Raw genomic sequence first — 121,896 nt, 5'->3', positions numbered from 1 at the left:
ACGGTTGTGTGCGTCTGCTATCGTGGATGCAGTTGTTGCTGCTGTTGTTTCTCTGGAGTCCACTAAATGTACCGTGTGTGTGTGTGTGTGTGTGTGTGTGACACACTCACCCTGGCCTTGCTGGAGTTAGGGCACATGCCTGTGGCCTGTGGTTGGTGTAATGATAACAGGCTCACACACACACACGCAGGCAGGCAGGCAGGCACGCACGCACACACACATGCACACACACGCACGCGCACACTCACACACGCATACAGATTCCAGGACCCCCACAAACATGACTTGGCCGAGCCTGCATGGTATATTGTACTGCTGACAATGCTCCCATTACTCTTAATTACTCTGAAGAATGGACACTAAATAGTTTAAACGGAGTGTGTCTCTGTATGTCTGCCTGCCTCTTTGTCAATACGTTGCTCTTCAACAGCGGTGGAGCAAGTATTAAGATCCTCTACTTCAGTAAGAGTTTCAATAACACAATGTAAAAAGTACTCTATTATAAGTAAAATTCCTGTATGTAGTTTTAAGTATATTCAGTAAAATGAGTAGCATACTCATTACGCGGGTAGAATGGCTCTTAGCAGTGTTATATTTTCATATATTATAATGGTGTTTTATTATTACACCTATATCGCAACAGAAAATGTCAACTATTACTTTTATTACTGTTGGGTAGTTTAACGTGCTGTTATACAATGTATTTTATAGGCTCATTATAACTTTTCTAAAAATCTTCATCTTCTAAGTCACTGGTGGTAGCAGCCGCCAGACAAATGGTTTGGTGAAAAAAGTACACAGTGTCCCCTCAGCAATGTAGTTAGAAGTATAAAGTAGCTTAAAACACAAGTTACGTACAACCTCAGAAAATTAATTTAAAGCACTTGAGTGAATGACTCAAGTTTACTTTTCAACACTGATCCTCAGAGCTCCATAGGTGAGCATGACAGTCAGTCAACCTGCCCATCTCTTCCTTTGCCAAACTTCAAACTAATGTCTGTGGAAGTAAACAGATGAAGAGGTTATCTGGCTCGGTCAGATATCATACTCCTTTTGATCTGACATGAGGATCAAGAAGAAAGTATAGTAATTTCCTCCCCATCTTCTAATCTAAACAGGTTTAATTACAGACCCCAAGGTGTATTTGGGTGGATTCATAGCCTACACACTAGAGCACAACAATTGCACAACAGCCAGGAAATGGGGTGTGCTGAGCAAATGGACCGAATAAGAAACAAGACCCTTTTTTTTTTTTTTTTGCATCACAAAAACTGCGGTACACCTCATTTCATGAATCCTTGTGTAGATTGAGTAAGATGAAGTAATTAGAGGCTTTAGTTTGGATAGCTATATCTATCTGCTCTGATGCACATGAAGGCAGGGAAGTACTAGTATAATTAGAAACTAGCCAACAACACCAAAGGGTTAGGTGGCAAACACTGGCCAGGACACACACACACACACACACTTTGTTATTACCCCTTTGCAGTTATCATTGGATATGGCAGCATCCTGTCCTGTTTTTTTTAATCTTCCTCTGATGACAGCCCTGATGGACCATCATCTGTTTCTATGGCAGGATGTGGCTAGTCGAGGCTCCAGTAATGACTCATCAAAGTTTGTTGTGAGCATGTTGTTTTTGCTAAGCGTGTGTGTCTGCACATATTCCAGCAACTGTATGTAATGAGTTTGAGAAGCATATCTAGGCCAAACATTTAGACCATCCACTCAGCCTCAACCACTGATGTGAGAATTCTGGGCTACGAGTTAAACACCACCAAGAGATTGTTCAAATAACTCCTCAAGGGGGTGGTTGTTATTTTGAAAGAAACATTTCCCACTTGTATCAACTGAATACTTTGACTAACCGCTGCAAAATAATTTATATTCAAGACATTTTGAACCTAAATGAAATAATTTCCCAAAAGAACACAGTAGGACAGAACACCATTGCCAATAAATGATGGGCACAAAGCAGGAGTACGGTTATCACATTATGTTTAATAAAACAAATATATTCACATTTTCTATTAATAACATTTTCTTATAAAAACAATATATATATAACACATTTACAAAGCATGCAGCACCATGTCTTTATAATACTGGTGTTGACAAAATGCAATAGCTCAATTAAGTGCCATTTTCAGGATAATATTTACAATACAGTAATTTACTGCAATAACTGAGGCTTGAAGTTCCATAAAAAGAGAAACAAAACAGCTCTGCCATTACCGACGACTTGTATCGATCTTCCCAAGACTTCTGAAATGTCACTTCCTAACTTCCGACTCCTCATTTGTTGATGGGGAATTGGATCAGTCCGTCTTGCACTGTTGCATCCCTCTGGGTGGATCACCTTTCCAGGAATCATATACCCTTCCGGGTGCTGTTTGTGTCAGCAACTATGGCAGGAAGGAATGTCTTAGGTGTTGGGTGTCTATGTGTGTGTGTGTCAGCATCTCTGGTGTGTGGAAGGCTGAACAGTGTGTGTCAGTGTCTGTGACTGATTTGTGGATTTGCTGGATGTGTGTGTTGGAGTGTGTATTTCTGTCTCTGTGTGCACGCGTTGGTGTCAGCGTCTTTGACAAGTGTGTAGGTTCCGGGCTGCTGTCCTGCTGACACTGTGGTCTCGCTCTCCTTTCTCTGGTCGGCAGGCCAGACCGTCGCCACAGTCACAGCGCTGGAACAGCTCCAAGCCGTGGGTGCCTTTCCTGCGGTGGCGCGTGCACACCTGGCCCTCCGTCAGCACAGGCTTACAGATGCGAGACCAGAAATGTCTAGCACAGCACAGACCCTCAGAGCAGTCAGCAGATCTCAGGCAAGTATCCCCCTCCTGGCCTGCAGATGAAAGAGAAATTAAAGTATGTTACACAAAACAGACTTAACTGAAAACTGCGTCTGTTCTTTCTTTTGGGAATGTAATAAAGATTGATTGATTCTTAACCGGATGCTCACCTTTTGCAGAATGAGGCTGATTACTGTGGGCAGTATGAGGCTTCTTGGCGTGATGCTCCATAGTGTTGTTGTGTTTGTGCCAGCCAGTGATGATGGATGCCTCCGTGCCATCGATGTCATTTGCCTGGCAAACACCTAAAATGATAAAAGGAAAGAAATGCAGTTAGGCTCTGTATTTACCACAGTCAGTCAACATACAGAGAGTGTAAACAAGAGTGCAAGGAAACTATCCCCCCGCTATCAGAATTACCATCAACAACTTGGTAGATCATAAATGTCAGTAATTATGTCAGATGGGATGCCTCTGCTCACCGTTGCTGCAGCGGTTTCCGGCGCAACACATGGAGTCCCGTGCGCAACGCTTCCTGCTCTTACGGCAGGGGAGACAGACGCCGCGGGCGTCGTTGCAGAATTCATCACCTTCACAGTCTTCATCATCCGTGCAAACACCTGACTGCTAAAGTTTAAATAGAAAAAAAAGCAGCGTGTTATTGAAGTTATTGAGGTAATACATGTAAGAGCGTAACTTTTTTTTGTCATGGCGCACAGAACCGACTTTTACGCACGAGGAAGTGAATTACCTGCAAGGTGTCCATGGGTGATTTGTGTCCCACGCTACCGGATGGTGAGGTGCGCGGACTCGGACTGACGGTTTCGGTGGCTTTGCCACCCGAAGCACCGGGCAGGTTTTTGATGGCATTGGAGTTCACCAGGACCGTCCCCGCGTAAACGTCCCCAAGGTATCCAAACAGCGTGAGACACACAGCCAAGAAGCGACGCGCTGTCGGTAACTGCATGGTTCTCCTGTTAAAATGCTTCTGCGTTGCCAAAAAACACGGGAAAAGATCTCGTCTGCTTTGCTGTAAAAGTTGTAAAAAGTCTGTGTGTCAAAGTCCAAAGGGCCCTTGAATCCTGAATCACGAGGTTTCCAGAGAGTTGTCGGCACTATGCTTTCGGAGCCTCCTGACTCACAGCCCTGAGATCATCTCTTTATATATGTGGACCTGTTTGTCTTCACGCCCCTCGCTGTGCACAACAAAGGCGGAGGGGTGGATTTTCAAAGAGAGCCAGTGTACGGTGGGCCATCCATTCTCCCCGCACAATGTTTGTGTAATGATAATGACCAACACAGTCTGAATGACCACCGCTAAGTTACGCGTACTGCGAGAAAAGAAGGGGGGGGGGGGGGGGGGGGGGGGGAGTGCAGACAAGAAAAAGAAGAAAAAACATTTAAAACAAGGTTCATGTTGTGTCAGGTCCACCAGTTCTTTCAACGCTGACCTAAGAACAGTGTTGGAAAAATGAATATGATAGTCTCACCACATTGACATGACTCCTTTAATATATTATGGTTGCTTTTATTTCCAAATATAACATCCACACTTTGTTTTGAGATCACTTATTCAAGCGAAAACTTTTCATTAGTTTTTTTTTCCCTCCAAAAAACATCGAAGCCGACTGTTCACCATTTATTAATTATAGTTTCTTTTTTTCGGACTAAAAAAATAAACGCACACGCTGCAAAAATATTGTTTCACAATAGATCTGATACGTGATTTCTCTTTATGTCTGTTGACAGAAACTCCAAACGAGGGACGGTTTCTTTCTTCGTGCGCTCTGTTACGCTTCTTTATGAAAGCTGTTTGGTTCCTTTAGTTTCTTTGACATTCAAGTAGCCTACTACCCTTTGGCTGTGTGAAGACAGTGATTGAAGTTACTCGCGTCGATTAACTGGGTCTACTTCATTTGATCCTTCTGATTGCAAAGGGGGCAATTATCCTCCAAAGTGTGCTTGATTACACCAGTGGCGGACATCAATGTGTGGGATATGCAGACCATTAAGGGGTGTGAAAAGTTTACCGAATTAATGGACTTCCGTGGAGAGGCCTTTCAGGGTTGACTGACACTTTGAGATTAAAGGCATCTCTGATCTGTCCCGCTTTCTGACCCTTTGGGTTCCTCCGCTGTAGGAAAAGTCCACTCCAAGGGGACACAACATATTCCAAAATAAGTCTTCACACAGTGTGTGTTTGACTTCAGTCCACCAACCACCCCTCTTTACCGGTAAACAGTCGACTAAATATGTTTTCTTGAATTAATTCCAAATGTAGCTAAATTATGCAGTGATGTCAAATCTCTTCATTTGCTCCTGGGAAGTGAAACTGCATCCTATGGGCTCGGTTTTTGTTAATGTTGTTGTTGTTGTTACATGCGGAGGAACACAGGTGCTGGAATGGAAGCGAGCCCTTTACTGTTTCTATGAAGACGTCTTGGCACTTGGACGTCATCTGCTGGTCACGTAGCTTTCGTTTGAGTGTGAGAATCTGTGTGCGTGTGCGTGAGAGAGATGCGCCAGAGACACCTGACAAGCACGGTGCGCGTTTGAATTGCTGTATATCTTTTGAAGTAGAGCTTTTATCTCCACTTTACTAAATGTCAGTGCTGGTAAGGTGAGCTTCTTTGATGCACTTTGATCCCCTTTGATCTCGGGGAGGTGTCACCCTGTTGTTATGACTGAAGCCATTTCCCTGTCCCCCAAACAGGTTTGTTGTGCGAATAACACTGAGACCAGAGAAGCTGAATCATCTGCACTTACCAGTAAATGGATGACATTAACTCGAGGACCGATTATTAGATCCCAGGCAACCTTAAGCAGTTCACATCAGGCCGAGTTGATTTGAGGGAGATGTGTCTTACCTGCAGCGCCCTCTTGTGGCAACGAGCAAACGGTACCATCTCCACTGTCACTCACCCGAGTTGTCGAAAATAAGTAAGAGACAAGCAGCACTCAAAAGTATTGTTTTTACTCTATAATTATTTTTGAAAAATGACTTTACAGCAGAATAAACAACATAACACAAGGCAATTATCAGGTCGCAGAAGGCGGTGTAAAGTGATGGCATACATAAGGCTTCGAGATAAACACAACCTGCCCGTAATACAGCAAAAATACTCATGGTAACGATTTCTTAGCTCCCCATTAGCATCATTCAATGATATATATATCATGTCAGTGTGTCGGTCTGTTTAGCGTCCTGTGATGAAATACGAGTTGAGTCGTTATGAAATGAGAATTTAGATGATGATACATTTTGATTAATGCAATCGTGTCGTCCAATGATTGCCAACCGTGGTAAAGAGGAATGTGGCTTTCCAACCTGTGAAATGTTCCAAACTGCGAATCATTCTTGTGATCTCGACATGCTCCGATGTCATGGCTGAAACAAGTGATGGATGGACGGTCCCTCCACGCCCTGATTTACAGTTCATTTGACATCAGGCCAGTCGTGTTGGACTTCATGAGACCATTTCACACCGTAGAGACGAGCATGTCAATGCAGCCGGATCAGGTATCTATTCCCCCCCCCCCCCCCCCCCCCCACCCCCCCCCCCCCCATAAATTAGTATAACAATATTCCTGTGAGAGAAATCAAAAGCAGAAATTGTATTTCAAAATGCACTTTTGTCAGCCATCAAATGAAATTATCTTTCCGTGGTGATTCATGTATTTATTATATATAACAAAGGATGAGAAGCAGCCATCTAAGAGGACACATATGTTTTTGAGGTGTATATGTGTTCATGCAGCAGACTTGTGATGTTAATTTTGTATGCCATTGATTTAAGGCACTTACATTTCTTTATTATTCTTTATGCTCTGATTTTTGGGCATGAGAGGTGCTGAGCTGGGTGAGAGATCATGAAGCTAGTGTTTAAAGTTGTGAGTTTAACACAATATAATCTGCCTATCATTCTTTTTTCTTTGTTTTTAGGAGACCTTTTTCTCAAATATCCTTAAAATTAAGTTAAGTCAAGATAGTTCTAATGTGAATCTGGTCTTTTAATTTATATGAATGGAATTAAAAAACCTTGATAATACCACTTTGCGCAATGTATCACGGTGCCAAGTGATTTCAAAACAAATCTTCACTCAAGTTTACAAATTGACTCTAATTTTCTAAAGAAGGAAGTCAAGTACGTCACAAAGGAAACAAGCACAAAAAAACACTTTACAAAACAAAAGCCAGTACTGTCATTTCACCATCGCTTATTATAATTTATCAATAACAGCACCAAAGACATTGAAACCATGTTCACAGTTATGTCAGAAATATACAGGGGCGAACTGAGGACGAGGCATTTGGGTGATTTCAAAACAAAATTAAGAAGTATGTATGTAGAGAAGCATTCATATGAGTGAATAAAAGCATATCAAATAACAAAGAAAGAGTGTAACTTCTTCCAATGAAGCTTAAAATTAGCTGTAACTGCTAATTTCTTTTCAGTTAATGGTCTTAAGTGCATAATGACACATTGCTTTATGGAAATACGAGCTGATATTGTATGTGTGTTGGTGATTCATTAAATATTAAGCAGGGCACTTTTCAGAGTCAAGTCTCTTTCCACTGAATGCACAGTGTTTGTGCTTTTCAAGGTTGATCTCAAGAAAGTATTTGATTTTGCTGTGGTCATGTAAATTAAAATACAATGCATGCTGTATGCCAGAAGGGTGTGAAATAAAAAGAAAATCAGAGACATTCAGGTTAGTCTTGAGCACTTGATATCAGTTTTACTTCTAAACTGTAGTGTGTTGATCTCTGGAAAGTATCGGAGATTGCAGCAAGCAGCTGCACGTCACAAACCAGCGAGCAACTGCAGTGACATCTTAAACCCTCCACACATTTCACCAAATATTGTGGAGAAACTATCACACACACACGCACTCTGTCTCTCTCACACACACACACGCGCACACACACACACACACACACACACACACACACACACACACACACGCACACACACACACACACAAATCAATCGTCGGCCTCCTCTCTTTTTGAGCAGTCCACTTAAAACTTTTCACTCTTATTTATCTGCGAACCAAAACTTAGACAAACTATCCAACATTCATTCACCCGCTCAACATCTTTCCCTGTTTCAAAGGGGAAACCTGGCTCCATTGTCAGCCTGTGTCGGGTTGTGTGTATATGTGTCTATCCCTGCACTTTCTCTGCTTTTAGAGCCAAGTGTAAGACGACACTGAAGAAGTGCTACAGCAGTCCCATTATAAATGCTTGTTCCAGAGCCACAGTGAAATAAAGGCATATCGGTGACCCAGAGGGTTTGCCATCCATCCGTTTATCTTCTTTTCCATATCCTCTCTTTCTTTTTAAAGCAGTTTCTTTTTTTCTTTTTTTTTTTTTTACAACATAGCCATGTCCTCAAGACGGCCTCGAAGCCAACAAAAGAAGAGTTTCTTTTGGTTTTAAGTCGAGAGGAGGACTTCAAAAATCTACGTCCCAGCCGGAGTTGTCATCGGGAGGCGGGTCCTCGTTGTCCTCTGGGAAGCTGTCAAAGTTACTTGTGTCGACCGCTGATGTGACCTGGTGGGAAGACAGAAGAATCGTTCACAGGACGACTAAGCAAGCAGACAAAACATTTATTATTAATATTAAATTGATTACAAAAGAGCAACTGGAAAGAAAAGAGTATCAGCAGTGTGCACTTACATTAGGGATGATAGGAGGTGTCAATGTCCCCTTCTTCAAGCCCTCCCAGTTAAAGCCCTCAAACCATCTGAAGGACAAACAACATTTCTTCTTAATTTAATGTTTTACTACACAGTTATACAGGGATAAATGAATACATAAGATGATTATAATAATTTAAAGACATGCTTACTTGTGCTTTTGAATGTCTTTGACACCATTTTTCAAGTTTCCCAGTCGTTCAGAAGGATTATCCCTGCAAAAGAAGAAAAGAAAGAAGAAAAAGAAACACATGATGACTCAGCATACACACCACATAAGGGAATAACTCCGAGCTTTAACTGCAGCTGGAAACGTCAACACTCACCTGCATAGCTTTTTTATTAAGTTGGCAGCATTTTTGGTAATTTTCTTTGGAAATTCGATCATGTCGATGCCTCTCAAGATGATGTTGTAGGTTTTCATAGGATCGGGGCCAGAGAAGGGAGGGCTACATAACAGAGGCACGGATTGTTGTCTTCTTAATAGCATTTCATTTGTTGTAGATTGTTATGTTGTTGTGTATGATATTGATACCATATATGCCATCACAGGAAACACATAAAGTAGCAGTGTGTTGGATTTGGTGGCATCTAGTGGTGAGGTTGCAGATTGTACCCAACTGAATACCCCTCCATTCCCCCATCCCTTTCCAAACGCGCCGGAGAACTACGATAGCTTTCAGGTAAGGTTAAAAATCCAACTCCCCTCTCGAGAGCCCGTGTTTGGTTTGTCCGCTCTGGGCTACTGTAGAAACATGGGGGCGCAACACGACGGAGTGAAGAGGAACTGCTACTTGTGTAGATGTAAACAGCTCGTTCTAAGCTAACAAAAACACATAATTTCTTAGTTTCAGGTGTTTACACTAATGAAATACACAAGGTATGAATACAATTGTATTTCTGCCAACAAATCCCCCTAAATCCTACACACTGTTTCTTTAAGATATTATGCCCAGGCTTGTGTGTACCTGCCAGTTAAGAGCTCAAACATGAGGATCCCTAGAGACCAGTAGTCGGCTGAGATGTCATGGCCCTTGTTCAGAATGATCTCTGGCGCTACATACTCCGGCGTTCCACAGAAGGTCCACGTTTTCTTTCCAAATCCGATCTTCTTGGCGAAGCCAAAGTCGACCTAAGAAGAAGAAACATTTTGTTTCGTCAGTCAGATAAAGTCATAACAATTTCATCCTGATTTGTATCAGATCGTGTCCATTCTTATGTATAATAATGGCAACGTTTGAAATGGTGTAATTATTTCAGTATGACAGTATTCACTTGATGCTTTGACATGATGGATAGAAAGAGTTGAGCAGCTGATTGCTGCTCAGCCAAAAGCAACAAACTGGTTGTGGCGGCACCCCAAAAGACACAGAACGACTAAACCTCAATTATACTTTTCTTTATACTGGAATTATGCTTTTATGTACTGCCAACATGAGGCAACTGAACACATTTGATCTTTCATGATAACATCATAAGAAGATGAGATTTATCTCACAAAAGTCCATTTGCGGCCTCTTACCAGTTTGGCATATCCCCTGTGGTCCAAAATAAGGTTCTCTGGTTTGAGGTCTCTGTAGATGATTCCTTTGGAATGCAGGTAGGCAAAGGCCTCCACCACACAAGCCGTGTAAAACCTGGTGGTTGAGTCCTCAAATGAACCCCTGGAAACACAGCAGGACAACAGATACTTGAGGTTTTAGGACTATTACTGTCACTGAAACTATATTAACTAACTTATTGTTAGCATCACTTGCATTGACAGAAATATGACACGGCTAAAACAATTCACTCATATCTGACCTGGTGAAAAAGAGCTTACCGGTCTCGAAGAATGGTCCACAACTCTCCTCCTAAACAGGCCTCCATCAACATGTAGAGGTACTTGCTGTCCTTGAATGTTCTATAGAGTCTAAAAACACGGGAGCGAATGTTACCTTAAAAAAGCTTTTAAATGAAAAAAAGAAGATTTGCTGAATAATTAGTCGGAGAAGCGCATTTAATTAATATTCCAAAGTTAATCTCTTACAAAATGATTACAAATATGTGCACAAATCTGAATGCATGCGTTGTATAGCAGTTTTATAACAAAATACCTATCTTTATATGTCCAGAAATAGAACCAATTTATTGATACTACCAGGCCTTTATATATCTTATATCGTAATAACAATAACTCTTATGTGACGTCTTATTTTCTATCAGGGTCACAAAAGATTGAAGCATCTTACACAGAGAAGACTGATAAAGCACTGATCCTTGTGACATAAATGGTAAAGAAGAGTGAATGGATGAAGCCGCTCAGAGGGTGTACCTCACAATGAAGTCAGAGTGGGCCTCCTGCATGATGAGTTTCTCTGAACGAATGTGCTCCTGCTGTCTTGTGTCGACAATGTGCCGCTTCTTCAGGATCTTCATGGCGTAGGTTTTGTTCTCATCGCTCTTGAGCTGAACCTGCGGTGAGGAAAGAAAGAAATTCAAGTAGAAAAGACAATTAACCCGCACGGCCTGTAGAGGCGATTGTGAAGATGTTACTGTCGATGCGCAGCGGCCCCCACCAGCTCAACGCGGCCAAATCCACCAACTCCCAGAGTGTCGATGATGTTGAAGTCAGCTAGGTTGAGGTTGAAGAAAAACGCATTCTCTGCTTCATATCTGTGGTGCCGGGACAAGACGGGGGGGAAAATACAGAATAGGAAAAGGATTAGAGATGAGCTGGAGGATGACAGAAGAGATAATCCACTTTCAACAACCTGAGACAAAATATCTGTGTGCTCATTTGTTTGCAAATCTTAGCGGATTTACCTCATAGTAATCTAACAAGGATGTTATTGAGGATGTGGATTGTATCAATGGGAACAGGATGTGTTTGAGTTTAGTCCTCTGGTAAACCACTTTGACCTCTCTTTGAACACACACTGTATGTCCCCAGTCATGATAGATACAACCAAAGCCGGAACGTCCGGCACAAAAGCTCACTACTCATCCGGCTCTGAAGACGTGCGTCGGCTCTGCCGCCAAACAGCCCAACATGGCATTGTAGACCTGCACAAGATGATTGCTTCCCCGTGTCCAACCCCCGGATGCCGCCTGTCATTCCTCTTTGTTTGGAATGGACAGAGTTTCATCAGCTCAGCCTCTGGATCCGTGGGCTGAAGACAGTTCTGAGCCTGGACAGCCTTTTTCTGGGTCAGTCAGAACAGACTATCGCCCTCAACGTTGGGCCTTTTCTCCACCAGAAACAGCACAGCTGTATTCCACTGGACATATACAAGAATGCCCCTACAAGGAATACTTGTTTAGGTCAGTAAGCAGTCTTCCATCCTGTTGCAGCAAGGACTAAGTTTATTTACAGAAAAGTTAAACAATGACTCATGACATGGTTCAAATGTGATCAATAAAATGGCTTTACTCTCAGCTTATGTGGCCATTTGAGATGTGGAAAGAGGATTTGACTCCACCAGACACATCAGTTACACTACAAGCCAGAACAACACAACCGTTTCCCTTAGCTGCATACCAGCGGGCACCGTGAGAGCATGTGTTGGCAGGTTACTGAGCCACGATGTTTCTCAAGCACAGTGGGTTTCTAGGACAGTCACTGTTTATTTGTGTTTCAATGGGTACTACTACTAGCGTGGAAGATTGGCAGGTGATCCTTTCATCTTTTTCTCCCCTCACATCACCTGGAAGCAGGCCCAGAAAACACTCCAAATCCCCAAATGCTCTCTGCCTAACAAAAGGATGGAGAGATGCAACCGAGAGAACATGCACTTCTGCGTGTGGGATAGGATTATTAATGAGGTCGTGATGCCCGACATGTGCGCACAAATGTGCTTACTAGTGCCCATAATGAGGCAGGTCTCGTAAAATTCTGTCTTGATATAACAGGGTCAGGAATGAGGGGATCCTTCTTCCTCCTCCTTCCTCCTCCTCCTCCTTCCTCTTCCCTCCTCAGGTTCCTCCCTCCTCCTCCTCCTCCTTCTTCTTCCCTCCTCAGGCTCCTCCTCCTCCTTCCTCTCTCCTCCTCCTCCTCCTCCTCCTCCTCCACACACATGTCACTTTAAGATACACTTTAACTTAAACACACGTCACATGTAAGATACACTTTAACTTAAACACACATGTCACTTGAAACACACACCTAAACGCTTTAACGTTATTTGTTGTCCGAGCACTTTATCTTATACTTAAGTTAATACACACATTGCACTGTTGCTGTCGCGTTGATTGTTGTTTGTCATGTTTAATGTTGCACCTTCCGCCAAAAAAAATTCCTCGTTTGTGTAAACATTCCTGGCAATAAACGGTTTCTGATTCTGATTCTGATTTTACATCATGCAGGACATTAGAAATGTTTTAAAGTAATAGTATGATTTGGCCAACAGATGGCAGCATTGCTCCATTCGGTGTATCAAGGTAAGGAGAACGTACTTGTTGATGTACAATAACTCCAAGCTTTTCCAAGCTGAACTGCAGAATGAAGCTATTGTATTAAGCAGACAATGGAATAATCCACCCATTTATTCTGGGCTGTGCTAAAGTTTAACTCTTCTTTAAGCGAATAAAATGAGACAACCTTAAAACCAGCTGGTGAACTTATCAGAGCACTGCAAAGAATTGTAATGAATCGTTTTATGACAGGAAAAAAACATTTCCCTTAGCTCAATGTCTCTGCCGAGGACACAAACACTTGAAGCAGATCATCACTCATTTATGTCAATGGCTGAAGAAGCACCGACACAGATATCAGCTGCATTGTACAATAATGTAATACAATATAGTACGTTTTTACTATTGTACATACTGTATATTATAAGAAACTAGCCTTTACATTTGTATGAATGTAGATTAATACACATTGTCCCTTTTCAAATAAAGAAACTAGAATTGAACCCTGGTGCCTTACAAGAAGTTGGAACTTATTACTGTACATCTGGTACTAGCACTGCAATACAAAGTGTTCCTATGCAGGTCAAATAGCACCCCAGTGGGTGATAATCTGTATCAGTTAACAGATGAGATCATGAAAAAATTACGCAATCCCCATGTGTCTAAGTGTGTGTGAGTGTATTTTTAGTGTGTGTGTGTGTGTGTGCAATTGTCCTAATTTACTTCGGTCTAGCATGACTCAAGTAAGAGAAGACGACAGCATATCTGACCTAAAAGCTGACTCTCATCAAATGTCACTATTATTTACCAGTAATTCTCGCTTATTGAACGGCTACACCTGCTCAACAGACACTGGGCGTGCTGAGTCATACTGGGTTCATATTTTCTCATCTGTCTTCATAATGCTGGATGGGCTACGATTAGCAGTTTGTGGAAAGTAAAGTATTTATACTAAATACTGGAAATCGGAAGAAATGTCTTTTTTTACATTTCATTGATAGTTTGAAAGGAAAACAAGATTCATCACAAAATAATGACAACAAAAGCAGCTGTGGACCCATCAGAGGAGAGTTTAAATTAACTGGTCAGGAAACAGAAGTAAAAAAAACTATTTTGATGGCATTGTATGTCTTTTTAAGACAGATGAGGGAAAGAGAGGCAAACCAGGGATGTTGTAGTTTAAGGTAGGAGGAGCTATAACCTACAGCCCAAAGTGTTTTCAAAATATATGGGAACATAATATTTTTTCTCTCACCTACCAACTCTCATCTTAAATCTCAAATTCATGCTTTATGCATGCATGCATACATATAACACTTTTCAACAGAGACTGATTGATGTATTGGCTCTACTGTGAAGCTCCTTCTGCAGAGAGAAGCAGCAACTTGATCAAAAACAACGTGCACATATAGCACAGAGTGAGGTAGTCTTTGAAGAAAAGACCTGTCAACCTCACAGAGCGCAGCTGTAGTAGTTTGCTGTGTAGTTAGAGTACTGCCGCAAGGTGCGTATCCGCTGTGACCAATTAGAGATAGTTTCCATCACCGTGAGATCCTGACTAAGACTTTCCTCACCAAGAAAGTAATGTGCTCTGTTGGGCGGGGAGCACCAGCAAGAGATGACGCTGACACACACAGCACGCGGCAGGGAAAGCTACCTTAATCAGGGTGGAAACGGCTTTAATATGACAGATTCTAGGGAACAGAGGGAGAGAGTGGCTTTTTAACAACATTGTTAGATAAACCTTTGTAGCTAATAGGGTTGATTTTAAGGTTACAAATGACCATGATGTGTTGCTCATTTGCATTAAAATCAGTCTTACATTAGCTCCCCTACAGACGAAGGGAGGGATGGGGTAGATGAATGCACAATGCAGGTCTCTGTCCATTACACATATTTGTTGGCAATCATCAGTGGTAGTGAGCCATAAAAGGGACCTGGCCATAGCTGAATGCCCCAGGCAAAAACCAATGTGACCACTCCCATTATACCCGCCCCCTATTGTCTTTTCTCTTCCCTAAGTGTCTCTGTCCAACACACTCGGGTGTTACGTTACGCTCTTTGCTTGCTAAATTCCACTGACTTGCAAAAGAGGACGGACACTCTCGGCAGTCGGCTAGAACTCCAAAAGCACCGGACAGAAGTCTGGTCGGCTTTGTCTCCCGTGTTGTTCTCTCCTCCCTTAGTCCTTACGTCTACGTCTCTCTTTTCCTTTCTGGGGCGATATACTGTTCCTTCTCTCTCGCTCTCTGTAATCTGTCATTACCGGGTTCTTGTTTCTGCTCACCTTGACTCAAAACATAGCACCGAATTAGCGAGGTATTAGATTATGCCAATATGTAGCTGCCGGTACCCCAAGATGCCCACCTCATTGCCACGGTGCCTTCTATAGTGCTATTCTCTTGTTTCCATAGCGATGATAAATAGAGTACATATCAATTCCTCCAGAAATAGAGGCGAAGGTCATAGCCTCTGTTTCTGGCCTACCACATGGGTATTGCCATGTTATATAAGACACAATACATTAACAGTTGGCCTTGAGCATGTTTCTTTATAAAATGTTGCCGCTGGTGAGTCACATTATGGTAAAATGTTTTAGGATTTATTGAATCGAGAAATTACTTTGCAAAAATGAATTGATTGAATCAAAAGACCAACAAAACCAAAAGCATGCCCAAAGCAAAAAGGTATACTTGCATAATGGATACTTTAATTAATGTGTGCATTAAATTAAAATGATCTTACCTGGCTTTGACATCGGCATCCTCGTGGCCTTTATTGGACACATCCTCCAAACCTCCAATCAGGTGCTTGAATGAACTGAAACACAGACAGCAAATGTTAAAACAGCAAACTTGGATGATTTAGATAGATTATATATATATATATATATATATATATATATATATATATATATATATATATATATATATATATGCTGCTGTAGCAAAACAATCTATCTATCTATATATCTATCTATCTATATATCTATCTATCTATATATATATCTATATATATATAGATAGATAGATTGTTTTGCTACAGCAGCATTTGTACATTCAAATGTTTTGTTTGAGAATGTACAGTATGTAATCAATGCAGTTTGCACAATACAGGCTACATGATCCATATAAGTAGCTAGTGAATTACATGGCCAGACTGTCATTAAAAACACTGCCAGTTACTATTAAATATTCATCAGACTGCATTTAGAGACAAGCCTCTAAAAATCACTGAGGAAGGGATGGGAAGACAGAGCAACCTCGAAGCGGTGTGAAATAGTGTGATAGCAGACGTGGGATGAGTGGGAGTTTCAGAGACAAAAGTAGAGGCTGTGAAGAAATGTTTTAATGAATGAATTATAGAATCGAAAAGATACTCTGCTGAGAAAATAATTCACCAATGACCAATAGACATACATTCCCATGACAATATTTTCTGTTCTTCATATTATTTTACTGAAATAAATAGCACAATTAACCTGTTCTTTTCAGGGAACAATATTACAATAATGAAACAATTTTAGAGGTTGACTGCAAAATAAAACAAGCTACACAATATGCTAATTTGCTGAAATAAAACCCTCCAAAGTTGCACTCCTGGGGAGATCATGTACATGGGAAAATAATAACTGTGCTTGGGCTCATTTCTATCTGAAGTATGGCTGCCTAGAAGAACATCTAACTGAGATAGTTTCCATGCAAGGCTCATCAAACTGTCAGCCAGAAGAAGTATTACATCTGGTGTTTTCTCCTGTTGAGACCATATTGCCAGTAAGCTGGGACTGCTGCATGCTGAGCTTTTCTTTAGTGTTTGGCTGCTTACAGTTTCAATTGCTCGTGACTTCCTGCCGTTTGTTTTCATTCCCCATCTCTTTCCAACTGTCTCAATCTCCTCCATTTTCTCCTGCGATTATCCTCATTTTACCTCTTAAGCTCCACTATTTCGTTTCGATGCGTCACACATGCATGGACATAAAAAGAGCAAATACATGCACACAAAAGGTTTAAATACTATAAATTGGAATCTGCACTAAAACTGTCTTGGCAGAAGGGGGGGGGGGCACAAACACACGCGCAATGAGCTACTTTTGGGGGTCAGCGAGAGCATTAGCTGCTCGTATGACAAGCAGAGTGAGAGGAAGTGATAATCACCTGCGCTAGATGACTCACTCACTCACTATCCTCTCTGCTCGCTCTGAGGATGCCGTGCTCCCTGAGGCGAGAGGGAGGCCCTGGGTAAACTGATACCATCTCCTCCCTATGCCCAATCCATCTGTCTCTCTATTCTCACCATAGGACTTAATCCTTGTGACCTGAGATAAACTTCTGTGGTTTGACATTTTTAAGTATACAACACGATACACATTGTGTTCAAATGTCAAACCATGCCACTGCAATGCAACGTTAAAAATGTGGGTTTTGCTATTTGATAGTCTCCTGACAAACACCAGTAGAACATTTGCCCTTGTGAGTGCACAAATTTGGCATACATTGAAATTCTTTGCCGAAGAATGATTTAGGATTCAAGACACATGCCTTCTTGACGTCACAGTAAATCTAACAATTGTAGTTTGCATGAGAACATTTGCATGAGAACTAGGTGAGTCCTGAACATAGAAGATGGAGATGACATGATTGCCTTTCAGGACTCACAAATGTGAGCAGACAATCAAACAAGATACCGGGGGTGAAAGGGAAAGGGAAGCATGATCCTGGAAATGAACCATTTATGTCTCACATCACATTCATTGAATTTGTCGAAATGTCACGTATTGGATCATGCAGGATAAATTGGACATTTCCACAAGAGCTTTATGTTTTTTTAATTTGAAATTATACCGACAACTAAATGTGTGCCATTTTCATCCATACGGTTCATGTTGATTTGTTGTCCTTGCCTGATCATTACGAGCAAAGCAGGATTCATGGGCTTGCATGGCTGCTCATGGCAGACCACTTTAATGCCAAAGGATTAATAATGTATAACAGTCATTATGTTTTGTGAGGGAAAACCTTACTGATACTCACTCTCTATCGATGACTAGACAGGTGACTGCCTCTGCTGCGATGACGTTGGCTGTCCTGATGTCCTCCCTGGACAAAAAGATCATACAAAACAATCAGGCACAGAAGCAACATTGACATATTTAATCCACACACTTGTGCGGCTGATATTGAATCACATTACTATCAGATTGAAATGCTTTATCACAGCGGTGATGATGTAAACAGTCAAAACCTAACACCTGCATATCACTTATGTCTTATTCAACTCCATTCACCCCATAAATGCCACTGGCCCACAATGGAAACTTTACTCTCAACAGGCAACACACGTCACTCCATGAATGGCATTACTCTTTATTATATTTGACATCAAGTTTGTCTTCCTCTGATGATGATGCATCTTCAGATGTGTCGCCCCAACCGCACGAGTCCTCAGAGTCTGTATCCCAGGAATCCATCCTTCACTGTGAAAGAGTCCCACAAGGGATGAGCGCTAACTGTGAACCAGCGCACTGCCCAGAGCAGCCCTCCAACTAAAGACACGGCTGTCGTACTTATACATTAAACTCCAATCCAATTGCAGTGTTATCCACTTAAACACTGACTATAAAACATTACAAAAAGACAGGGAAATTCTTCAGGAGATGTCCCCGTAAGCAGATTAGTCTGTGCCCCATTTCTTAGAAAAAGAAGAAGAAAAAAAAGTCAGACTCTGGATGAATTTTTTGGGAGCAAATAAAAAGTTAAAACAGACTCTAGAGTTGAAAAGTTGATTCAATTAAATTGAAGTGCTGACAGTAGCTGACAATCACTCTCTGCGTCTGATCTGAACTCAGACACATGGCAGCCTATTTCAATGAGCGTAGGTGCCATGTCAACTGCCTCTGCCTTCCCTCCTAACCCTCCAAACACACCCCTTCTCGAGCACAAACTCACACACACGCTCGCTCGCTCGCTCTCTTTCTGCTGACCCCTTTGAATAAAGGGCACAGCTGGTGGGGGAACAACACATTGTGAAAGGTGAGGACTACAGAGGAGACAAGTGCAGAGGAGTGTTTGTCAAGAGGCACAAGATACATCGGGGCCCTTGCTCTATCATAGTTTAATACAGTATTTCATTCACGTCTGATAAGCTCCTGTGGCCTGCATCCATGCTCGTAAAACATAATACTCTGGAAAACACTGAGCCACCTGTTCTTGTTTGCCCACAACATAAATCAAAACTATTTGAATAAGCACACTTACAGAATAACCAGGCTAATGGGTGAAGGCACTTAATGTCCCCGTTTGGATGAAGACACTATGTCACACAACGTGGTTGTCACTAGTGATTATGTGATGATTTGTTTGGGGAACAATAGTCGTGATGATTGACAGTCAGTGGGAATGATTTTTCAAGACTGAGGTGGGAAGAGAAGTTCTTGGATTTGTGTTATTCATAAAGGGAGGCTGTACAAAACCCTCATAATAGTTGGCCTAATTGGTTAGTTGAGTACTGTATCCCTACTATCTATTCTACTTTTTGGTAATTCAATAAATAGTCCATATGAAATAACCGTAAGCCTATGTTTGTATACCCTCGTGTGAATTCAATAATTGACAAATGAAAAGTGCTGAATATGTTCTCACTCAACAAAGAACTTTAGTGCAAAATGAACACGACAGTTTCAAGTGAATTATAGAGTAACAATAGATATATTTCCAATTCTACACTATGTTTACATGTTTGCACAAAAATACAGAGTGATCAGATTAAGATAGTACTTTGGTTTAAGTACACTAGGGTATTCCTAGAAGCAGAATCTGTGAACAATAAAGCTGAATTAATGAATGTAACAAATCCTGCTCACTGCTGTTAGTGGACCTTTACACATTATTCTCCACTATTTCCATTATGTCTTTAGCTGTATGCACTATTGTATTGTGGGCTAATGAAGCTTAGAGGTTGGAGAAGCTAATGACTGGAAGGTCCCAGTTGGAATCCAGTTTGTTAATTGCATTGAACTGAGTGGTAATGTATGAGGTAAGTGACCAAAACCAAAATCCTCAAATGTGATTCCCTCAAACTATTTCACCAGATGAAACAATATTAGCTTAATTGTATGATTATTAAAGTTAGATGAATAAGGAGTCACCTGCTCTGTTAAGGGCTGTTGAGGCACAAATGCTTGTAACGTCCCAGCTGTGAATCCGCCAGCTGTGGAGCCACTTTTCAAAAGCTTTCTCCCCTACTTCCCCAAATTAGCCTTTTAATTCATTTCAAATACTGCATGTATACAGGAACAAAACAAAACATATTATTCAATTCTGTGAATATATTAGTCTATAATAATAATAAGAAGAAGAAGAAGAAGAAGAAGAAGAAGAAGAAGAAGAAGAATGCCAAGGATTTTAATAATTTCAAATAGTTTTTGTCATAACTTTATGTGTGTGAAGCTTATGCAAAACATTTTCTAAATGGCAGATATGCAAACAAAAGGCAGCTCACCAGACGCATCAGTTTTCTCATGACAATGAGCTACAACTACAGCGGCACCCACACTATGTTACACGGGTTAATGTGTCTCATAAAAGAAAGCCTACAGTGTTGGTGTCATTCACTTACCATGGCGATAGAACAAAACAACACAACACTTGGGGCTATATTGAAATAGTGATTAAGCATGAGTTATCCTTTAGAGGCCGCAAGGGTTTCATGTTTGGGAGCAGCCTGTTACACCTGTCCCCCCCTGCTCGAGTGTGTCTGAGGAAAACCACTCATTGAGTTGATGCTAGCGATGTTCTATGAGAAACACAACCGCTAAACAATACGTTGTCAGAATGATTCATTTACATGCTGCTGAGCCGAAGTCATCCACTAAGCCAAAGAAGGCTTTGCACTTGTTAAGTGGAGCGCAACAAGAAACCCACTGGAAAAAAAGACACACACACACACCGATGTACAAGCAAAGACGCACTAAAAGCAGCTGCATGCCGTGTCTGGAATGTCCTTTGGACGTACACTGGAGGGAGCCTGTGGTGTTGATGTCCAGTAGATAGTTGAAATGAAATAGGTAATTGGACAGTGAGCTGGTGTCCTGGAAAGGGGGTTATGAAAATACCGTACAGGCTTGGCGGCTGAGAGTGGGGCAGTAGCTACGTGACTGCAGTGAGAAGAAGTAAAGCCTGGGCCGGGACTGGGGCAAGAACAAGAGGTGGCTGCGGGATACACAGACAATAATTTGTGCTTCAAGTCCGTGACTAAGAGGTCATCACGTGGGCCTGGATAGTTGTGTCAAAGATTTCTATTAAAGCACTTACGTAAATGATTGCACCTTTTTTCCATTAACTACAACATTGTGCATTTCACACATAACTGCAAAGTATGACCACTTTCCACTTTTCCATACCAGACTTTTTTTTACATGTATGAATATATTTATCCTACCTACTCTTCCAGGCGGCCTCTTTCACACCGGTTGGAAATTATTCATGAGGAACAACCATGCCGAGTGAAGCCAATGCAGAATGTGTCTTAAAACTTGCATTCCCTCATACTGACGAGTAGAGGCGGCTCCTCCAGTTACAAAAAGAAGTCCGATTTTATTTAAGGGCGACGGCGAAATCGCTGAACTCAAGGCTTAAAAACGCCAGCCACAATCCTATAGGTGACATCCCGATGACTACGTCAACTTCTTTTATACATATGGAAACAACCCCTTGATATGCACCATCTCATTTACTAATTATTCTCAACAACATTACCACATAAGCACAATTAGACAAAACATTTAACACAAAACTAGATAATTAGAAGATACAAATGTAACGAAAACAAACAAACAAAATAAACAGATATCAAGCAATAAGACAAAAGAAATGTGGAGGTCAAACTGAGAATGGACCATTCATTCATAGATTATAGGAAAATAATAAGTCAGTGAACGCATAAGTAATGAAGTTATAAAACATGATAATAGAGGTGTTATTATGATTTGAATCGGATTTTTACAGGTAGATTAATCCAATCAGAGGGAGCTTAAAACTTCCTGATTGGTGCATTTTTGTAGTATTTTTCTTCAATATCCAAAATTTATGTCTTAGCTCCTGAACATTATTTCAATAACACGTTATTTTTGTCCATTATCCAAACACACTAGGAAAATGATAACGTTTTACTCTTGAGTCTCACGATGTCGCAGCTTGACACAGACACATAAAAACATTAACAGGGAACCAGTGTTTCTCGTGTATGGAAATTATTTATATTTGACATAATAGGGCATACTTGTGAAATTGTTAGTTATCTTGTGAATTCAGGCCACTAGCTGAAGCTGACTCTTATTTCTGAATGCTGTTTTTAGTTCTCCCCTTTCTCAATCCCCATCTTCCCATGGGTTCCAACAACTAAAATACATGTTTGGCCTGCGGGAAAGTCCCTGATCAAAAACTGCATCTCAACACAACAATGGTGCATATTTCCCGAATAAAAAAGGGTAACAAGGGATTTACTGTGACAAAGTACTCAAGCTGTCTCAAAAAAGCTTAAAATCTCTGGTGGTTGATTTGCATGCTGTGACGGTATGAAATGTGAGCAGTAGCTGTCTAAAAAATCTCTGATATGCTTTAAAGCAAACTAAAATATACAGAGGGGTACGGACAGGAAAATACAGCAGCAATGAGAAATATACAGATTTGTAGTTAATAGCAGATGGCAGAAGTTAATGCTTTGACTCGTGGGGGATGAGCTATTAAAAGACTGAGGGTACGGCTTGGACTGAAGGGAGGCGGGTTATTCTATAAAACGGCATTGAAGCCGACGAGCACTTCATCAAAACATGCAGGATGGAGTCAAAGAGACCATTGTGATGTGCAATGCCCAAAACGATGTGCAAGGCACGGACCAGGTTACATGAGACTCTACAGTCATGGGATCACCTCTATTGGGTTGAGCTCAATGTTAACATAAGCATGCCCCAATGCTTAAAATGACAAGATTTACTAGTGGTGCAACGGATCATGAAACTCACGCTTCAGATCGGATCACGGATCAGAGTCACAGATCGGATCAGCACAAAAGAAAAAAGGGAGCAAATATAACTTTTAGAGATCCCTCATCCTGTTTTTCTTTTTATGCTGATACTAATCGATCATCTATGATCGATATTGGCAGATATGGATCCCTTTTGTTTGGTTAAAGCGACTGGTCTACAAGGCTAGATCATTTCCACTGCTCTGAATTCAGTGTAAACTATCAAATATACTAAATGTTATGCTTTTACTTTCTTATAGTAATTTAGTTTTTTAAAACCTTAAAAACACATAATTCCAAGTCTTCTCCAATACAGCATGAAGTTCATTTCGTAAATGTAGGTCCCATTTAGGGTAAAACAGACGATAAAGAAGGGTATGCTTTAGGGCGGGCTACCTTGTGATTGACAGACCACTACCATAGCTCTATACACCATTTGTACCACCTCCTCACTCCTCCCCAGTCCCAATATGGTCACTTCCATTCACTAGTTGCAAAAAACCCAAAGATGGCGAGGCTTCAAAAACGACTAGGTCCACTTCTTATCTACAGTCTATGGTACAAATAATGTTTGTCTCATCTTCTGACCAGTACCTATCGTACCATGCACACACTAACACAGCCTCTCACCGTGATTTATAAGAGGGCTGTATTGTTTGAAAGTGGTCTGACACTGACTCCGAGCACATTTCTGTCAGTGACACTTATTTTTTGATCTCTCACCCTCTACTGAAACGCCCCAATACACACGCACGCACACGCACACACACACGCACACACACACACACACACACATATACACACACACACACACACACTCACAGCAAGTACACTTGGGCGAAGAGGTCAGGGCACATATTGGCTGTGCTACAGATGGATTGACACCTCAATTGGGAGTTCACACTTCAGCATGGCAGGAAGAATGTGATATGAGATATATGCCGTTGGTCCATCTTTTCCTGGAAACATCCACCGACTGTACGGAAGTATTCATTAAGGGCTAACCCTGCAGAGGAAACATGTCACGGGATATTTCTTCCGCTGCTATAATGAACACACTGGCTCGAACAAAATCATTATGCCTGGCACTGGAGAGGACAACAGACTTTGATTTGTAAATATGTTGTTCTCACAGATCAAAGGCAAAGTCTTCAGATGGACACAGTAGCCTTTGAGTCGGGGCTATTGAGTTTCATGAGCAAGGACACGCAGTTAACTTCTGATGACAAAGATGGCCCTGCAGAAGAGCCCTGTGATCAAAAGCCTACTTCGAAGATGGCCAGCATCTCAATCATGCAAATTAACGAGACACGTTTGACTATCAAAGGTGTCTCGCTCAAGACACTCCGAGACAAAAGGCGGGCAGGCCAAAAGATGATAACAATACCAAGCAGATGCAGAGGTGAGGGGAGCACTTTGCTTTAGTGGGATGTGGAAACGCTCTGGTTTTCTTGATTAAACAAAGCAAGGGGTGCTCTTATAGGTGCTTTGAAGAGCTTTTCAAAATGCTAAATGCATTGGCACACTTAAGGATATGTGTGATATATCATGTATTTTTACAGCGACGTAAAAGTGTGTGTGTGTGTGCTTGTGCGTGCGTGTGTGTGCGTGTGTGTGTGTGCGTGGACATATAAAATCATCAGCGTGATGCGTCGAGACTTTCTTTTAAATAACAATTCCGTGAAATCACAGAATTCCTGGAAAATTCAAATAGTTAAACACAAAAGTAGCACAGCTGCTAAATCCATAATAGATTAGTACTTTGTGTCATGATCTCATTCATTAAACAGCACATCTCATCAGTGTACAGTATTGAATGTCTGTTTGGAACAATGTACTCCTCCCACTGCCAAGAGGTCCCTCACGTGTTATGCATGCATATTAATGCTCTGTCATCTTTTACATCCTATTGTTGTAAGCTTTAACTTTTGGGGAGAAGCCCCAAACATCTGTGCAATTCCAGCGGTCGCCTGAACCTCACATCTAACATCTGGAGTTATTTTTTCCCGAAATAAAAATAATGATTTACAGTAACACATAAGCTGGCATGTCTTTTTTTTTTTTCACAGGATACTGCTTTGGTACAATTTAAGTCTCTTTGTGTTTTCAAGGTGTGCTCTTGTGACGTGATTGCTATGGGCTTGATATTTAAGATTTCACATTCATCAGCCACAAGATGGCGACATCTACATTTTGTTTCAAGTTGACAAGGTCTGTGTGCATGCACACATTCAAATGTTCTCTCATGAGTGCATATGTTCTCTATTTCCACCTGACCCCCCACAGGTATAATACACTTTGCTCTCTCCTCCCTCTATTTTAATAAAACATTGTACACAGAGTCACACAGTCATGACAGGACCAACAGCAGGGTAAAAATATCCTGTCAGGGCACGGGGCGTTGATGCCAGAACCCGTATAAAATGTTTTTATTACACTGAAGTGTCCTTTCAGTGAAAGTATTTGAGAGCTTAGATGCCACAAAATGTTAGCAGTTCAGCAGCAGTGAGTCATCTAATCCCTACAATCTATACAGCCTGGTTACTTTGAACTTGCCTCAGTATATATCTTCAGAGCTCGAGATTTCTGGCCGAGGCGTATAAAGTACATGACGTTTTCATTACATGTTTTTTCTCCATTGAGTAAGGCTTCTGTGCTCACATACTTAACACATGTGTTCATACAAGATAGGGATTATTACAGTCTGGGACACCATTAAGATGTATATGGCTCAATCCCAATGTTCATCCAAAGCCCTAAAGCCTCAGGAATTTAACTGACTGTCACCTGGTAAATGGTGTGTGAGGGAGAGTAAGGGCATGAAATGGTTTGAATACGAATGTGACAGCACTGTGCAGCAACATATGCAGAATCATGACAACATCATAACATGGTGATGTTAATGTGTTTGTGTAAATGTGCCATCCTCTTTGTTTACCTGTTTTTTACCTTATGCTTTCCATGTTTTCCCAGGTAACCCTGTCTTTAACGTCACAATACTATGAATTGCTGCACAAATGCGCACTGAGAGCTCAAGATGTCTGCGGGAACGCGTCTCAAAGTCTGAGTCTGTGAGTGTGGAGATATGGATTGGGCGCTTGATGTGGCAACCAAGACATGGAATGAGAAAAAAAAGACAAAATAATGGAGACATATAGATATTATTGTTGAAACAAAAATAAGTCTCCAGCTAACAGCACACTATACGACAAAATAATTACTTCTTACTGTGTGACGAGCTGTTTGCAAAATATAGCACAGACGGGTTGTGAGGGATCTCCACTGTCTGCTGAACATTCACACTTTTGATTTGGGCAAAATAGAGAGCTTGAGAAAGAGGAGCATGCATCAATAATTGTATTTGCCCTCATGTTTACTTAATGCATAGGGCTTGGAGGTAAAATAGCTGCCTCTTCAGATATTTGTCCTGTTTATATAGTTCCAGCAAGGAATACAATCCTACAGCGCATCATTTATAAATGCCTGCTGCTTAGAGTGTATAGCAACATATTTGCAGTTGCAGAAAAAAAAAAGAAAAAGTATTGTATTTCAATGACTTCCTCAATCTGATCAGGTCAGACCAAACATGTTTTATGTGATTCAGAGATAGATGCAATGTGTGGAATAGCTACAGTAAATCAGGATTGTTGTGTAATGTGTGGCTCTGCTTTCATTTCCAAACACTTAGCAAGTGATCATGCCTCTCAGGACGAGTGAGAGGTGGAAGAAATAGGGACAGACAAGAGCTGGAGGCGGATGATATCAAATTAGAAAGGATAGATGTATGTTAAGTACAAGAGGGTATATATTATAGAAAAGTTGCAAGTGAAAACTAGAAGGTGACAGAGAAGCAGACAGAAACAGCAGGAGAACAGAAGATTTAAATAGGAAGAGGCATTGTTATTAAAAACAATCTTACCCTTGCAGTGCTTTCTCTCCAAACCAGTCTCCTTTTCCGAGGCTGCGCAGGTAGACAGGCTCTACATTGGGCAAGTCTTCCCTGGTCACATTAACCTGGCGAAAGGAGGAAAATGCAGGCGGAGGAGAGTTAAACAGAAGAGCAGTGTGACAAGAAGGAAGTTGTGAAAAAAAGGGCAGAAAGAAGGGTCGATGTATAGCTTGATGAAGATGTGAGGCAAGTAAAGGAGAGGACATTTTCATTTATTTATTACTCCAAATGAAAGTGATGGTATATGATATCTCAATGTGGCAGGTCAGGGGACAGATATCTCTGATCATGGGTGGTCTGTTACAAATAGGTGACTTCATTAGCCAGATGAGTGATGGCACCGTGCCGTGACAGTTGACTTTACAAATCAAAGTGATGGTACGTAGATTTTAGAGGAAGTGAATGGAGACGGTCGTTTTGCACTATGAAGGATATTGTCTTCATCTATTAGTCAGTTCTGCACACACCGGCGCACTGACATGCTGCCAACACCTGAGTGACAGCATTATTATTCATGATCTAATATGATCGTGTGGGGGCAGGAAAAAATTTAAAAGATGGTATAGTCTGAAAAAGCTAGGTTTTGTGTGTGTTGCGAGATGCCAAAATGTTCAGGAATTTCTTCTAGTGTCTGTGGTCTAGCTGGAGACAGTTATGTGGCGAGTGATGTGGAAATAGCTAAGCGAAAAGCATTGATAAGATCAGGAGCGTGTGCGCTTATGTCTGCGTCCATGTGTGTATTTTCTTCTGTGAAGTGGGATCTGTTTAGGGTCAAAGGAGAGGAAAAACAAGACAGGAAACAGAATGTATCTTCACCCTTTACAATAACAAGTACATCCTGGACATGTCAACTGCTGGAAAATACTACATAATAACTATAATAATATATATATATATATATATATATATATATATATATATATATATATATATATATATATATCTCCATCCATCCATTATCACCCGCTTATCCGGGGTCGGGTCGCGGTGGCAGCAGGTTCAGCAGGCCGACCCAGGCCCCCCTCTCACCCGCAACACTTTCCAGCTCATTCTGGGGGATCCCGAGGCGTTCCAAGGCCAGCCGGGAGATATAATCCCTCCAGCGTGTCCTCGGTCTTCCCCAGGGCCTCCTACCAGTTGGACGTGCCCGGAAAACTTCTAATGGGAGGCGTCCAGGAGGCATCCTGACTAGATGCCCGAACCACCTCAGCTGACTCCTTTCGACACGAAGGAGCAGCGACTCGACTCCAACCTCCCTGATGTCCGAGCTCCTTACCCTATCTCTAAGGCTGAGCCCGGCCACCCTACGGAGGAAGCTCATTTCGGCCGCTTGTATCCGAGATCTCGTTCTTTCGGTCACGACCCAGAGTTCGTGACAATAGGTGAGGGTTGGAACGTAGACCGACCAGTAAATGGAGAGCTTTGCCTTCCGGCTCAGCTCCCTCTTCACCAAGACGGACCGGTACAGCGCCTGTTTTACTGCTGCAGCCGCACCGATCCGCCTGTCGATCTCCCGTTCCACCTTACCCTCACTCGTGAACAAGACCCAGAGATACTTGAACTCCTTCGCTTGGGGTAGGCAGTTTGCCCCCACCTGGAGGGAGCAATCCGCCGGTTTCCGGCAGAGCACCATGGCCTCAGATTTGGAGGTGCTAACTCTCATCCCTGCCGCTTCGCACTCGGCTGCAAAACGCCCCAGTGAATGCTGGAGGTCACGGTCCGAGGAGGCAAACAGGACCACATCATCCGCAAACAGCAGAGAGGCGATCCCGAGACTCCCGAACCGGATCCTCTCCGCCCCCTGGCTGCGCCTAGATATCCTGTCCATGAAGGTCACGAACAGGACCGGTGATAAAGGGCAGCCCTGGCAGAGGCCAACACCCACCGGGAACGTGTCTGACTTACTACAGAGGAGACGAACACAGCTCCTACTGCAGGCGTACAGAGACCGGATGACCCGTGCCAACAGGTCCGGCACCCCATACTCCCGCAGCACCCCCCACAAAACCCCCGAGGGACCCGGTCGAAAGCCTTCTCCAGGTCTACAAAGCACATGTTAACTGGTTGGGCAAACTCCCAGGACCCCTCCAGTAATCTTGCGAGGGTAAAGAGCTGGTCCACTGTTCCACGACCGGGACGGAATCCGCACTGTTCGTCTTGAATCTGAGGTTCGACAGGCGGTATATATATAGTATAATATATATAGTAAGACATGTTCAAATCTTACCATTTGTGGATTTAAGAGACAGATGTGGGGTGACTGTGGGTCAGTGGTTAGCATGTCCGTCTTTCAATCAGGGGGTTGGCAGTTCAATCCCCGCCCTAGTCGATGTGTCCTTGAGCAAGACACTGTTAACCCCGCATTGCTCCCCGTAGCTGTGTCTACAGTGTATAATGTAACATGTAAAGTGTCTTTGAGTATCTTAATATATATTAAATGGATTATTATTATAATTATGTTGTTGCCGATAATGATGAGGAGGAGGAAGGTTAGTGGAGGACAAACATGAACAGTGGAAAGAGGATACACAAGATGAGGATGAAGAGAAAATAATGGGAGGAAGTGTAGCTCCATCAAAACATGTTAACAATACAAGCATATGAAAGCCCACCAACGGCCATGACATCTTTTCATCTGTGCTCAGTATGAAAGCCAGTGTTGATGACAGAAAGGTGAGATAAAAGTGACTCCATCCTCCTTTCTAGATGCTCCAAGAGCATCTGCAAGAGAGGATTACAGAGGCAGCCTCTCCCTTATCTTGGTGATGATTGATGACAGCTAACTTTCACCCAAAACTACTACCACTTTGCTCCAATAAGAGAGGTGTCTGTTGCCATGTATGCCACAAGTCCCTCTCTTGCGATGTCATGATGATTATTTTGGTGGCCGGCTAGAAGCACTGTTCTCACCTTTCCCTTACTGATGATGAAGAAGGTGTCTCCTCTGGCCCCCTGTCTGATGATGTACTCTCCATCTCCATAATGTGTCTGTCAGAAGAGAAGACCAGAGAAGAGACATGTTAATCAAGCACACTGTCATTCTTTTATCTCCTTTCTCACATTGGGAGTGAGACCTCTCTCACTACAGACCAAAAAATACCCTTCAGAGGAAGTAAGGCTGAGTTGGGTGCAGGGAGATAAATTACAATTAGATGATTTTCCTTGTCAATAGCAGGGAGGGTTCTCTGCTTGTCAACCACTGCTTGCTTGAATATGCACCGTGACCTTGAATGAGCAGGTACAGACAAGGAGTGAATACAATGAATAGTACAGCATCAAATCTGAAGGCAAATCACACCTTCTTTTCAAGATCAAAACGTATATATATTCATCCATCAATCCATTTTCTACACCAAGTCTTCCTGTTCAGGGTTGCTGGTGCCGGAGCGTATCCCAGCATGCATTGGTTGAGCAAAGAAAAACACTTTCATAGACATATTCGCATATTCACTGCGTTGAAAATAACCTTTTGTACCCGATAAGGATAGCATTTGCTTGCCAGATGCGTGAGATGTGACATAACTTCATATGATGTGAAAAACCTCTTGTGCCATGGAGAAAACTGGATACCAAGGTATAACATGATGATGAACCAAGGCACAAGAAGCTAAAGAAGTCACTGTAACCTTTATAGGGGGCCGAGTGTTAACAAGCATCAGTTTTTGATTTTCATAAAACAAGTTCTCGTGGGATTTTGACATTCCCAGCAAACTATATACACAATATGCTGCACTAAGTCTCGACTGAAGACAGAGCTCACTGTTTCCTGTTGGACCATAAGCAGACTCTACACTGTCGTTGACATTTGCCAGGTTTCTATTCTCACACCATTTCCCCTACCGTACCTCACATCTTACTTCAAACACTGAGCAGTGAGTGTAGGATTCATTTCTGCTATGCGTCTCTCAAGAGTAAAGCTTCTTGTTGATAGTAGGTAGCAGTTATGATGTTAAGTTGAGGTTGATCTATTCATACAATGCAGCCCCTTTTCTCGAGGAGAGGAAAGCTGAAGAAAAAAATAGAAGTCTAATCAAAAAAAAAAAGGGTGACCGTGCTTTTGCCATCAGAGCCCCTCGACTTTGGAGCGACCTACCTGAGGGAATAAGACTAGCAGGATCAGTAGCTTCTTTTAAATCACTTCTTAAAACCCATTTTTATAGAACTGCTTTTAAGTGATGTCGTCCTTTTATGCAGTTTCCCCTTGTTTACCCTATTTTAGTTTGTCTGTTCTGCTTTATTTTGTATTTGTAATTTTCTATTCCTCTATTGTGTTCATTGCCTCATGTATTTTCTGAAATGTTTACTTGTATTGATGTTTTTACCTTGCTTATATGTAGAGCACTTTGTAAACTTTTAAAGGTGCTATATAAATAAATGTATTATTATTATTATTATTATTATTATTATTAAAAATCAATCAAAGATCAAATTGACCTTTTATATTATATATCAAAGGACAAGACATAGAACAGCATGATTGATTTCACCATATGTGCACCACCAACCTATAGGACCTCTGCTTGTCGAGGGAAATCCTTGGATGTGCACGGGCCAAGTCAAACACCATGCACCGCTACTTGATTGTTTATGGGGTGACAGCAATCAACAGTCCATGATGCTGATGAATACAAATTCAAATTAACCTCGCAACACTTATGTTTCCTCAGTAAACAGTTCAAACATATTAATCAGAGTACATTTGATAGGCATTACAAGAATGCCATCGAAACCATCACGTTCTCATGGTTAACATGGTGGGTTCTCCCAGCTCACTCACACACATCGTCCCTGTCCCAAATAAAAAATGATTATCTCATTAAGTTTATTGCTGGCAAAATAGTTTGCACTCTGGCTATGGAGGATTTGATTACGGAAATATTAAGGTTTTTTGACTGGGGGTCACTCGCCATACATCGTCACACAGGCTTGTTCTAGTTAGACACCAAACAGAGATCTTTAAAATCACAAATCTGTGTAACTGCTTTATGTTTTGCTTGCATTACCCACATTTCATTACAGCTGTGTTTCTCCCACTTCACACTTTACAATTCAGCCACGCACACTGTTTTGATGTGGGCTGCATAGCTTGCAGCCTCCCCCCTACCAATGTACTTTCACACAACCTCCTTATTTTCCTACATCGTAGTTATATAGGTTGCTATGTGGAAGCTCATAGATTGCCTTTTCTTGCTTCTCCTGCCCATCAACACCCCTGCTGCTACATCCTGCTGAACTGAGCGGATTCTCTTGAGTCTCTTGCTGTGCTGATCCCTTTAACCGATAGGTCTTTGAATTATCGCCAATTTTACCTTTCAACACTTAGAGCAAAGCTCTTTAATGTGACGGCTTTTTTTGTTATACACCGTACATTCAATGATATAAATAACGCACTTATTATTCATCATGGCTTAAATAAAACCTAATGTATTGGCAAGGTCTAAGTCACAACCCTGTACTATGACATGGACAATTATATAGTGTCATGGTACAAAAGGTGTCCAATCACACAGCAGTGTAAGTCAAACCATTGCATGTTCATGCAGTAGATTTTGCAGTGGTGCATTATTGATGTGTGTAATTGACACAGTGATTATCTACTTATGTAATAAAACATGGTACATATATGTTACAACATTGTATGTATGTTTATTAAGTTGCTGTAAACAGTAAAACTATTTACACAATTACATGGGTGTATTGTTTGTATATAATCCCACATGATGGTAGCAAAATAATAGTGGTTCCAGTGATACTGAGTAATAAGTAGTTCTGTATCAATGTAGTTTAACGTGGAGTGGTTCTCAAATGGGCTAACTGCTAGCTTGTCAGAGAGGACGTTTCCCGTATGTTATTCGGAGGGCTTGGTGCCTGGTTCAACAACAGACTTTCAGGATCTCAAGCTTTTTTCTGAGCGGATTACCAAACTAGAAAGCAGCAGGACAACCCAGAGAAAGTCGGCTTGCTTTTCAGAGCAAACATAGCTAACATCTCCACAAACTGACAGCTCAACTGTGTGGGAAATAGTGCATTATGTCAAATTTTCTGTCTTTGCATCTGCTTAAAGTTGTTGTTGCCGCTGTTCCACTACCATGATTTGATACAAAGATGATATGATAACATGAGGAATTGAATGGGTCGCAGTTTTTTCTATAGTTTCAGGGTTTAGGAACTAATTGCAGGTTTAAAATGTGTCTGTGTGTCGGTTCTTAAGAGTAACGGTAGTCACCATTTTGCAGGGATGTTTGCGATTATTTATGTTCATAATGAAGAACTCAAGTATATCTCTAATTTAACATAGAAAAGTAGGCAACAGCCATATTTGAATGCAATACAACATATTGAAAGCCTCAATGTTAGCAGCACACTTCAAAAGTGTAATGAGAATGTTTTTGCATAACTAAATTATGCTGGCAAAAACATCAAACGAAGCGGTGTGCACATGGTTAGAAAATGTGATATTGGGAAACATCTCAAAACACACACTGAAATCAGCATGGGAAACATATTAATTATTTCGCATATCTTATACATACATATTACAGCTGCTGTCCATTTGCGAAACATGCTTGTGTTACAAGTGTTTTAAGGTTTTAGGTTTTCTCTGAGAATTGGTTTACATTACATTACAAAATACATTGTTGACTTTGTGACTATTACGTGGTTAGAGCAGGTTCCCATGGTGACATTTAATGAATGTCGCCTTACTTTATTAAATTGAATGGATTAAGATGTGCCCCAGCTTGGCCCTTGAAACCTTAAATGGCTTCTGGCAGCAGTATACTGACTTCCCGTACAGGTTCATGGAATTAACTGTCAGTTAGTTGGAGGACAATTTGGTTTAACATCATCACACTGAGCACATACTGAAAGAGCAACAATTACTTTGAAATCCCAACTATGCAAACTGTGTCCCTTTACATCACCCCTCTCCCAACAAATCTGCACCTGCCTTCACCCAGAGTTTACTATCTAGATTATGTCTTCATTTCCCTTCTGGCTCACCATTCTCTGCAATAAAGGTAAGGGCATGTATGGAAATCTATTAAGATGTGCGGAGTAGGCTTGTGACATCTGCTTTGTGCTGCAGGTGTCAGAGGCTTTAGAAGGCACTTACCTCCTCAAGGACATCGGCAAGCTTGCTAAGAATATCTTCCTGCAAGTCGTGGAATGTGGGAACACTGCAGGAGAGAGAAAATAAAGTGCTTTTATATTGAATATGTATTATATTACATACAGTATATGACTGATTAAGACTTTTGTTTTTGTTGTCAGAAAAAAATAGAAAGCAGCATGGATTGCAGCTTCATGTGGATATTGGCTTTGAAAGTGTTGACGAGAATTAAAGCGGGCCTTTGATCTGGAGAGAATAACATGAAAACAGGCTACAGGAACACGTAAAAAATCAATATTATGCTATGGCAGTCGGCCTGTATATTGTATTACAGATGGTGTATATAAATATTTCAGCGTAAGATGGGACAATGTGTCTAGTTACTCTGCAGGGAATCAGATCCGAGGTTGCATTCACCAGTATGAGGCCCTGATGTTTGTTCTGTTGGCTTCCCGGCAGTCAAAATGAATGCTATCTGCCTCTTATCAAGCCAACTAAATAAAACTGGCCCAATGTTTATAAAGGACGAAATAAACCCTGCTGGTGAACAAAGGGCATATCTCCCTCTATCATCTCTCACTCTGTGTATTCCTCCATCTCCCTCTTCCCCCTCATTTTCCATGATTTATTACAGTAATCTGAACCATCTTGTCTTGGCCCCGAACCCGGGCCCTAGTCGCTGTGTTCTTCCTCGGGTTGTTGCTTCCTCCACAGAGGCACAAGTTAATCAGCTGACTTTAAATGGAACATATGGACTTTTAATCCCTTGAACTGCTAAGCTGTTGACACAAACAAAAAGCCTCTGTAGTAGTAAACAACAACTCAATTGTGTTGCAGAAAATTAATTAATTACACAAAGCCAGTGGGGAAGTGCGGCGTCACTAATGTGGTGTTTTTGATCATTTGAAACATTCTAACATCATTACACTCATAGCACTGTGTCACTGTGAGTAAAGCATAAGACGACCTTAAATCATTTTATCTGGCAATCCTGGAAAACGCTTAGAGAAACCAGCACTTCCTTGGGGTCTGATTAATGCTTTCCAAAGCTTACTTCCTGCGCCCTTTCACATATTGTTTAGCAGATGGCTTTTATTCCATGCCTTATAGCTAGACCTTTACTGAAAGTGGAAGAGAGCAGAGAGTATATTAATAGCTCACAAACCTTTTGAAAATATATATTCACAGCAATATGCATTTTGTAAATCTAGGGGATGTTTGCCAGTTCATCACACATTACCGCCTCAGTTGCTCTTCTTGGTGCTTGAGTGATTTCTAACACATGCTAAAAAGAGGTCATACAAAAAGGTCCTCACAAGCACACTTCCCGTATGTAATACCATGTGGGATTTCCCTGTCAGTTTTTCATCTGTGTTCCTCCTTCACAACTTGTGAGAGCAAATATATAGTTTGTAGCAGAGTTAGGGACCGGTGCGTTTGTTCTTACGCTCAAATTAAGCGACAGCTCTTTTAATAAATAATTACATGTGCTGTAATGTAATTGTTTACATTACAATAAAAAATGGTGCTATAAATAACTGATTCCCCCCTGGATACCCCTTTATAAACCAAACACACGTAGAGTGAGCCCAAACCAAATAATATCTATTAAATATTTACTTATCTGCTGGACTGTTATATAAGAGCTGCTGAGAGGCAATAGCTGTCATACAGTACATGCTCATACACGCAGTGAAGAGATAGCAAGTGTCTTTTTTTAGTCAAAGCCATCACTAAAATTGCTTCAGTCTTAGGACATGAAAGTAAGATTAGTAGAGTGTTTTTTTTATGTGGTTGGAAATATATGTGTGGTATTAAATGTCTTCCTTCGTGGTGAAAGGGTCCTGAAGATCGAGCAAAGTGACTTTATTATAACTGACCTGCAAACGTCACAGATTGTTACAGTATCCAGGGAGACTGTCCTCGTTAGAAAAACTAAAGCGTTTGTCATTATGGTCAAACACTTGAAGCAACCTGTATTTATGTTTCCCAAACCGGCAATATCCTACATTACCGTGAATAATACAGTCCACTCTCAAAAGCAAAGGGCGAGTTGGTGGGACATTTGTATACTGCTGCAAAAGTAAAAGAGTTAAAATTGAGTTTACCCTTGCCCTTACATCTAAGGGAAGAGGTGAAAGGGAATGACAAGGGTTTGACTTTTTACTACGAACAGTCTACCTTAAAGGCTGCACATCACAAAACCAGAATAGGAGTAATTTCTGTCAAACGAGTTGTCTTGGAAGGTACTGTCATACAACCGGTTTTGTAGTTTAGGTTTGAGGATGTGTTGGAAATAGCTATAGTGAAAAGTTGGTTTCCTGTCTGCCTTGAAACAACTCTATCAAATAGTGTGAGAGTCTGATCATGATCACAGCTTTTTACGAGGCCTTGTTCAATGGAAATAATCCTCGGCAGAGCGTGTGTTTTTATCACTGGCAACTTTAAACACAAACAAAAAATATATGACAGGAAGTGAGATGACAATAGAGCAACTTCTAATATCGGCCCTGAAACAAAGTCAATAGAAAATGATGTGGCATTTGAAATAGAGGGAAGAGGTGATTTAATATGCATAATTGGCTTGATGAAGACCAAAGTGGATGATAGAAAAACAGGAAAGTCGAACAGAGATAGGGGACAAGAGAGATTTATACTGCAATTGAATCCCTCCTGCATCCTGATCACTGCCCACTGCTCTCTGTGGTGGGCAAATTATTCTCTCTTATTTTTCTCTTTTGATGAGTCTTTCCTTTTATCCTATACTTCATGCAGGCCTTTTACGTGATAAAAGGCTTCTGGTGGTTTGGGTGTCTGATGGAGACAGAGATATTAAAAAAAGATTATACAGGTACGAGGTATTTTTTCAGCTGACACAGAATGACACCTTCAGAGACATACCAGCAATTAATTTGAGTTAGATCATTTGTTAGCAAAAATTAATAAGGAATCCTCAGGGCAACAGCTCACACATATTCCCCTTTATCCATTTAGTTAATTCATTCATGGCATTTCAGATCAAAGTCCCATTCAGGGCCATTTGTCTGTCGTTGTGGGACAATTAGGGTTCCTCACCTTTTCAGAAACTCCATATACTCTGTGTGCTTGATAAGACCCGTCCTCATCATGATCGTCTGAAAACATTGCCGGTCGATGGCCCACAGCTTCACATTTGTTAGAGCTGGAAAGAGGAATACACAAGATAATGTCACGAAAGACAGTTTTTACCCTCAGGCATTCAGATTAACAACACAATGCATGCATTATACATTCACTGCAATAGCTTTATGGTTTGTGCGTGACGAATGTGGATATAGTGAATATCACATGCACTTTAAAGCATTTGATATTGAATCTGAGATGTGAGAAGAATTATAGGACCATGTGTGCTGAGAATGAAGGTGGAGGAATATTCTGACGTTTTTGTCGGCAATAAGTTGCATCCAAATGTTTCTTTAGCTACTGATCAGGCCTGCAAAGCAAACTGGAGGATTTCTGGACAATCAGTCTCATTCTGCAGTTGAAGTTAATTGGTATTATTTGAATACTTTGCATGGGTGGCTTGCGACAAGTCACACTACAGCATTGTTATTGGTTTAAGGTCAGGAGTCTGACTTGATTATGCTAATGTCCCAACTCCAAAACCATAATACTCTCAACACTGTCAGTAGATGGAGGTCAAAGAGTTTTTTTCTTTGTTTCTTTCGTTTCTTTGTGTCTCATTTGTCCACGTAGCATTGTTCCATGAAGCAACCAGGCCACGTGAGACAAACATTACACGTGTAGCAATACTTTGTCTTTTGAGAGCAGCAGTTTCCTCTCTTTGCATGGGCAAACTCATATTTAGTGATTTTCTTGTTGTGGAGTTTAGTCCGTGCTACAGATGCCCAGAATGCATCGCTGAAGAATAGTTGTCTTGCAGCAATCCTTACAGAAAACCCAGTGCCTCAAAGATCAGAAATGGTGTTGAATCTCCTTGGATTTCTTTGCATTCTTTTGCTGAACTGGTGATTGATGGAGGCATGAGTCTTTCAAAAAGTCCCTTTCTTTCCGGTTTCAGTGATTTTGAGCCTCAACAGCTTTAAGGTCCTCTCTAGTCACTTTTAATCAGAATATGTTTCGCCTCAACAGATCTCTGTTGTGAGGAACCAGCCCTGTTGGAACCAGTCCATGCTGGTTTTCATCTGAGCAGTGGACCTCTAACCCACACCTGAATCCCATTATATTTCCACATTAAGTTCTATTTCCTAGAAGAAATTGGCTTGTTGGGACATAAACTTTATAACAAAACATGTCAAAACCCTGCATTTCATTTGGCTGAGCCAAACTGGAAATTAACTTCCAGAATTCAGTGCTTCACTGTGTTAATAGCAGTTAATTATTTCAAAATGACTTGGGAGTATTTCCCAGGGTCATTATCTTTTGCAAGACATGCTCTCATTTGTACTTCACGACTACAAATGTGCAGTTATACAGCAGGCTGAAAAGAGAAAAGAGAAAAGAGAGAAATTTTTCAGTCTGACCCCAAAACAAATCTGGAGATCCCCAAGGAGCCGTGTGGCCACAGGGACGTGTTGTAATATTAGAAGACAATTCATCAGATAAGAGTCAGACTGCTTGGTCTGTTGTCTGAGTGTCTGTTGCAGGAGCTTTTCCATCTATCTTAACCTCCCAGTCCGACATGTATTCAACATTAGTTTTTAAGATAAAATCCAGTTTTATCAATATCAATGTGGTATGTATTGATCATAGGAGAATAATTTACCCTTCACTTTCCTGTGGAGTGTTCTGTCTTTTTGTCTTAACTTTGTGTTTGGTGTCATGTGCAAAAAGGACCAAGTCAGGCTGCAACATCGAATCAGGAAAGCAGGAAAAATCAATGGCATTGACCAGGAAACAGCCACAAGCCTGAAAACCAAATATATACCGTATATTATTATTTTTTTTTTTTTACAGGATCGTAACCAACCTGATGCAGGGAAAGACTTCATTGTTAAGTTTATTGTTTATTGTGTCTCAGCATGATCAAATGTGTTTTATTATGAGTATGTTGTGGTCTTATTGTTTGTACTGTGGTATGTCTGAAGCACTGGACCAAACACATTTCCCAGTGTTGGATGATAATGCTGATCTGAATCTGTCAAGTCACAGTCCAGGCTTAGCTACAATAAAAGCACATCTGCAACTGATGGGTAATCAGAGTGTCACTGCAGGCAGATGGGCCTGTGCCTGCAGCTTAATGGGCATTCCCTAATAGTGTATATATGATACAGCTACACTTAATCAATATGATGTCCACTCACTCACGCTAACACACACAGCAAACCAGCGTTTGTTTCGATCCTTGTGAGTATGGAGGAGAGTGAGGATATTTTGTGATTCTTGCCAGTTGTCATGTCTTCATGGTAAAACAAATGTGTTTTCTGATGTATTTTAGTTAAGGATAATAGCTATTGTAACTCACCAGTTTAGGATTAATGTTCGAGTGGAAATTATCTGTAATCACTTTGAAAATAGTATTAATTTTAAATATTGCTGCATGAACACACATACAAAAAAGCATGCATGCTAATGCACTCAAGGTATTTACACACACGCACATGCACACACACACACACACAGTGAGTGAACACACTCTCACAGACACCACAACGTTTTCTCTGCTGACCAAGAGTTTGACAGCGGTTTAAAATAGGGCCAAACCACAGGAGAAATGCCCTCATTAAACAGCCTGACACAGTTTTTGGTTCGAGACACTTTCTTGAAGTGGGAACCCCAAAACACACAGCATGACATAGAAATGTATTCATACAGGGATATGCAGACATCCCGTACAATCGCACACATACATCAGATACATAGGGCCGGGCAATATATTGATATATATCGTTATGAGAAAGCTATCTTCTTCGGCTTTGGATATCATACTATGGCCTTGTTGTCTTTTCCTGGTTTTAAAGACTACATTACAGTAAAGTGATGTAATCATACATATCAGACTGTTGTAGCTGTTCTATTATTTGCCTTAACCTACTTAATCATTCCCATGTCATACAACACATGTGCTACTGTGTGCACATACACTTAAACCCACGCACAAATTACCAGTAAGCAATTAATTATCTGACACACAAAATAAAAATGTTCAATTATACATCGTGAAATACAGGAACACTGTAAACACTGTTCACAATTATTTCTCCTCCTCTTTGCAAGCTTTCCAAAAACTTTGTTTTGAAAGAATGACTCCTTATTTAGATATCGTTATGTCTTTTTTAATCAAAAAGGTTATTTCTGTATGGGTGATGGGCGAGACTGAGGGCCCAACCAACCAGGTATATGGTTATCGGTCTAAGGAGAAATTATTAGAGTAGCCTTCTAATTTGACCCCGAAGCAACAAGAGTGGGAGGTTGGACATCACTATGCAAAGAAGTGGTTTGGCGTGTGGGAGTGTGGGGCACTGGGAAATAAGATATGGGGAGCCTGCAGCGCACCGCAGTAGGTAAACGTATTATTCGGAGTCTTGACTAAATTGCGTTGAGGCTCAGGGAGCTAGTTATCCTTTAGTGAGGGCGCAGATGAATGTCATAACGCTCATGGGTTGCCAACCATTAGATTCACGGCTCGTATCACCCCAGGCAGGGCTGGAAAGATTAAGGGATGTTGTCTGTGAAAGGTTGAGAGGAATTTGGCAGTGTGTTGTTCCAGTGAGAGGGGGCTTTACCAATCATGCAATGGTGGACTGTAAATGCATGTGGCATGAAACCTGTACTTGTCTACAGGAGTAGACAAAAAAACAAGAACACGTGTGCAATGAAATGAAATCCAACTGAGGCCTGACAAACAATACCATTTTTAAGAAAGTTGGTAGTGAGCATAGTTAAGGCCAGTCGCTCTGGATTGCATTATTTTGTTATTGCATCACATTGTAATTTATCTGCTGGTGTCATGCCCACGTCATGTAATGCACATCATATTTAGTCTTAGTCTGTCAAATTTCAGCCTTTCTGTTTTGCAGTAGATATGGTGGTGAACAGTTGAAGGTATGCACATCAACGCACATTGGCAGAGCCGAGGAGTGTTGATGCACGTCAACTGACAGAAGTAATCAAATTGCTGCTATTGTGAAAAGATGTACCACCATTTAGGTACATTTCCTTTAATGTGTGTCATATGCAACAGATGTGTGTTGCATTTTATTGTTTATTACTCATCTCAAATATCACATTATGATAGCTTCTTCGAACAATGTTTTGTATTTGTATGTGCATGTACAAGTGTGTAATTGACACATTTGGATTAAAGGTTTTGCTCCCTAAATTAAAAATCCCAATAACCCTGCCGATTACTGCTTAGCACCTATTTTCTCTTTGCTCCTTGAATGCTCCTCTAAATTGAATGTAATGCCACCTCGGAATAAAATACAGCTATTCATAGCCGTGCTGGCAACAGCCGAGCACGTTATCATTATCATTTGTTCGTACTCGTCCTTTCCTTCCCTCTCCTTGATGAAATGATTGTAATTCCCGAGCCTTCAATTTCTCCGAATTATTTGCAACAATAGATAAATATTGTTGATTGTGAATACTGACAAAACTAGACAACTAGCTCCTTTAACATACCAGGGCGCAACAGAGGGGATCTGTGGTTAAACCTGAGGAAAACAGTGAGAGGTAATATCAATATGGATGTTGCCACATGATAGAGTGCAGGACAAGGCCTCCCTCATTGATTTGGCTCAGTCATAATTCATTCTAACTGAATTTCAGCCGAGGGGATTATGCAAATGCTGCATGTGTGTTTGTTCTTGTAATCTAATTTTGGCTCATTAAATGACATAAACATGGGATGCGCTCAACAATGTTTCTTCTCTGTATTCGGGTCATGACGGTTCACATCCACAGAGCACGGATCGGTTTGGAAACATCAGAACTTGCATGCGTTTGTTACTGTGACTGCAATCTTGATTTTGGTTGGGAGTGCCATAAGTTTTATAGGTGTTTAAAATGAAGAAAAAAAACTGTCTGTCTGGCCCACGATGATTAAGCGGAAGTATCCACAATCCTTTCCAGAAGCACCACGGGGGCTACGTGAAAGCGGTACTTAAATGATGATTAGACCTCAAGCAGTGGAGTGTGTACAGAAACGTGTACACTCTGATTGCAAATATATTTGTTAATAACATAGTATTAACAGTGTAATGCAGTGCTCAATGGACGTCTCTTGTGTATAAATTACATGACAGAAAATAAGTTCCGAAATAAGCTCCTTCTCTCTCTTTCCATGTCCATCTGCCTGTATTACATGTATCATCTGCCTACTGTCGTGCCTGTCTCTAGAGTAGAAGATGATCATGTGGATTTTGACACAATACCGTATGTTTTTTACAGCAAAGTGCTCACACTTTTACAACATCATTGTCACACGTGGAATTAAATGTATTAGAAAACCTTGGAAATATGTATCAACATGTGTCTTTGGTACCATGTTGGTTATTAGGATGTGCTCGGCTGTGAAATATAATTGTATCACTTTAGTCTCCAAACTAATTAGTGGGAGCACGCACCATAATAATTTAGGTTTGTGGGCATTTGAATTGGTTTTCACCGTCACTCTAAACACTTTTCTGTCAAATCTGTAACTTGCCTCCTCCTTCAACTTAATTTCTCTCATTAACATTTTTTTCTTAAACTTTCCTCCCCTCTTTACTTCCCAGTAATGTCTAAGAAAATGAGAAAAGCAACAGTCTTCCTCTCACTGACTCAGAGATACACACACACACACACACACACACACACACAAACACACACACACACACACACACGCACGCACACACACTTAACATCACAGTCACGTGAACTTTACTCCTTCGAGGCATCCCACATGTCTTGTTTTGGAAAGCGTTAAGAGAGCGATGCTGTCAGGGCGGCAGGGTGGAAGAGTCTAATCTCTTTCCCCCCTAAGTCATTAAAAATATCAGCCAAGTCTGATTACATCTGGATAAGCACTTTAGAGCGTGAGAAAGCAGGACAGGTCATTTGCGCCAGACAGTGTCAAAGAGCCTAAGGAAGAAAGAAAAACACAAGAGGAATTCTCCTCATAATTATGGATCTAATTATTATCATCATTGAGGCTTAAAGAAACACAAGTCAGTGTAGGAAATACAGATCCTCTTGTTATCTGGAGCATTGCCCGTCTTTAGGTAAGGCGCTAATGTGTGCTTTTATGACTTCTAAGTGAATCCCAACATAGAACAATCAGATGCTGTCTCCAGCTGCCAGCTCTACCAATGCTCGCCCCATGTGAGAGACAGGAGTCCATGGACTTTGAACAGCAGCTGCTTGAGAAATATTGAGCCGAACAACATACCACCCGCCATCCACCCATCTATTGTTTGAGAACATAACAGACTTCATAGATGTTACATTAGAGGGTTCTATTTCAGCTGCCGTGACATAAAAATAGTTACATTTCCAAACCATCATAACTAACCATGTCCACCATTAAAAATGAAGAAAACATAATATCTAATTTCATTTTAAATGCATAAATCTAGCACTTTTCAGTTGGAAACTTCCTGTCAAAGGTGGATTGAATAGAAGTATATCTAAAAAAGCTTTTGGCTAATCTGTAACATTAGCAAACCTCACTCTGAACCTTTATTAATCAATTATAGCCTGGAGAGTTGTATGTGTGGTGCAGACTGAACAAATCATACACCTCTAAAAGGATGGAAAAATAGCCAATATGAATTCAAAATGTAATGTATTATAATAGAATATGTAAACACATAATATTTGTAGGCGAATATTGTAATTATGGGCATGAACTAGTGAAACGGCAAAACAATACAATGTGATAGTGAAATACCATTTTTCATTTTAAGTATCTAAAATCTAAAAAGGAAGAAGTGTAATTTCTCTTTAAGGAGTACTTCATGAATGGTGAATGGAATGGAAAAAAAGACGGAAGGGAATAGGAACAAAAGAACACTGTGGAAAGAAAAATGAAGCAAACTGCTAACATGTTGTTCTTTCTAAAAGCCTTTAAATCAGCACATCAACACATTTTCCATTGACAGGAATTCATCTTTTTTCTTCCTCTTCATATTCCATTTCATGGTGTCATGATTGAAGTGCTGGTACCTGAGCTGATGTACCTGAGCTGATGTACCTAACTGTTCCTATGGAGAACAACCACTGCAGCATCTTAACGCCAATAAAACATTACCTTTCTGCACAAGTTGCTTTCTTGCCGGTTTGTTACATCAATTTTAATTGTTTGTCGTCCTCATCATCATATACAAGCATACATAAAATGTTTGCCACAGAGGAAATCAGTTGGAATAACCTGATAAGTTGCAGTCTGCCCGGCTAACGGAGGAAATTAATTGTGTTTGCTATTCATCAGCATGGCGGTTATTTTTAGGCCCTGGTGCAGGTTGTATCAGGTTATATAGCTGGTTCTGTGGCTTACTCAAATTCCACAATGAAATCTGTCTTTTTAGGGAGTCAAATATGTATTTCCTTATATAGACAAATGGGGGCGTGGCAGTATGCTGATCGCAAATAGTGGACATGTGCCTGTCATTTTACAATGATTTTGATTCACTAACAAGTGCACGGGGGTAAGAATTACATTGGACAGTGTGCATGAGTTCTTTATTACAATATTAATTTTGGTGTGTCCTTATTTTGTGCACAAACAAAGAACACTTCTACGCACAAATCAGTGAATGAGACACATTGTCCAATTGTATCGACATCCATACAAACTTTAAATAAATAACATTGTCTTAAGTCACAAGAACTTCCGACATTGGTGTGTATTCCTAATCCTTCTCTTTTTGTATAATTTAGTTTATTTCTGTATGTATTACCAGAATAATTTCCTCCTTGAGGACGATGACTAAACTATCTGTCCACTGAATGAGTTAACTATAGTGTGTACAATAAAATGACATCAAACTTGTGAGCTCTTGTGTCAGATGTGACAAGAAGAAATAGCTTGTTGTGTCATTGTTGAATTTCAGTGAATGTCATTCAAGGCTGAGGTTTTGAAACCCTTTGAGGCAAAAGCAACAGATCTCTACACCCAAAAACAGAGCAAAGCCAGTGTGATAATCCCCCCACACACACTGCTTTTCCAGAACACGATGAATATAGGTTTATGTGACTGTGTGTGAGTGAGTGACTACATGCCAGCATGGGTGCGCATACTCATTGTATATTTTTGTCTCCCACGCTTTATTTTTTATGAGGCAGCAATTATTCTGACAAGAGGCTCTTTGCAGGAGTCCTGGATTCAGCTTCCGAAACTGAGAAACTGTTCATTATCGGAGGAAAAGATGCATAACCATGCAAATATTAATCAAACCAATGAGTGGCTCAGATATTACAGATGGCTTTCTCTGTTCAGTGAGCTTGTGTGACAAATTCTGCCATGTTTGAAATACAACATCTTACTTATAAATTACAACTTCAAGCGCATGCGGTATTATACGTCCTTTAAATATCTGTTCTTACCATTTCCACACTATCTCCAACCTGCTGGTAAACACATATGAAGAGTCATTATTCTGCCACCAGCAGTTAGTTTCAGCTTAACAGTCTGTTGCTAGTAGCAACCAGTACAAGAACAGCCTAAAGCAGTTTATGATTAGTATATCCACCGTTTTGTTAGACCTGTGACCAAGCAAATATTGACCGGTATCTTTTAACCCGCTCAATGCCATTGTTGGACTGTCATTTGAACTTCATTTCCTAGAGCATCTGGTTAGATAATAGTTATTATGACCATGGTGATACTTTGTTTGTTTATTCTGCAACCCTGTCTCCCAGAAATGGTGTACGTGTATAACAAATGTGCAACTGCAAATGGGTTTTGAGAGTCACGTAATGTCATTTGAATAATTATTTATCAAGATAATAAGTAAACGTTTTTGATGAACATATCTGTACAATATCTATACGGAATTTGTCTTACCTGCAATATAATACATTCTCTGCTTGTATCAAATGTCATAAATGCATTGTATGGGTACAATTAGGCACTCAAAGCACTTGTTTAAGGGAAAGATTGGAGTCACTGTTAAATATTGAAAAACAATTTAAAAGACATGGAGGCCATTCCCTTTCTTCAACCTGTATTGGAGGTGTGTTTAGCTTGCTGCAAAGAACTTGCACCAATACATATAAAGAGGCCAACGGTATTATAGCTAATACATGATCGAAAATAGCACATCTTATTTACCATCAACCATTTCTCATAGGGCATGAAATTAAGCTTGGTTTTGGGAGGATGGAGGTCAGCAAATGGAAATTGCATTGCCTCTCAGTCAGTTACTTTAATTGTATTGCTATGGTCCCAAACATCAGGGCCTCTTTACTGCCTCAGACCAGAATTGGCAAGACACAATTTACTTGAAATTGTGACGAAAGCAGGCGGGAAAGGAAATATTGTGGGCAAGATAGCACGTAAAAGCTAGTTTATGAAAAGTTGTTTTTTTTCCCTTATAGAAGTGTCCCCGACTGAGAATTAACATAGTCAAATCTGATTGCTCAAGTCTTGCCTGTAGTCGACTGATCTTTGAAAATTGCCTTTTTTTTTTTGCTCTTTGATCTCCGTTTAAGCTGTATCTACAGAAAAAACTGCAAAAGCGTTATTGGCTGAGATATATTATTATGTGACTATTGCTTACCTGTTGTTTCAGAATAATATGTGTGTAATGTGTGTGTGTTTGTGTGTGTTTCCTCATTGTCGGAATCCACAGACAGAAGAGAAACACCAGGGAAGTGAAGGGACAGTCAACAGGAGACGGAGGATGAAGCCTCAGACAGCTGTAATATGCACTGTTTGCACAGCTGTTTCTCCACGCCTCCCCCAGCTGATTTTAGAGATTTGTTCATGAATTCTAAATATATCTAGCACTCTGATAGTTAGTGGTGTCACGGACCCCAGTTCAACATTAACCATCACAGTGTGATTACTGACGGTCGGTATCCGCCGATCTCTTATAATGTTCCTTTGCAAACAACCAATCCTTGTTTAAATGAACAGGAGAACAAAAATGTTCCATTCAGTTACATCATGATGCGTTCAGGCTCTGTTCAGTGAAAATTAATATTGAGCGAAGGTCAATTATAATGTCATCATGATGTAGTGTTGGTGAGAAGTTGTTGGTGAGAAGTTGTTTTCACGATGAATTGTGACCTGTTTACATTAAGCAGCTCATAATACATACAAAAACTACTAATGACGACAAACATATGACATCAAAATACAATATTTCATTTCCTGACCGTTTGAATTGTGTGCCTTTCTGAAAAAAAAACACTGTAATATTTTCAGAGCAAACAATGTATTTGCTTCCTTTTTTTCTTTTTTACTTGACTCTAATCCGTATTTAGGGATGGTATTGTTAGGATTTCATCGAAACAATAAGAGCGATTAGCTTTCATCGATTAGCCTGTTCTCATTATCAAACTCCTTAGGCATCGCTAATGTTACCTGCAGATGGACAGCTGCTCGATAAACCAACATTTCTGCAGATTGATGATCTGCGTTTTCGCTAAACGTTTTGATAGATTGCTGGTGTTTCTTACTTTTGAGGGTTTTATTGCATTTGATACAACGAGAGTTCTCAGCATCAACTGGAGTAAAATGTAGCCACACTTATGATCTTTTTCTTCTCTCTACCGTGATGTGAGTCTCAAGCTGTAACATGCAAGGAGTCAGTGTGTGTGTGTGTGTGTGTGTGTGTGTGTGTGTGTGTGTGTGTGTGCAAAGACAGAGAGAGAGAGAGACAATTGTATTTTGCAGGTAACAAACAACAATCAATCCTTCTTAGAGGTAAAGGTCAGTCACACCTCTCTCAGATTTGCTCAACAAATAGTGAATAATTGCAACATTGTATGCATCCTTGAGTTATCTGATCTTTGCATTGGGAAAATCAAACGAAACTCTGCATTCAAATCTGTGACAAGCGTCTTGTTTCACGCTGATTAACTTTAATAATTGATGTTTTCTGCATTGTGTGTGAAACAGCTCGCTTAAAGAATTAATTTTCCATAGATGAATCAACAAGTTCATAAGATCAATGAGTCCATTATACAGCCAAAGGTGTGAGTCACACTTGCCCCAGTTTCGTTTATGGAGGATTATCTTTCATGTTCTTCCCACACATCTTGCAAAGATCACTATATGTATATGTACCGGTATGTATCATTTCAGTCTCGTATCTGGATCAAATCCAGATGACATTTAAGTCACTTCAATTGACACCGTGGCACACCTCCGATGGCCGGATCATAAATATGATTGCAATTCATCTTTTCTCACAAATCTGCTTGAAAATCTGGGTCAGAAATACTAAAAACCTAATGTTAGTTACAACCCAGTGGAGAACCCTGTAGAGTCTACTTGTAGTTACACGCGGACAGACGAATGCTTTAACACCTTTTCACGTTACCTTGAGTAAGCATATTTCAGTCAATCTTGAATTCCTCTATGATGAATTTAATGAATTTAGCTTTTTCACGATCAGATTACAGATTCAATCTGCCCATGATTCATTAAAAGCATTTAGGGGGATCTATTGGCAGACATTTAATATCATATTGATAACTATGTTTTCTTTATTGTATAATCACCTGAAAATAAGAACTGTTGTGTTTTCATTACTTCGGAATGAGCCGTGTGTATCTACATATGGAGTAGGTCCTCTTCACGAAGCCAGACTCCATGGTTCTATCATAGCCCAGAACAGACAAACCAAACACTGGCTCGAGATGGGGCCATTCGCAGTTTCACGTTTTTTCCATCGGCCACATGCTTGGCATATAGGAGTAATTATGAATCCCATTGCATTTCATGACAAGACCTGCCCTGTAAAGATGGTTGATGTAGCGACCATTGATTAGATTTAGGTCCTTGAGCTTGAGAGTGGTCAGGATAGCCAAGAAAAAGTGGTCAAAGAGTAGGACCTGAACAAATCAGGTTACACCTGGCCAATGCTAGTGCTTGAATACTACACAGGGTTGGTCTTGTCAAGAAAAGCAATGGGATTCATTATAACGCCATACAGGAAAGGTTTCAGTGGGTTGCAATCTGAAACCTCGCCACTAGATGCCGCCAAATAATACACTGCACCTTTAAGTGACTGTGTGTAAATATTGTAAACAGTAGCACCTGATTCACAGTACTGCTAAGAGAAGCCATGTTCCCTCACTGATTCAATAGTGTCATTTAAACACCAACTAAAGACATACCTGTTTACTGCATTTGGTTCATTACATCTTCTACGGCCTGCTTTTATGTTTTTTATTTATTTATTTTTCTTATTGTTTTCTTATGTTTTTTACTGCACCATCTTTTACTGTGTATTTTACTCTGCTCTTTAACTGTTGAAATGTTTTCGGCCCCTGTTATTAATTGTCAGTTTGTTTTAATTGACTATACTGTACTGCACTTTCTGACCCTTTGTCTGTGAAAAGTGCAATATAAAAAAACGTACTTACTTACTTACTGATACTGGGCTATAACTTCACCAGCGACTAACAGCTTGTGAAACAGGTAGAAAGTCCCCAGTTACCCTGATTACCCGGAGACAAACGAATATTCCTATTAGCCTGTCCACCTGAGGGGCGTTCTTTTGACTGACTGACTGACTGACTGTATATTGCTCCTGTCTGAGGTTTCCCTCTCTGGGTGTTTTAACCTTTCAAGTCGTCTAAAACCCCCGAAGATCCGCTAGCTGCCGGAACACACCTGCGCTCCAACTGAAAATCAGAACAACAGCAGCAGCAGGGGCCCTCAGTCTCGAAGGCACACACACACACACACACACACACACACACACACACACACACACACACACACACAAACACACACACACACACACACACACACACACACACAGAGTAGCAACATTTAACACAGGCACTTACATACAAACGCACATACACATTAAGATGCCTTCATCCTACAAAAAAACCTAGATTGTCAAGTCAAAGATGCAGACAGGAAAACCTCAACTTCATACAGCTGGGTGGGGGCTTCCCTGCCACCATCACCATTTTCTCACCACATTTCTTGCTGCACTCTGTGTAACAGTGTTACCATGGCAGCCATGGAAACAGAGAAGATTTTTCTCTGGCTCTGTCCCACTGGAATTTTATCTTCCAACGCCATTCTTTCTGTCTGCTTCTCTCTGTCCCTGTTCCCGCATTTCCTTAGCTTTATCAATGAAACCCTTTACCATACGGCATGCAATATATCAGTCCTGAAGCTCTGCATACATCTGCACGTGTGATGGAAACAAAATGATTGTGTCTCGAACTAATTATCTGAAAAATTACAGACATGTCAACCAAAGCAAATGAAATGCCAATTTGTGAGTTTGATTAGTATTTTCTATTGATTTGTGCAATTTTAGATGTGTTTTCCCCATGTGTCTAATTGTGTGTCTGAATTACAACATGTAAAGCATACTGTTTGATATTTCTCTTGTTTGTACATTTGCATGTTTTATCTTTTGATGCATTTGCATGTACGTCAGTCTCTCATTTCCCTCCTCTTGGGTAGCTTACAAAGACCCAGCAGCATAATAGATGGTTCCTCTGTGCTTCTTGTTTAGAATACAATCACTAGCCTTACTGATTCCAAGAGCTCCTACAGCCCGGCCTTGGCTATTTAATTGGTCCTTTCTCTTAAAAGCTCAATTTGTTTTGAACCTTCAAGATATTCATTATATACTACAAGTACTCTAAGCATACTTAAATATACAATATATCTCTGATGTCGTTTGTCAATTTACATAACAGTACAATGTGTACCATCTTCAGCAAAAGAGGCTCTTGTCTCACTCAATACATGGGGTGTATACAAGTGCACTTGCCACTAGATACGACAGTTTCAAGTTATGTATTGTCATATGCACAACACCGACAGAGGAGCATGCCATTTACAATGAAATATTTTAAATCTCAGGCTTCTTCCAACAATGCTCAGAAAATAAATATAAAATTAAAATGTTAAGTTAAAAAAATGTTTCTAGCAAAGGATCTAGCAAAAGGATCTATTAAAATACAAATGTGTCAATATATATATACAAATCTGGAATGAAATAAAAAACAATCTAGGTCAATTATGCGATACAAGGCAGAAAGTTTTCTCCAGGTTTTTCTCAATTAAAAATGTAAATTCTTTCATATATCTGGAATGTATCATAAAGTCTCACGCGCAACCTGAAACTAACGTTTTGGATTGCAGAAACACTGACTGTTGTTTTCTGTCCGTACTGTCACTCATTTCTTTTGTCTTTATTTTTGAGCACCACCAAAAAACGTAGCTGGCTAGTCGTAGATACAGATCGCTACAATGAGGCTGCCTGCCAGGCTGCAAAGACCACGGCGGCATCTATGCTTCATTCTGCTAGAAAACATGTCCAGCTGATTAAATACAGACAGCGTATTCTCAGCTTATAAAATGTTCTGCATGAAAAGAGGCTAACGGCTGCAAAGCGTCTCAGCAATCTAATGCTTATGCTTGCATTATATAATCAGCAAAATAATGACGTATGTTAGAATGTTAAATGTGGGTTATGTATCTGCTAATGGTTGCTAATTTATTAGAATGACTTTAAGACAACACTTGCCCCAACATATTTCCTTTGATGACATGCAAAACGTTGAACATTGTGGAGGACACACAGCTGTGTCATCGTTCTAATATTCAGCTGAATTCATAGTTATATTTCAAGTGCAAAGTGAAAGTGCTCATTTTGGGTTTAAAAAAGCTCAGAAGTAAAGCCTTTTGTTTGGAGGTTGCTTTTATATTCTGCTCTTACTTGATATTAATCACACTGAAAACAAATTGTATAAAATGCTGCAGGTTTTTCTCCGCTGGTGCTTGGTATTCTGCGCCATATTCAACAGGAGAGCAGTCCTTAAGAGTGAGAGGAGGCCAAGACGAGGTACTGATGTTGAGGAGTCATACTGCTGGGTCAAAGAAAGGCTGGAGGGGATCTCACTTTGCATTATCAAGTCATGTGAACAAGGTGAAGTGCAGAAAGAACGTTTTCTAAATAGTATGCATTCCTTTACTTTCAGAGTTCAAGTGTACACAACTAAGAGGGCACACTGACAGCCATATAAGCAACATGTTTTATTATATACTGAGTCCCCAGCTGAAGTCACCATTCTCCACCAGTCATAATGTTTAACTTGGTGCCTGGTTCTCCAAGGAGCCGTACCTGTTACGTATCTAGTTCTGCCAAAACAAGGTTCACTGTGAACCGGGGCGATTTCTGAGACTGAGCAGACATAGTCTACTACACACACGCTCACACATTTACACACACTGGCATGCACATCCCCCCCCCCCACCCCCACCCCCACCCCATCCCCCCCACCCTCAGATTGATTAGAAAGAAGACTGTTTGCTCAATCCCCAGCGGAAGGAAGGGTTTTAAACAGCTGAGCTATCATTCTGTCACAAAGGCCATTCTCAGAAGTCTACGGGACAAAGCTGCTGCCGCGGCTTAATTTTCTTTCTGTGATACCATGATACAAAGGGAAGGGCTTTTTTTAGTAACACGTGTGTGTGTGTGTGTGTGTGTGTGTGTGTGTGTGTGTGTGTGTGTGTGTGTGTGTGTGTGTGTGTGTGTGTGTGGATACTGATGCACTGGGCCTGTGCTAGCTGTCAGCTGCTGTCTATAAGGGGTTTGAAGGTGCTTACAAAAGCTCCTAACATTCAGTAGGTGAAGCTCATGAATGCAGTATAGGGCCGACTTAAATTAAACCACATTTCTGTTGAACAAGACAATTGGTGTGTCCACCCCAACAAAATCCTAGTTGACTTTCCAATTACACGTCATTTTATGCGAGCCACCACCATCTAATGTGCTGTTACCAGGTGGTGGTTATTTAAAAAATAATAAAGACGACAAGCAAACAAGCATTTAACTCCTGGCTGAACAGCTTTTATGGCTCTATATTTATGAGTGCATGCTGCAAAGTCCCACTCCTCAACATGTACCCCTCATGAACATAAAGCCCTTAATCCTAAATGACAGATTCAGTCATGGTTTGGATGGCTGCCAACTGTATTTAATTAGGAGATTATAAATGTCAAATAATAGAAATCGTAGGAGAAAGGAAAGGTCAATTGGATATAAATATTTGATAAGCATTATATAATATGCATGCATGAACTGTTTGGTATTAATATGCATCTAATATGTTTATACATTAGATAAAGTAATCAGTGATTTTCCAACCTTTCAAGTGTGATGCAATCCTCCATCAACCACCAGTCAATGTATTTTAAACTGGATGTCTGTAAATACCGTCAACTATATAAAATTGAATTTTTTTTAGAAGACCTAGAAATGTTGATGTTTAGTCTCTTTTTCCCTTTTTTCAGAAGCTTTGGCCAAGTTTGAGTGTCAGAAACCAAATGTTTCAAACATTTCTCTTATTTATTTAGACTTTTCTGCACACTTGGTAAATACTTTACATGTATTCTCAATTGCACCATGTGGTGTTACTGTATGGCCACAACTGAGGAGTTCTATTATAGATGGTTGTTTTAGATTATTGTATATATATATATATATATATATATACTGTATTAGCATTGCATTAATTTGTGTCTTTATTTTTCTTCTAAACACAAATATGTGGATTTATATCGTTGCTATTGAGTTGAGTCACTTTGGCTGCAGGAACCCGCTCAGGATCACATAACCCTCTTTGGGCGTACATTGTCAAAATATAGGAAAGAACAACACTATCTACTGATATCATTAATTAATACTCATTCATATTGTCTGTACTAATTCCAGTAATAGGATATTTTACAATTAATCGGGATCATTTTACTTAATTGTACATTTATGGAGTGTTGAGTTGTAGTGGATTTTATATATACTTGCACATGTCATACATAAAGAAAGTTATGAATTAATTTGGGATATTATGAGGAATATTCTTGAGGAATGTATTATGAAACATAAGACAGGATCACTGTTTTATTATTCTGTTTGTTAATGACAAATGTAATGATTAACTGTATGATGCATGAGAATGAATGTTTTATTGTTTAGACAATAGTTAAAATGGATGCCGATTGAAACCTGATATGTTGCTTTTATTCTGAAGGCAGGATAGTAGGTTTTATTCTGATGGGGAACTTCCGGTCCCTGACCGGATGTGTGCACTTTGACCCCGCCTGTTTACTAATTAGCTTAGCGAACAGAACGGCGGCATCCTTTGAACTGACCAATAGAACTAACCCATAGGTGTGAATTCATTTGCATGACCATACTAACAGCCGAGCATTTGTTCTGGAGTCAGAGTTCTTTGGTTCGGGATCTTGAGACAGCCCCGGGCTCTACGCTGCACCTGGCTGAAAGAGAGGCCTTGGGAGCAGCGAGGTGTCCGTCTGTGGAGAGCTCTCCCTTACCAGCTCCACGATCGTGAACGCTACATGAATATTATCTTTGCCATTAAATATTGTTAAACTTTAACTCATTGAATCCTGAATTTCCTGCGGCCACGGGACCCGGAGCTTTGAACAAATCTTACAGGAGTGACCTTCAGGATTCACAACAATAATATATAAGCCACCAATAAAGTTGCATGACAGGGATGGCATGCCAGTGTAAAAACTGGCCAACCCATATTGGGACATTGAACACCATGAAAATAAATACTTGTAAAACCTGACTGCACTATATAACATTCGCTTTGTATGTGTGTGTGTGTGTGTGTCTGTGTGTGTGTGAGAGAGAGTGAGCGACAGTCTCTGTCACTCAAAGTGAGACTTATGTGTGAAAGGAGTGTGGAATGAGTGTGAAATGTGTGTGTGTGTGTGTGTGTGTGTGTGTGTGTGTGTGTGTGTGTGTGTGTGTGTGTGTGCGTGTGTGTGTGTGCGTGCGTGTGTGTGCCTGTGTGTACTGTTACAGTATACTTGATGGATAGAGCTGAATAGGATGTCCTGGCACGCTGCCCCCCATCTCATCTGGATCCTCCTTTAAATAAAGTGCTTCTTAACATGACTTATGACGTTGTTTTTATCCTAAAAGTAAAATGCAGTCACATGTTAAAGTATTCGTGTCCATGTGCAACTGAGAGCTCTGCTGAGTTTCTGCAGAGATGTCCAAGACTGCTTTACCACCACTATCATTAAGATGGAGCACACTGATAATCAGTCTCACTGATTAAATTAGTAGTGACTGGCAGTGACCTCATTCTCTAAGAGAGGACGAGTCCAAAAACAATGTCAGGATTCACGACCCTCGTTTGGAGCTACTGGGAATAAACAAGACGCTGTGTGTGACACAATCTGGGATCATATTTATTACAGCCATAATGTCTTTCTTTATTTTCTGTTTTATTTATGTAATAAAAAAAGACTATATTTTAATGTGAAAATGAATAATTTACTGTTGAAAGAAGTACATTTTTCAGAAAGACCTTGAGATGTGGTTGAAAGCTAGAGGGAAAAAAGCTAATTATTAGGGGGTAAAAAGGTATATATTTATAGTGTAGAATGTTTAATAAGGACCACCTCTACAGATTCTGCTTGCGATGTGTTAATATTTAGAGCAAGTACGTTTTGAAGAGGTGACGGCTTGTTGGCAAATTTAGATGAAACTGTAGAGCCTAAAGTTCTCTAGTGTTTGACCATATTTAATGTAGTTCTGAAATCATAAATTATTTAAATAACAAGTCAATCAGCAAAGTAATCTACAACTATGTTAGTAATTGGTTATTTGATTACGTGATTCTTCAATCACAAATGCCAGACAGAACAGGTACAGGTAGTTACAACTTCTCCAAAGTGATCATTGTAAAGTAAATATTGTTGGGTTTTTGGGTTAGTTGTAAAAAACCTAAAATAAAAATAGTTTTATAGAGATCGAGAAAGATAATTGACAGAGTAATCAATCATGAAAATGGTTGCTATTTGCCAACCTTTTTACCATGATTTTGAAGTTTGATAATATATTCTTGAATTCTACAGTTAAAGCATTTTCAAAAGAAAAGCCTGAGCCACAAAACAATATCAAATGATTGCTTTGCTGTTGTTATTATGTGTCGCAGTGAGGTACAGTCTACCGGTGCACAGCTTTATGCCGCACCATGCTGAATTGCATTCTGTTATGCTGTCTCCGTCTTCATGAAAAAGTGACATTTTCTTGCTATAAAAGAATATTTTTTCGCAGCAGAAGGCCACTTTCTGTCACTCTGGCACACAAAAAGATACAAATTTAGTCTTGCTTCCCTTGAGATGAGTCCCTCATTTTGTTGTCACCGCTGTCCTGTATTGGCCAGCAATCTCTTTTGTCTCTCACTCACACCTCTTTCTTACTCTCCAATCTTCAGCCAGCATCCTCCCAGTTGTTATCTTGTGAAAATGATCTTAATGGCAAGAGTAACATTTTTCTCTCAGGCTGTGTGTGAAATTCCACCTCATTTGCCAAGACGGGCAGAGCCAAAGCCCAAATGTGTCCACAACTCTGCACATAAGTGTCCGTATCCTGAAACTAAACCTAGCATATTGATTGTTGGAGCTCGTTGGGGACAATGCGCTACTCAAAATGCTCAAGTCAGGGCTTACTTTACAGGATCCATTTCTCTTGGGAGAGTCCAAGCAAGTTCTCACACATGAAAATCTCCTAAAGGCTGTAAAGGAAGGGGGTTGGTGGAAAGCAACTATATGTGTCAGTCCCTCCAGGGATTTATATGATGTGCAAGAATTAATACAAATTCAATTAATCCTCGTATTACTTTGGAGAGCTTACAATGTTGTCTTATCCTTGCAATACATCCACTTCGAATCATGTAACTGGACTAACAATTTGCACATTTTTCCACAAAGTGGTCCAATACAACGTTTTTTGAAACAATTAAAAACATTACCACTTATTGAATTGTGTGTGTTATTTGCTTGTTTGTGTGTGTTGCTTCTGTCTGTATGTTATTCTAATTGAATAGGCTACATCTGTAATTTTTCATATTAGTAGTTCTTTTTCTTTTTTTTTTTAGATTTTATTCATACCAGTGTGATTTGACAAACAACTTCCATAGAATTGAAAATATTGTTGTCTGCTTTTATATTCGTCACAGTCATGTTATCCCAATCTTTGCAAGTGCAAATTGATTTGGAAAGCCAGTAGACAGACACTAGCTGTGAGGAATTTCTGAAATCTAGCCAGGGTTGTTGTAATGTTCTGAAATAGATAGAAACCAAATGATGCCTGGAGGATTATAGGAAAGACGCAATGACAAATCCAAAACCTTGTGGTATGCTTTGGAAAATGGTTGGCACTAATTTAAAGTTAATGGGCCAAAATATGCTGGTACTGTAGTTTAAGACTAACATCGGCTGGATTACAACAGTTCAAACTCATTTAACTGTTGCTGGAATGAATTAAACCATGTTTCCATGTAACCTTGAACACATTTCTGACGACAGAATGTAGCACACTGCACCACAATTGAAACAAAAGAAACAAAAGTCATCATTATGTTAAAATCATAACCGCAAACAATTTCTCTAAATTATTATACCACATAATGGCTTTTCATTGTTTCTGTGAGTTTTCTTAATCGACAACAGACTCCAACAATCTCTTCATTATTACAGTTGGCAATAATGTCATTACATTTTGAGTTTTCTTTGCAGTTAAAGTCATCTAAATTCTACTGAGATGTAATTATTCATGCATATGACTGAAGAAACCATGCAATGTATATTAAAATTACAGTGAGGATACATCCTCCTACAGGGTTGCAACATGTAGATCAAATTAAGTTAACTGATTGGAAGCTCATCCCTCATGCACACTCATTAGGTAGTTGCATGATTTCCATTGGAAGCCGCCAATTCTAATATCCTATGCCACGGCAGAATTCCTCGGTACACTCTTGTGTAAAGAGATACATTAAAACCAAGACAACCACCCTCTGAGACACGACCACTGAACCTGTTCAACTGTAAACAGACTTCTGCCTATGTAGACAATTACATCATTTGTTCCATGCAGAGTTTTTATTTAGCCGCCACATCACCAGCAAAGCGCTGACGTACACTTCTAAAGATCATGAAGTTCATGCCAGTGGGCCGGTGGCAGGCAAAAGAATTTACAAAAGAAATAGACAGACGCACAGTCGCCTGTAGGAAGGGGAATATTTGATCCCTTAAGAGCTGGCTCATCTCCCTGTGGGCACCTGTTGCCATAGCAACGGGAGCCAGGAGTTTCCCTCAGGTTGGCTGGACAGCGGTAGGGGTCCATAGGATATGGAAGGGGTCAGGAAGGGGAGTGCAGCCTTGCTGCCACCATCAACCTCGATTTCCTCAACACTCTAACTGGCCCTTCTTCGCCTTCGTCTACAAGCCCGAGGGATCCCACCTGCCCTTCACGCAATCTTTCATACCTGGGTCACACACAAGAATTAACCACCTCATGGTGTGTGGAATTATTTACCAGGTCAATTGTGATTCAACTGAGTAATGACACCATAAGTGCCAGCTGGAGCACATACCCAGACACTTGATTTGAGCTGCATTTATCTGCACAGTAACGCTTTCACCCATGACACCTTATCTCACCTTTTTGTCCATTTAATATTCTCTCCAAAGACATTTTTCCAGCTATTACCTATTTCCTGCGTGACATAAACACACATATTTCATCCTGACACACACTCTTCTAACACGCTCCGTCTCAAATGTGCGTAGTCCACCATCTGTCCTGTCCTTTCTCAGTCTCCTTTCCTTACTCTACTCGGCTGACTATTCAAATCACCAGTCTGATAGACCACATACTGTGCATCCTTCATAGAAGAAGCTTTAACACATGAAAGAGTCAACCTTGACACGCGACCGAGGAACAATGCTATCTGTGCGTGACTATTAGATCGTCCTCTTTGTGTCAGCGCAAGACTGATATTTTACAGGCAGAAAGACCCTTAATCCTCCACACCAAGGGAGCAGATTTCCGTGGACAGGGTGTGTGTGTGTGAACAGGTGACATGATCTGTCACCTGGGGGACCTGTGGACATTCTGCACAGAATGATGTGAGCACTTTGGATGTTTTTCCAGGTGTCTGTGGAGACTCACTCTTGACGGTGGCAGTCCTGGTGCAGTTATAGAGAATAGCGAGCTCTCCAAACACTTTTCCTGGCCCCATGGTGCAGAGCTTCAGGCTCTCCTTCGTCACCTCCACCTTCCCATCTGAAACATGCAAGGAAATACAGGTGAGCCATTAAGCATCATGCTATTGAAATTGCACATTCCTTTTTCTGCACGATTACCCAAGTGTGAGAGTCCTCTGCTACATTCAATATTTGTAGCAAACAAAGTTTCGGTGATGAAATGGAGTGGATGATAGACTTTTTGGTTCATTTTTGGGGGCAATCAGCCAGTGGCATTGAATCACTGGGCTGGAACAAAATAAGATTATTTTGCAATGGGAAGTTTCCAAGGGCTACTGGCCTCCCATCAACCCTGAGGTTAGGGTTACCAATGTGTGAAAATTCTACTGAAAGCTTAACACTCCATAACTCACAGACACAGTATGGTATGCCTTAAGGTAAGGACTTGTTCGAACAAACACAAAGAGGGCTCTAAATTATGATTACTGCAGTATGGAGTGATTCACATAGTCACCATTAAGATCAGATATATCTCTGCATCAAAACAACAGGACCTACCATTGAACTTATTTTGAACTTGTGAATTTAATATATTCTCGTATTTTTTTGCAAACAAAAAAGCCATGTAAAAAAACAAACATTAAAGCTGGAATCATGCTGCTGTAGAGATACACGTAAACGTATTGGCGAGCATACGCAGAGAGTGTTATCGGTAACCGAAGGTCAAAGAGGAGCCAACGTGCACACCTCTCAGATCTCAGCAAGCTGACAGTTTGGTCCGGTTGGGACGCTTTCTTTATTTTTGTTTCTATGGTGAAGCATACGCAATGCCGAGCATCGGAATCGTAAGTTCTTCAACGCACGTCATATCGTTGCTCTTCTCGTCAATGTCCCGTCGGTTTATGTTTATGAATCCAAATTCCTTCATGTTTGATTTTCTTGGATGAAGCAGCTTATTTCCACCTTTACCAGGGGAAAAGTGATTACTTGCACATTGTCTTCACACTGTGGTGTGCTTTTAGACTATGACACTGCTTCCTAGTACGTACTTTATGTACTTTACACTGTCAATCTGTACAAGGGTAAAAGAAGCACAGACATCAAGGTGTCTGACTATCACCTGAGTAAAGTAGGCCTATGTTCGGAAACGTGCAGCCCAGAGAGAGCCCATAATGCCAGTTTATTAAAGCAAGTAAATACATATTTTACTTCATAACACTGTACGAGGATCTATGCCCCTGTGACGAGGGGTTTGCTGCGGCCACTGTGTTTAGAAAAGCATCCTCAAGCATGTATACTTTGCTGTAAACTCAGCATTCCAGCAGGACCATAACTCAAAAATCCCAAAGAAAACAGTCAAAGTTGGCTCTAGGCTACAGGTGAAATATGGAAAGATGATAAGAGAGGAAACTGTTTGACACGTTATCACTGTTACAGAAGGCCGAGCACTCCTTTGACAAAAAGTCTCCACAAAACTTGCCATGTGTCAGGACAAATTATTTTCTCCACTTTGTGTTTATTCCACCTTATTGGAAGGATTTTCATTGTGGTAAACAATACATCATCCATTAAAACCCAGCATGAAACCATACGCGCAATCTTTAGCTCTTAAACAGTGTCTCCATCTAACTTCCCTGCTGTTTTAACTGCCCCTGCTTGAAAGCATTGCTTTTGTCCCTCAGCTTCCTGCAACACTGCCATTTTCACTCAAGGGGAGAAATGGCTGGAGATCAAACAAGCTGGGATGTCTCACCATTCAGCATTTTAACAATGTGCATCTTTCTTTATTATCAACTCAAGAGCCTTTTATGACTAGATTAAAAAACCTCTTTCAGTTTAGATTGGCTCATATTCACCGGACTGCTTTCAGAAACTCGATGTGAAACATCCATTAAATATTCACTTGTTGTGAATCTAATAAAGGACAGCTACGGATGCTATGCTTTTGAAGTTTGTTTCTCGGTGCACATAGAAAAAATATATGTAGATTAATATCTTGAATTTCTCATTGTAATTTTTACTCCATTCAAACAAACTCATGTTTCTGCTTTCATGAGAATGAAATAGACAACTTCCTGTGCACATTGGGATTTCTCGCAGGAAAAAAAGAGAATGTAAAAAACCAAGTATGGCAGAATTAATAACTAATGTCAGTCAAGCTTGGCAAAGTCTATAATGACTGTTATTATTGAGCTTATTATTGAATCATAGAGCATAACAAATATGTTCCAAACTAATCAATGGACTTTGAGGGATGTTGAAATGATGATTTGAGTCGTCACCTCCTAAAGCCCCTGAGCCCATATTAAAAATATCTTAAACCTTGGCATAACAGATAATTGTAATGCCAATGTTTTTTCAGTTTGAAAGTTGTAAGCAAAGACAAAACCCTGTGTGATTGTTTCATCAGCTAACCGGGTATAGAAAAGGGTTCATATTGATTTCTGTGTGAGGGAGAAGACTGTCCATCAACAATTGTGACCATTTTTTTCCCAATAGAAATAGAAGATTAGTGATGAGTTAGAACTAAAGGAATATCAGCTGAACATACGACAGACACACATCACAGTTTAGACCTCTTCAATCTATCCACTGAGTAGACAGATGAGGGCCCAAAGAGAAACTGCTACCCAACATATTAGAGCACCATATGGTTCAATAATGACCCAGAGTTACGTGTACCTTTCTGGACTGGAACATAAATACAAAATGAGGAAAAAATGGTTATAACAACATATTCTCCCAGGCATGTAACACTGTGGGGACATTGACTAACAGTACGTTTTTAAAACTTTAATTCTTCAGCTTTTCAGCCAAAACCATTTAAAATTGAAATAATACATTTGGTGTCTAAATAATACGCTACTTATTATATTATTGAAGAAAAGAAGAAAAACATCAAGTGACACAAAACCATTGCAGTGTATTTATGTATCAATATAGATAATGACTGTCCTTGTCAAAAGGACACAAGACACAGAACTTCATTAAGTGCAATGAAGGGCGGTCTGAGGTTTAATAACAGCCGTGTCATGTGGATGGGTTCATGTAAGGACAAAGAAAACCATACATAAGGGAGCAAAAATGTAACGCTTGACTTTGGACAAAGCTATTCATTTCCTGTGGATGACCATGTAATTAATCCCTGAGAGAGACGACTAGCACAGTGCTTGTTTTGGATGACTCGCTGGTTAGGGAATTGCTAGGAAATTGAGTAATCAAATTATTAAATGATTAGCAATACAGCAAAGCAATTGCTATTCAGACATTTCCATGAATATATCCACACACGGCAACATGTGATCCAACACTTCTTTATTACAATAGCTCCACATTCATTTGTAATTCACCTCACATATGCAGGTGTTACTCAAATCTTATTAAAATAGCAACACCACAGGCAAATACATGCCTTTTCGGGCAGTCGATCAGATATCAAAGAACAGCAAATCTACATCTCACGAGCCATTTAACAACAGCTGTTTACTCAATAAGAGGAAGAACAAAAAAATCGTAATGTATAAAATACCACCAGGGTTGTTTCCTGTCAATGTATTCCAGCATATCTTCTCCCCCTGAGGTGGTGTAGCTGTGTTAATGGCTGATCATTTGAATGCACACAGCGGGGCATGAGGACAGAAGGACGAAGCAGACTTCCCTCTGGCTCAAGATCAGATGCGATTCTGGCTGCATCCCAAATCAAAAAAGCTGCTGTCTTTTGGGTTAACTTTATCTCACACTGGTGCTGAAGATTTCACAGATGAAAAGTCGACGCAAATGTGCTCCTACTAACCCTCTAAGAGGAGTGATTTAAATGATCCTCTGGGATCTGAAGGATATCTGACCAAATTAAAAGATATATTCTATTCAGATATCCGTCGTTTAGACTAAACCTCATGGCTACAATTAACACGGTTAGATTAAAGATAAAGGCAGTTTTGTAATGAGTAAGTCAACTGTTTGATTTCCACGTACAGTCTTTCACACTGAGGTCATTAGGTTGCTTCTATAAATAAAGTTGTAGGGGTCATGCGCAGGATACGGTTTAATTCTTACTTCCCTTCTTTCATTTACAGTTTTTATGTTTTTCAAGCAGCACAAAATGGACACGGAGAAACAGGATGTGGGGGAGTTCGAAATCCCTACAGGATAACACATAACCACCATCCCATCTTGTTGGGTCGTGTTCTTTCGCCACTGCTCAGGGGTCTGATTTCCCGATACTATCCCTATCCATTAGAGCAACACTGGAAGTAGATCAAGCAGAACATTGTTTTATTATGCTCCCACTGGAGATATAGGGTCATTACCACTGAAGGCTTTAGGTGGTACAATTAGTTGACACTTCGCTAAAGAGACTTTAGTGGAGCAATGATATGTCTGAGAGAAAAAGCGTTTGAATGCTTTTGTGGAGGAAAAACCACAAGAGGAAGAAGACTGACTGAAATGGGACTGAAATGGCCTCAGAAAACTCACCAGCTGTTTTTTTTATTAGTTAACCAATAGATGTGGTTTAAAAGATCTCACAAACTGCAACCCGTTCAAAGGTTTGACTTAAATAGGCCTGAATTGGTAGCCTTTGATTGTGCATCTGCTCTGAGTTGTTATTTGTGTTTTCACCTCATTTTTCCAAAGAACACAATGTGACCTCTCAAAAAACACTTTAAGCAGAACAAATATTCATAGCTGCCCAGTCATAACAAATGAATCAACGGAGTGGGCAGATGTCAGAAAATGAAAACAAAATGTAATAAATATATCTCAAGATGAAAGCAACGGCTCTTCGTGCTTTCACAAAAGAAAGAGATTCAATGAGCTGGATATCAAAATGATTGTGTTTGGGTTTGAAGCTACTTAATGGCTTAATAAATGGAAACACATTTTTTGTTAATTGGTCATTCCTCCTGATTACAGAACTGTGACCTTGCAGCATTCAGGTATAAAGCACGCTCCAGTTAAAAACAAAACAAACCCAAATACGGATGTAAGCTGGAACCAATAGCAAGAACTAACACAAAGAGAGAGAAAGAGAGTAAGAGCACTGTTGTGTTATTAATCAGGGGAGAGTGGCTCAGAATGGGAGAGACTTGTATTGTGTTTAAAGCACCCCAGTGTTGAAAATGACAAACACTAAAAGTTGTTGTTTCAGAGAATCCCTCTGTGTATAACTGCAGGCTGTAACAATACAAGCAGCAGGATGATTCCTGGTGACCGCTAGTGTGTGAGGCGTGCTGTCTTTGACTTGTGGAACGTGACCGTTAAGACACTTTGAGATAGTGAGTTGTTACTTTTGTACCTTACACTTGGCGGTGTTGGTGTGTATTTTGAACGGGCAGCAGGAAGCAACTCTGCTGTCACAGTTAACAGAGACATCCAATCCTATTTATACTATAAAGCTGTACCATACGCTGCAGGCTGCTGCTGCTGCTGCTGCTGCTGCTATCTAGTCTATTCATATCATCGCTTAGCTAAGGTATTCTTCATTTGTTTGGTCAATTTGATTATTTATATTTTTAAATGATGTCTTTTACTTTGTTTATTGTCATTCACTAATCACCAAGCCAAATTCCTTGTATGTGTAACGTGAAAGGCAAAAAAAACGTTTCTGATTATGATTGTAGCCTTAAAGGTGCAATATGTAAGATATGGCCCGCAATTTTTGTTAAAGACATACACAAATGAATTACTATTATCAACAGAATGTGAAAATGTCACAGTTTAAGTCAAAAAACATCTGCGTATTGTATTGAAGAAATATCTACTGAAATTTGCATGCTAACGTCTTGTAATACCGCCCCGTTCCTCCAGAGGCGATGGTGAGTCACTGTAGTGTCAGTCTGCCCTCAGTCAACGAGAACGGCATAGAGCTGCACTGAGGGCTCGTCATTCATAAGTACATGGTCCATGTTCATGGTGAAAGTTAGTTTATCTCCCACCGCCGGGAGACTGCTTTGCTGGGAGGAGAGCGTGCTGCAGCTCCTCCCAGTTAGCGATTAGCTCAAATTCTGAATTTGAGTTGCTGCAGCCGCTGCTGGGGTCCGTCCCCCAGTGAGGACTGCTCTACTCCCGGCAGGACGAGATAAAGGTGTGGATCGTTTTATCGTTTCTGCCCCTCTGGATTTAAACCCCGGGTCAGTGGCAAAAACATACAGATGGCTATCGAAAAACTATAGGCCGATGTTTTTCAGCAATTGCTTGGATTTTGTTTCTTTGTTTAACTGAAGACCAAGGTGCAATGCTGCCCACTATTTCTTTGTAGCAGGAGGCTAGGCCAGTTATTGTTGAATATGTTTGAGAGAGGAATTCATTCAACTTTATTATTATTTTGGAAGCTGCTGTTTGTGGTGCTGATCTTAGTGTTACACTGATATTATGTCCATTCCATGTATATAAATGAACGTAGGTTAAATAACAGAAACATCTCAGTTGAACAGCACAACAAACTACAGCCTCCAAAATGGCCATACACCTGAACCGACAAGTTTTAGTATTCAGCCAAGACCAGTGAAGTATGATACTAGTCAGCTAAAATGTTAAAATTAATTATGTTATACTGCTTTGCCATTCTATAAAATGTGAGCCACAACCCACTCTACCTACCGACATGATGATGTGGTGGAAAGCTGCAGCCTGTAAACATAAAGACAGTTTGATGTTTACCCAGAGTCCTCCCTGTTCCACAGAGCGGCACGTCTGCATCATCTCCCAAAACCTACCCTTGTTGACTGTCGTCAGCTGTCTGTCAACATACTTTTTGGAGCAGTTTGTGTAAGCTTATGCAGCTTCTCAAATCTAGAGATGGAGGGAGGAGATTGCAGTTCCTATACTGAAATCCACTTATGTTGAAAAAATATTTAAATTTGTGAATATTATTGGTCGCTGTTGTGGTCATGTCAGTGTGTTTCTCAAAACTCACATCATCGAGGTAGGAAAGCCTCGAGCGAATCGAGATTCAAAATACATTTCACTCAAACATTTTCTGACTGACTAATGTTGTTATGGCTAGAGTGCACTCAGTTCCCTTTCTTTTTTCTTTGTGCCACCATTCCTTCTAAATTGATAGCGCAGACAGTTGTGGTTTTATCCAGCGCTTTACATTTTGGCTGACGCGAAACCCTCAGGAACAACAAAAGGCAAATGAAAAGGCTTTGAAAATGCAAGTGGGGGTGAGAGATGTAGGATGTGCCGAAGAGAAGGACAAGGACGGACACCTGATGCTGTAGATGAGCGATGCTGAACATCGCATCATTTGAGATGAGAGCAATTCACATGTTTTTTCAGTTCAAGTGAGGCACCCTCATGCGGAGCTCCCTGCCATCGGCACAGTGGGAAATTGCACTGCAGTTTCTGTACAAGTGGTTTGTGAGACCTAAAGACACCAAAAAAAATAAGTGTCTTGACGATGGGGTATGGGGGCCAGCTGGTTTCATCCTTTTTATATCATTTTACCTTAGAGACAAGGATTCAGCGAGAACGCTCCGTAGGTATGCGTCTACCTTTAAAGCCTTTCAGCCTCACACTCGAGGTTTCTTTCGCTCAGTGAGAGTAATAGGACATGTGAGGTGAGACAAGACAGTTTAATTCCTATGACTAGAACCCCGCTTCTATCTCTTCTTTCATTCAAACATTATAACAGTCCTGGTTCCCTCCCTGCTAGTCATCAAAGTCTGATTATGGCTGTTGTTTTGACAAGCTGATTGATAGCTTGAACAGGGGGCAGTGAAAATGAACATTTAGCGTTCACAGACGAAATCACTGTGTTGTAATTAGCGGTTAGCGTCCATGCCATGTGCACATACTGCAACGTTCCTTTTATGCAGACCAGACTTAATTAGACAGCGTCAACATCAGAATACAAATTAATATGGCATCTGAAGTACTACAATAACGGGCTTCTCTCATTTCCGCAGCCTTCCCTCATTTCAGTAGCCGCTGTGTCGCTACAAACTCGAGAAGGCATTTACATGGAAATCTGTATTCCCAGTCGATGTTGTCAAAGTGTTGGGCACACAAATATCTTCGCAAACATACACATTGAATATTTCCATGCATAAAATGACATGAATATATAACAAGACAAGGAGTTAAATGCTAACTTGCAAATTTTTCGTGGGTAGAATGACAGTTTTCTGCATCTTATTTAGCATGTTAGCACCAATTAGCACTAAACACAAAGTAAAGCTCAGGCTGATGGGAAAGCTTATTAGCTTTGTAGGTAATTTTCTGCAGACGACGCAGTCAACATGGCCCTTCACTACATCCTCCAGCATCTGGACTCCCCAGGAACCTACGCCAGGATACTGTTCGTGGACTTCAGCTCTGCTTTCAACACCATCATCCCGTCCCTGCTGCAGGACAAGCTCTCCCAGCTGCACGTGCCCGACTCCACCTGCAGGTGGATCACAGACTTCCTGACCGACAGGAAGCAGCACGAGAGGCTGGGGAAACACGTCTCAGGTTCCCGGACCACCAGCACAGGTTCCCCCCAAGGCTGTGTTCTTTCCCCTCTGCTTTTCTCCCTTTATACCAACAGCTGCACCTCCAGTCACCAGTCCGTCAAGCTCCTGAAGTTCGCGGATGACACCACCCTCATTGGACTCATCTCTGGTGGGGACGAGACCGCCTACAGGTGGGAGACTGACCACCTGGTGACCTGGTGCAGCCAGAACAACCTGGAGCTCAACACTCTGAAGACAGTGGAGATGGTTGTGGATTACAGGAAGAATGCAGCCCCACCAGCCGCTCTCATCCTGTGTGACTCCCCCGTCGACGCTGTGGAGTCCTTCCGCTTCCTGGGCTCCATCATTACCCAGGACCTCAAATGGGAGCTGAACATCAGCTGCATCACACAAGAAGGCCCAGCAGAGGATGTTCTTCCTGAGGCAGCTGAGGAAATTCAACATGCCAGGGAAAATGATGGTGCACTTCTACACTGCCATCGTTGAGTCCATCATCTGCTCCTCCATCACCGTATGGCACCCTGCAGCCACGGCCAAAGACAAGTGCAGGCTGCAGCGCATCATCCGCTCGGCCGAGAGGGTTATTGGCTACAATCTGCCATCCCTCCTGGACCTGTTCGCCTCAAGGTCACTGAAGCGGGCCAGAAAGATTGTCACTGACCCCTCCCACCCTGGACACAACCTGTTCGAGTCCCTCCCCTCTGGTAGGAGGCTGCGGTCCATCAGGACAAAGACCTCCCACCACACCAAAAGTTTTTTCCCGTCGGCAGTCGGGCTCATCAATGGAGCCCGGGTCCCCCACTGACTGACTCTGACTACCTCCTCCTTCCTCTCTCCTCCTTCTTCCCCCTCCTCCTCCTCCTCCTCCTCCTCCTTCTCCTCCTTCTCCTCCTCTCTCGTCCTTCTTCTTCCCTCCTCAGGCTCCTCCTCCTTCCTCTTTCCTCCTCCTTCCTCTTTCCTCCTCCTCCTCCTCCTCCACACACATGTCACTTTAACATGCACTTTAACTTAAACACACGTCACATGTAAGATACACTTTAACTTAAACACACATGTTACTTGAAACACACACCTAAACACTTTAACGTTATTTGTTGTCCGAGCACTTTATCTTATACTTAATACACACATTGCACTGTTGTTGTCGCGTTAATTGTTGTTTGTCATGTCAAATGTTGCACCTTCCGCCAAAAAAAATTCCTCGTTTGTGTAAACATTCCTGGCAATAAACGGATTCTGATTCTGATTCTGAGGTATGTAGGCATGAATATTCTGACTCTTCTCCTACTGACTGATTGCATGCTGCTTTATAGTCTGAAAATTGTTTAGCTTTCTTGGCTCATGTAATCATTTAAAAATCTCTTCATTAAAAATGCTTTGTCCTCAAGCTTGAAACAATGTCCGTTGTTCTTCGTGTCGGAAAAAAGTTGAGATAATTAAGATACAACACCGATATGCTCCTGTCAACTTGTAACAGTCAATTGTACTTTCCATGCGAGAATGCCCATGCTGGAGTGGAGAGAATTTATAGGAGGCAATCAAAGTTACAAAATAAATATATATATATAGATCAAAGAGATACATTTTAACAGAGCAGACTCAATAAAAAAACAGAGAAGAGTAATTTAAAAGAAACCCTTATCTGAAAGTCTCCTGTAAACCTTGACTCCGGAGACACTGATTGATGAAACTGGTCTTTCCAAGCTCACCGTATTCAGTTTTTCTAAATAAATGAACACAAAATCATGAACACAGACCAACTTTAATGGTTTGACATCGAGACAATGTGGTTTAGAGCCAGAGCGGACAACATTTTCTTTATTTCTGCAGCTATTTCAAGTGCATACGGTACGTGTGTGCAGTGCATGAGACAGTCTGAGGGTAAAAGTGGAGCAAATGCATCCCCATTATTTAATTAGGGGAAGCAAAGTCAAAGTTTTGCGACCCAACGTTTTTTAAACGTATATCATCATACAGGCCCAGCAGTCATGTGATAATATTTAAGCAGCCTATATAAATGACCATTTCAATATTGGCAGCAACTGACAAAAACAAGAAATCACACATTTTTGAGAATCAAAATTGTCGCTGAGCGTTTTCTACAGCATGCTTTGGCTATCAATCACAGTCTGTCAATCCACAAGAGTCTGATTGTTTGCAAAGGTAAGAAACATGCCATTTTAACTGTGATCATGGACTAAAAACATAACTTAGAAAAAGATATGCTAGCGTATGTTGAATAAACCCGGTTGGCCCACTGACTCCAATTGAAATGTCAGCTAACTTTGCGAGCCAGCCCACTGAACATGAGCTCGATGAGCAGGCACAATTCAGCAGTGGAGATGGGAGGTTTGCAACAAACACAGTTCAGAGAGTCAGCTCTTTAAAGTGCTACATGGTTATTTATATTCTGCATATTTGTGGTTGTCATAGCATCTTCTAACTATCTAATCTAGGCAAGTGAAGGTGTCCGTTTTTTTCTGAATTCATCCAAGAGACTATAGGTGGTTTAAAAATGCAGGACATTTTTTATAAATAAAACAAAATTCAGGGACAGGACCACTAAAACCCCCCGGCAATGATGTATCTTTCCAAGTCCGCTCCCCCATTTCAAAACATAACCAGGTGCCCATGGAAGGGAAGGGATTCATCCATCACTTTAGCAGAGCATATATTACATGGGCCCTATCTTGTATCCTCAGTGTAAACCTCAGCAAACACAGCTTATCCAGTCACAGCAGACTCTCACCATCACTCCAAGTCTATGGCCACCGCCTTCACAAGCACACACTCACACACGCACACACACACACACACACACACACACACACACACACAGAGAGAGAGAGAAAAACGTACTCAATACAGTATCTATCTAAGTCAAAGAATGGAGCTTTAAAAATGTAATTTGTATACTACGTAATAGTGATCGTGAGCTCTTTTTGTCCGTGTCTGCCTTTCCTTCCTCCTCCTCCACTCTTTTTATGTCACACACATACATGCGTGCGAACATGCACACACACACAGACACAGACACACAAACACACACACACACAGCTCTCATCGTCTTTCCAGATGAGGAACTCTCAAAAGCGTTTTCAACCACAAAGGAGTGATGAAGGCTCAGGGATCATTCACAAATCACACATTAATTCCTGCTCTGAGGTGTATTCATCTGCCTCTGAAGAGAGAAAATGAGGATCAATTCCTATTCAGGGATAAAGAAAAAAGGCCAAGAGACAGAATAGAAAGGAGGTGTAGAGAGGCAAAGAGCATCAAGAGAATAGCAGAATGAAAATTAGGTAAGATGGACAGGTGGGTAGGCAAAGAGAGACGGAGAAGAATAAGAGAGTTGTGGAAAAGTGGAAGTGATGAGGAAGTGGTGAAAGATGGTGACAAGAGGACAGATTGGGGTCAAAGTTGGTAAAATGTGAGAAGGAGTGACGGAGGGGAAGTGCCTATTTCTGGTTATGTATTTGAGCATTTTGAATTGATAACTTGAACCTGTGTGGGTGCGTTTGTGTAAAAGTGACAAAGGGAAGAACTTAAGAGGCAGAGAGGGCAAATGAGAAAAGACACTTCACTATAGGTGTTCAGAGCAGATGGTGCACTGTTCAGCGTACGTACGATTATTAGTCTGCAACACACGCATGCACAGCATTTGCACATAAATGACACATTAGCAGACGTTATATTCATCTTGGTATTTCAGATCATTAATTGCTGTCAGCAAATGCTGGAGGATGTTTATCTTCTTGAAAGCCAACAGTTAGCCACCGGAATGTGATGTAGCGTGTAGAAAACTGTCCATATGTTTTTATCTCATCTCACCACTTTTCATGAATAAAAAAAAAATTCTGATTCTGCATTGAACTATGAAGCCTTTGCATCTGGTTACAACTCAGCTTTGTATCAAAAAGCAAATAGAGAAGATTCAAAAGAGTTTCAAAATGTCACTGTAATATATCTTTCATGCCTTAACAGTTGCCAACAGTCATGTACAGCCAATCATACACACGTGCTGTATATATTTTTAAAGGTGCCACATAATTTATATATATATATATATATATATATATGTGAACTTTCAACATGGAAAAATTTAATTACACATGTTACCATTTAATTATGCGCAACTTTGTCCACCTAGTTCCTCTGCACTAGGGGCAACCACATTTAAGTGGACAGACAAAGGGCTACCACCTGTGACAGTTACTTTTAATGTGTAGGAGATAAATAGGGAGTGTGTTTAAATGTCATTCCAATTACAGACCTCTCACCTTTCCCCAGATGACGCCTTTATACCTCATTAGGGTTATCATGAGAGCCGATAGCCTTGAAGAGTGCCAGCTACGGTATATAGTATTGCATGCCATGTTACTAAGAAAAACACACACAAACACACACAATATCAACCCTCGTTTTTATTTTAGTCCCAAACTCAGCCCACCTTTTCAGCAGGCGGGCTGAGTTTGAGCCTCAGCAGTGGGTTAAGGTTCATTATTGAACTACAAATGGCGGCTGTTCAGTGATGTCAACATACAATAGGCAGCGGTCGTTGTATTGGATGTGTCTTCCATGCTGTATTCTCTGGGGCCAATCAACTCAAAGTCTGAGAGCGTTTTACTTTGCTGAGCTGCATTAGTTGAGTTGCCAGGCAACAATGTGGGGCATTGGGGTTTGTGCGCTCACATTTCTGTAACCCAATTCATTCTCTTATTTGATATCAGCTTATTCATATGCGAATATATCATAATAATCAGCCGATAGTTTATCAACAGCAGTAGCTACAGTAGTAATTTGTCTCATGTCCCGTCACAGCGACAGTATGACACTGAGTCACACTGAGGTGCTCCTGTTGATTACATCTTTACACTCTGCTCAGGATGAGACAGGCGATCTCCCTTCACTCTCCCTGCCTCTCAGGCCAGTGAGCACAGAGGGCTTCGTTCTACCGGCTCAAACCTGTCGTACAGTGAGAGGACGAGTCCGGCTGTCACGAGTCTCAGACGGAGACATTCATCTATTGTATTTCTGACAGATTCTTTAACAAACACTTCCCGGGTCAGCTGCTAGACTGGTAGGTTGTGTGGCTGGTTGCCAAGTTAAGTTAGGTTGAAGAACTAATATATGTTTTGCTGGGGCTGATGATGAAGTATAGAAACAGATAAAATAGGGAATGTTGAGGAACTCTGGAGATTTGTTGTTCATGTCAGGTTTTAATAACTCAGCCTGTAAGGTAGTGCACAAGGTAACGGATTAGATGAAGTGCTAATGGAAGCCACAGGGGATTATTAACAGGATAAAATATGCCATGAAATGAATTGTAAACAGACACATATGCCTCATATTTCCAAATGCTGTTTATATTTGATTAGAGATGCAGGCAAACAGATCAGCGTCAACGCTCACACACACAGTCATGTCTACTAAGAGTCTTGAGTGTCAAGGAGCCAAAAACCATCCCTTCGAGGAAAAGTAGTATCAAGTCACAGTGGGTAAACATCGCCATTCATTGTTATTCAGAGGTATATCTCAGTAAAAGCAGCACAAAAATAAAACTGTACTGACAGGAGTAGTTCGGAATGAGCCTCAAAACAGCACGTTAGTTTCAGACACATCAGTCACATTCAGACATTAAAAGGATGCCATTTAATCTTAACTTGAACTTGAAGTTTTCTTGAAGAAATCTGTCAAAATATTATATTTGCTTTGCCTAAGAGCAGGTCAAATAAAAATAATTGGGACTCTATCCAATTTGTGTAGAGAAAGTGCCAAATCCTCGGCGTCTCCTCAAATCCCCTGAACATCTCCAGCTGAATAAAATGGTCTTCAGTGCATCCATGGTTGCATTGAATATAGTAACCTGTCAGAGAACCTGTCAATGGACTGCGAACACCTGGGATTTGGAGCGGACTCACGCTGTAACATTAACACTCCTTCTCTTCACTTTTCAGTCTACCATCCCAGGAAACGTAGTAGAAGTAAGAACAGATGAGGGCAGACAGTTCGTTCTCCCTCAAAGATTTTAAACAGAAAGAAATACATCATTTAGAATCAATATCACATATGCTAGCGTCCTCCAGGCCAGGCATTGTTTGACTATGAATGCATTTGTGCTTGTTTCCCAAACAAGCTGAGAGAAAGAAAAAAAAGCAAACTGGAAATCCTAAATTAAATTCATACCATTCACACATATAAATGCAAAGTTGGCAAACAATTAAACCTAGTTAGGAGAGACCTCATATGTCCTGTTCGATAAAGCTGACAAAACTGTTTTCTCTCCAAAAGGCAGTTATGTGGAGACGGAGAAGTACAGCCCAAATTGTCATCAAACCATTTAACTATTTCTCGACATAACTAGATCTGAAGCAATTCAGTTGAGCTGTTTTTAAAATGCCCCAAGTTCTGTTGTTCCAGCTTCTCAAATAGAGATGAATTAAATTACAATTTAAATGTTTTAATTAAATACAAATGTATTCAAATAAATTAAATTATTAATCAATAATGAAAATAGTCTTTACTCGCAGCACTAAATATATATATATGTTGTCAACGAAACCTAAAGCTAGCCTTTAGTGCTGGCAGATCAATCAGTTATGGTAACTCAATCTTAAATTAAACTTCAAATATGATCTTATTCTGGTATTAGCACAAAACCATTTACTTTGAGTCATTTTTTTAACTGCTCAGCTGACAAGTGCAATGATCCCCATTCTAATTGCAAATTAGACTGAACCGATCATGTGCCCTTTATATTCATTTCATTTGCATTTTGGGCTCAGCTCAGTCACATTGATCATGATATGAAAGCTGAGGATTACACTCTGTTACAACATACAGTCTCACTCGTAACATTGTCAATACGGTGTACTACTGCAACCGGAACCAGGGCTTCCTCTCAGCCAACACACTTTCATTAGATTAAGTTGAGTTATGACTATGAAGGAAATCAAGGGGGTTCCTCTATCATGGCAATACTTGATAGTAATTGAATGTGATTATACTAGTTATTATCATCATTAGCCACCTGTACGGGTCTTCGTGGACGACACATCCAATCTGAAGCCTCTCTCGTCTCCATGGAAACGTGAGCTATTGTCTCAGTTGCAATCAGTATGTTAAAGTGGACCGTTAGATACAGCCCAGTGGATGCGACCAAAATACAACAAACGTTCATTCAGGCAGTTACGGCGGCCTCATCGTAGATACCTGTGACAGAACCCCTTCTGTCTCTTTAGCGCCTGTTTTATCTGATCTTTAATTATCAGGTGCATCTGCAACAAAAGCTAAATGCTTGTTTAAACAAGATGTCAGTCTTTTTTTCAATTATAGGGGAAAAAACGTTACGCATGTACTTTTGTATTAAACAAATTAAATGTAATGATGTGATGCACAATTATTTGTTTTTTTTGTATTGTGTAGTTCACCTGTGCCTCATTTGGTTACATTACGTGTTATACATGATGTCAGCCTCATGGCAAAACGTTAATGATTAGCCTGCCAAGTCTCACTAACAAATGACACTATGGTAGAGCAGTGAACACTTCATCTACTAGGAAAATGATGTACAATGTTGAGCAGACGCAGCTGTATGTTTTACAAGGCAAGGCACAGTCTGACTTCCTGTCAGTGTGCATTAAAAAGTCACAGACTATGATGGGCCCCCACAGACCATGACACAAAGTCGTCAACCCCCGGGCTGATGCTTTTAACATTCGCTTTTTATGCAAAACAAATCCAGGCTAGTTAGGATGAAAACTGCAGGCAAGCTACCCAAGAGAGAGAGAGAGAGAGAGAGAGAGAGATGCAGACAAACAGAAAGTGGAGTTGAAAAGAGTTTGGAGCCGCAAGGGAGAGAGCTGACAATGTTCAGTGAAGATAAATATGTTAAACTTCCATAAGGATTTGAAAATGGAAATCAATTAACCAAACATTTGATATTGGTGGCACATGACCACTGTATTCATTGTGTCTTTGTACCGCTTGCTCATTTGTGACCTAGGATGACAAGTCACCTCTGGTACAATCGACTTCTCACAGCCTTCATCTCAGGGAGAGCTTAAAATCTATTCAGTACCTATGGAATGGTAGCAATAAAAAAGAAGAAGAAAAGACCACATGTCGATGATGTTTTTGACCACAAGCTCATCATCTGGGGTTCATACATTCGCTGTTTTTGGAAAACTGAACTGGTTTCTTTTTACTGTTTTAATCCACAACTCTTCGAAATGTCTTTCATTGGTTGCCAGTGAATTCAAGTTGTTTAGTGTAACCAATAACCAAATTTAAAAATGTTCTCTCAGGTGACTTTTGTACAGGACACAGTTGTGTTTTGCATTTTATTTGCATGATGCCAGTCACATGTTAGACTCTTTACATATCTGACTCTCTGCAGTCTATGTGAATGGAGACACTCAGATCCTTTACTGCAGTAAGATTATCAATCGCACTATGTAAAGTAGTATGAGCTAAATATACGTGCAGAAAAATGGCCCCTTTGACTATTATATACAGCCATTCTAGCGTCTCTGTGACATGAAAAATCAACATGCTGAGACAATTACAAGGTAAACATGTTGATGTTAAGCAGGTATCATGTTAAATATGTTCATCATCTTAGTTAGCAAGCATGTTAGCATGCTATAATTAGCCCAAAACGCAAAGTACAGCTGAGGCTGATGGACATATCATTAGGAGGTATTTGGTCATAATGTCAGAAGTATTTCAAGCTGGTTGTCTTAATATCTGTAAAACACTGAAATGTCCCGGTTATCAAAATTCACGACCACATGGTCCCCGTTTTCATACCAATTCAAATATATACCTTGTTTTCAGCCCTCACCTAAATGTGTGTCATGTTCTATCTTACTCATTATTACTTGACCCAATATAAATACATAAACAGTGAACCACATGTCTGAATTCAATACTGAATTGTCTGTGTGTGTGTGTGTGTGTGTGTGTGTGTGTGTCAATTAATCAGTGTTTTGTTGTCATGGCTGTTGCTCGGATGCTTGAGCCTCTTTCTGACAGAAGCTGACAGTCGGCTAACGGTTAGCTGTCATGCTGAAGAGAAAGTCCGTCTTTTCTAAAGAGCTCAACGAGGCTCCATGAAAATGCTGTTTCTGCACACACTGAAAGTACTACATTATCTGTCACGTACAGTGGAATATAATAGATTTAACAGGTCATATTAAGACGGGCAGATAGCAATACACCATAGCTGGCAGAGAATATGTCAGTCGGACATTTAGCAAATACCGTCTGTTTAGTTTTAAAAGGGATCTGAGAATCAATAAATATGTTATATTACACAAATGCAGTCCATGTATTTTGTGTTTACGAGTGTTATTAGACAGTTTTCTAATAAACTATGTTTTGGTGGATTTTGGGAGACAAAATGTAACGTTTTCGTCTGCTGAGGCGCTGTCCATGGGGTTAAAAGAAAATAATTGTTCTCCATCCTGATGAAACGCCTTTGGTGTGAGCGTGCATGAGCGTATACATTTGCGAGGGTTGAAGTAGACTTAAGGTTCAGGGGTTTGATTAACCTAAAGTAATACATTATGCTTTTGTTTTACTGTACTTAATATAATTACACTTTATTCGTTTCTCCAAGATGTCCGGAGAGAGAAAGACCTCTGCTGGTCTACTAATCAATATGACTGAGCCAGCTCCCTAACACAATAACCTTTAGTCATAGTTCTTAAATTGGCCACAAAAGGTCTTTGAAATCAGACTCAGTGACTCTCTGAAGACCAGATGAAGACAGAAAGCAGCCATAGAACTTCTCCTGGCATCCCAACACAGACACAGTATGTCTCTGAAGCCCTTGCAATTGTGACAAATCCTACCTGCCTTGGCTTGAAAAGAGCCAAGCGCAGATGATGTATTTATAGAATTATAGATTTGTGATAGACCTGAACTTATTTTGGTTTTGAAAATTAGCTTTCTCCTTACTTTGGTTCTAATTTCCCAATCTGGGAATTGTTTTTCCAACTCAATAATTAAAATAATAGGCGGCCGATATTTAACAACGGGAGCAACAATGAATATCATTATTCTCCTTAGTAAAGTATTAACCTCTAAGCGCCACTATATACTAACCAAAAATATTTTTGTTCAGTTTCTTTATTCTGTATTCCCTCTCTTTGTTCTGCCATGTTGTTCAGGTTTAGAGGAAATTATTTCCACCATGAAACTGTCATGTCCAGGAAACTGTCATGTTAAATTAATAAGTTTCGTGTCTTGTGTCCATGCTCGTGATTTCCTGTTTTATTGTGAAAGTCAACTCTCCTCTTGTTTCAGGCAACTTGTTCCTTCCCCTGTGTGTTTCTCCTCTGGTCTGATTGTCTGCCTCGCTCCTGATTGTTTCCACCTGTGCCCTTACCCTGTGTATATATTGTCTGCTCCCTTTGTCCTGGGCCAGTTCGTCTTGTCTTTTGTGCCAGAGAACCAGCCATTTTCATGGAATCATCAGATCATGATTTTGTTACTTTGTTCATGTAGATTTTCTGTTTGTATGTTTCCAGTTAATTAAATCTGAGATTTTTGTTGTTACTTTGCTTTGAGTCCATATTAGATCAGTTACACCGTCCATGTAATTGTATTAGAGAGCGAAATGCAAGTAATTAGGGTTTTAAAGAGGCAGCAAGCAATAAGAGCAAGTATAATCCAACATCCTTGACCATGCTTACTTTCACATGCACACACATGCACACACATGCACACACACACTCGACACAATTACATATTTTTAAATAAGCACAGGTGTCTTTTTGCCTCTTCCTGCACTGTGATATTCATGTATCTCTGTTATGTTTGTTTAATTTTAATTTTATTCTTTGAATTGTGCAACATAAATAAATACAAAATAAGTAAATAGTCATTTAGACATTCTATTTTTTTATATTTTAATCTATATTAGGTTGGTGAATGTCTAAAGTTCACCTCTATGTAATGATCAGTCATATTGTCCAAGAATTGACTGAGACCATTTTCCCTGAGGTCAAATCTATTGTCATTGACGAGGGCTCTCTGAACATTTTGTAGCAGTATCGGTTGTGAGAAATCATGTAGCAAAAATGCCCTTTCACAAATCCCATCAGCGCCAGGCATCATGGACTGTTGTTCTTGTCATCGGAGCTCACACTGATACACTCAGGCTCATTTCACCGCCCCCCAAAAAAAGAATGAATACAAAAAAACCATGCTGAATGGGAAGGAAATAGAAAGGATCACAGCATCCCATAAAATCAATGGGACATGAGTGAATCATCGTGCATCACAAAGTGATGTTTTTAATTTTAGTTCATCGCTCTGCCGAAAACCCATCAATAATGCCCTTTCATTTCTTTTCTGTCATTGTCCTGCTGGTGCTTTTACAGCTCACCAGACACAGTCCAACAGAGCCACTTGAATATGTCTAAAAAGAGTAGATCTTCTTTATGGGGTCAGCCTGCTTTCATTTCATTGCAGAACACGTTTACCTTGGTGCATGTACTCTTACCTTCCATGACGTAGACCAGTGAGCCCACATCGCCTTCCTTAATGATGCAGCTGTCCTTTCCATAGTCCACGGGGTACATGCAGTCCACGATCTCTTGAATCTGCGACAGCTCCAGGTTCTTCATGAAGTCGTTGTCCAAGATGGCCTCCTTGATCAGATCCTTGGACCTGAAGACAAGGCGAAACAAAATGAGACCATCACTGTGCAAACAGATTCACATGGCATTGGGTTTTTCTCTTTTTAGTAGAAAAACATGAGATAGGATTAGGAATATAAATTAGAGTCTAAATGTATCACACATACACAAATCGCAGGCAAAAACCTTAGCTGGGACTAAAATATTGTCGGAAGGGTGTTGACTAGTTCAACATGCATGTAAATAATTTTGAATGAATTACAAATTTCCCTTAAACTGCATAGCAGCTTTTCCAAAAATACACCACTATTTCAAAGACGTCGAGATGGAACCTTGTTGTTCCCTCTCAATGCTACTACAAGTCAATAAATAGCCTTTCTAAATCCGTACTTAATGGAAGCAAGTTGTTTGGATTCTTCTGAGAGCCAACAAGGCCTTCAGACTGTGGAGTCATTGGGGCATTCCACAGGTAAGTCTTTTTTGTAATGACTATGCATGGAAGGGAGAAAATCTAATTAACTGTGAAACGTGCAGTCACCATGGTGCAGCTCGGTGCACAGAGCACTTTGTCAGGCGGCTTTAAAGGGGACATTATGTCAAATTATCATTTGGAACAAGGAGTACACATTAGATGCTAACTATGAACCATCAACGGAGGAGAGAAAATTGTTCATTAGAGGTGTCCACATGTTGACAGGCGCAGTGAAGGTTTGAACCGTCAAAACAAGTGTCCAGAGATGGGAGAGAAATCTAAAGCAGACCCGACTCCAGAAAGTAAGTTTAGATCACTAATTCATTAAAGCATAAACTCATCAGAGTCACAGTTGCTCGTATGGCCCGTTTTGTGTCAGCTGGACGAATAAAGTTTTTTAAAAATGTATCAAGGTTAAGTCAACAAGGATTCCCCTCTTGCTAAACTCTTGCAAGTAGGATTCAAGGGCACTCGTGAACTGCCTTGTCTTTTTGCACTCTGTGCCCTTTTCAGAAACTGATTTCCGGGTGCATTGTTGATGCTGATCTCCCGAGGAGCTTAAAGCTAAAAGGGCAAATAACCTGAAAGGCATTTATAAAGCAGTGCCCCCACAACCCACAGGCTTCTCTGACCTGCTGCAAACCCAAAGCAAAGTCCTGCACAAAACACACAGCAACACAAACTTCAAGCTCTGACACTTCAGTGTCTGCAAACCCCTCTGAACATTCATGGTGTGATGTTGGGTTTTATAGTCAACGTCTTACTTCTCCTTAAGGGCGTATCTCGATTTTTTAAGGTCACACGACCGCTTCTCTCTCAACTTTTGAGACACATCAAATCTGTGAAGAGACACTGTTGCTCTTTTTTTTTAGATGAAAAACTGCGAGTGATGCGCTGAATAACAGCTCCTATCAGAATTTGTACACGATCAGCTGAGTGATTAGTTTTGGTTTGAGTCTCAAAATAAAGTGCTATCAATAACATCAAAAAACAAGATTCTTATAATGTGTGCTTTATTCAGGGTTTCAAGGCCAACAAATACTGCTTTTACGTGAGGAGCTGCATTACTAAAGACCAACACAATCTACTGTGAAAACACAAAATACCTACTTAGTTATTTACAGTGCAAACACTTTGATGGATTGGATAATAATCTCAGTGGAAGGTCAGAAATACTAGTATGTTGAATTTTTAACATGTAAATGCCACTGAACAAAAGTCAGATTTTCAGACAACGCCTTCTTATGGTAACACCATTATCTCAGATTTTCCCATTAGTTGTGGACATGCCTTTTCAGCCTTACTAAAGGGAACTCCTTTGTTAGACACAGATATGAGAAGGAAGAAAGAGACAGTGGGGTAACAAGCAGCCAAAGTATCAGGATTTGTATCTATTTGAACTTTAGACAGTGCAGCAACTAAGATGATCCAATGGCTCCTTTGTATCTTATTTCGCCCTCGAGCGTCAGAACAAGGTAGTCCTGGGTATTGAGTATAAGAGACTGAGGTGTTGCACCTATTTTTAAATTCCCGTCCCGCAATCTATGTTTTTCAAACCTCCTTTTTTTTAAGCAGAGACTGAGACGATGATTTAAACTTAACTACTGCAGTGCCCCGTTAAAAACATGCCTGTTCAGATCAGACTGATTGCTTGGCCTGTGGTATTGCTGTCTGCAGCTTTCTCTAGAACCGCTCAATCCAAACAGTTCACCCTCAACGATGCGCTGCCTTTGGTCTTGAGCAATACACCTGTCATATCTGCATCGCACACCCGTCACCGGCAGAAACACCAGTGAAATACAACCTGGCGGGTTTCTTTCCCTGTGAACTAGACATTACTGTTATGTCTGGGGCCCCCAGTTAAAAGGGCTCCAATCAGCTACATATTTATATTGATATTAAGATATGAAAAATGGTAAAATAAATTAGCCTGATAGAGAAATGTTTGGTTATGTTGACTATTTTAGGCCTTTACAAAGCCATTCTGTTGCTAAGGCAACCGATCTGGCCTAAGTACTCGGCCTTGCTTTTTACTTCCTGTCAGCTGCTTTTTTTTTTACATGCATTGTGAATACTTTTGTTGTCAAGGCTGAAAAGGTCTATTCAAAGTTATGTTTGTATCCAGGTGAAAGCTTAGCCTTGAATCGAAGTTCAAAATGTAAGTAGCGTTCGATTGTGCTGATATGCCTCTGTCATCCTTCACTTGAATTTATAAATGAATGATTAAATGCAGGCCAGTTTACTATGCTGTGGTCGACGATATTCTCACACGGAGAAGGTCTTTTTGTGAATTTTTTTTTCCGCCTATCCTTCTTCTCCCACTGCCAAAAGCCAACATTCATGGTTAACGTCAGAGAATGAAGGAAAGTAAAGCGAGACGGCGTTATCTTTGGGAGTTATTTATGCGGCGAAAACGTTAATATTAGTGTTCAAAGTTTGTATGGCAAGTTTACACATGAGTGGGTTTGAGTGGCGCTGTTCCTGTAGGCTATCCCCTCGCACTTGTTGACTCCAGGGAAGTGTAGAAAAGTTGGGTTGTAACGTTAGTTTATTCAGCACCCATGTGTAAGGAGACTATCTGCAGCAAAAGTGACCTGCAGTCCTGTAAGGTACGACATACTCGACTGTCGGCAGAGCACTGAAGCACTGAAACCTCGCCTGAGTCCTAAAACCCTGAAACTAATTGATACATCTAATCGTAATAGGGCATCTTTGGTATCAATATCAATAACTTACCACCATCAAATTGTTGATGATATTTAATTTAATTTAATTTAATTTAATTTAGGAATGTCAGACTGCTCTCACCATATTGTTTCCTATTATTATCAGGTAGTGGCACTAATGTCCTTTGTTTAGCTAACGTTAGGCGGCAGTATCTCTGCTGAGACAAAACCGTTAATGTTGGTAAAAAATAACCATTGTGAGGTGTTAACGAAACCAAATTTACAGCCCACATCATTAAGTCCAGCCATCCAGTCCATTAAAATCTGCCTGAAGCTCTGTGGTGGGCACGTGAAGTCATGTGGCGGTTGTGTAGTTGGTTTATAGACTAATGTTAGCTTTGTACATCTTCGGTTTGCTTTAACGCCTCAAAGGGCATTAAAGTGGTGTTCATTTGTGATGATTATCTTACTGAACACATGGTGTAAGTGTCATAAACGTTTGTTTGCCAAAGAGTTTAGGCTCCAAAAATACTTCAGCCCTGCAGCACTCTAGCCAAAGAACATGTCGCTTGGCCAAATTGCACCAATTTAAAAAAAGCACTTCCTCGGGTCCCCAGTAATACACCTGCTAAATGTGAAGTAGATCGGATGGACAATTCTAGAGATAGATTATTTGCTTTGTAGCTAGTTGTTGGCATCTCTAGGTTTAGGGAGTGATCCTTAATAAAGGTGTGACGTGATAGTCTAGGCTGTGATGATCCTTGAGATGTTCCAACTGAGTTAATGATGCTTTAACTTTTCTTAATTGTATCCGCTGTATAGCAGAACTCTGCATATCATTAACTTAGCTAACAGGAATGAATTGGAAATCCATTATGTTCCCGGAATAGACCCTCTTTCTGTTACTTTACTCCCAGGAGATTTCTGAACTTCTCAACCCTAATCTGGACCCCTCAATTTGGGCCTCTGATAGCAACGTCTTCTAACCAGACCCTTATAAAAACATCTGCTTTCCTCTCCTATCCTGTGAGGATGATATATTTGCCTTCATCCCATCGTGAAGTTTAGGGCTGAGCAAGATCAGCCTTCCTTAAAAGGAGAAAATATGCTCTTTTGGGAGGAAAAAAATGGTGGGAGAGGCTAACCAAAATAAGGGACAGACAGAGGGAAAAGGAGGGGATAGCGTATGTGTAAGGAATGGTATATGGGTTCTGTAATGAAGATAAAGTGGGTGAGAATAAAAGAAAAATCTAAACATTTAGCCAAATCCAACAGACAGTATCGCTCCACTTCAATAACCAAAACAAAATGAAAACGTAATGGAGCTGTTTTCATCTCATGAGCGTACTTGCGTAATTTATTAAAAAAGAAAGGTTTTCTATTCTTCTTTATCTCTGTCTATCTAGTGAATGATAAACTAATAGTAGACCAGTTCTCAAACATGATCAAGTAATTTGCATTAAACAGTCGGCTTCTTTACAATCATAATCGTTCATGTATCTGTGCATGAGAAGAAGGCTAAATGTCCCGTATGAAAAGGTGTGGCTGACACTCAGAGCATCAAAGCTGTAGTTCAGAGACTTTGATGGAAGTTCAAACTACATCTTGGTAAGAAGTGGTTCATTTTAATCTTCCAGGGTTCCTGTGGGGATCAATCATTATCTTCCCTTCGTAATTGACAGATGATTGCATTGAAACTCAGAGTGGTCGAGACATCAAAATCGGTTGTTTGAAAAATGTCAATATGCAGGACAAAGGTTGTTCCTGTTTTTTGGTTGGAAAAGGCTGATAATAACTAACTTACCATCAAGGTCTCACTAAAAGCCTCTTTGGGAAATCTCTTCATGAAGATATGTGCACAATATAAGCGTATTATCATAATGAAATGGTCACTGTATTTGGTTCTCCTCATCTGCCATTCCAAGCTTTCCAAGGGTCTCACGCTTACAGCGAGGCAAACAAAACAAAACACAACACAAAAAAACAGAGAGCTTTCTGTGTTTTTAGCCAACGCACAGAGCTGTCAGATATTACAAAGACTAATGGCCTTTCCCCTCTCAGATAAAAGAAACCCCCTTCATTTTTGTATCTTCTTTCAGGAAATCAACCCTTGGAGGTTTGTTTGTTTGCGTGTCGCAAGATAAATGACATTCATACTGACGCATCTGATCTCTCTGCAAAGTCTGAAATTTTTTTTTCATATTATGGATTTTAAAGTAGATATTAAAGCAATGATTTGAACACTACATTCGACTCATTCTATATGATTTGACATGTATGAGATGCATATCAAAGCTGGATTTAGTTTTGAAATGTATTCAATTATACTCAATGTGCTTACAGAATGAAGAGTGGATGTTCGTCCTGTCCACCAGGGGGATAAGCGTATTGATTCATAATGACACAACCTTCAAGTTCAAACCCAACAGACAGCTGGATTATTTCACAACAGATGGCTATTTTAACCAGACCTCGTGGTGCAGAGCTGAGCAGGAGAGAGATGTTTGGGTGAGAGTTTGAAAAGAGAAAAGAGGGAGAGACAGAGAGGAGTTCGAGACAAATCATAAGGTGAAGATGCCCAGAGAGCCTGTTAAGACTGCCTGTCACAGAATCTGCAGCATGTATAAAATTGAAACTGGTACATTACACAAAGCTAGCTCTCTAAACATATAATTCCCATCCCTGGTTGGCATTTAATTTCACTCATGCCAAGCTGTGATCAGACTTATTGATATCCAGCCTTTTATCACTAAGCTGCTGATAATCCTATTGATACGCTCATTTTCATAGTTGATGGCATCATATCAGTGTGTGTGCGCGCGTGCGTGCGTGTGTGTGTGTGCGCGCGTGTGTGTGTGTGCGTGCTAGAGAGCACCGCCACATCCATATTTGCTACAGGTGCCATACCTGCTACGCCACACGTAACATTACGCACAGGAATCAGAAAGGTGACAACGGGTGAATGAACTCATACCGGAGCGCAACAGCTATTGCAACAAAAAAAAATGTAAATATGATGAACGTTATGCCTTCATAATTTGGACACCTACTGTGGGCTTTTGGGGTAGAAAGGTAGGGTGACATGGCTAAGATCCTGGATGTCGAAGGCTGTGGGTTCGGCCGATATTGCCTGCCTCTTCGTCCGCTGCTGGTCGTGCAGCTCATTCTGCTTGTGGACCTGCTGGGTTGCCGGTTTGATAACGGAGCGGTATTTGTCCAGCTCGGTCTGTAGTCTCTGTATAAGCTCGTCTTTCTGGTCGAGCTCGAGCTCCAGCTCGTCGATAAGCGCGTCTCTCTGTCGCAGCTCCTCGATCTTCTCCTGGAGCGCGTACTGGAGGTCACGCAATGTGCCCATTTCAGATGGCGACGAGCGACTTCCCGATAAGTTTATCGAAAGGTATTTGGAGGCGAGTCTTTGTCCCCTCTCCTCTGCCACGCTGCTCATGAACTTTATCCGGCATGAACAGCTTCAGGGGATGCAGCCCTGCGGGGGAATCCTCGTCGCTGTCCTTCACTTGCGGATGTTGGGAATGTAAGCGAAAGTATGTTCGGCGATTTCCAAGGTGAGCCCGTAAAGCGTCTCAACCACTATCACGTAAAGTTTGCCCTCTCCCGCTCTCTCTCTCTCTCTTGCTCTCTCTCTCTCTCTCTCTCTCTCTCTCTCGCTCCCTCTCCCTCTTCCCTGTCTCCTCCCTCCCTCCGTCGGCGGTGTGAGAGCGGAGCACAGTCCTCTACGAGTGCGTCAGGCTGCGACCCGGAGAGAGCGCATGGCGAGGAGGGCGCCTACAGGAATCCGTGGCACGGTGCAGTCTGCCACTCCGGAGAGAGTCGCGCTCCTCTCACATGAATAATGGACTCGGTGAGAAAAGCCACTTCTCGGAGAACCGTGCCATCATACCTCAGCAGATCGCCCCGAGGGCTGCTGAGTTTACAAATAGATGAGCACCGGAGCCTTAATGGCAGTTGAAGGTGATGGAAACTTAATGACCCTCAATGTTAAAAATAAACAACCATCCATCCATCTTTTAGGGAAGGAGACTGCAATGTTTTGTGTCGGACTAACTGAGTATTTTGTCTACATGGACAGAAATGCAATGCTCCATATTTGAACCTAAATTATACCTTGGGCATACCGTGTAGGTTAAAGTGGAAAAGGGGCAATTGAAGGTGCTAAAGGCGAAATATGATGTCAGCAGCACCAGCAGACATCAATATGCCAAAGTATGCAGAGGCTCGCGACTCTTCACAGCAGCCCCACATTCCTCATGTCATCTGTCTGCGTTGACTGTGCGCGCCGCTGCCGTCTGTCTACATTATACCAATGAGCCATCCGAAGCTCAGCGAAAAGCATTTGGCCTAATGTGCTCTGGACAAATTCAGGGGACGGTAAACTGCCAAGGACAATCTAATAGGGTGAGGAGCCACAGCAGCGATGACTGAGATGAGAGGATGGGAAGTCGCCGGGCTGACTGAGGACAAGAAGGAGAGTGAGGGAGAGTTCTTTGGCTGGTAGGAAAAGGTGTTTTTCCTTCGGGGGTAAATGGCATCTTTTTCCTGCCAAAAAGCGTTCAAACAACCCTGGAGAGAGATAGTTGTTCTAATAATAGATCGCAGCTGCCCTCTTGTGGTGGGAACAAGCATCAACTCAGGCAAACAACAATAAGGTGGCATTGGCCAACGTGCCCAACACGTAATGATCCTCCTATGTTGTATGTAGCATTGCCTCAGCGGGGGGGGGGGGGGACTGAAATAGGTACCCTTTACTATGTATAATGAACAATGACTTCTTCCATTGCAAATACTGACATGCGCAGTAGCCCTGTGTGCAATACGTGTGAAACAAATGCACATTGAAGCAAACAATGCTAAACGGCTTTCAGACAACAGCGGAATAAAAAAGTAGGAATGAGATAAAGCAACTGCGAGGAACACCTGTTCCACAAACAATTCTGTTTAGAGTCATTAAAGTAATAGCTTTATATCGTTCCCTCTCCAAAGAGGTGTTTTAATGAAGAAAAGGCAGCCTTTCTCCTTTATATCAATTAAAAACCATCATCTTTTCTTGTAATCTCTGTCAAGGGAAGGGTGCAGGACACAAATCCTGATCAGCAGCAATGTTTCCTTTATATCAGGAAACTGCAGGTGCCTGGAGACTTCAGGCTCTTTCCAGTCCAGTGTTGCATCCCCACATCCTCCCATCATCAAAAGGCCCTCCCACTGTCCTTCAAAGCACCTCTGCGCTTTAAATTTCACCTCTCTAACCATCCAGCTCAGCCCTTTTCCTATGCAGATCAATAGAAACAGTATCCTTTGCTCCATACTGCGGTAATCCGATGAGCGGGGCGGGACGCCGGCTGGTGCCACGTCCTGACTCTAATGGGGGTCACACTGTCTCCGACCCCGCAGCGGCCCAGCGGGCACGGCAGCGCAGGCCGACCCCTTCCTCCAGACACTTGCACTGCGAGAGCGTTCATGACACTTTAGAAACGCAAACGGGTTTACTTCCGTATCACTGCATGGCCATGTGCGATTAGCCTAGTCGTCCACTGAAGGCCCATTCAAGCACTTATTTTGTCTAATCATCTGGTTTACTCTTTGACCATTTTGAGAATGAACCATGGTCCTAAAGGTTGACAACAGATGATTTGTATTCTTTGAATGTAGCTTTTTAGTCATTTTTTCTGAATGAACCTTGGTCATTCATGACCTCCGTACTTCATTCTTAAAAGTTTTTCATTTTTTCTGTTAGTTTGAATGCACACTGAGCACCTGTTAACAAGTGCAAATGAGGAACCTGCCCTGTCTGTGGGTTAATATTACAAATGAAGAATGGAAATTGTATAGCCATCTTAATAAAGTTAACCCCATTGTCTATTGCATTAATTCAGTCACGTTTCTGCCTGTGTCTGTGTGTGTGTGTGTGTGTGTGTGTGTGTGTGTGTGTGTGTGTGTGTGTGTGTGTGTGTGTGTGTGTGTGTGTGTGTGTGTGTGCGTTGGCGAGTGTGTGTGTGTGTGTGTATGTATGTGTGTGATATCCATATAGTAAGTAATTATACCCGATGAAATTCTGATAATAGGAATGGGGATGAGAAGAAATTAAAAGAAGAGGACAAAGAGGGTCAAACTTTTTGGTGTGAGCAATTACAGCAAAGGGAAAAGTATGAGGTACCAACTGATTACTATTCAGCTTGAGGACTTATTTGAAACCCTCAAATTCAGAACAACCATATTGTGAATCTAAAACGAGCACCTAAAGGTGATGAAGGAAGCATATGGTCAAACAAAGCGTTTTCTAATGGAGTATTAAATATCCTCAGACATGCACTTTGGGTCCTCAGCGTCCAGCTCCTAAAAGCCAATAATGCATCGCACTTCCTCTTGTCTGTGTCCTGTGGGACTGCCTTGATGGATCTGATCAATTAGGAGCTCTTTCTGAAGCTGCCTTGAAGCTGCGTCATCGGCCCCCAAGAATGAAAGTGCTCGTCCATTCATGGCAAACGTCTCCATCTCTCATTTAGAAAAAAAAAGAAAAAAAAGTAAAAGGTAGAAAACAGGCAGAAGGAAAAGCTTTGTGGAGGGACAGGACACGGAAGTACACAATAACCTGCGTGTGTGTGTGTGTATGTGAGTGTGTTTAGAGTTACCATCAACACATGCACATTTCATTTTCAAGCACATTTCTATTGACAGCGACAAGAGTTGTGCTTCCCAATTACAGATTCACACGACCCATGGCAAAACAGTTTGATTCCGGTAGTGAAGAGAGAGAGAAAAAAAACACTCAAAGATATTTCAAGATGTAACACAAAGTTGGCACAAGGGCGCGATGGCGCAAATAAAGCACAAGCGCCTGCTCTTACCAGTCGGACTTTGCGTATTTCCGGAATGCCTGCCGTGACAGGTCCTGGTGCGTCTGCGGCTCCGCGGAGATGCCCTGCGCCCTGCGGGTCCTCGGTCCAATAAGTTGAGCGCTGGGCAAGACGGACTGACATTTGTGTAATTTTCTCTTCAGCTCTTGAATCTCATCTTCCCTGTCCGCCAGACGCCTCTCCAAGTCCCGTATCCTCTCCTCCTTTAGCAGTAGGATCTTGGCAAAGTCGTCCTCCAGGTCACTCATGTTGAAATCTAACGCTAAACTTTGCCACGATCCTCCGCGATACGGGCAACAAAAAAAACAACAACCCAATGACACTCCCAGTCCACGCGCAGGTTGTGAAAAAACGAACCCAAATCCCGCTCTCTAAGTACGTGCAGGGTGGAGATGCTCCCTTCACTGTCCACTTGTTTCTCAGGAGGAGGGAGCAACGCGGTGTTTAACGCCGGGGAGCGCACGGTTGATAGAGCAGCGCTGCGCTACAGTCCACTAACCCTCCGGGGATCCGCTGATGAGCCTTCATTGAGAAACCAATTACAGCATGCTCTTTCTCTCCAGAGGACACCGGGCAGGGCCGTCAAACTGGGCACCAAAGAGCCGAGACAACTCCTGTAGTTCCCCGCTTCGCACGCTGAAGAGGAAGCCCAGTGCTGCTGCTGTCAGATATGTGTTTACCATCTCTCTGCACAATCCCGAAAACACCCTTTGAGTGCAGTGTTAGACACCAACATCACCTCCCCGACCTATTGCAGCAGCAACAACAACAACAAATCAATTGTCCCGCTCCCGCACTCCTTTCGCAGGACAGTGGACCGGACTGTAGCTTGTTTGCAATGGTCACATGGTGTAGGCACACATCAGTGAGGGGAGAGCAGTGAGACAGATGGCCCGTGTCGAGGTTGCACTTCAGTATAGATGTGAAGATTCATTTACTTCATATTCATGTTTTATAGGATTAATGCGCCTTTTTTTTGTCAAGCCGATTGATTCTATCTAATCTGAATTCAAATGATGAACACAGTTGTTGTTTTTAAGTGCTTTGGACATGAACCACTAAATTCAGTCCCATTTGATGAACAACAAAGTACATCAAGTTGCATTTTAAATCTAGACTTATACAAGGAAATGGATGATTAAAAGTTGCAGATGCTAACAATTTTTTTTAAAGCGTCTGTTGTCATAATGCTTCCAGCATGAAGTTAATTGCACAACAGATCCGGAGCGCGTCGTTTTCATGATTAGAGTATAGCCTAATCAGTTTCCATACTTTGGCAACAGCGCTCATCACTTTCATCAGCAGTATGCTCTGCGGACTGAAGAGAGTTCAGTAATAGACCATCACTTCTCCCACTGTAATATTAATCTCCAAACCCAGCCTGTCATTTCTATGCACCATTCATTCTGCTGCCTAAATCTGTTTCAACTCAATGAATTCAGTGTGTGGGGGGGGGGGGGGGTTGGGGCTTATGGGTGCTAGGGGGGTGTTTCTGAGTTAAAAATAGAGTGAATAGATCTTCCCTTTGCTTGTGCGTTTCAACATATCTCACCCTTGTCTACTTCTTATTATTCCAACTTCTTATTGGGTGAGGGATGAACGCGTGGCTGTATAAGTCTTTTTCCAGCGTTCTAATACACATCGTTTGAATTTTTCTCTCCCATTTTTAACCCGCATCTCTCCTAAATGCATCTAAGAGGTGTATATCCCCATGACATGGTTGTAAACCCTCGTCTCCCATGGGACACTTGTCATATCCAGCTCAGCTGATGCGAGTCGTCAGGTTGCAGTGGCTGTCATCATGAAACACATATGATCTGCTTCTTTACTGCTGTTTCTCCCTGTGAGTGTGTTACATGTCTCACAGTAATGATGAGCGGCAAAGTGAATGCACTCGGCATTCAAAGACAAGGTGAGGACCCGGGTCCTGTTGTTATCAGTGATTGATTAATTATGTATGCAGTCGACACTGTGCCCATTATGACAGTGTTAAATTAAGTGTCATTTTCCGTGATCCTATCCACATCCACTGAGAATATGGGTGCACTGAGAAAGTCCATTCACAAAAAGGGCATTCATGCATTCAGAGAAAGAGAGTCAGAATATCATTAATCTTTGTCTTTGATCTTTTATGTTCTTATACCACAAAAAAATACCCCCACCATCATTTACATTCTGATCACATCATCACCATGACTATAGCAGCATCATCACTATTCCCCATGTTTACACAGAGTGAGTAATGCTGCACTTCCAGTTAGTTCTAGCTTGTGTTGTCTGAGCACTTCACGGGTCATCTCCCTTGGATGTTGTGGGTCAAGTAATGGACGCCAAGGTAACCCCGCTGCACCCAGAGATGGATGCTCTGACTGCGTTGCAAGAGTGCCCGTTCACAGGGGTCATTAAAGGTCATGATTGCCGAGTATCGCCGCAGGCTGCGGGCTCCATGTGCTTGTCTTTGCTGTGTTTCTGAAGCGTCTGGGCGGAGAAAAGCCGGTGCCCTCTCGTTCGCCTCAGGGACAGATCAGCTTACGGAAGAGACGAGGGCAGACATTAGTCACTGTTTTCCTGTAATACACTCACACACACACACACACACACACACAGAAGAAGAGAGCGGTATCTTGGGTATTCCCAGACATATGCTTGCACATCATTATCACCCACACGCACACACTTGCATACAGAGATTTATGTAACCATTCACAAAGTGAAAATCCCTGCAGACCCCCCCCCCCCCACACACACACACACACACAGACAAACACACACACACACACACACACACATGATCATGCCAGTATGGAAACCTCAGACGGGATTACTGTAAGTGTAAACTGTAAGAGAGGTATGCTGCGGTGTCTCTGGAGTATCTGTTATTTAAGCCCCCGATGTCTTTGATACTACATCTGACTGTGCTGTCTGTGTCTCTGCTGCCGTCAGAGTGAGACATCGCCAGCTGGCCGCCTGCCTGGGCCTGCCATCCCAGGAGATGGGAGAAGGAGAAAGACGGAGAGAAACATCCTGGGATGAGGACGGGAGAGATGCTTCAGCCCCGGGGCAATCTATTTCTGAGCCTCTCCAGTCCTGTAAAAACACAACGCAGCAAATCCTCCACTTTAGCAGCAATATCATCACATTTATGTAGTCTCACATTGTAACATGATATCGTATCGAGAGCAGCCGGCGTGAGACGATCACTCGGCTCACGCCGGAGATGGATAGAACCATAGCTCAGGAAATTGACTTAGCAAAACGCATTGACGATACTTACTTCCTGCTTTCCTGTATTAGCATTATCAAACTCAGATAGGTGACCGGTCACCGTTTCCTGGGCTGCAACTGACGATTGCTTTCATTATTCATTTCTTTCTCAATTAACCTCTGTGAAGATCATCGGTCCAAGCTAACTTGAGTTCCACTAGAGTATTTAAGAGAAGACTTACCATCTTTACAGTGGCTAGAATACATCTTTTTATATTAAAAGAGAACCACATTTCCCCTCTGCTTAACAGAGCGTTGTAGCATATTTTAACTCATTGTTTTACAGTGTTGGTTCACTCTCACTGCTGTCAGAGCTGTTTCTACAGTTTGCAACTTAGAGAATGATGAAAATGGAGCAAATACTGGACTTACATTCATTGGGTGGACAGAAACACAAATACAAGTGAATCCTTCATCACCATATAGATCACCTTTATAAGGATATAATGTGTCAGTGTTTACAGCTTGTTTCCACTGCCCAATTTTGTTGACATCTTTAAATTGCTTGTTTTCTCCAACCGACAGTCAAAAAGAAAATGATATTCCATAAAGAAAAACTAAAATCTTCATATTTGAGCGAATGTTTTATCATTTTTTTTACGTTATGAAAAGGGAAATATTTTATATGGTTGGATGTGCCTTGTGAGGTTTCTTAAGCAAAGCAAAAGAGAGAAAACAGAGGCAGGGGCAAGACGAATGTTACTAACACTAATCAGTCAATCAACTATTTTTTTATCACTGCAAAAAAAGTCTAATTAGAAAAAAGAAACTATACTGCAATTAAAAGATGACAGTGAGTGTGAGAATAAGCTTTGGTTCTGTTGTGACAGGGGGAAGAAATGTGTGTGTGTGTGTGTGTGTGTGTGTGTGAGGCGAACAGGAGGTCAGGAGTCACTGGTTGGAATGCTGCATTCCTGTCATCTTCCAGGTGTGCTGGGTGATTAACATTGTAAATGACCTCAGTCATTTGTACGGTGGCCCTGAAAGCTCAAAGCACAGCCTCAAACACGAGCAATCCCTAATTTGACAATGCAAAAAGCTAAAGAAATAGATATGGGCAAAATCAAATCTTTTTTGGAGCAAAAATAGAGGTAACATAAACTTTAACTTTAATCGAGGTTAAACGTTCTGATTTCATAATTCAGAACTTATTGCAAATATTTGCTGAAGTTGGCCCAATAGCCTCTAAAATATATTTAAACTGACAACATATCCTGGCAAATGCACACAATTTGTTAATCTGTGTATTTAGTGGGAGCTAAAGCTAGATCTTTGACAGTTTTTCTGTTAATCTCCATTGCTTGACAACATGTTATCTATCCATCCAACGTATCATATGAAAGGTTATTTCTAATTGTGTCAATATTTGCTTGTTACATGCATATATAGTCTTTTCACAAATCAACTTCACAGGAAAGAACTTTGTTTTGTTTGACTTATTTGGGTTTGGGAAAAGGTCAGGGTTGGTCTTGAAATAACTACGGAAGTTGCGTGACAATAAATCAGCGCTGTGACTTCTGGTTGAGCACAGGACATAGACAGCGGTCTCCCGAATAAGAGTCTAGGGTTTTAGTCTATTTGCATTACATTTCGTGATGCTGTATAAGTGTTGTCACATTGAACAAGATGTGCTCTATATTTTGCTTTGTTTAGTCTTTTTGTGTTTGCTTTAGTTGCATGTGTTGAGCTCTCAGGGCCACCGTACTCTGATGGGGTCTTCGACCTTGTGACAGAGGTCAACTGAAAATAGCAGTTCAGGGTAATAAATATGAATATCTAGCCGATAATGAGTATTTCATTAATTAATTTATACGTCCTTTGTTTTATTGATGTAAAATAAATTGGCTTTAGCAAATGAAAATACTTTGTTGTCGCACTCTAAGTCCTCTGATATTTCTTAGTCGTGATAAGCACATTGCTCTGAAGCTGTGTGGACAAACCGAGTGGACACATCAGGAGAAAACGTACAACAGCCAGGCGTATATCTTCATCAGCTCTTATCCCTCATGCCTGACTCCAGATGGCTCCATAATCAGCTCACCTTTCTTGGGAAAATGGATATTATGCCACTCTGCACTCGCTCGCTCGAAACAGGATTATGTTTTGCTCCTCTCACAATTCTCGGGTGAAACAGAGGTGTCTCTTTTCACGCCCGTCCCAAGCTGTTTGACACTTTATCATCTAGGAGCAGTGACGAAAGGGCTGTTATGTATAGTCATCACAGAAAAAATGACTTTCTGGATTCCTTAGTGTGTTATAGGCATTTGATTTAGGAGTTGACCTCTATAAATACAATATTATGGTATTATATTATATTTTACAGACAAAATTGTGGTGTAAATATGGATATTCATTTATTTCCATCACATGCATCTTGGTCGTCACAGCTTGCCCATCTCACTTTGCATCAGGGTTGAAATCCCTGACATAATTGATACCCAACTTAAAATCACTGACAAAGCCCTCGATGTATTGAATGAAAAGGGACATATTACATAAGCTGTGGAGAATCCCTCTCATCACTGAGGCTGCGAGACAACAAGTAGCCATCTTTCCTCCCCAGCTGGCCGTGCAGCAGCTGCACTAAAGCAACAAACTGATATAGCAGTAGAGGAAAAAGGAGGTAATTGATGGTTTTGAGTGAAATTAAATGACCCTGTTGACATCTTTAGCTCACCTCAGGCCTCTCACACATAGTCCTACATGCTTCACTCTCTCTCTCTCTCTCTCTCTCTCTCTCTCTCTCTCTCTCCATCTCGGCCTCTCTTCCTTCGTGTTTGTGTGAGCGAAAGCATGTGTTTGACAAGGTCGTCGCCTGCGACACATTTGCGATGAATAACCCGCCTTAGAGGATGAGCTGCTTCGTCTGTTTCTTGGAGCTCGAAACATGTGTTACAAAGCGATGTAGTTTGTCTCCAGAGAAGATCTTTTCCTCGTGTAATAAGCTGTAAACACACCTGAGATATGAGTCACATCGCTATAGGATCTACTAGCGTGCCATTATCAGGCTGTTAACAAGGAATGTGTTTAATGGACGCTCATATGAGAGAGAGCACCTCCCTCCCCCGGTGTAAACCATACCATATGGAGGCTGCACAACAAGGTGATTCTACTGGTAACAATGGTATTATCAACCATTTAGTTGAGTTTGATATCTTGTGGAAAAATAAGTTGAGCTTTACCCAACCTGACCGATAATCTCCAAAATATATATATAAAAAATTAAGATAATTAATGTATGTATGATGATTTTAATAATTATTCAAAAACATTCGCTTCTGATAGAAATATCCATTAATGGTAAAGATAGTTAAAAATAATGAAAACATTTGCATTTATAAAATTAAAACAAATAGTCTTCTGGTTATAAATTGTTCTTCATGTGAGAGATTTAATGTCACATGTGTTTATTGTTAAATCAGTATGTTTTTTCTCGAGATTTTTAGACAATGCTGTCACTAATAAGGTAAATACAGAATTATACTGATACTATTGGTAATTATTACATTTGTTCAGTGCTCAGTTTGTTTGGTATACCAAAGTTAACGATCAGCTAATTTACATCTGTATTCCCTGGGAAGGAAACAGAGATAAGAAAATAAACACACAATCCAACAGAGCCAAATTTAAGCCCACTGGTCCCTGTGGGCAAGACAACTTCAGCCCAAACTGTGCATTTAGATTGAAGCATAAAGGAAAACAAGTCAACAGGAAATCAAAACAACAACAACAACTGTGCGGTTAGTTGAGTCTTTGTGCCGAAAGCAACCGAGAAATCTGAAAAATATTCTTCTCTTGGAAAGTAATTCATTTTAAACATCAGATTCTTTTAAAGCTTTTAAGTCACCGTGGCCTGTTATTCAGACTCAGGTGAAGGCCTGCTATAAAAAGGGAAATATGTTTTATGTAACTTAGATGAAGTTTGATGCAACTTTTCTTTGAGATTTACAGTCTATGAGCTCTCCACCTCCCGCTGGAGCTCCAATTGAAGGTCAAAATGGGAGCAAAGCCGAATCTGTGTCTGTCTGCTGTGCTGCCAGAGGCCCCAGTGGAGTCGGATTTGAAGGAGTTTCTGGTGAAGCATGATTTCATTTGATTCTGCAACCCAGTGGCCGAGACGACAACTATTTAGAAATAGCCAATCTCGTTGCTGACAGCCTCGTTTACTTTTGTAGGTCATGGAAAGGCATAGGCTATCAAATTGAAAGCTTTTAATGACCATTTAGAAGTTATTCAAAGTAATGTTTACTATAGCTGTCAAACAAATGCAAAGTAATAAGTACAATATTCCTCCTCTGGTTTGTTAAAAAAAAAGTGCAATTAAATGGAGCTCTAGCGCAAGTTCAGATAGGAAGACCATACCCCTCAGCCCGCCATCTATTCCTCACATTCCTGCCAATCATTCCCCACCCATGCTCACTCATTGTTTATTTGCCGTCATTGTTCTGCGCCGTCAATCATGACACCAGCTGCGCAGATCAGCTGATCCCCTCTATCCAATAAGCACACGGAAACAATGACCCCGTTAGCCAATCATCTTGGTGCTGTCTCGTTTAAATGTGACTGTCTCTCTACCTCCAGTTCTTTCATGCTGCTGTTACGCACCCCTCCACCTCCCCATCTCCGCCCAGTCTCCACGGATCCATCAGCTTCATCAACTCATCATTCCATCAGCTCATCAGCCACCACCAGGTCTGGACTCCACGGGGGGGTCTATCTCGTGGCCGATCGGGGCAGTCGGCCCTCAATTGCAAATCTCCCTGCAGAGTCGAAGCGCCAAAGACTCTGAGACTTCATTTCATATCATCTGTTAACAATAAACATGCATCATTTCTTTATCTAACTGGTCTCTCCCTGATTGAAATGGAAATAGTTCAGTGGAAGTGCACTTAAGTACTGGACTTGAGTCAATGTTACATCCCACCACTGGCTAGAAGACAGTAGCTTTTGTGGCGCACAGTGTAAAATCACAGCTATTGGACCCCACCCTCTGCAAACTGAGCTAGCTTTGCACAACCTTTGTAAGGACATAATGTAAAGTTACAGCGGAGGCTGGTCCAAGCCTCTGCAGCGAGCTGGGAGAACCGTGACAACGCACGCCTTCACTTCAACAAAATCGCGAAAAAGTCTGCGTAGCTAAAGAAAGACAGACGGTCAGAGGGACACAGCAATAAACCAGTCGGAGACCCCCAGGGCCCTCAGGGCCCACAGTATTAGCATTAGCTGTATAGAAGAACCCTCGCCTCTCTGCACGGTTGATCCTTACACCTAGAGGGCCTCCACATTCCTGGCTCAGCTGGATATTGAACAGGCCACTACCTGCGGCATGTCAACAAACTGCACAGGGTTAACGATCCCCCTTCACTGTGAAACATTTACCATCACCCAAACTGGATGGTGCTGTAAAAATACTGTCTGAAAGCACTCACGGGACCTGTCGGTGAACACTGTCCATTAATAATAATAAAATTAAAAAATAGAAACATCAGAGTTAAAGAGAGGCGTAATTGAAAAAGAGTATTTTTAATATATGCAGCAACACAAAAGGAAAAACAGAGATTATGAAGCATACACAATAAAAGAAGAGATGTTGAGGATACAGTTGACGCACAAAACACAATGTTATGTATTTGACTGACATTTGCCCACCACGGCTGCTTACAGTGGGGGAAGGAAAGACACGCCCGTCTTGTCTCAGCTGTCACTTCAGAGCCTGTGGTGGGAAAACGTGAGAAAAACAATGCCCACACTCCAAGTCACCTCCACAAGCTGAGATCCCCTCTCCACCACCAAAATAAAACCACAGTGGCACATCCTTTGTTCTCTTTGTCTTGTTCTTATTGTTGTCTCGTTCAGATTGGTGTGAGTCAGTGTGTGGCTGTTTAAGAGTTTGAATGTTGGCTTTTGTCATCTTGTTGAAAAGATTTGATAAAAAAAAAAAAGAAGATACAATTAGTTTTCTCCGACAGCTAAATGCTCCGATTGGCTTTAATGTCCGATTTAAGAAACCTTCAAGACAGATTTGATTCACTCTGGATTAAGTGCAAATATAATTTCCCAATTTGCATAACAAAAGACTAGACTGATTGAGATTGAAAGTGTATCCCCTGATTTGCGCTTTCGCTGCAGTTGCCTAGTAGCCAGCGACGCCATCTTCATTTCCAAATCGACATCACATGGCGCCAGAGGAGCTCACCCAGAATAACTGGACGGGCCTCCAGAGGCACTAATGTTATATGCACGAGCTGAGTGGCCATCTCTTTCTTGGATTTCACTGATAGTATGTGAGATATTAACAGAAACAGAGACTTTCTTCACAGATGCTTGAAGGAATCCGTGCCCATTTTGCGTAACAGCGTACAGTAAATATACGCTGGATTAGCGTACGTCCCTGTTTTGCTGTGGGGGAAAGAAACTGGTCGATGACTCAGCCTGTAGGAGCGCTTGGAGATATCTGGTAAAAAGTCAGGCGGCCAAACACTCCTCGTCTTCATGTTCCTGGCGTGATCCCTCTTTGTTTGCGTGTGCTGTTAATCAGCCATGCAGGCCTCCATTATGGGAAAACCTGACTTTGTTCATGCTCATCAGGACAAACCGCGTTACTCATCATCCAAATATTATATAATAGATTCCAGCTGCAGTGTTTCTCTATTTTCTAGCCTCATTGCTTCTGAGGCCATGTCAGACGTTTATATTTAATTTATATTTATTTATCTGATCTCTAGGAGGCTTATTTGTCACACAAACCTTTTTGTATTTTACCTTACAGAGCTAAATGTAATGTTCCCACGACCAAAAGGATTACTTAACAGAGTGAACTTGAGACGACCAGGTACATGAATCAGCTTGTAAGAAAAATACAGTAAAGATGAGACGGTGGCTGAACCTGCTTTTACAGGCTGTACTTTTGAGTATTTAAAGCTACAGAACATCGATACAGAGTCTCTTAGTAATATGTTCAAATTAACAGTGATCAAGAAGATTGTTTGAAGGGTTGAGATCTCTTCAACTTTGCGAAAATACAGATTATATACAGGTGCTGCTTTATAGTGTTCCAGAATATTCTTTAGGGACACTTGTGTGCTCTGGCTTTAACAACCTCATCACTCCCTATATATGGTCAGTATTGTATTCCTGGTCATACTGTAACTTAGTGAACTAACAGTGACGTACAGTGTTACATAAGACTTTATATAGTCTGAATTTATCGCTGACCCCGTTTCCCCCCCCATCTGCTGACCAAACCTTTGTTCTTCTTTCCAAATGCTCCAAAGACTTGGCTTTTTGAGGCTTTTGATATAATAATAATCCATGTGGAGTAGTCCGTCACAGCGGGGCTTGATGCCAAGCACCAGAATACAAGAATCATCATCAGAGCTACTCAACAACACACTGAGAATAACCAGAGGAGGACAAAATAAGAGGATGGAGGCTTGTGACTTTCAGTCAACGTTGCAGTCAGCTGCCCTACTTTAAAACCATTCTCTATTGATTTAGAGGCTGATGGGCCTTTCAATGCCTGTTCCGTCCGGGATTTGTCATTGTGGGCTTTTTACAGGAAGTTGTGATTTTGTCTAATGACCAGCAAGAAGTAAGCCAATAGTTTCCCATAATACATTGAGAGCTGTCTAGCCATTGTTTCATGGGTCAGTTCAGGTGACAGGGCTTAACTCCACTGCAGGTCACTACGAGTCCACACACTGATGCTGTGGTTGCCACGAGCAACGCACACGCCTGACCAATGAAGCCCAAGACGCCCTGGATTCAAATATCAAGAGATGTTCCGCCTACCAATAGCCAGCAATAAATCACAAATATTTATGGATTTTCTTATATTTACTACATTAAATCTGCTCTAATACAATAATATGTATTGCTAACATAACACTAGTGTGGAGTGTAAAAAGGGTCACTTGATGAACCCAAATTTGTGTACGGAGCTTTTTAGCATCTTTGATCTGGTTGTTTTGGTTTTATGGCACGCAACTGTACAATTCTGGTTCATTCTCACCGTGCATCATGCTCTCGTCAGTGTCCCAGTTAAGCTATCACTCTGGCACTCCCTCCCTTCTGTATTACCTGGCCAGCTCTATCACTCTCACCTGCCCACCCTACTGCACTCACCTCATCAGCTCGTTGTCTGCATTTATGCCAGAGCCTCCAGCAATTACTTTCGTACTGCTCTCCTGTTGCCGACCCTGCCCGTTTAGCTGGGTAACATAATGGATAAAATGGCATTTATCCATTAAAAAGCCAAATATTTCCCTCAGTAGTTGGTGGAGACCAAAAACCGAGTTCAAAGAGTGAATATTGGATATATATTCGTCAAGTGACAAGAAACACAACTCATAACAAATGCTGATGTTGCGCCATATCTGCTCGGTGTGTCAATGGGTAATGTAATATTAAACCAATATCACATAACATTCATATAAAGGTTGTAATATGTCAATGTTGTGTTCACCGCTTGTTGTGCTGCCCCCAAAATAATAACGTAAACATGTTTGAAGAGTAACTTAGCATCCCATGACAATATGAAAATGTAGTTTTTGCTGACCTCCAGTGGTTTAATATTATGATCACCTTGATGCAGTGATGCACACATGTACCCCAGGACCCTGTGACATCACTCTTGGTTGTGGTTACAGGTGTAACAAAGCACCCAGTAAAAAAATGCTTTCCATCCTAGTGTCAAGTTACTCTTAAAAGAAAGGCAGATACTATAGTACACATATTAAAATATGAGGAGAAACTAAATCCACATTCCACTGATCAATAAATGCCACCAGAGCCACAACTTAGCAGATGGTGGTCTCTATCTAAATTACACGTTGACAACAACAATCTGATTATAATCAGTCTGCCCTCTTCTCATCCGAACATTGCTCATTGTCGAGATCCATCAACAAAAATAAACTACTCAGCAGCCAGAGATCAGTGTCTCCTTGAAGGATGATGCAGTAAAAATGGGCCTCACAGGTAAAGCGGTGAGAATACCGAGGACGACCATATCCTCTCAGTCTGCATGTGCCAGAACTGGTGGCGAGGACTGTGGACAGATGGCACAGGAACTATTTCCAGAAAGTCCCCTCAGTTGGCGTGAGTTGACTTTTGACTTCTTACATCACACAGTATGTCGCTGTCTCTCGGATGGGAACTTGCTCCAAAACCTGTAAGATTAGAGAAGGGAGAGGAAGCAATGTCACAAACCGTGACCCAACTCATCCACGCGGCCTGAGCTGGAGTTTCTCAGACCGTCCCGAGGGGTAACGTCCACCACTAAAAATCACCTTGTCATATTGAATGTCACGCCAGTTACCGAGTCACCTCTCTAGTGGTAAATGGAAACTGCAATGCAATTTCAAGTGGTCAGAGGCTGGAGGGAGATTTGGCCCAACTGACAGAACGTGGCGAGATGAACAAGCTCTGAAGCGAGGGTAAACTTAAGTGGTTAGCGGGCAAGTGGAGGGGGATGGGGAGGTGGAGGTCATTTCATGGTCTCTTAAGATGTGTGTGGGGGCCCTGATGGTGGAGAGGGTGGCATTACATCCCACTGATAATGGCGTGTGTGATGAAAATAACTATCATCGTTACAAGCGTCTTCGGCAGCAACATTCAAACTGGAGTGCTTCGATCACATCGAGTCCCTCGAGAGGAAAGTGTGCTGTTGTCGGAGAAGGATTGTGTTGTTTCTCTCCTGACCTCGGCGCACGTCAAAAATCGTTGGCAATAAAAGGGATATTAAAAAAACGTGTTTTTATTGCTGATATTTGAGCCTTTTTGCAGTCCTTCAAATCTGTGCTTGCAGCAAAGTAAACCAAGACAGCACAGAGAATGTTAACCTGTTGTACTTTTAAAGCTTGGGGTCAGCAACATTGGAAAAACCAGCAAGATTTTAGAAATCATCCAATCGAAAGACCTAACCCACTTTTATTGCTGTCAGAATTTAATGAGAATTTTATAAGAAATATACGATATGACTATGGCTATACGATAAATATTTCATAATAACATTTCATTAAACTAACAATGGGAAAGGGGTCACTCATAGTAATTAACCTACAGAGAATTATCACCTGAATCTGAAGCTCCTCTTGGCTTTACGGAGCTTTATCGTGAGCCCAAAACGTAACTGTTTTACTGACAGTGAATATTGGACTTATATTATGAAAAGAGACAAGACTCCGTGAATGACCCTTTTGTTCTGGAGTCTTACTGCTGGACGTGTAACTAAGCAACTCTTTTGCTGACAAGTTCATGTCGACGATAAAGATTATTCTGGTAATGTTCACAACTTGTTTCCTTTGCCCCCCCCCCCCCCCCGAGTGTCCAAAACCATCGGTTATTACAGTATTAAGGCCATTTATGACTTGATCACCTACCACAGCTCTAGATATGTGATTAAAACCACAGAGAGGCATTCATGTTCAAACTGAACTTCTTAATCTTCACAAGACATTGAGCAATCAACAGGCTGTATGCATGTAAACGTGTGTGTGTCTCTCTCTCTATTATCTCTCTCTCTATCCATTGCAGTAACTGTCAACAGTACAAGGAGGAAGTGGTGAGCACTACAGTCCAGAACATGATTGTATACACCACGGCAGTTTTATTAGCCGAATCCTTCTCTCTCTCTCTCTTGGATACCACCCACTTAATCGAGCCATCCATTAATAGACAAAACTCCAACGACGTTATCTTCACAGACTAAGTATGGTATTACGGTAAAAGATCGCAGCACTGCTGAGAATAGAATAGGATTGGCTTGTGAACCCATGAATCAGAATGTTTCTCTTGGCTCCACGGCCTTGAGGGAGGGTATGATGCAGTGGTGTATAGCTGGAAGAAATTATGTTTGTATTTTCACATATTGACGCACAGGCAGTAGAAATGTTCTTCATTTGGAAACTGACTGAAGGACAGCAGAGCGTAGAGTGGCCAGATTGGAAATCAGGCAACTGCAGAGTAGACAACGCCAGAGCAACACGATAACACATTATTCATGCTGTCAAATACTTTATTATTATATGAATAATACCTCGTTGAGTTGAGACACACGATTAATTAACCACCCCAAACTCTAAAATCAAATGCATGCTGACTAATTAAGAACACGGCCCCGTCTTCTGTCCACAGTGCAGACCGCACGCACACCTGCATATTTAAAATGTTTTCATCCACATTAAGCTGCTATCTTTAGAGCATCACTCTGGCTTATGTAATAAAGGCAGCTGAAACTACAAGATGTCTAGAGCACAGACTCACTCCTCCATCGTTTGTGTACAGTTGTAGTGTGTGAGAGTTTGGCTCGGCCGGCCAGCTCATTCTCGCCAGGGTGCCAGGAAATTCTCCAGCGGACCAAGGAGCCAGCTCCAGATACATGATCCTTTTCCATGCAAGGAATTATGAGGACCTCTTGCTCTTTCAGCGGGCAACTGCAGAAAACTCAAACCCCCTTGTTGCAGTTTACCAGCACCTGACATCGTAATCTAATTAGCTTTTGTTTGGATCGCTCGTGTCCCTGGAGGCTGCTGTGGTGATATTCAGTCATTTGATAATTTGCTAAATAAACTTGTTGGAAAGGTTTACTTTAGACTTCCAAGAGTACACGAACATAATTAAACATAAATCCTAGAGAGAAATTGGGTAAAAGTCAGCAGTTAACTTTAAACATTTTGGCAGTCTTAAAAGGCCCAGAAAACCTCCTCTCGAAACCGGATGCTAACTTCTCTTACAGAGGATTTACCAACATTTAAATCATAATGTGATGTGGGGTTTTTTGTTCATCAAATCTGATCAGAATATACCCATACAGTCCTGATGAGTTTGATTACAAATACAATGCTGTTTATATCATACATACATAAAATACATTTCAAAACACCCGGGTGGATGAGAAGAGGTTACAAGACTGAAGCTTGAAACATCAGCGTGTTTGAAGGGTTAACGGGAGGCCCCGGATGAGCTACTTTATTGGAGGAGGGAACCATGTCACACATTTAAACAAAAACAGGACGCAAGAACACGTTTAGGAAGGAGAGGCCACCTGGTCCTATTTATGCAACTCAATATGTCCATCTGCTGGCTGTTAGTGGGTCTGCCATGACGTCATCTTTTGGCACAATGGGTTGCCACGAGAACGTAATCTGCTGCAAGAAAGTCAGATTGTGATGCATCTGAAAAGAAGGACACCCACGGCAAATAAAATACATTTTAGTAAAAGGTTTTATTCAAAAGCGTCCCAAGTACAATCCTTTATCATATCTTACAAATATCTGGTACACACACACACACACACACACACACACACACACACACACACACACACACGGGACAACGTTGGTGAGAAGTTTAAAGAGGAATATTCGAGGATAACAAACGTTGAAAAATAAATCCCACTTGATTGGCAAACAAGAAGACCAACATTAACTCCAACGTTCATCCTCATCAAACCCCTCAAAGCTAGAGAGCCGTGTTTGAACTGTTAAAACATGAGCTCAAATCAAAATAGGACCGATTGTGAGGAACCTGCTGTGCTCTTAAAATCTGAGAAACCGTTCTGTTGAAGTGAAATAATTGGACAATGCTACAGGTCATTTGTCTCAAACAGTAAGACTCCTTTTGGGATTGAAAGGTATCGGCTTCATGAATTGGAAATAATGTTATTTTCTAACTTACTTTAATAGACAACATTTAACTTTTTTTTAAAAATCACATCTGTATTATTTATTTGGGATTTGTATAAGATAAAGCTTAGTGCAGTTTCTCTTAATCAAAGATTATCAGTTTAATTTGAAATTAAAGTTTCACAAAACGTTAAATCTCTCCCTATAGATGAATTTGTGCAAAACCTATTCTTTACAGTTCAGTCAGTCACACAACGAAATGCAAAAAAACAAGTCAACATGTAAATGATTAGGATTATCAATAAGGATGCATTTTCACATTAATGGAAATCAATGATATCCTGCACACGTGGTCAAATATATCACCAGCTCTTTGCATTATGCTTCAGCTTCTTCCCCACACAAGTTCCATAATGAGTGTTTGCTACTTCTAGTTTTGGCGTTGCACTTAAACTGGAAGGTAGCAGCTTGATTTAGTGCACGACAAACCACACAAAGTACACACAGATTCATTACAGACATGCTCAGAAACTTTAGCTGAAGCTTCTGTTTTTTTTTGTTTTTTTTAAATACTCTTGAGATTCCCTAAACTCAACACGAGTGTTGACATTTAACATTTTCCTCTAGATCTCATCACCACCACAAAAGGTTACACAACCAGACGGTAATGAGGAGGAATCCGATTTCAAAATGGGACTCAATGTGGGGAACAAGAGAGGAGCTCGCCGTCTCCTGAGCGAGAGACACCGAAATGATGCACAGACGTGTCCTGGTCCAGAATAACTTAACTCTGCACCTTAGAGACACATCTTCTTCAATTTCCAATCAGGCAGTGACGTTTAGCATATTCTGTAGTGGTGGAACGTAAAGCTACCAGATAATGTAGCATCAATGATCAGGCTTTGAACATGGCTGATGTTGGTTAAAGACTGATTGGTAAAACAAGTAATTGATCCAGACAGAAAGGAAAAAAACAATTAACAGCCTTTTTTTCCCCCTCGCTAGAACCGCATTAACCAACTAAGCACAAACTGACATCATAAAGCATCAATAAATAAACGGGACATTTCACTCACTGCACTTAATTTTGTGAAAACCAATCTTCTGGTAAGGCTGGCATAATTGTTTTTACATTCATGGGAACGAGACTGTTAACTAAGTACCACCTCGTACCGCGGCGCGGTCACACCCGCAGCAGAGAGACACAAGACACATAGTACTTGAACTGTTTTACAATCAAGCTAGAAAGGCACTGGAATTATGTTATACCACATTAGATTCTTATGCTCTCAGTTATCCATCTTGAAAAAGGTAAAAATCTAAAAATCTTTAGTTGGACATCATTTACTTTTGAAAAATAAAGTTTGACATACTAAAAAAAAAAAAATAGTTTTTGCACCTTTGACTCATTTTAGCAAGGACAGTTTACAAAAAGTAATTTGCTTTAAAAAAAAAAAAAAAAAAAAGAAACAACGAAGAAAATGGCATTTTGGTTATCAAATGATTGACAGTATTTGCACTAAAACTCTTGTCAGAACATGAGGACATTAACTATGGTTTTGTGTAGAGAGGGGGAACGTTTTGAGTCCTTGTGGCCAGAAATCTTTGAGTTTGAGAAGTTTGTCGAAATGCTTCATAAACTGTTGTGTGGTCCACGACGAGGAAAATCACACAAATATAAATTAGTGCTCTGTGTTGGCAATACTACCAGGAGAGAAAGACAGGAGAAAACAAAAAGAGAAACAAGGTGGGTCACAGTGCTACCAATTTGGACAGGGATGTGTTACGAGAGGGGAAAGGACAGCGCTACATTTAACAGGGCCATCTTTCATGGGTAAAAACCGCACTTATGGAAGTCATAGTCCTTGCTTGCTTCGACAAGATAGGAAGGGGGGGTTGGGGGGGGTCACTGCATGTCCAGTTTGCTGTACTTCACACAGCGGTTCCACTGCAACGATCGCCATGACAACGGCAGCTGATAGTTGCGAGGGACCGTGCCGTTCACGTTCTCCTCAAAATATTGGAACAGTCTGTACCACCACACGCGCGAGAACAGGTTACTCTGTGACGTCTCCTTCAGCGACTGAAACCAAATGTAAGAAGACACAAATAGTGTGAAGGGGGTCTCAAATTTCCTTTGCCAGATAATTTTTATCCTGAGAAATATAATTGACATTATTCAGGGCCTGCTGTCCTTTCACAATGTCCGCTGTACTTTCTGTTCACATGGACTTTTCCACGTACATAAACAGAAGTGGACGAGCAGGAAATCTCATACAGCTGAGAACAGCACAGGAACTCACAGGACACGTTTTCCCACCCGGTCACCCCTCTTTGTGTACATACGCTATGTGACCTAGGTCCTAAAATACAGGTTCCAGTTCATAAACCCTTGTGCCCACTCATTTTACTTTAATACAAATTCCAACTGAGTCATGTTGCACTCACCTGCTGGTTGGCCATAGTGTGGTACCACCAAAAGAGGCGTGTAGTGATGAAGTATGCAACCACAACATCCACAGTGTAGTGGTCATGGGCCAGAAGGATGCAGAAAATCCCAACAGCGCTCAAGCTCCAGCAGAACCAGTGGTACCACCAGAACCGCTTTGGGGAATCTGCCAATCAAACATAAGAAGAACAGCAGTGTTAATAATACACACATGACGAACCCAGCAATATCAACTCTAGAAGAAAATTCTTTATAACAGATAATTGGGGCATTAGGGCCAGTGGCCGTCTTCTAATTTGTGGGAATACATTGTATTTGGACTCAGAAGTTCAGGTGGGGGGGGGGCCCTGTGGCTCTTCTGAAGAAATATAAACCAAACTGTTCTCCTTTCTACCACTAGATGTCTCTGCTGTGGTGGGAAAGCATTTGAGTAGCATGGGATGTAGTAAAGAACTGTGAAAGCTTTAGAAATGTAACAATGTCTACAACTGAACCCTGCAGTTAAGATGCTTCTGACTTCTGATCTGTGTGCTTAGTGGGGAACAAAGTGGGTGTGCAAACCAAATACGTGAGATAAACAGAAATGTGGTTAGAGAACAGCGCAATGTCTTACTACACTGATATTAACAGCTGTGGAAGTGGATTGCGCAACCATTTCCTCTACACTTCCCTTATGTCTACATTTCTTGATACAATTTAGAGAAGTGTTGCAAACAGGAAAATGCAGATGTTAGGGTGTGGGAACCTAAAACATCAGTTATGAAATGGAGCATTATGTTGAAATAAATGTGTCTTTTAAATGCCGATTTCTGAATCAACCAATCAAGATCGGCACAGCTGCGAGTGCCGATCTTAGCCTTCAAACGCTTAGGGTTTAAAAGCCATTTCTGAAAAGTACATTCTTTTGAGTGTACACTAGTTTAAGGCCAAATACATTTGTAAATATAAAAATAGACAGGAGGTAAAATAAGAGTCATATGTGGCTTCAAAATAAAAACCTGTGTGTTCATTCTTACTTAACCTATAGTCTAGACACAGTGGAACTTACACTCCTTGATGAAGAGGTACGTTAGCGTTAACATGACGGTGTGGCCACTATACAGATAATCTCCACACATGGTGTGGGAACCTGTGATGGATAGGCCCCCACCAGCAATCATCTTCATTATTCTCCTCATCTGTACCTCCCAGTTTCCAAGAAGCTGAAAGAAAAACAGCCAGCCGTTACAAAGCTATAAAAACTGACAATATTACTCATAGCTGCAAAATAAATATATGATTGTGTCAAAGTGGAATGCAGGAGGAGAGAGACAGAGAGAGAGAGGGGGAGAGACCAACAAGAGTGAATCCAGATTTACCTGTGAGGCCACGTCTCACCCTAAATCACTTGCTTTTGAGGTTTTTTAAGCTTTATTTTCCTTCCAACGCATGAAGTTCTCTCACATTTGCTACAAACATTGCATAGGGTGATCCCATTACAGAGCTATCTGGTACCCTGATGCTCTACTTTAGAAAATGTTGAAATACGCTGAAAATGACAAATGTAGTGAAGTCTCTTGATATTTCCTCTAAAATATAAAGTATTAGGTTTTTTTTCTAATGAAAAGTAGCACAAAGTCCAAATACTCAAAGTGTTTTACAGTAAATACAGTACTGTGGTGGAAGATGTTACTTCCACACTGGAGGCCACAGATTGTTTCATGTCTCCAACACGCCAAGGTTTTAACCATGATGACGACTGCGATCCTCAGTTCCCCAACTCTGACAATTTAAACAGTTCAATCTGCAACAGCAAGTTTAGATGCCTCAACTCAAATTTAAAAGATAGCAATACTCTATGAAGCTATTGGTTTCAGTTTTACTTTATTACTCAAGTCAATATCATGAACACTACAAATATTTAAAAAAGCTAAGAGATGCAAGGACGACACAGACTGCATCTATTTTCTAATCTACTCTCACCGGGATGGATTTATGAAGAAAAACACAATATTTAAAAAAGCTGTCACAACAGGAACACAGTGGCTTTAAATCAAATTAAATGAACCTGCTTTCCTATCATTTGCAATATTACAATAACAGGACCCATTAAAAAGTGAAGCAACCCCTCAAAGCTCTTCTGACTGGCACAAAAGTGGACATGCACATATCTTACAATCAGTGGTCAGTGGAGAGCACTCAGAGGCTCTCCGCTTACAAAAGAGATCTCGTTTTTTGCTGAATTTGCCCATTCAGCACGTTTTTGCCTGAAGCATTAAGAGCAAGTAAGAGAAGCCTTTCATGCACAGCAAACTTACAATGGGGAGATGAATAAGTGTGTGTGTGTGTGTGTGTGTAATACCTTGGGAGAGCATTTGAAGTGCATCCCTGGAACGGGCAGAGTGGTAATGTACATTGTAATACACCGGTACAGATAGAGTGTGCCCACAATGAAAAAGAATCGCCTGCCTACAATTGACCTGGGAAAAACAGACAAAGAAAAATATTAAATAGGACCATTTCACTTTGCTGCATTTTAAATTATAATAAAACATACATACACACATACACATATAGACTGTACCTGTGCTTGAGTAGCATCCACTGTATCAGCCAGAGTCCCACCAGCAGCATGCCGTTAATCTCACAAATGGAGAAGGCCCACTCTACCCTGTTAAACAGGTCAAAGAACTTATCAGGTAGCGGTGGGGTGTGCTCCTTTGGTGGTACTCTCTCATGAACCACTGAAATGACGACAGTGGTGGTAACAAAGCACACCACCGCATAGGCGAACGCTATGCCCGTCTTGCCCCACTCGACAGGGAACGAGGTGCGCATAGTCTCTACTGTAGGGATGGGGATGTGGACCATCTCCATCCTGGCCTTCATCCCCAATGTGCCATTCCTTTGAGGCTTGCTAGTCCCGTTAGGTAGCCCACCCGCATGCCCGTTTGCATGGCCATTTTTGTGAGCCTCGATGTGGGTCTCCATCTGCAGCGTCTCCAGTCGCTCCAACAGCTGCTGCCCGCCATCAGACGACACCAGCGAGATGGGAGGCATCTGTAAATCTGCCTCGTTGAGCCTGAGCAAAGCAGGGCCGTCCGTCTGACGGAGGGAGTCTATGTACTCCGGCATCCCCTCTTTGCTCAGCCAGTCAGAGACGTCCTCTGCTGACCATGCTGCCACCTTCTTCATCTTGGCCAGTGGGCAATGTGGAGAATTAGGGTCCTCACACTCTGGAAAGTTCACAAGAGGTTTGGCAGTCTATGGGGCAGTGGTAAGTCCTCTCCAATGTTGGTACATGGTGTTTCTTGCAAGAGGAGCCCAGTCTCCTCTTGAAGTGATGGGAGGAGAAAGTAGGCAGCAGTGTCACGGCTGTCGTCACAGTGGCCTCCTTTGGCTTTCTTCACCTCATCAGCTCTTCCCCACATGCACTGCACCCCTGTTTAAAGAAAAAATGAAATGCTGTGAATCAGAATACAGTAAAGACTGCCATATCCACTCACAACTCTACTGGGTTTAGTCATGGATCGGATGCCTGGTCAGACCTGGAAACTAGTATGTATTTTCTGAATGACAGAGCAGCATGACGCACAGGTTGGTCAACTTTGAGTAACTGAAATTCATTGATGAAATCACCTGAGATCCATTTCACAGAAATGAAATGAAACATCTAATTATTCACTTAAAGCTTTTACAACAGCAAAAGTATGAGGCCTCTTATATATATATAATAATATAATATATTATCTTAAATTGTCCAGTCCTGCTTCTTTCAATTAAGAATAATCTCAAAAATCAAACCCATATTGTCACGCTCAGATCTGGAAAAAGTCATTCATGCACTCATTTTCTCTCGACTCGCCTACTGCAACTCCCTCCTTTCCGGCATAAATCAAAAATCAATCTCCCGCCTCCAACTAGTCCAGAATGCAGCAGCTCGGCTTACGACTGGTTCTAACAGACGGCATCACATTACTCCAGTCCTGGCCTCTCTCCACTGGCTCCCTGTTAGTTTTAGAATTGATTTTAAGATTTTGCTGCTCACTTTTAAAGCACGCCTGGGTCTGGCCCCAAGCTACATCATTGAAATGTTAGCCCCATATGAGCCTTAGATCCTCCGGTGGGGCCCTTCAAGGCCCTTCAAGGCCCTTCTGGCCGTTCCAAAGTCAAGGCTTAAATCAAAGGGTGACCGTGCTTTTGCCATCAGAGCCCCTCGACTTTGGAGCGACCTACCTGAGGGAATAAGACTAGCAGAATCAGTAGCTTCTTTTAAATCACTTCTTAAAACCCATTTTTATAGAACTGCTTTTAAGTGATGTCGTCCTTTTATGCAGTTTCCCCTTGTTTCCCCTATTTTAGTTTGTCTGTTCTGCTTTATTTTGTATTTGTAATTTTCTATTCCGCTATTGTGTTCATTGCCTCATGTATTTTCTGAAATGTTTACTTGTATTGATGTTATGTTTTTACCTTGTAGAGCACTTTGTAAACTCTGTTTTTAAAGGTGCTATATAAATAAATGTATTATTATTATTATCTTATCCATCAGTAGGTTTCATCTCAGACCCTCACGAAGGGGAGATAGTCATACATCGCGGCAACACCGCTTTGAACACAAGAACTGTATGCAGTGGTACTGTTGAGCTACCCACATGAATGGATTTTGGTTTAAGACCACTATTATTAGGTATAGGGTGACAATCCGCCAAACCAATGGGGCTTACAGATTGTTTGCCTACTAGTATTGCATTGTGAAACAAACGCGACTGAACTTCTGTGTGTGAGGATTCTGCACCTTGTGACTTTATAAGATATGATATGTAGAGCACTTTAATGACGCGCTGAACAGGTCTATTGTAACACTGACCTGTTGTTAATGTATCTGACATTTGCTGTTTGGGACAGGTGAGTTTCTGAAAGGGCTAACTAATAAATATATATCCATCTACTCATAAAACAGTGAGTGTGAACTGCTGTGCTGTTTGAATTGAAGACACTGGAAAGTGATAGATGGGAAGAAAAAAGAAAAGTCAGTGATTAATCATTCATTTGATAAGCAGAACAGAGACAGGGCCACAGCAACTCACTTTGAATCTGTATCAAAGTCAACTGACCACGTAACTCGGGTTACTTTATCAGTTTAAAAATCGCCAAAACTGTAAATAGAAAATACTAGCCGACCAGTTCCTTCCAAGATTAATTCTTAACTTGGCTGTTGCCTGAAGCACAGATGGAAAACTAAGTCAAGGTTTAACATTAACAAGGGGATGAACTCACATGTGCTGCATATCATGCGTTTGTTTATTATAGACCGTGATGTCAGTGGGGGACACAGGGTGGCCCAGCTTGTGTTCGGGGGAGTGTGAGGTACAACTGGAGGCTAGTCCTGCTCTACTGCATGGATACGAGGAAGGAGAGAGGATGGGAGGGGAAACAGACTGCAAGAAGGAACTCATAAATCAGAGTGAAGGTCAGTGCCGAGCACTGAGACAACCCCACCCCTGTTAAGTGGGCAATCAGCCAGGAGTTAGGCCACGGCACAGCCAGTTGAGCCCAAAAGCAACTAAATACACTGGCAGGCTGGCTGGTTGGCTGGACAACAAACTGCACATCAGTACCTCATCTCACCTCAGAGGCCTGTTCATTTGGGTCAGCAAAACAGAGCCGAATGAAAGGGCTATACGCTGGGTCTTCTACAACTCTGGCAAAACCTGGCATCAGATTTATTCTCGCTGACGTCTGGAGAACAATTTGACCAATTACCACAATTCTAACTTCACATACAAACACTAAAAAGCAAGTGTAAAAATAAACATATAGATCACATTCAAACAGCACAGCAGGAGAGTCCTTATGCAACAGCTTCGCTACGTGACATCCCAGCTGTGTACCTTAACAGAGTGTAAGAAGTGCAAAGGAGAGCAGTATTTAGTGGAAGCAAAAAAGAGAAACTGAGACAAAGAGCACTCGCATCAGTCTGCTAACAGTATAGGATTGAGACAGATCAGAGATTAGCTGTCACCGAGTCAGCTGTGTGCGGAGGACCTTTGGTCTATGAATCAGCTTATAGCGTGCTCAGTGTGGAAATAATCTCACTCAACTGAACCGGGAGTAGAGAAAAGAAAAAAAACCTTCAGAGCACTATTGTTTGAGGGCAGAGGACTGCAGAAACAAAACAGAAATTCTGCTTTGAGAGTCCTAAGATGTTGTGAATTGTTATACAAGATAAGAGAGAGAAAAAAAAGTAAGCTACTCCCTAAAAATTTTGACCATGAAAGCCTTGTTTCCCTTCCGAACTTTAGTAAATATAACACCACCAGAGAAAGAGTGTTGAGGGAATAGGCACCGAGGTGAATGTGAAACGATAGTGGTAATGACATAATTTGTTAATTTAACTGAATCTACTTTGTCACAATTGTTAGTTTTGTTTGAGTATCACTACAGGGCTTGCTCAAGGGCACCAGCGGTGAAGATACTGGTGGGGCAAACAACTTTTAAAAAAAGGAGGCCTGTTTGTATCCGACATTAACACTCACTTCACGTTACGATTGGCCAGCTGCGCCGTGGTGCGGGAAGAAACAGGGTTTGAACATTGTTCTAGCTCTCTTTTGTCAATTTCAGAATTGAAACATTGCAGAACCTGAAGATCTTCAGAGTCACCACTTTCACATCTCTTTCTGATGTACACCCTAGTCGAGCGAAAATCTCACCACAGATTTAAAAGCGGATATGCAAGTGCTGATAGCAAGACGGCTAAACTAGCTGTGCTTACTCAAAGAACTAAAAAGACTGTTTTAAACTCAAAACATTACTGCACCTTCACTTTCCCTTCATGTGGCAAGTCTTTCATCACAGAAAGTTTGGTGGGGCCAAGCGGGAGAGGGTTGGGTGGTTTCGCACAAGGCTGTACACATGTGATATCGCCAGAAAAGATCCCACCCAGCTGGGAGCAACAATATGTCAAGCCGACACAAACATAAACACATCATCTGTAGCCGATCTCTAGAGAGTGGTATGAAGATGACTAATTCACATTAGCTTTGAAAGGAGAAGAGGAAAGTGTGAATGCGGCCAACCATAAGCAATGAGAACACAGACCAACATTAAAACCAAACTGCCTCTGCTGCAACAAGTGTCCTAAAGACATCCAATAACTAAGCGTTGACTTGTGTCAATATCAGCCGGGATACTCTGTAGAGTTTATTTGTCTAAAGAAACCTGTTGGGCTACGACTGAAGCTTTTTGATCGTACTTTATCTATTGCTGCACATTTGACGTTTTCTTTTTTGGCCCTACAACACTTACAACTTGTGACAATGGAAATATCCCAGTGAAATGAATGGCCTTTGTCAAAATTGGCAATAGACACGTGAAACACACACACACACACGCAGGCTTTACAACATCAACTGGAAACGGTATCCAATTTCTGACGATGCTGTAACCTTCTTAGGTAAGAATAAGTCAGTCATAATAACGGCTTTTCACAACAACAGCATGTCTGTGCTTGAGCTGGTTGCTGTATTAAATCTCAAACCATTACAGTGTTTCCACCAAAGGAACCCTTATGAGAGACTAGATGAAAACTTTATTTCAGCAATCTTAAAAACAAACATACGTACTTCAGCGTGACATACATTTGACCCTCAAGAGATTTCAAGATGGGAAAACAAAGATCCAGAAATGTGCAGCAAATCAGAAAAGAACAAGGATTAAAAAAAATGTAATTACAACAGAACAAAAAAATATGCCGACGGCATAAAGATAACAGTATCTAGTTTGTCACGCTGGACGCAATCTGACAAATACACTGATCGGGTCAATCACTATGTGTGTTTTTAGCAACATATGTTTGATATGATATGAGAGTTGGGGTTCAACCATAGTATCAGATGACAGTGAATTGAAAAGAATATTTGAGATTTGGACTGTTGGTTTAACGAAACAAGTAGTTTAAAGACATCCCAGTGGGCTTAGACATTTATTTAATGGACAATTAATTGCAAAAGTAATATGAAGATTAATCATTAATTGTTTCCCAGAAACAGTCCTGTACGTCAGCGGTCCCCAACCGACAAGCGGACCGGTACCGGGCCGCAGAGATAAAAAAAAAAAAAAAAAAAGTTTCACTTTGAAAAAGGACCGGATACATCTGTCTGTGCATCTGAGCCTCTCATGAGGTTATGAAATACGTCACACATCTCAAGCAAACCCACAAGAGAGAGAAAATTAGTTTTAAAAAAAAAACAATGTCTTTGGAGAGCTTCTTTGTGAAGTGGGTTTTCTGCAATGACAGCGACGAAAACTAAGTTATGGAGCAGACTGGACATAACAAAAGACACCTCGGGTGTCGTTGTCTCCCATCACCCCGAGATGGCACCGGCTCGTTGCAGATAAACAAGCTCAGGGCTCCCACTAATTCGGCGTCATGGTGAGTTGTATTTCTATGCACTTTATGCCGGTCGTATCATTTTATTAATTCAGATTTTATTACGTCATATTTTTCACCCACACTGTGAAGGCCGGTCCGTAAAAATATTGTCTGACACGAAACCGGTCCGTGGCTCAAATAAGGTTGGGGACCGCTGCTGTACGTGATTTAACTAAATCTTGAAAATTGACAGCTCATGTTGCGTTTCACTAGAGAGGCACGATCAATCGACTGCTAATCTAAACCGGACGGTTTTCCGCTTACTCCCAAATAGACGCGTAGTAGTTCTCGCCATACGGTCCGCTTGGAGGCCGCATTCTGCACATGCACTGGATCGGGGATTGTTCTAAAACTTGAACTATCACAACTGCAAGTCCAAAATAAGCCATAGTGGAACAACCATAAAATATTAGGAACAACTGACTTAATGACAGTTATTAGCATGCTGCTCAAAGTAATCGCATATGTAATCTTGTCAAATTTAGTTTTGGTGAAAAACATGAATGGATACAATTGTTTGAAGGAGATGTTCTCACACCATTATACCAAGAGAGAAAATTATATTAAGTTTAACATCTTAAAAGTCGCTCAAAGCAGCTTATTATACCCGATTAGGCTTTAAATGTTTTATTTTAAATCTAAAAATAAGAAAACAGCAATCTGTCCAGCTCTACATTTAAAATGATATGTATGCATGGGATGCTATTACACAAACATGACTAAATATTTGAACAGAGAAGATATCACATTACACAACCAGCAATGTCAGTCACATAAAAGCAAAACAACGATGATATTTTTAAATGCCATGTTTGCCCTCTCCCTGCCTTGTGCCCCAAGGGTGTTGTCCTTTTCTTTTAGTTTGTATGCAGCTTTTGAAAGAGAAGTATCCCTTTACTGGGTTTATACACCTTGTAAGAAAAACTGACGATAGGTGAACAATATGCTCTCACCTATATCCCTTTACACCTATAGTTCAAAAACGACCACAGGCGAACTCAAGGCCAATATTTACACTACACATGCCTGGTTAAGGTGACTAGGGTTAAAAATTAACTAATGTATAGTAGTTCAGTTCTATTGTTAAAATACAATTAACTTCAGCCACACTTTATACAGAATGGGGCTTTAGCTCCTGCTAAACTACAAATGTGTAAATCTGTGGTAACAAGCACTCATTCAGCAAATTTGGTAATGCACTTTACGATGCTCAGCGACCAGCACTACATATCGCCTGACAGACTAAATGAAACAGTGTTTGGCTTCAGCGAACACAGAAGAGATGAATAACATGCTTGGAATGTGCAGCATTTTTTAGATAAAAAAGGGTCAACTCTTCTATAATAAATTTTTAAAAAAAATGTTTTTTTAAAAACACACAAAAAACATCTCAACTTACTCACCATGGAGATAGTTTCAGTTTTTCCGTTTTTTGTGCCACGATTTTGACCCAAAAAAATAAATGTTATCAGTTGACCACCAGGACATCTCAAGCAATGAAAGAAAAGTATTTTTGTTTTAAAAAGAATCTTTCCACTTACAAATACTTACATATTAGTAAATGACTGTTTCTGTCCAAGTGCTCTGCTTGTTACCAACTCCTACGAATCTTTAGTTTGCAGCAGGCAATATATATATATATATAATAAAATCCATCAAATCACATAATTGCATCACCTGTATGATTATGATGTTGTGAACACAAGAAAACTGTAGATTGAAGAAAACATAGCTTTGGATCCCTCAAGACAAAAATCCTCATTAGAACCTTTAAAAGTAGATTAGATTTAGCACAGGCAGCAATTTTACATTTTTAAACTACGCCTACACTTAAGGTTCTGCTTCTAGTCTTAGTTTTCCACAGTCAAGAAATAATGTGTGTACTCTACAGCTTCCTTGAGCAACAGATTACGCTTCAGTTCAGAAAACAGTGACCTTCAGCAATTAATCAATCTGGCAGGTTGCCATGCACACAACAAGCATGAAACAATTCCTGGAGACGCCAACGCCAACCTTCTTTTGATCGCACATACATATTAGATAAAAATCATTCCATTTCCAAGAAATGTTTTTATTAAGATATTAATTATTAAAAATGAGGTCTTGACAGAATCACACAAGCGATTCAGAGCAAAAAACAAAGTATGAAAAATTAGGAATGGAACACTGAGGTCTGATGACGGCCTCAACTTAAGTAGGACCACAAACAACAAGTTCTGATATTTATTCGTGTTAGGGTATAATGACTCTAGTCATAACAGCTGACACCAGAAGCTCAAAACATGCATTACATAACATCCTCCCACTCATGCCTAGGAATATTCACTTCTAATTTAGTCAGAAAACTATACTACAGTTGTAGAGGGAGGTTGAAAATAAAAAATGTTTTAATGACGTTTAATGATGTTTTAATTTAAATGTTTCGAGTGTGGACACATTCAAGTGTCGCTGAACTGTGATGAAAAGTCCCTGATGGACTAGGTTCATTTTATCGCCTGTATCGTTTATACACAAATTAAAACTACATTTTGACAGTGTGGTATCTTTTTTTTTTTTATTCTTTTTTTTTTACTGTTCCAACATAAAATAAATTTTATGCAATAATATTTGTATTTAGATTTGCCATTTTAATTCCAGTCAGTTTTTAATTTCAAACAAGTAAATAAATACCTTGATTCCCTCATCATTCATCTCTAAATGAGTTAAAGTAGATAACATATTGCGACGTTTTCCTGTTTCATCATGTTAGGAAACCACTATGCTGATCTGTCCATACATATTAATACGATGAAAACGCAGATAAGACAAAGTCTACCATGCCATAAATCTTTGAAATGTGGTGTATCATAAAAGACTATAGCAACCCTGCCATCACAAAACAACATTATTTCTTGTCATTTGGTTAAATAACAGAGCCAACGGTGAGGATGAGACAGGCCATAAAGCATGGATGGCAGTTGGAGAAGTCTTGGGGGAGCTGAGCTCAATGGGTACAACAACCAGTGTACTGGTAGGTGACATCTGCTAATGAGAAAACCACCTGTGGCTTTATGAGTCACTGATTAGGACGTCAGGCCCCGACATGCCCAGAGGACCAACACAACTTGTGTTCAACTCCATGTGGTGCAGACACATCAGAAAGGATATCTAGAAGAGCACTAACGAGACTCATTGTCATCAGGGAGTAATTAGTGTGAAGCAAAGCATTTAGCCCATCTTTTCATACATCAACTAAAAGGTCTGTCAACAAGACCAACAGCTTAAGACTTGTAATGACTTTGCAGGTTTCAGCAGAAAGATGCAATTTCCGAACTGTATTTTTCATTTCATCATTTAACTTTTAAACACAGCAACACGGGCCATTTTAAAAAGGTGCTAAACTCAGAGCAGATTGAGGGATTGCCTTCACATGGTGATGGCCGAGCGGGCGACTAGAAGCTAACAGTGCTAACGACGAGTGAGAGAGTGGGCTTTATCAGTATGCCGTTATCAGAGGTAACCGCCTCAGTGCAAAGCACCTATTAGCTTGCCCATAGGTGAACTCTCATGCACTTACATGTGGCCTGGCTACAGAAACAAAGCCCATAGAAGACTGTGTTGGGATTTTTCATGACTGATATGTTGTAATTTAAGAGCAATTGCTCGCACAGCAAAGAGTTAGTCTTGCGCAATTTTCTATAAAGATGCCATCCATCGTACCTCTTTGATGACAATGTTTGACGAAAGATTCCATGGCACCAAGACAAATACCCATTCTCTAACAACCAAAGAAAAACAAACTCCTCCACCGTGAACTAGTGGTTCATCCTCTCCATTTTGTTTCAAATATGTTATCTGAACCGTAGAAACGGTTGCATTATCTAACTGTTAAGCATAAACCAATCTTAAAAAAAGGTTAGTTGTTGTCATACTGAGCGTTATCTTGTACAGTCACAGATGGTAATAACGAAACAAGATTATTCTACAGTGCATTAGCATTGGAAAATGTTTCTACACAAAAGAGGAACATCAGAACATTAACATACAATGAGGTGAGTGGAGTTCCATGTTGCTGTGGAACCAGCAAGTAAAGGATATTGAACAAACCATCCCTCCATGGGATTCTTTTGTTCCCGCTTTATAATTAGTGTCTCTTTCACATGCACACTTTGAAAAAAACACAATTGTGAGCACAACATGACACTGGCCTGCAATTGGCCAAATTCAAATCAGGTCTACAGCTTCTTGGGTATTTACTGATGATGTCACACTGGTGTGCCGTTATTGATACCAAACACCCTGAGAAACTCGATTCACATAAAAGGAATGCAGGAGGAGCTAAGAAACAAGTCAAGCCAGGGGGATACCCCGCTCAGGTGTAAGCAGGCTAGACAATAGCACAAAACAGAAAGCGGCAGCTTGCACTACTTAACATTCTTTACCAATACTCCCACTTGACACCTTTGCCTTATCCACATGCATCAGTCATGTATATCTGGATTATCATATTAAATACACATCCTTTCCAATTGTCAAACCTTTCCAAGTCTGTTTGGCTCCTTCATTTATTCAAACAAAGCCCAGCAAAGTCAGAGGATACGAGATGTAAAAATGCCCTTATGTCCTGCAAGTACTACAATTTAATCTCATGCTTTGAGATGATTTCTTTTCTGAAGTACACAAAAAGGCTACATCGAAGTTCTACTAGCCTAGATTTCCAAAAAGCAGTTGTAGGACACAGGAAATGGGGACATCATGTGAGGAGCAGTAAAACTCCATGTGTTTCTAATTATGGCAGAAACAAGATTGAAGACAGAAAATATAGTTTCTCTGGAGGAAAGCCTACGATGGAAATCAAATCATCAATGGCTAGCACTCGCACTGTAATACCATTCACTAGAACAACAATCAGGCCAAGGCCATCAGCCAATAGCATTACACCCAAGCTGTGGTTTGAGTAGAGGCTCAAGTACGCTGGGGTAAAGCAGACACATTTGCAAATGTGTTATTGTTTCAAGTATTTCAAGTGTCAAAACATTGAAAGACCCACACAGTACTTCTATTATGTATCCGATACTGTTTTGTTACTTATTTTTAAATAAACTGATATATGATGCATCAAAATACTTATTGGGGTAATATTACCACGGGTCTACACACTTTATTAATAGGTGTTAATTCTATTAATTAATTATATGAGCATTAAGGTCATAGTTAGTGGCAATGTTGTACACTTCCACATTATATTGAGGTGTCTCCAATACACCATCTTCTAATATAATGTAGTCCAGAACAACAACACATTCAACTGTGTCCTCGTAATAAATATATCATTGACAAAATATACATGATCAACTTTATAAAGATAGCTGTTATGGGACTGATGTTGTATTAGATAGCATAAGATTGTAACCATTAAAGTGGCCACTGAACGTTAACCTCCTTTATTGTCACTACATGAAAACTAATTTGGTCAACTGGATGAAGAGGGATACAGCCTTGGCACATATATATTGCTGCACATTTATTTCTGTGTTTTCTTTTTCTGGCCCTACAATACTTACAACTTGTGACACTGGGGAAATGAATGGCCTTCATCAAAATTGCCAGAAGTACAGACATGTGAATGAGATGCGAGAACACACACAAACAGTGCACGCACACACGCACAGGGAGTTGGTGATCTAAGCTAATGTTGACCAATATGTTTGGGCATGACTGTTTCCCACGGATAAGTCATAGAGTTTCCTACAGAATACTCCTTGTTTCCACTTGTTGGTCTGACATGCTTTGCTTTGGCAATGAGGCTTCCTCGGCAACTGAGCTGGATGCATTGGTGACAATAACCCCCATTGACTCACTTTTCCCCCGTTGCCACACACTGCAGTCATACTGTTTACGTCTATGAAAAGTTGCTTTCTCA

General features: G+C 41.0%; 3 protein-coding genes across 6 annotated transcripts in view; all 3 read right to left on the bottom strand.

The window, feature by feature from the left end:
- Positions 1-2,007: 2,007 nt before the first annotated feature.
- Positions 2,008-3,963, bottom strand: LOC117744072 (dickkopf-related protein 1-like). Its single transcript, XM_034552174.1, has 4 exons — positions 3,540-3,963; positions 3,271-3,415; positions 2,959-3,093; positions 2,008-2,841 (listed from the first exon to the last, which is right to left on the bottom strand). The coding sequence occupies exons 1-4, from the start codon at positions 3,753-3,755 to the stop codon at positions 2,576-2,578; spliced, it is 762 nt and encodes a 253-aa protein (XP_034408065.1). The 5' UTR covers positions 3,756-3,963; the 3' UTR covers positions 2,008-2,575.
- A 3,800-nt stretch (positions 3,964-7,763) lies between these two features.
- LOC117743960 (cGMP-dependent protein kinase 1-like) lies at positions 7,764-86,074 on the bottom strand. Its single transcript, XM_034551961.1, has 18 exons — positions 85,427-86,074; positions 79,103-79,269; positions 59,097-59,210; positions 37,039-37,144; positions 33,967-34,030; positions 29,763-29,840; positions 26,823-26,917; positions 17,914-17,979; positions 15,629-15,703; positions 11,050-11,146; positions 10,806-10,945; positions 10,314-10,403; positions 10,014-10,155; positions 9,460-9,623; positions 8,818-8,940; positions 8,644-8,706; positions 8,472-8,538; positions 7,764-8,345 (listed from the first exon to the last, which is right to left on the bottom strand). The coding sequence occupies exons 1-18, from the start codon at positions 85,819-85,821 to the stop codon at positions 8,247-8,249; spliced, it is 2,145 nt and encodes a 714-aa protein (XP_034407852.1). The 5' UTR covers positions 85,822-86,074; the 3' UTR covers positions 7,764-8,246.
- Positions 86,075-105,684: 19,610 nt separating this feature from the next.
- The window catches only part of zgc:91976 (uncharacterized protein LOC492359 homolog), a 17,504-nt gene continuing 1,292 nt past the window's right edge, over positions 105,685-121,896 (bottom strand). For all 4 annotated transcript variants that reach the window (XM_034551910.1, XM_034551911.1, XM_034551912.1 and 1 more), the window contains exons 2-6: positions 110,148-111,005; positions 109,926-110,043; positions 108,633-108,786; positions 107,584-107,750; positions 105,685-107,218 (exon numbers count right to left, since the gene is read on the bottom strand). In XM_034551910.1, coding sequence (XP_034407801.1) covers positions 107,042-107,218; positions 107,584-107,750; positions 108,633-108,786; positions 109,926-110,043; positions 110,148-110,758 — 1,227 coding nt within the window. In that variant the 5' untranslated portion in view covers positions 110,759-111,005 and the 3' untranslated portion in view covers positions 105,685-107,041. The remainder of the gene's footprint in view (positions 107,219-107,583; positions 107,751-108,632; positions 108,787-109,925; positions 110,044-110,147; positions 111,006-121,896) is intronic.

Source organism: Cyclopterus lumpus, chromosome 15 (genome assembly GCF_009769545.1).
Source record: "Cyclopterus lumpus isolate fCycLum1 chromosome 15, fCycLum1.pri, whole genome shotgun sequence".
Classification (NCBI taxonomy): domain Eukaryota; kingdom Metazoa; phylum Chordata; class Actinopteri; order Perciformes; family Cyclopteridae; genus Cyclopterus; species Cyclopterus lumpus.
Note: the sequence above shows the minus strand (reverse complement) of the source record. Positions and strands in the feature narration are given on the sequence as shown.

What these genes read in the sequence shown, in the direction of transcription:
- LOC117744072 (XM_034552174.1), bottom strand. Translation starts at nt 3,755, where the DNA reads ATGCAGTTACCGACAGCGCGTCGCTTCTTGGCTGTGTGTCTCACGCTG. An exon ending in CACCCATGGACACCTTGCAG is followed by an intron (nt 3,416 to 3,539) that starts GTAATTCACTTC and finishes TTTAAACTTTAG; the next exon opens with CAGTCAGGTGTTTGCACGGA. An exon ending in TCAGCCTCATTCTGCAAAAG is followed by an intron (nt 2,842 to 2,958) that starts GTGAGCATCCGG and finishes TTTCATCTGCAG; the next exon opens with GCCAGGAGGGGGATACTTGC.
- LOC117743960 (XM_034551961.1), bottom strand. Translation starts at nt 85,821, where the DNA reads ATGAGCAGCGTGGCAGAGGAGAGGGGACAAAGACTCGCCTCCAAATAC. An exon ending in ACAGGGGATATGCCAAACTG is followed by an intron (nt 9,624 to 10,013) that starts GTAAGAGGCCGC and finishes TCTTCTTCTTAG; the next exon opens with GTCGACTTTGGCTTCGCCAA. An exon ending in TTAATAAAAAAGCTATGCAG is followed by an intron (nt 8,707 to 8,817) that starts GTGAGTGTTGAC and finishes CTTCTTTTGCAG; the next exon opens with GGATAATCCTTCTGAACGAC.